The sequence below is a fragment of the Polyodon spathula genome, chromosome 9 (assembly GCF_017654505.1).
Source record: "Polyodon spathula isolate WHYD16114869_AA chromosome 9, ASM1765450v1, whole genome shotgun sequence".
Lineage (NCBI taxonomy): Eukaryota > Metazoa > Chordata > Actinopteri > Acipenseriformes > Polyodontidae > Polyodon > Polyodon spathula.
The window spans coordinates 36,968,035-37,075,988 of record NC_054542.1 but is presented as its reverse complement, the minus strand read 5'-3'; the positions used below and the strand labels follow the sequence as shown (position 1 = coordinate 37,075,988).

The window sequence follows — 107,954 nt, the reverse complement described above, 5'->3', positions numbered from 1 at the left end:
TTTGTGTGTTCGCATTTACTTTTTCCAAAATACTTGTTTTATTAGAATTAATCCAGCTTAGAGCATGAATAAAATACATATTTTTCTAGTTGGCACGAGTTAAGAACAGTTAACACCAATCTGTTCTATTTGTAGAACAAAAATCTTTAACTAACTGGTTTGTGAACAGGGCCAACAAGTCTACAATAACGAGTGTTACAGAACCATGGTAAAGCATCAGTACAAAATGTTATCTGAAATCCAACCCAAATCTACACTACCAAGGATAAGAACAAGAACTGTATAAGGGAAGGAAGATTTTTTTGATAGGTCTTTGGTTCTAATGAAGTTTGAACTAGCTTGTTAATAGCTGTAATGTGAGAGATTACTTTCAGTTGTATGAGTAACCTAGCGCCATCTACTGGATGTATGTAGCCAGGAGATTTAACATGGTGATCACAGTGAACTTTTCTGTGTTGTTACACACTTAATTTTTTAAAGCTAATTTGTCAAAGAATTGTACTCGTTTCTTTTTACTACTTCAAGACATGATTGGACAGGTGTTCCCATCTTGTCTAAAATTCCCCAAGGAAGCCGCAAATTTGTTGCTTCCCCATTTCATATGCACAAAGTGCAGCTGTGCATTTTTAGGGTTTTTGTAGGCCGGTTTCAGTTCCAAAATCTAATTTTATTCCATTTTAAATACATATAAAAAGACACTCTTCAAGACGTATTGCATGGTATGTAGTCTGTACAAAGTGATGCCCAAAATAATTAATATAACTGTTGGTTGGTATTACAGATTTATAGCTGGTAGTCGATGAATGTATTTAACCCATATCACTCTTTGGGGCTGATAAACAAAATCATAGGTAGAAGTATTTAAGCAGCATTGGAGGAATGAGAATATTTACTAGAGTGTGAACTAGTGTACACGTCCCTATACTCTAATCAAGTTATTATCAGTGTACTGTTTCCCATTAGAATTAGTTGAATTTGTATAAACATCTAATCCCCTTTCTTTGGTTAAACTTTTGAGTAAAGGTTCTGGAAATCCCAAAGGTCTATCTGGATTTGCCCTAAAACCCACTATAGTTTCCTGGCTTAATAAATAAAAAAAAAAAAAAAAAAAAAAAAAAAAAAAAAAAAAAAAAAAAAAAAAATGAGGAACAAGCTTAAGAAATACCCAGTAGAATTCCCATCCCTACTTGAGCTAGCAGAAGTCTTGCCTCCTAGTGACTTTATCAGGATTAAGAAAAATACATACTTTCAACTCCCTCATCTAACACGTTAACAAATGCTGTTCATGATTTCTTAATTAGCGGTTACACAACGCACTATCTTGCATAATAAACTTTTAAAATATCCTCCACTGCAAAATATTATTTCAGCAAATCAGTAAAATACCTTTTTTTCTTTTTATTAGTTTATAAATGTTGCTATTTATGAAATAACCAGTTAATTACTTCATATTACGCTCCAGGATGGTTAAATATTGTGTTTGTGCTTTTGTTAATTTGTAATACTGTTGTTAAAGCTGAACACTTTGTACTGTTTGAAGTAGTGCAGTATTTACTACAGTATACCACTTTCCTGTTGAAACATACAGTAAGCTAATTAACTATTTTAACCACAGTAAATACTGAACACTATAGCCACCACACAGTATTAACAGCACAGAACTGCAGAGGGGGGTACCTAAAAGCATTTGTTCCAATTTCAGCATCGAAAGTAAAATGTCTTCGAACTGGGGTGTTTGCATTTTTATGACAGGGATCTGTACAAACACATACCCTGTTCTGATGTCAACAGTTCCAAGAACTCACCTGTGGTCACATGAACTTATTTTTCATCTTCAAAAAACACCCCACCGTTGCCCTGTGTGTAGGTTATCTTCCCGATAACCACACCGCATTTCAATTCGCAACAAGCCAGGACATGTCTGCCTAATGAGATATATACAAATATTTACAAGGAAATATGTTCTAATCTCTTGTGAGTAGGTAGTTACTGTAAACAAGTCGTCAAAAGCCTGTTAAATATACCTCAAAGAGGTGGAATGGTGGCATGATTCATGTAGTGGGTATGTACGTATGGAGTCTGCCTATGTCACTGTCGCAAAGACGGCCGGAGTGAGGAATGTCAGACCAGAAACAGGAACCAGGAAATAACAGAGAGAGAGATGGAGTTTGGTGGAGCTGAGCGAATGGTCTCGCTCAGCATTTATGAATGAACAGACGGTAAATAAAAGGTTTGTAACAAACAAAAACACAGGACATGGCACTCGTAGCCAAAACAAAAAGACAAACAAAACGGACTATACAAATAAACACTGCGAGCAGATATTTTACTACTACTATCATCATCATTATCATCATCATCATCATCATCATTATTATTATAATTATAAGAGGTAATAATTATAATTATAATTATAATTATTACCTCCGTCTCCTATCCTGTTTCCACCCAACCACGGGTGGCTGAAAACATGCTGCATTTATGCAGCTGTACCGAGACTCGATTGCTAATCAATCATTCAATTGGAGTCTCAGTACAACTGCACGTTAATTAATAAAGTGCAATTCCCCGTGCTCACATAGTATTACTTTTTACTTGCACGTGAAGTGCTGTGCAGTCCTCGTCCCTAAATACAAATATACATTTTAAACACTTGTGTTACACAGACCTGTTTATATCCCGTGTACCAATGATTATACACCAACATTAACATACAACAGATGACACAAAATACACACGGGCGGGCACTTTACCACAGTCACACTAACATTTTTTTCCTTTATTCAGAAAATGAAATCTGCCAAGGATATTCTTTAGCACAGGTCATGTATTGTACATCTGAATGCCACGCGTACATTTTTACATGTGCAAACATAAGATGTAGGTTATTATCGTTATTGATAGCTCTGATTTTGTATTTATGGCTCTGGCTGGAGATGAGTGTCACAGATACGCTTGATTAAGCATATCTAGATAACCGGATTTGCATGTATAGTTTCTTCTTACACAGTTTAGCATTCTGTGCACGCTACATTCAGAAAGCAGAGTAGTTGTTTTACATTTCTGTGTAAATGTGTTGATAATGCATTACCTGGCTATACAGACACATGGCTCTTCCCCTTTTAAATCAGCTTTCTGTTATGTCAATTCTGAGCCAAGTCACGTATGTTTCTCCAGCTACAGACTGTATGAGGATATAAACAGAAGCATGCTGGTGTTTCACAGAATAATACTACAACCTTTCTATATATTAACCTACCTGTATATCCCACTCCCTTATGCTGCATCCCTCTCCTCACCTCCCACCCTCTCATGTAGCTTCTTCTCTCCTTGCCTTTGAGGGCCTAATTGTTAGCTGACAGCTATGCTATCAGGTGTACGGTGATAGTCTAACAGTCTCAGAGGCGTTAGCTGCTGAGCCTTCACTTCAAACTCCAGAGAGATGTACCTGCTTTAGATAGAATGCTTGATGCTTTATACTTTATTGGGTTATTTACTACAGGCCTAACCATTTTCTGTTATGTGTATTTCCATTTAAAAGAGAGGCATTTGTTTAAAATGTGTTGCCAGGACACTGCCAGATCTGTGTACACAGACAAATGTGTACACCACAAATAAAGGTTCATAAACAAGTGCTATTTTCATAAGAACATAAGAAAGTTTACAAACGAGAGGAGTCCATTCGGCACATCTTGCTCATTTGGTTGTTAGTAGCTTATTGATCCCAGAATCTCACCAAGCAGCTTCTTGATGGATCCCATGGTGTCAGCTTCAACAACATTGTCAAAAATGTTGCTCTCGATAGACACCAAAAATGGATTTCAACAAAATAATATTTGTTGGTTCTTATATATAAGTATATATATGTAACAGGCAGTGCTGTGTGATCCAAGCTCTGTAACCACTATTGCAGATGCATGCCAGTTTGTGCCCCCCCCCCCCCCCCCCCCCTCTAAATAGCAGGTTTTTCATTAATGCACATTTTACCACATCTTTTTCATTGTGGGGGATGTTACTCCGAGATAATAAGGAACGAACAAAGGAGACATATTTAGAAAACCAGCTGCTATGCACAGTACACTGTTCTTTCTCAAGCACACAGTGTCTGAAACACTTTCATGGAGAAAATAACCCTGTTTCATTATAATAAAGCCACACGTCATAACAGCTTGCAGCGCCTATACTTTCTCACGTACTTATTACTCAACCAGCACCACAAACCAAAGTGTCATGTAGTGGCCAACCAGCATGTGACCTGGGGAGTAGAAAAAAACGATCCAACTGACTGAAATTACTCACTTCCTTTTTTGTTTGTTTGTTTGTTTGTTTTTGGCTGCTGTATTAACAAGAGTGAAGAATAAAACACAGTTGTTTTTCAACCCTGACATCTAAGCTACAATACCTGCATTTCTCTCTTGCATATATGTTGTGAAGTTACAAATGTACAAAGTCTATTGTAAACCACCTGTATCGTATCAGTAAATCACAGTAAAAAATACTAGCTCAAAATTACAAGCTACCGTATTTCACTTTTAAAAGTGGGGCACAACAAACTGGTCTGTTGTGTTGAGTGGAGTTTTTTTTTTTTTTTTTTTTTCATCCTCTGTACAGGTCTGTAGTATTGAAAAAAAGTTAAAAGCTCTTCATCTCTGACACCACATGATCCCTTGCCGGTGATGTGCAGCTCCACTTCATACTATGAACACAACATAGATATATAGAACATACCAATGTCTAAAACACTGTTTTTACAGTGGCTCTCAAAAGTATTCACCCCCTTGGACTTTTCCACATTTTATTGTGTTACAACATGGAATCAAAATTGATTTAATTAGGAGTTTTTGCCACTTAATGGATTTAATTAGGAGTTTTTGCCACTGATCAACACAAAAAAAGTTTGATAATGTCTAAGTGAAAAATAAAATCTACAAATTGTTCTAAATTAATTACAAATGTAAAACAGAAAATAATTGATTGCATAAGTATTCACCCCCTATGCTATAACACACCTAAATAAGCTCTGGTGCAACCAATTGTCTTTAGAAGCTGCATAATTAGTTGAATGGAGTCCACCTGTGTGAAAATAAGGTATTTCACATAATTTCAGGTTAAAAACACCTGTCTCTGGGAGGTCCCACAGTTGGTTAGTACATTTCCTAACAAAAACTACATCATGAAGACGAAGGAACATTCAAAGCAAATCCGGAATAAGGTTCTTCAAAAGCACAAATTAGGGGTAAGATATAAGAACATTTCCAAGGCATTGAATATCCCCCGGAGCACAGTAAAGTCCATTATTAAGAAATGGAGAGAATATGGCACAACTGTGAATCTGTCTAGAACAGGCTGTCCTCAAAAACTGAGTATCTGGGCGAGAAGGGCACCAGTCAGGGAGGCCACCAAGAGGCCTATGGCAATTCTAAAGGAGTTGCAGTCTTCCACGGCTGAGCTGGGAGACACTGTACATATGGCAACAATAGCCCGGGTGCTTCACAAAACTGGCCATTATGGAAGAGTGGCAAAAAGAAAGCCATTGTTGAAAAAAACTCACATGAAATCTTGGCTACAGTTTGCCAGAAGGCATGTGGGAGACTCTGAGACCAAGTGGAAGAAGATTCTATGGTCTGATGAAACCAAAATAGAGCTTTTTGGCCTCAATGTTAAGTGCTATGTTTTGTGCAAGCCTAATACCACACATCATCCTGAGAACACCATCCCTACCGTGAAGCATGGTGGTCGCAGCATCATGCTATTGGGATGCTTCTCTGCGTCAGGGCCTAGAGAGCTTGTGAAGATAGAGGGCAAAATGGATGCAGCAAAGTACAAAGAAATCCTGGAGGAAAACCTACTGAAGTCTGTAAGAGACCTGGGCCTTGGGAGAAGATTCATCTTCCAGCAGGACAATGACCCCAAAAATACAGCCAAAGCAACACTGGAGTGGCTTAAAAGCAAAAAGGTCAATGTCCTGGAGTGACCCAGTCAAAGCCCGGACTTCAATCCAATAACAAATATATGGAAAGAGTTGAAAATTGCTGTTCACCAAACCAAACCAAAGGTCCCCATCCAACTTGATGGAGCTTGAGCAATTTTGCAAAGAAGAATGGGCAAAAATTGCAGTGTCCAGAAGTACAAGACTCATAGTACTGTCACAGTGCTCCCTCGGTCTGGTAGTGTCCAGATGTGCAAGGCTGGTAGAGACTTATCCAAATAGACTCATGGCTGTAATTGCTGCCAAAGGTACATCTACCAAATATTGACTCAAGGGGGTGAATACTTATGCAATCAATTTTTTTCTGTTTTGTATTTGTAATTAATTTAGAACAAGTTGATGATTTTATTTTTCACTTTGACATTATCGACTTTTTTTGTGTTGATCAGTGGCAAAAACTCCTAATTAAATCCATTTTGATTCCATGTTGTAACACAATAAAATGTGGAAAAGTCCAAGGGGAGTGATTACTTTTGAGAGCCACTGTAACTATTTTAATATAGCGCACTACATTGTATTTTTACAAATATGAAATTGCATTTCCTATAAAGCATTTGTTTTTCAATATAGAATCGTGGATGGCTAACCATGAACAATAGGGTGCTGTTTCCATCAAGAGATTCTGATGCTAACAGTTTCCTCTGATGTCTAGAGAAGAGATAGATTTCATTGCAATTGTGTCGGGCAATGGTATCAAAGATATCCACTTAAGTGAGTGACAAAACAAGGGATGCTGAAATGTCACATGTGTTGTTGACATTTACTGATTTTAGCGAGGTGAGAAGAATGAGGTCTTAGGCAGGAATCAGTTATTGTAGTGAGAAGATAAGGCTAAGCAGTCTGGCAGCCAGAACTGCTAACCCAGTGATGGACACACTTTATATATAGTAGTGCAGGCTATAGTGGACCTTTTCACAAATACAGGACTGGCTATCCAGGCAATGCTACAAACATTGCTTTTACATCTACAAGACTGACTATCCAGGTAATGCTACAGACATTGTTTTGCACACGTTTTTGAAGTACCAGAATCTGGGAATATAAATCTGAACACATATGCCCCACTTTTGAATACTATGAAGAGAAGGCCTTGGAGATCTATTTTTGATGATAGAAATAATGCATAATGAATAATGTATAATTGAACTGAGCTTAATGATCTTCATTCCGGTTTTCTAGTTTACTTTTAACGACAAATTTAATGAACAGACGAAAAACTAACAACACCACCAAGTTTCCTTGATAAACCAAGAAACTAGGTTAAAGTGTGCTAAGCTTACAGGAACACTGCTGTTTGATCATACAGATTATTAATATAGGTCAGCTTCTGTCTGTACCTCACAGTCACTTGATGTACTTTCATTTGCATTAACACACAAGCAAAGACATTATTTTAAATCAAAAGTAGTCCACACTGATCCACACACAAACACTGAGCTGAAAGCACATATTTTAGCCCATGAAATATAAGGCATGAATATACTTTTTTTTTTTATTAAAAACACTTTCTCTGTTTTCTACTGTGTTCTCTCGTGCTCACATTTTCTCCGTTGAGAAAGCTACTAACACATTAAACTACGAGACGCCCACAATATGAACTGATTGTGTTTATTGTCAAATCAAGACATGCAATGTTTGTTGCTACAAGATTAAACAAATCCTCATACTGTATTGCCAGGATAGTCCTGTCTTACACAAAGCTATTGAATAACACCCTTGCTTGTAAAGACAGAGGTCTAAGAAATTGAATTGAATTTTAAAATGTTGTAATTTAAGTTATGAATGAAACCCCATGCAATTACTGGCAGGTCCTTGTCTTTTTTGACAGCTATGGGTAGATATTTTATTCAGGATTATGATACTTTAAAAAAAAAAAAATCCTTTTTACTGTACTGTGAAAAATCCCTGAATGCTTAAACTACAAATGTGACTAAAGATAAGATGTGTGACAGGTGCTTCAAACTCCCCCACACTTACTTCCCTTCTAATCTGATAGGGATTTCCGCACTATGCAATACAGACTTTAGCTCAGACACCAATGTATAACACTAGTTCTGTTATATGAACACCACAGTTCCTGAAGCTGTGGGTAAGGAATACCCAGCCAGGTCGGTGTTGATTTGCTGTTGGGCGTCCTGGCTTGAGACACTGGTTAAAGCAAGTGTTAGATTTCTGGCAAGGTGGGTAGGATGTTACTTTTGGTAGTATTGCAATGGTTAGACTGCCCCATATGGGAAACTTAATCTGTTATGATCCAGTTTGAAATGGTCTAAACTCTGAACATGCACATTCATTTAACACAGATTTAAATGATACTATTGAGGTTTATCGAAATGTAGCATGCTGATATATAATATACAGCTTCCACTTCATTCTCGATTTGATGGGATAATGATTATTTGCTGTACATTTTTGCTTCAAGAATGTGATGGCAGATACTGTGTACTGTACTTCACCACTAATGCAGCTATACATAGCACACTTACCATTATCAGTGGCAATATACATTGTTACATAACATTTTCTGATACCAAATAATCCCTGCTTTAAAACTATGTATTGACGAATTCACTCAATGACCTGTCAAGTAATCTGCCTTCACTAACACTGGTTTTAAATTGGTCAAAATTGACAATTGCAGGGTTTTCATACTGGAGCCTGGTTCAAAAGATGATCCACACACAAAAAAAAAAGGCTACTTATTTTGACTGTAAACATTCTCTATGACGATCAGTTTGAGGTTAAATTAAACATGGGATCTGTATAACATTCAAGCAATAATAATTACTTTTTTATGCATTAAAAAAATGGGGGGGGGGGATTAAAAAATGTCTAAGATCTAGGCCATGAACCACAATTTGAACAGCCTATTTGAACAACAGTGATGTAACTAGGTAGCTGGCAAAAAAAGCTAATTAGAGATATTAAAGCCAGTCCTCCCATAATTCACAAAATTAAAAAAAGCCTGACCTATACCCCACACTTACATCAGCATGTTTCACATGCTACATAATAATGACCTTCATTTTTACATAGTGCTTTTCATAGTGGACCACCATCACAAAGTACTTTACAAGATACAAGACTAGGGTGTGAACTATGCATCAGCTGCAGAGTCACTTACAAGAACGTCTCACCCGAACGATGGAGCACAAGGAGGTTAAGTGACTTGCTCAGGGTCACACAATGAGCCAATGGCTGAGAGTGGGATTTGAACCAGGAACCTGCTGGTTATAAGCCTGTTTTTTTTTTAACCAGTGGACCACACAGCTTCCTATTTAAAAAAAAAAAAAAAATAAATTAATAAGCACATAAGAAAGTTTACAAACGAGAGGAGGCCATTCGGCCCATTTTACTCGTTTGGTTGTTAGTAGCTTATTGATCCCAGAATCTCATCAAGCAACTTCTTGAAGGATCCCAGGGTGTCAGCTTCAACAACATTACTGGGGAGTTGGTTCCACATTCCCATGATTCTCGTTGTAAAAAAATGCCTCCTATTTTCTGTTCTGAATCTTTTATCTAATCTCCACTTGTGACCCCTGATCCTGTTTATTTTTTCAGGTCGAAAAAGTCCCCTGGGTCGACATTGTCAATACCTTTTAGAATTTTGAATGCTTGAATCAGATTGCTGCGTAGTCTTCTTTGTTCAAGACTGAATAGATTCAATTCTTTTAGCCCGTCTGCATATGACATGCCTTTTAAATCTTGGCTTAAAAGATTTAGTCTGGGTTTAAAAGCATCAACCTTCTCTGCACATTCCATATACTGTCTGACATATTTCACTTTAAAATGAAATATGATACTTTACAGGTGATGATATAAGACCTGGAGTGATAAGGTGGAATTCTCTTTTGTTTGAACTTAAGCCTATTCTGGTCTTGACTGGAAGACAATTTATACTAACATTTATGTTTTGTAGCATTAACATTTTGATTTTCATATCACAAAAAAAAAAAAAACAAAAAAAAACAGGTGTATATTGCGCTGTAGTGTTAAAATCTTATAGGATCCATTGCCTCCATTGTATATATTTTGTACATTTATATATTTTTATAAATAAATACAATATTGGTCTCACACATAAAGAGTGTTTATCTACACAAAATAAATATAATTTTAAAATAATATATATATATAGAGAGAGAGAGAGAGAGAGAGAGAGAGAGAGAGAGAGAGAGAGAGAGAGAGAAAACTACTTTATAACACTACTAATACTATACACAATTTACACAAATTAAATATGGTGGTTAATAATTGTAAGCAGCATTTTCGTGATTTCTTATTCCCAATAAAGATTATATACACACACGCGCATTGCGTACCAGGCTTTAGTGTTTGAATAATAATTTAAAACAATAATAATAATTAAGATGTATAATGTCAAGTCACTGTTTTAATACTGTCATGCATTTTTCTTTTACTTGCCATAAACAGGGTTCAAATCAAGAAATTATGTTAATCAGGCCTTGCCGGCTCACCAGTGGTTAATCCTGAACTGCAGTGTCATGACTGGAAAAAAATAGGAGGAGACAGAGCAAGATGGAGAACTAACAAGCAAAGGAAGGCAATTGACAGAACCAAGAATGAATTTAAATTTATTTTCCACCGTGGTATTGATATTAGCAGCAATAACCCGAGGTAAGGAAATGGTCCTGTTTCTATTTTTACGTTTTCTGCTAGTGTCGGGATCGGAAGTCGTTTACAAACCGTATAGCGCGTACAGTGATTGCCTGTTAAAAGTCCTTGTACTGTACATTTAATGTTATACAGACTTCCTGTTTTTCTGAAATAACAATTGGTGTACTTGTTACCCCCCCCCCCCCCCCCCCCCCCCCCCCCCCCCCCCCCCCCCCCCCCCCCCCCCCCCCCCCCCCCCCCCCCCCCCCCCCCCCCCCCCCCCCCCCCCCCCCCCCCCCCCCCCCCCCCCCCCCCCCCCCCCCCCCCCCCCCCCCCCCCCCCCCCCCCCCCCCCCCCCCCCCCCCCCCCCCCCCCCCCCCCCCCCCCCCCCCCCCCCCCCCCCCCCCCCCCCCCCCCCCCCCCCCCCCCCCCCCCCCCCCCCCCCCCCCCCCCCCCCCCCCCCCCCCCCCCCCCCCCCCCCCCCCCCCCCCCCCCCCCCCCCCCCCCCCCCCCCCCCCCCCCCCCCCCCCCCCCCCCCCCCCCCCCCCCCCCCCCCCCCCCCCCCCCCCCCCCCCCCCCCCCCCCCCCCCCCCCCCCCCCCCCCCCCCCCCCCCCCCCCCCCCCCCCCCCCCCCCCCCCCCCCCCCCCCCCCCCCCCCCCCCCCCCCCCCCCCCCCCCCCCCCCCCCCCCCCCCCCCCCCCCCCCCCCCCCCCCCCCCCCCCCCCCCCCCCCCCCCCCCCCCCCCCCCCCCCCCCCCCCCCCCCCCCCCCCCCCCCCCCCCCCCCCCCCCCCCCCCCCCCCCCCCCCCCCCCCCCCCCCCCCCCCCCCCCCCCCCCCCCCCCCCCCCCCCCCCCCCCCCCCCCCCCCCCCCCCCCCCCCCCCCCCCCCCCCCCCCCCCCCCCCCCCCCCCCCCCCCCCCCCCCCCCCCCCCCCCCCCCCCCCCCCCCCCCCCCCCCCCCCCCCCCCCCCCCCCCCCCCCCCCCCCCCCCCCCCCCCCCCCCCCCCCCCCCCCCCCCCCCCCCCCCCCCCCCCCCCCCCCCCCCCCCCCCCCCCCCCCCCCCCCCCCCCCCCCCCCCCCCCCCCCCCCCCCCCCCCCCCCCCCCCCCCCCCCCCCCCCCCCCCCCCCCCCCCCCCCCCCCCCCCCCCCCCCCCCCCCCCCCCCCCCCCCCCCCCCCCCCCCCCCCCCCCCCCCCCCCCCCCCCCCCCCCCCCCCCCCCCCCCCCCCCCCCCCCCCCCCCCCCCCCCCCCCCCCCCCCCCCCCCCCCCCCCCCCCCCCCCCCCCCCCCCCCCCCCCCCCCCCCCCCCCCCCCCCCCCCCCCCCCCCCCCCCCCCCCCCCCCCCCCCCCCCCCCCCCCCCCCCCCCCCCCCCCCCCCCCCCCCCCCCCCCCCCCCCCCCCCCCCCCCCCCCCCCCCCCCCCCCCCCCCCCCCCCCCCCCCCCCCCCCCCCCCCCCCCCCCCCCCCCCCCCCCCCCCCCCCCCCCCCCCCCCCCCCCCCCCCCCCCCCCCCCCCCCCCCCCCCCCCCCCCCCCCCCCCCCCCCCCCCCCCCCCCCCCCCCCCCCCCCCCCCCCCCCCCCCCCCCCCCCCCCCCCCCCCCCCCCCCCCCCCCCCCCCCCCCCCCCCCCCCCCCCCCCCCCCCCCCCCCCCCCCCCCCCCCCCCCCCCCCCCCCCCCCCCCCCCCCCCCCCCCCCCCCCCCCCCCCCCCCCCCCCCCCCCCCCCCCCCCCCCCCCCCCCCCCCCCCCCCCCCCCCCCCCCCCCCCCCCCCCCCCCCCCCCCCCCCCCCCCCCCCCCCCCCCCCCCCCCCCCCCCCCCCCCCCCCCCCCCCCCCCCCCCCCCCCCCCCCCCCCCCCCCCCCCCCCCCCCCCCCCCCCCCCCCCCCCCCCCCCCCCCCCCCCCCCCCCCCCCCCCCCCCCCCCCCCCCCCCCCCCCCCCCCCCCCCCCCCCCCCCCCCCCCCCCCCCCCCCCCCCCCCCCCCCCCCCCCCCCCCCCCCCCCCCCCCCCCCCCCCCCCCCCCCCCCCCCCCCCCCCCCCCCCCCCCCCCCCCCCCCCCCCCCCCCCCCCCCCCCCCCCCCCCCCCCCCCCCCCCCCCCCCCCCCCCCCCCCCCCCCCCCCCCCCCCCCCCCCCCCCCCCCCCCCCCCCCCCCCCCCCCCCCCCCCCCCCCCCCCCCCCCCCCCCCCCCCCCCCCCCCCCCCCCCCCCCCCCCCCCCCCCCCCCCCCCCCCCCCCCCCCCCCCCCCCCCCCCCCCCCCCCCCCCCCCCCCCCCCCCCCCCCCCCCCCCCCCCCCCCCCCCCCCCCCCCCCCCCCCCCCCCCCCCCCCCCCCCCCCCCCCCCCCCCCCCCCCCCCCCCCCCCCCCCCCCCCCCCCCCCCCCCCCCCCCCCCCCCCCCCCCCCCCCCCCCCCCCCCCCCCCCCCCCCCCCCCCCCCCCCCCCCCCCCCCCCCCCCCCCCCCCCCCCCCCCCCCCCCCCCCCCCCCCCCCCCCCCCCCCCCCCCCCCCCCCCCCCCCCCCCCCCCCCCCCCCCCCCCCCCCCCCCCCCCCCCCCCCCCCCCCCCCCCCCCCCCCCCCCCCCCCCCCCCCCCCCCCCCCCCCCCCCCCCCCCCCCCCCCCCCCCCCCCCCCCCCCCCCCCCCCCCCCCCCCCCCCCCCCCCCCCCCCCCCCCCCCCCCCCCCCCCCCCCCCCCCCCCCCCCCCCCCCCCCCCCCCCCCCCCCCCCCCCCCCCCCCCCCCCCCCCCCCCCCCCCCCCCCCCCCCCCCCCCCCCCCCCCCCCCCCCCCCCCCCCCCCCCCCCCCCCCCCCCCCCCCCCCCCCCCCCCCCCCCCCCCCCCCCCCCCCCCCCCCCCCCCCCCCCCCCCCCCCCCCCCCCCCCCCCCCCCCCCCCCCCCCCCCCCCCCCCCCCCCCCCCCCCCCCCCCCCCCCCCCCCCCCCCCCCCCCCCCCCCCCCCCCCCCCCCCCCCCCCCCCCCCCCCCCCCCCCCCCCCCCCCCCCCCCCCCCCCCCCCCCCCCCCCCCCCCCCCCCCCCCCCCCCCCCCCCCCCCCCCCCCCCCCCCCCCCCCCCCCCCCCCCCCCCCCCCCCCCCCCCCCCCCCCCCCCCCCCCCCCCCCCCCCCCCCCCCCCCCCCCCCCCCCCCCCCCCCCCCCCCCCCCCCCCCCCCCCCCCCCCCCCCCCCCCCCCCCCCCCCCCCCCCCCCCCCCCCCCCCCCCCCCCCCCCCCCCCCCCCCCCCCCCCCCCCCCCCCCCCCCCCCCCCCCCCCCCCCCCCCCCCCCCCCCCCCCCCCCCCCCCCCCCCCCCCCCCCCCCCCCCCCCCCCCCCCCCCCCCCCCCCCCCCCCCCCCCCCCCCCCCCCCCCCCCCCCCCCCCCCCCCCCCCCCCCCCCCCCCCCCCCCCCCCCCCCCCCCCCCCCCCCCCCCCCCCCCCCCCCCCCCCCCCCCCCCCCCCCCCCCCCCCCCCCCCCCCCCCCCCCCCCCCCCCCCCCCCCCCCCCCCCCCCCCCCCCCCCCCCCCCCCCCCCCCCCCCCCCCCCCCCCCCCCCCCCCCCCCCCCCCCCCCCCCCCCCCCCCCCCCCCCCCCCCCCCCCCCCCCCCCCCCCCCCCCCCCCCCCCCCCCCCCCCCCCCCCCCCCCCCCCCCCCCCCCCCCCCCCCCCCCCCCCCCCCCCCCCCCCCCCCCCCCCCCCCCCCCCCCCCCCCCCCCCCCCCCCCCCCCCCCCCCCCCCCCCCCCCCCCCCCCCCCCCCCCCCCCCCCCCCCCCCCCCCCCCCCCCCCCCCCCCCCCCCCCCCCCCCCCCCCCCCCCCCCCCCCCCCCCCCCCCCCCCCCCCCCCCCCCCCCCCCCCCCCCCCCCCCCCCCCCCCCCCCCCCCCCCCCCCCCCCCCCCCCCCCCCCCCCCCCCCCCCCCCCCCCCCCCCCCCCCCCCCCCCCCCCCCCCCCCCCCCCCCCCCCCCCCCCCCCCCCCCCCCCCCCCCCCCCCCCCCCCCCCCCCCCCCCCCCCCCCCCCCCCCCCCCCCCCCCCCCCCCCCCCCCCCCCCCCCCCCCCCCCCCCCCCCCCCCCCCCCCCCCCCCCCCCCCCCCCCCCCCCCCCCCCCCCCCCCCCCCCCCCCCCCCCCCCCCCCCCCCCCCCCCCCCCCCCCCCCCCCCCCCCCCCCCCCCCCCCCCCCCCCCCCCCCCCCCCCCCCCCCCCCCCCCCCCCCCCCCCCCCCCCCCCCGACTTAGATACGTGGCCAGATATATAATTGCCTTTAACGTCGAATAGTCAACCACCGTTCTGGTTTGTGGTGCCAGGTGTAAAACATGATACAGGGTATTGCCAATTTTCCAAGAGAGTCACTATGATATTTATGTAATGGTTTATGATGGACTTAGATACGTGGCCAGATCCTTCTTAATTGCCTTTAACGTCCAATAGTCATTGCCACCTGTGTCTGGTTTGTGGTGCCAGGTGTAAAACATGATACAGGGTATTGCCAATTTTCCAAGAGAGTCAGAATGATATCCCCTTCGGCTCCGCCATTTTCTTTTTGGGGTTCCATCTCCTTCTTAATTATTATAAGCCATTTGTTATTGCATTCTGTGTCTAATGTTAATCTCTGTCTAATATCTGTGCTATTTAATTGCTTGAGATTAGACAAAGTTATGACGCCAAATCCTATACCCGTACAAAAATAAGTTTGCTGCAAATCTACACCTTAAAATCCTGTTTTTAACGTCGAATAGCATGTTTACCGTTCACAGCTGTTTGCCATTAACAACTTTGCCATGGCACACACTATTGCCAATTTAGCACACGTTTTCAATAAAGGTATCCAGACAGGCTCCGCCATTTTCTTTTTGGGGTTCCATCTCCTTCTTAATTATTATAAGCCATTTGTTATTGCATTCTGTGTCTAATGTTAATCTCTGTCTAATATCTGTGCTATTTAATTGCTTGAGATTAGACAAAGTTATGACGCCAAATCCTATACCCGTACAAAAATAAGTTTGCTGCAAATCTACACAAAACAAACCAAGTCTCTGAGTGTCATCAAACGTTCTTCTAAGGTACCCAGTGACTTAGACCACGGTCCGTCGTGTGCAACAGTTAATTTCCAACGGTCGAAATGTCAACGTCTTATTCAAAAATACCAAGTGAAAATTTAAAAAAACATGATACAGGGTACAAACAATTTTCCAAGAGAGTCAGAATGATATCCCCTTCGGCTCCGCCATTTTCTTTTTGGGGTTCCATCTCCTTCTTAATTATTATAAGCTTTGCCAGAATATTTTAATATCCAGCTAAAAAAAAAAAACAAAACAAACAAACAAAAACCCATTAAAATCCTTATTTTAAAAGGTAACCATTATTATCCACCAGAACAGTATCAAACCATGTGGATTAATATACCACTGAACAAAGTTATTTAGAGCTTCAGAGTAGGGTTTAATGCATGTTCATGGGTGACTGGAATGTGTGTGGGAGTGAAGAGTTGGAAACTGGTTGCCAAGATTTCCTGGAAAATAAGTGTTTATGGTTGAATTTTTTCAACATGGATCATTCATGTTGTACTTTATTTGGCTGATTGGTTGGTGGGCTCTGAAACAAAATTGAATAAATCGGTCCCGACACTTGGCAGACGTACTGTAACAAGCTGTAGTAATTTTAAATTCAGTTTCATACAATAGGTATTACTGTGTAAATGCATAATGTGACCTAAAGTAGACCACAGTGTGATTTTAGTTGATTATATAAAAAAAAAAATGATTTACTCAGGAAATGCGGACAAAGGTGTGAAAATGAGATCACTCAGTGTGGCAATCTCAATGCAGTAACTGCCCGTCCCTCAGAAGAACAAAACATACCTCTGTGTGCTAGGCTATAGAGGGAAGAGCCATGTAACAACCACAATGCCGTATACAGAAACATTTTAAATAAACAATATGTAATTGATGTTTTTCAGTGGAAACCAACTCCTCTGCATGTACAGTACTGTCTGTTTATTACACCTACTCAGTTGAGTAGCGAAATCACAAGCAGGTCTGTGCAATCAAATGGTTCAATTCAATCAAATCATTTCTAATCACATGGGTCACTAATTCATTTGGATGAATATGTAAGCACTGTTGATGCTCTCTAAAATATAATACTCCATTGTGTGTGGCTGTTTTGGCTTCAGTTTAAGACAGCAAAACTATAGAATTATTTATCCCACAGCAGCTTTTATGTAAACTTTATTCACTTAATGGTGGTACTGTACGTGTAGTACTGCTGAAAGAAAGTTATAGAGTTCAGTAGACGACATTTTAACAAGTCTGTCGACACTTAGTGCTTCTATAAAGTTACTTTGTGCCAAAAGTGTTGCAGGGTGTCTCGCTGCTTGAAAAACCACTTGGATGATGGGACATTCATTCAATACCAGTACTGTACATACAGTCGCTGGGGGATAACCTTATTTTTTCACCTGACACACTTGAACAACTGAAGGATAGTCCAGTAACTCAGATCTCACTTTTCTTTCTGCTGATTTGTTAGCTTTGCTGAATCAGATAAGTGAAGTGATATGAATGTACCAGCCTTTTTTTATTTTATTTTATTTTATTTTATTTTTTTTTTGCTCATGTAGGTAATGCAGGCTTGCCAAGACCTCAGAATGTGAAAATTAAGTCGGTGAACTTGAGAAGTGTGCTGCACTGGGATCCTGTTAGCACCGAAGCTACAGCTTATGATGTGGAATACAAACTGTAAGTTTATCAGTGTGTGGTGTTTTATCAGTCGGTGTAAATGTCACACACAATCAAATGGTTTGTAAATATATGAAGTATATGTGGAAAAAAGACCTCTTTACAGGTGCAGTGATGTGTTTAATTTCCACCTGTAGTGGAGCATTATTGTGAAAATCATGAAATCCAGCATTGTACCAACCATAAAGGTATTGTTTGGAGTGGTCTCCATCATTTAGATTAGACAAATGTTAACCCTTGTGGCACTGAAATGGTTAATATTCACTGGACACCACCTTTTAATGGAGCTCTTTTTGAGGGAATCTCAGACTACTGCTGTGTAGGCCTACCTGGGAGGAAATAATTCACAGTTTGTACTGTTATTTAATAGATACACAATGGCAAGACGTGTAGTCCCATTCACGTCCTATTCTTTATGTCAAAGGTTAACGTAACACGTAATAATATTAAAGTTGACCCTAATGACCCTATCAAAAAGGCTCCAGTTTACACTTGGAAAAATAGGGGGCTACTGTACGTTACAACATTTGATTTCTGTCTGAATCAGTATCATAAACTTTTTTTTGTTTGTTTTATACTTATAAATGTTGTTTTTATAGTACATAAATATATCCTATGTAAATATAGCAAGGAAACTTCTAGTCAACGGTATTGGAAATGGAACATTTAGATTTGAGCAACTTGATAATAATTGCTGAAATAGCGAGTGAAGTTGAAATCTTTTGATGTCATTGCTGAACTCTTCATGGCAAAATGCTGGGAATGCTATGTTAGAAAAGTTTAAGATGCACTATTGATAGTAAAGTCTGTGTGTTGTTTCTGTGTACAGGTTTTAAGCAAAGGGATTTTTTAATTTTTTTATTATTATTTTATTTTATTATTTTTGTTTTTGTTTTTGTTGTTATTGGCGATCATTTATTGGTCTACCAAATGCATTGCCGAAATACGGTGTTCCAAGTAAAATATAAGCCATGGACAGAAGTGTTATTGAACTGCTGTGGACAGTTTTTATGTTCTCTGGATTCGTTGTTAAACCAATTCTGTTCTGGATTTAAACAACTTTTTATCATTCATTTTTAATTTTTTTTTTTTTTTTTTTGACCCCCAACTGGCACAAATCAACATAGATAAGGCATGATTAAAATATTATTTTTTTAGTTACCATATGCATAAACTGATAGGTGTAGCGAAATTTAATCAGTATAATAGTTGTTAAACTTTTACTAGTAATGTTGCACAGTAGTCCACAGCTTCACATGTATTACTCCTGTTTATTTATTTTTTTACCCTTTGATAACATTGATTTAATTTGCTTTTTTTATAGCCTACAAAAGTTAGCCAGGTTGCAGATCTGCAAAAGTTGCAGATTTTGTTCCTCTAGCTCAAAATATTGTAAAAAGGTTTCTTTTGCACTGATGATGACAATCTGAGGACTTGATAAAATGTCACCATATGTGTTTGAACAGTAATACCAGGAATAAGGAAGTACCACTATTTAACTGTAGCTGCTGAAAATACCAATTCACAAAACATGAAGCGAATATATTGTGTTTGTGGACAAAATGTTCACCATATAACAGTAAACACAACGTACCACAGATATGGATCAAATTGAACAGGTTTTTTTGTTTGTTTTGTTTTCATTTGACAATTTTTTGTAAACTAGGATGCATCCTGACCGTCCTTTAAGTAGGATAAACCTGACCCCCCTTTAAACCTGACCCCCCTTCTGAGATGTAGCAAAACTCCTGTCATCCATTCTAATGCCACTTTCTTTCTTGCATCAGCGTGGACTTTCATCAGTGGAGCGCCATTAAAGAATGCGCTTCCACTAACAAGACAGAGTGTGACTTCACAGACAGTATCCATCACTACTATAACGTGCAGCTGCGAGTGAGAGCACGGAGTGGGAGCAACACTTCTGCATGGGCGGAGACCAAACAATTTTGTCCCCTAAGTCACAGTATGAAGCTTTTGTATTATTTGCTCAAAATAGCTACATCTTTCCACTAGAAACTGGGCTGAGACAGTAAGGTCCATATTTTCCAAAGTACAATTTGTACCGTTCCTTGTTGACGGAAAATAAAACAAAAAATGGGTTCAGAACTAGTCCCCTTGTCTATTTAGTGCCCTCAATATTAGGTGTCTACTGTATGTACAGTACACTAGAATTTCATGAGGATTCTAAATATTATTATACTTTTGGCTGAAAATCCTCATAGTCCAATGCAGTGTGCTTTTGAGAAAATAAATATTTGTATTAAGTATGAACCAACCCATCATATAACATTAAACCTACCAAAGGGGACAGTGTTTAAGACATTTTGATTTCAACAGTTTAAAAAAAAATGTCTCAGATGACAGCTGTCTTGCCTGTTAACAAAGGTCATGTGAACAAATAAAGAAGGATCTGATTCATGTTTAAAAGTGTGACGATGTAGCAACCGAACCATCAGCTTTCTTGTGTTTATTTTGTCTTGTCAGCTGAGTTAGGACCACCAGGCGTGAAGTTGGAAGTAGAGTCCGGTGTGCTGTATGTTTCTATCTCCGACCCCTTGGAAAACAGCACAAACCAATCACTGAAGTACTACTATGAACAGCTCAAGTACCAGATTACCTACTGGAAGGAACGTGAAAAAGTAAACTTTCGAAGTGTATTTATTTAATTACATTTATTTTTACCATTTGCTGTAGATTTCCTGCAAACACTTAGCAAACTGAGTTATTAAAACAAACACCTCAATTAGAACTAGGGATGCTAATAGTTTAGAGTTTAAACATTGAAACGATTTCCAAATGTTTAACCATTGTCTTATGCATGTCAAATGTAGAGACCAGCCCTAATGTGTATTGAGCAGGATGTGAACAGTGTAAGGTTTTATTCACATAGCTTTTTTTTTTTTTTTCTAGGTTGTGCGCCTGTAGTCCCTCACACAGTGATGTTGCAGTGCTCGAATGGGGGGCTTTCAGTTAAAATATTTAGGAATTAAACACACTCTAACTACCCTAATCAGAAAATACAGCATTAGCAACTTTAACCACTCTATCGTGAGACTAGTACAAAAAAGGAAACTTGATTTTAGTCAAACAAAGCAACCAGAAAAATCTTTGAATGTCGTGTTACAATGTCTTTCTGTTTCTTTGTTTTATTTTGATGACAGATGATAGAGTTAGATCCTAGTCCAAGTACATCAGTCAGACTGGAAGAGCTTGAACCCGGTGCGATGTACTGCGTGGAGGTGAAAGCTGTGGAGGACTATTACCATGTCAATAACCAAGTCGGCAAGCCAAGCAAAGTTGACTGCAAAACCATTTATGATAATAGTATGAATTTTGACATCCCTGTATCTATTGTTTTAGGCAAAACTTAATCTAAAAATTTACTAGTACCTTGTTAAAGAGCAAGTAGCGGGGTTCCAAATATAGCGTTACACATCCCCACGTGTTGCTACAACTGTTTGAATAACGTACCTGTAACTTTTCATTGTGCCTTTTTACACATATAACTTTAAAGTAAGTTTCAAAGCTCTTTTGAGAATGTCCACTCTAATGGACTGATAGTGTAAGGATTATTGCCCAACAAACAGGTAACACAGCAATAACGATCCATGATGTGGTACGGAACAGTTGTTGTTTTAAATATGTGTTGTGGCTTGTTAACAAAAATAAAAATTACAGGTGTGTCGTTTAAACAGTTGTAGTAACATCTGGGAGGTGTAACGATATATTTTTCAGAACCCCAGTACTTACTTTATATGATAAAGGAAGCTTGTACTGCATACATTTGCAAATCCACCATAGCCAGTACAACAGGTAATATCTCATAAAACATTTCACAGCATCTTCATATTTTCAAAATCTAACTATGAACTGTGACCATATTGGGGGGGCATGTAAATTCTGGTTTCCAGATAATAGACTTGGTACACAACTGTATTCATTGATTCTATTGGTCATCGTGATCACATGTTTTTTGATATAGATAGCTAGTGCATGTAAAATAAGACCGTCCCATCTGGCAGCTGATGACTCAGGAATCATTTGCCTGTCAATTATGCTTTTTTTTTTTCGCTCTAGGTCCAACAAAAGTGGTTGTCCCAGTGGTGCTGGGTGCAGTCATTATCTTTCTTTTTGTAATCGGATGCTTCTTACTCATGCGCTACACCCCTGGGCACATCAAGGATTTGCTGCATCCAACCTGGAACTTCCCCGACCACATAGCAGAGGTAAGGAACACAGTGTTATTAATATTTACTTGTTTATTTTCCCACTGGGGAGGCTGTTTGACAGTCTATCCATAGAATCGTGCATATCTAGAGCACATGCAAATATGATAAAACTTGTTTAGGAAATTCTGTTGCACCCATTTTAGACCAGTCACTTTTCCAAAATAGTAAACTCATTATCATGAATGCATATATTTTGAACAAGCTGCCTAATAGTATGCGTTATTAACTCGTTCTCAGGGAGGTCTAGTGAAAATTACAACTCTAGCGCACAACTGGCCTAGCGCTGCCCGGGTAGGGAGGGCTTAGGTCGGCAGGGGAATCCACGGCTCGCTGTGCATCAGCGACCCATGTGGCCAATAGGGTGCCTGTGGTTCCTCCGGCGCTATAGGTCTGGTGGATCTGCAATGTGAAAAATGACGGATTGGCAGGAGCACGTTTGGGAGGACGCTCTAGTCGCCGTTTTCCGAGTCTGCGGGGGGCTTGCGAGCGTTGAGCCGGGGAGACAGATAATAATTGGGCTTACTAAATTGGGGAGAAAACCAGGGTATAACATTACGATGACTAAATTTAAAAAAAATAAAAAAAATACAATAAAACTTGACACACTGTGTTTGTAGTAAATCTACTACTACTACTCTACTCAGTACTACAGAGCAGTCTGTTTATAATATTCACATCGGTCCCGGGTGTTTTTATTCTTAGAAGCAGTTTATTCTTAAAAGGGGACCGATATGTTTATTGTGGTGGAGAATCAAACTTAGTATGAGAAGAGCTTGTTCCCTGGCTGCAGTGTAATGGGTTGACCCCTAGATGTTACGAATTCCTGCATGTATGCACGCCCACGAAAAATCCACAGCTGCTTTTCCTTAACAAATTATGGATAATAGTCAGTTGGTTAACTGCTTGTTAAATGTAATGACACCTCGATAGAAATGGCTTAGCCGGTAGCTTTGTGATGGTGGTATAGAGGCATAAGGAAGGAGAAGTAACAAAAAGAAACCAAAACTTGAGTAAGAGGTCTATTGTTTGTTCCACACTAAGTACTGTTAGATAGTGCTCCAGCTGAGAGCTGGGTTTATTTTGTTTGTTTTGTTAGCAGTTGTTTAAAACTGTAAATCGTACATGCCTAATTACGCGAAATGTGATAACTGTACACGTCATTGCACTTGATCAAGTACCGTATTACATGTAGTCAGTTTGCCTCAAAATGATTTCTTATAAGTGGATTGCTGGACTCTTACAAGCAGATTATTTTACATTGGTTGGTATATGAATGATTTTCTCCCAGTGGTTTTGATCACTATATGCGGTTGATTCTTATATCTGTGATTACATACCTAGAATTACTGGAGCGATCTTTTTTATGTTATGTTAAAACAGTTTTTGCAGCCTGCTTGTTACACATGAGGGAAACCTGTTACAAGATGAGCACTGACACGAGACTTGTGGGTGGTGTTGAAAGGGGACTTATGACATGCAGTGGAAGCTTACAACACTCTGTGAAACAATAGTGAATAGTGCCCGAGATTTGTTTGTTTGACTGTTTTATACAAGTGTTTTCTCTTTACCCTTTTATTTTGTGCCTGAGTTTGACTCTGTTAGCTATTCAATGGTAATGTTCGTCTCCAGTCTTGCAATAGCTGGTTTGGTACATTATTTATTATTCAGTAACGTTTTTTTTTCAATATAATCATGCCTAAGACTTGCTGTGCAGTCCAGTGTTGTATTGGTCTATTCATTTTAACTAGAAAATAAGTATTTTTACAGCTGTTGATAGATAAATCACGTCTGAAAATGTCTCCTGTAGCTATTCAAAACAAGTGTGAAGCTCTCAAGTTCAGCAGCACTAAGCCAAACCCACTGTGTTTACTATGACAGTCAAAATGACAGCCGCGATAGTTCTAGGTATAACGTATTGCATCTCCAAAGGTTTCTGCAACCCTGGGTCTACTAATGGTTTGAGATATATATATATATATATATATATATAGGAAAAGTAAAAAAAAAAGCACGGGTGCGTGCATAGCTGTAAAATCAGTGGAGAAAAATGCATTTAAAAAACATGATGTGCCAAAAAGACTGCTACGATAGTTTTTAGTGTTAAAATATAGAAAGATTCTGCTCTTACTCTTCTATATTAACACATTTAGATTACCCTCAGCCTCACTGACTTGAACTTTTTTTTTTTTCTCATCCCAGTTCCTCAACAGATCTTCTGAGGGGATGAATGTCAGATGTGACTCTGAAGAAAAGTTTGACAATGTATCTGTCCTTTTGGATGACAGCAGCAGTAGTACATCTCCAGTCCAAAGCTATGAACAAAGCAACGTTAATGATCTAAATAGCCTAAGATGCTGAAGAAGACAGAAGAAAGAATTAAGAAAGACAATGTTATCTAATACTGTGACATTTACACCTCACCCCACTTTTAAAGGACTTGGTATTGGACCTAATGGTATTGGTTGGGTTGCCTTAAATTTGTAGAAAAGAACAGGATCTCACAACAACCTACTGTCAAGCAAAATCATGACATAACTTGTTCTTGGAAAATCTATATTGAAAATGACTTGTTCCATTCAAATACGCATGGGAGCTGCTAAAGGATGTGTGTCAGACACACATCCTTTAGACAGACTACTGTCTGTCAGACTACTGTGGATTTCACAACTATTCATAAACCTTAACTCCATAAACCTTTTTTACTGCAGTGGACAATTGTAATTCCATTGCTTGGAAGGTCTGAGTGGCTGTGTTTGCCTTTGTTCCCCTTTGTTTACCACTTATTTTCAAGTTGACAAAGGGTTTACGTAGATTAAATGTTTTCTTCACCATACACTGAGCTGTGGCTTTTGGGAGTCTTAGTTAATAGAAATTAAATAGCTGTATATCTAATGTATGCTGATTTGCCTTTTGATTTTCATTTTCACACTGCTGTCAGTTCTGTACCAGATGTTCAGACTAATTTAAGACTTTGACTTATCTCAATCTAACAATTTAGCCTATCATAGCACATGTAAGGAATGCTTCTTGCTGTAGGGGTTATCTTGTTATTACAGTAGAACTTGTCATATGCAATTTAACTGATTCCAGGGGTCCATAGAGGTATTGTATCTCAGAGGGAGTCACTATACTACATTATAGTGGCTTTATTGACAGCAGGGCATTCAAAATTAACAAAGTCAGGTATATCTGCGTACCTAAAACTCCAAAGTATAGTACTGCACTTATACTATACAAAGAAAATCAATAAAATTAATGCAAACAGAGCACTGCAATAGACAAGTTGTCAGTTTACAAAATAACATTCCTGCTGTGCTTTCTCCGCCCACATCAAGCTACTCCAACAGGTTTGTTTTTTCATCATGCTTGTTAACCCGGGACACAAACAACAATATGAAAGCATGCATACAACAAACTGGCTTTGGAGATCGGCAAAAAAGATCTTAAGATTTTTAATCATATAGTAACTATATTATCCCTGGGCAGCTGCATGAAGTGACAGCAAGTGAAAGGTGAAACTGAATTCCCATACAGTCTTTATCTGCAGGTGTCCAATCTGCCCTCCTAAGAGCTGCATTTACTGTTAGACTCAAAAAAAGTGCATTGATCAGTTTCTATCAGTACCATTCCACTGGTAGAAGCATTTGTAAATAACACATGCCAGAGGTTCGCTGGTTAATAGGGGTATCGTATTTTACAGGATTGGATATGACAGGTTCTGCTGTATTACTTTTGTAAGATTTATTTTGTTCTGTATATAGCTACATTTGTATAACCATTACTATTAAATAATTTAATATTTTTACATATTTCATGTGTTGTGGAAAAAATATGTACATACAGTAAAAACCGCTACCACCTTTGACACATTTACTTTGTCTTCAACACGACAGCCAACAAAGGTTTCTTGGTTGATAGAGTTTAAGTCATCTGTTTAAAAAGCACTTGTGCTGTTGTCTTTCATTGGAAGGATGTCACTGAGCCTTTAAACTAAACTCAGAACTTCATGCACAGCACATTTCCCCTCCAATGATTCACCTACCCACCTCGGGTCCACAAAACATGTACTGTATATAAATCTTGAAATTGGTCGTAATTTGTCTTTTTTAGGTAAAGAAACAAGAAGCGTAGCCCCAACCCTTGCTTGATTATTAACTTCTCCATCAATAAAATGGGGGTAAATTTATTTAATATTCACATCAAGATCCATTCCCTACTTTGGATAGTGATCCAACATGTATTATATAATTGCTTAATACTCCTTTTACAGATATAGCAGGTATTACCAATGACATACTGTCACAAAGACTGCCGCTGTGGGAGACGACAGACCAGAAACAGGAACTGACTCAGAACACACGTTATGGAATGGTGAAGGTGCTGATGCGCAGTTTCATAATTAAACAGACGGTAAATAAAAGGTTTGTAACAAACAAAAACACAGGACACGGCATTCGTCGCCAAAACAAAAAGACAAACAAAACAGACTATACAGCTAAACACAGTGAGCAGATATTTCACTACTACTATTATTATCACAATTATTACCTCCGTCTCCTATCCCGTTTTCCACTCACTGAACACAACCCAGAGTGAGTGAAGACATGCTGCTTTTATGCAGCTGTACCGAGACTCGATTGCTAATCAATCATTCAATTGGAGTCGCGGTACAACTGCATGTGAATTAATAAGTGCAATTCCCCGTGCTCGCATATTACATTTTACTTGCACGGGAAGTGCTGTGCAATCCTCGTGTCTAAATACAAATATACACTTTAAACACTCGTGTTACACAGACCAGTTTATATCCCGTGTACCAATGACTATACACCAACATTTAACACACCACACGCAACATACAACAGAAAATACACACAGGGGCGGGCACTTCGTCACACATACTCCGAGGCATTCTTTTGTGTCATTGTTAAGTAGGTTCTACAGTGCCTATTGAAAGTCTACACCCCCTTTCAAAATGTTCACCTTTTGTTGCCTTATAGCTTTTTCATTTATCTAAACATCCTACCCCACAACTTCCAAATGAAAAAAATATTCTAGAAATTTTTAGAAAATTAATTAAAAATAAAAACTGAAATAGCTTGGTTGGATAAGTGTCCTTCCCCCTTGTAATAGCAATCCTAAATTAGCTCAGGTGTAACCAATCGCCTTCAAAATCACACACCAAGTTAAGTGGCCTCCACCTGTGTTAAATTGTGATTCACATGATTTCAGGATAAATTCAGCAGTTCCTGTAGGTTCCCTATGCTGGGTAGTGCATTTCAAAGCAAAGAAACAACCATAAGCACCAAGGAGCTTTCAAAAGAACTCTGGGACAAAGTTGTTGAAAGGCACAGATTAGGGGATGGGTATAAAACAAATATCAAAAGGCCTTGAATATCTCTTGGATCACGGTCAAGACGATTATTAAGAAGTAGAAGGTGTATGGCACCACCAAAGCCCTGCCTAGATCAGGTCGTCCCTCCAAACTGGATGACTGAGCAAGAAGGAGACTGATCAGAGAGGCTACCAAGAGGCCAATGGCAACTTTGCAATAGCTACAGGCTTTTATGGCCAAGACTGGTCAAAGTGTGCAGTGACAACAAAATCCCAAGCACTCCACAAATCTGGCCTGTATGGTAGGGTGGCAAGAAGGAAGCCATTACTCAAGAAAGCCCACCTTGAATCCTGTTTGAAGTATGCAAAAATAATTCTGTAGTCATGTGGCAAAAAGTTTTGTGGTCTGACAAAACTAAAATGGAGCTTTCTGGCCTAAATGCAAATGTCTAAATGCAAAGCATTATGTTTGGCTTAAACCCAACACAGTGCATCACCCAAAGAACACCATCCCTACTGTGAAGCATGGTGGTGGCAGCATCATGTTATGGGGATGTTTGTCCTCGGTGGGGGCTGGGGCACTTGTCAGCATAGAAGGGAAAATGAATGGAGCAAAATACAGAAAAGTCCTTGAGGAAAACCTGCTGCACTCTGCAAGAAAGCTGAAACTGGGACGGAAGTACACCTTTGAGCATGACAAAGACCCAAAGCACACAGCCAAAGCTGCACTGGAGTGGCTAAGGAACAAAAAGGTAAATGTCCTTGAGTGGGCCGGTCAGAGCCCCGACCTAAATCCAGTCAAAAATCTGTGGCATGACTTGAAGATCAACACTCCCCAAGGAACTTGACAGAGTTTGAACAGTTTTGTAAAGAGTAATGGTCAAATATTGCCAAATCTAGGTGTGCAAAGTTGGTAGAGACCTATCTCAACAGACTCACAGCTGTAATTTGCTTCCATCAAATATTAACTCAGGGGGGTGGAGACTTATCCAGTTATGATCTTTCAGTTTTGTATTTTTATCATTAATTTTTTTTCTCAATAAAAACTTTTCCCCTTAACAGTGTGGAGTATGGTGTGTAGATAAGTGGAAAAAAAATCCTCATTTAAACGCATGAAACTCTGAGGCACTGACACAAAAAAATGTGAAAAAAGTTCAAGGGGGTGTAGACTTTCTATAGGCACTATATATGGTAATATTCACATTTAGTAAAAAGAAACATAATCCCCAGAAGTGATACCGAGACCTACATGTTGGATAACAGTTCTGTGTAGGGCTGTCTTCAAAGCTTTACGGACAGTAGTCCTTTCCCTGTTTGCCAGGAATGAGTTCTACGTTGACAAAATATTTGTTCTGCCTGCTACCAATATGATCTCCCTGACCCTAACTTTTTCAGCATGTTTTTCACAATACAATTCTCTTGCATCATAACAACCCAAACTTACTTTATTTTATTTATTTATTCTCTTTATCTACACAGGAGTACAATATATTTGTTAATAATGTACACAATAATCACAAACCCGTTTTTTTTTTTTTTTTTTTTTTTTTGTTGTTAATGGCATCATATTTACAGTTGATCCTTGTGGTGCATTTGAACATAAAGGAGGATACGATACATATATTTCAAATATTTAAAAAAACAGCAGAAGGGAGGTGGTAACTTTAACTGTGGTGTCAAAAACTATACTACATAAGTCAAGGCAACATAACAATCTGTTCCCTCTTAAAAAAAATAAATAAATACAACCTGCAAAATGATCTGTTGCCAGAATATAAAACACTGGCTAAGGGACTGAGCTGTACAGTCTTGTTCTACAGTACAGTGCTGTCACAAAGACCCTAAAAGCACAGAGAGGTCCCAATAATTTCACCAGTTCACTGCTACATTTTGCTCATATCTCGGTAAATAAGAAATTAAACATTTATTCCCCCCTCTCAGAGGGAGTGCCTCTGCTGCTTTCAAACGACACCATCAATAATCTCTCCAGTAATATCCTCACTGCCTCAGGTATGTGTGACAGAATAAACAACTTTAAAATTAGACACTCTCCCCATACACGCCTCTGCAACGGATTGTATCTTGCTATGGTGGAGTGGTTCAGTGCACAAAGGGATAAATAAAACAGATCTTGCAGCAATGCTAACTGCTGCTGTTATTATTTTTTTCTTTCATTTAATTGCCCACTAAGGATGGTGAAAAATATGCTCATGGGCTTGCTTTTAATTAGTTCCATTTTCCTTTCTGCAAGGGATTGCAGGACCTGGTAGCATTTTGCAGGGAGTAACTCAGTATGTCATTATATTTAACCTGGTTACCCGCTAGAGTTTTTTAGAATCTTGGTGAGAACACTGAAGGAAGGATATCTTGGTGCTGACAGATAGGGAGGGTCTATCCCCACAGATCTTCTGTTCTTCCAAACTTGTAGATCAGTGTACTGTAAAACAGACAAAACCCAATTTAAATAGGTTTCATTATTACCATACAGCCAACCCTTAAAAAAATTATAAAAGGGAGTTGGTTGAAGATGTGAACAAACTCGCAAAGACAACACAATAAAAAGGGAACAGTAACACCTTTGATGATGTACAGGAGATAATGCAGGTTTTGATTCTGTGAGCAAATTTAAAAACCATAAAAAAAATAAAGGTGCAGTTTTTATGACTAATGGACTCTAACAATGTATGTGCTCTTGAATGTATCTTACAAGAGTTGCCCATGTTGTCTCACTGTAACATTAGGGAAAAAGTCAGTAACACATACTACAGTAGTCTATGTATATATATATATATATATATATATATTTTTACATACACATGCTCCCTCAGAAATAAGGAGGGTACTATAAGTAGATTAACACTGATAAGTGTGAGACTTATGTGAAGTGGAAGAATGTGTAAACCAAATCTTAGCAAGCTACTTACCTAAAAAATATTGACGCATTTTGGAAAAACACAGCAAGCCCAGGGTACACATCCTTCTCTGCAATAAAGATCAAATCATGAAGAGAACCGGGTCAAATTGTTAACAGGCATCTAACCCAACTACAACTACAAGAAGCAGTCCTGGATTATTACCTGCATGATTTAACTCTGGAGCCAACAGCAGTAATACAAATGAACAGAAATCAATTAATGTCACGTGTTTAATCAGACCCCTCCTGTTATATCTTATATGGAAAGAAACAACAGCTTGATTTTGTTTTTTATTTTACCAGCAGTAACTTATAAACAGGAGGCTCAAGATAATAAAGTATTAGAAATCTAGGGATCTATTTTATGATACAAACAGAGGTGCAACTGTTAATTTCTAACTAATGCTGCTACTGCTTTTCCCCCCAGGGGTAATGTATAGCCTTGCTAATTAAAATAATTCAATTAATTTAAAATACAGTGGAAAGGGGTTTGTAAAATAGCAGGTTTATACATATTAGGGTGCCGGTATTAACATCATTATGTGGATTAGAGCCTTACTAAAGGAAGCAATGCATTTGTCACTACAGTATAAAATCAATTCGCAAACATTTTAAATATGTATTGAGCATTAATTTGTGTTTGGGGCCATGACAAACATAGGAATTTAAGAATGTGAACAAAACTAATTTTAAAATTGATACTTATAGTCTAAACCAGGGCTTCTCAAACTCGGTTCTGGTGACCCCTTGTGGCTGCTGGTTTTCATTCCCACCGAGTTCTCAATCGCTTAACTAGACCCTTAATTGAACTAATAATTTGCTTATTTAAACCTTTTTACTTGTTTTCAGCTCTTAAACAGTTGCAGATTTCAAATTAGCCGTAACATTTTATAACTAACTTGAACTGCAACTATTTAAGAGCTGAAAACAAGTAAAATTGTCTAATTAAGCAAATTATTAGTTCAATTAAGGGTCTAGATAAGTAATTGAGAGCTCGGTTGGAATGAAAACCAGCAGCCACAGGGGGTCCCCAGGATAGAGTTTGAGAAGGCCTGGTCTAAACATTTTAGAGTTACCAAACATAACAATTACAGACAAAACTCTGGACGGCATCTATTGTAACTCCACAGGTTAATTCCCTTTATGAATTTGTCCCAGATTAGTGTATGTGCAGTATTAGTACTTTTGAGAGAGGGATGAAGAAGCTATGTTTTTGGCCCTAGCAAGAGGTGTACATTGTGTACAACTTAATTGAGCTGTGTTTTTAATTAAACTAAATGATCTTCCAGGCTTTAACTGGCTGCACAGCAAATAAGACATATACTTATTGTTGTTCCATTTAGAAATCATGTGGCATTTAGAAATCCAACATGAAATACTATACTACTATTATGGCTTCTGGTAGACTTTTGATATATCATTTTGTAGTTTCTTTGATTACATGATGTTAAATTAGAGATCTACATTTTATTCAGTTTTTATTTTACTTTGCCAATCCTAAAAGTCCAAGTGATGCTAAACTTTTGTCCATAGATATACAAAAGACTAAAAAGTGTATTTTTATTTGTATTCAATAATGCTTATCATTCATAAAAGCATGTACAGCACTGTATGTCCTAAGGATGAGTTCTAATACTGTCCAGTCAGAGTTTGTGTTTAATGTCTGCTAAAGTCTTCTTCTCCTTCATGAAAGGGAAACTGTTTCCTTTTAACAGGTTTAATTACAATGTAACAACACACTTTAATTCCCACATATAAATAAAAAAATTTGATGTCAGGACTGTTTTTGTCGAACGTTGAAAAAAAGTGTATTTAAAATATTGAAGCAGTAGTATAAGTCTACGTTAAGCATATATATATATATATATATATATATATATATATATATATATATATATATATATATATATATATATATATATATATATATACACACAGTATCAGTCAAAAGTTTGAGTACACCTGCTTGAACCAGGTTTTTCATGATTTTCTATGCTTTTAACTGTATAAACGTGTCTGTAAACACTTAATATTTCATTATATGATACGACTACTTATATAAGCTGACTATAAGTGAATTGCATTCAAAAATTTAATTTTTAAATCATGTAAATCTTGTCAATTTCAATGAAATGGTCACCCAAAGCAAGGGGATTTCAGTCTGAAGCCCAAGTCAGTTAAAAGTCTGAAATGTGTATAACACGGTGTTAGATCACTGGCCTAAGTATAAAAGTGTCTTTGTTAGATGTTCTCTGAGTTAACTAGCATGTTACCTAATTAACCATTTGTCATCAAATATTGTTAACAGGTGAGGGTCCATGATCACTATAAATATAGGTAGCGTAGGCACAAGTTTGTCATTCCTGAATGTAAGGGTGCAGAAAATGGCAAAATCCGCTCAGTTAATCAAAGAAAAAAGGTCAATCTTTAAGACAAATCGCAAGAACTTTGCAAGTGTCTGTAACTGCTGTGGCCAAGACCGAACGACTTGAAGAAACTGGGACTCATGAGGACCGAACAAGGTCAGGCAAGCCAAGGATGACCTCAAAATCAGAGAACAAGTTCATTCGAGTCACAAGTCTGCAAAACCGGCGATTAACTGCCCCTGAAATACAAGCTCAGCTAAATGCTACTAGAAGTACAGATGTTTCAACATCAACTGCTCAGAGGAAATTACATGAAGCTGGCCTAACTGGAAGAATTTCTGCAAAGAAACCATTGTTAAAATAAGAGGAAGAGACTTGCCTGGGCCAAAAAACACAGAAACTGGATGTTTGAGGAGTGAAAGTCGGTCTTATGGACCAATGAGTCAAAATTTGAAATATCTGGGTCCAACCGCCGAGTATTTGTAAGGTGCAGAGAGGGTGAGCGCATGAGTTCTGCATGTGTGGTTCCCACTGTCAAGCATGGAGGAGGCAGTGTCTGGGGTTGCTTAGCTGGTGACAGAGTTGGTGATCTTTACCAAGTCCATGGCAAGCTCAACCAGCATGGCTATCATAGCATACTTCAGAGGCATGCCATTCCATAAAGATTACGGCTGGTTGGGCAGTCCTTCATTCTTTAGCAAGATAATGACCCAAAACACACCTCAAAGTTGTGCAAGAACTATCTGGCGAAGAAGGAAAGTGAAGGACAACTCAATCTAATGACCTGGCCTGCCCAGTCTCCAGACCTCAATCCCATAGAACATGTATGGGATGAACTGGACAGCAGAGTCAAAGCAAATCTACCCACAAGTGCCCTACATCTCTGGGAACTGCTGCAGAAGAGCTGGGAAGACATGTCAGGTGATTTCCTGCTGAAACTTGTTAACCGAATGCCTCGTGTTTGTGAGGCTGTTATTAAGGCAAAGGGTGGCTATTTTGAGGAATCCAAGATTTAGAGACAATTTTCAATTTTCTTGAACATTGCCGTGATACTCCTTATGTTTTGTTTTGTATATTGTAACATGTGTTTTCATTTTCAAGTATTTACAGAAATGTATACGACGTAAAACATTGTCAATTATGAAAAAAGTGTACTCAAACTTTTGACTGGTACTGTGTGTGTGTGAGAGATATATATATATATATATATATATATATATATATATATATATATATATATATATATATATATTGAACTGATAGGGAGGAAAATAAGTTGGACTAATTTGGTTGCTCCCAGTTTCAAACCTGGGCAGCGCCGGTCGGCAATCATAGCTGGAGCTTCATTTACTAATATACCGTTTGCCATAGATACAGCACAGAAAGGACATTTTGCAGCAAGTAAACAAATGTTCCTACAATGCCCCCATGTGATGTTTCAGTTACTACAGTAGAATCGTTGGTTATTCAAGTAAAACATTGCTATACCACTCACATTGCACAGATGCCGACCTCTTCCATATGCAGTCTTGGCAATCAATAGTGAATCTACTGAAACAAAAGGATAATTTGCTAACACTCTTTACAAACCAACACAAACCATAAAAAAAAAAAAAAAAATGTTAACAATGACAGCTTCTTCTGTATCTGGCGTGTTGCTGTGCGTAGACTATGTACATTGCTATTAGTTTTCCTATATGTTGATTCTTTATTAAATGAACAACTGATAATTGAATCAATAAGAGCATCAAATATATTTTAACAGCAACATGGTTCTGTGAGTAAACCCTAGCCAGTAGGATGGCACAATTAAAACCAAGTTCGCAGGACACACAGCTATTTACTACACACTGTAAAGATGACTTTGGGTCCACTTGATTTCCTGGGCTATTTGCTGTAAACTGCTGGCACATCTGGCATCACAATGCTGTTACACTATAGGCAGAAGTGGCCACAGTTAGCACCACCAGTCATGGTCTTTCTTCCAACCCTGTTCGAAATAGTATAACTGAACCCATTACCCTCTATGCAGTAGTTAATTAACATCTTATCTTCAGCTGTTAAAGCTGGAATATAATTGCCTTCCAGGAGTGGGATTGGACACCCCTGCTGCGTCATTCTGACATTTATGGAGATGGCTGAAAGCAGTGAACAAATAAAAACATAATTTTTATTTTTTAAGAGAAAATATGTTTAATTGTCAAATGTATCTAATAAAAAAAGACCTTATTTAGGCCAATATTAGAAGTTACGTTCTAAATGGTAGCCAATATACATTCATTATTTGCACATTTTAAACTCCTGTTTCTATCACTCCAAAAATGACGTCTTAATATGTATTAATGACGTATTAATATAAAACACAGTATCATCATCAGTTTTAGCAGAATAAAATCAAGTGCACCTTCACTACTAATGTATATGTCATGCAAAGTCAAACCACGCCTCTTCTCTCTCCCTCCTTCATGAAACTCAAGTGTTATTATTGCGTAGTCTTGTGTGCCAGTGTGTGAATCAGCAAAACAGTACAGTAAGCCTTTCAACAGAAAACCAAGTGGAGATGGTCTGACTTATCATTAACGGTAAGCACCTTTTATATAGCTATAACATAGCAGAATGTTAGTATTTCTGTCCGTATTCAATCAAAGCATTTAATTGTTTTCAAAGAGAATGCGTTCTGTGCAGTTAGATTGTCACAGAATGCGGGAATGTAAAAGAAAACAACTGCAAATCATATATACAACTTTGTAGTTGGGAAGTGATTAAATGAAACACAACGAGACGGCAGACTGAGATTACAAAACGTTTGGAATTCTTGATATTGTTATAACCTGTTGCTATGGAGACCAGCAGCATTCTGGATTAATTTAGTTAATAATACAAGGCAGTTAAAACTAAAGTTAAAGCTCTGCGAATAGAGTCTGCTGTTGCTGAATCATTTGTGTTGAGTTTTATGACATTGTTGTATATTACGAAAACCATACATATAGGTAATTGAAGTAAACATGTATTTTTTATTACTGTAAGTAAACTCCATTTGTAAGACTCTAAAATTAGCTTGACTCTTAAATTGAACATAATATTTTTGTCAATTCTTTTGAAAATGCTATACAACTAAAGAATGCCATCTTGTTTTTTTTTTTTTTTTTTTTCATTTGCCTCACGTTAAAGCCAGGGCAGAACACTTCCTGTTACTTCGAGTGCAAAATACCTCCCTGCCCCCATCAACTATCTGCAGTGGTGACATCAGACCAGAAACAAACCAAAACAAGGAGTGGCGGGGCAAACTGAGACGCTACGGCGCTCAGCGTTTTATTAAATAACAAACAAAAAACAACTACACAAAATAAAAGGACACATTAGCCAAAACAAACAGGCTAAACAAAACAAGTGTCGTGTTGGTGTAAACATTTTTTTCTGACCGGCCCCGCCTTTTGAACGCACTCAACGCCGTCCAGCCAGAACTGCAGGTCTTTATATTGGTGAACGAGGGATTAACTGGCTAACAATTATCATCTTATCACCCTGTCACATATTGCATGGGTTTAATAAGATGCGTGACTGTCAGCTAATTATGTACTTAATAGCTGATCAGTCACGCATCTTCACGAGGTATGCTAAAGCAAACAATAACAAATAATGTCGGCGGTTTTTCCTCCCCGCTGCAAACAATAATACAATAAAGCATAACAAAATCTACAAAGGGGCGGGTCACTCCTAGGAATACATTTGTTACAGTGTCTGCAAGGCTTGTATATTTCCTTTATTGCTGAAAACATTATTTTGCCTTTTTCTTTTTTTAACCTGGATTGTTGTACAATTGAGAAAGAAATGTTGCATCATTCAGGATATCAAAACTAGAAACTACAGAACTACTTTCACCCGTTTCATCATACCATTGCGATTTACAAAAAAAACAGCTTGTGTATGAACCTGTATGTTTTCCTCAATGTCTTTTAAATAGCTATTATATTATTTTCAGTGTTCCTGTATGAAGGGGATAGGTATGCATGGTTAGGTCTCTAAAGTAACCCGTTTATCTCTCCTACTCCCCTCCCACAGCTTGCAGCTATGTGGTGAGGAAGATCAGAGCTGCGGTCACCAGTGCTGACCAGCCCGTGAAGCCTTCCAAAGCATCATGTAGCCAGGCTAAAGGTGAGCGATTGACTGGCAGCTTTGGCTACATTTATTAAGCGGTTATGTTTGACCAGCAAGAGATCAAACACTTGGTTTATTAACCCACATATACATGTGCAGTAAACTTCCATTGCGGCTCTATTAGTAATTCAAAGAGTAGCTTCATTTCCATTCTCTTATGCCACAATGGGTTTGGTTGCTCCAGCTGAGGTGTCATTTTATTCCAAATGCTAGTTAAATTCACTGTAATGAATGTCTTATTTTCAACAATGTAATAAAAATATGTTAATACACAGTACAGTTACAGTCTCATATGGCTTTTTGGAATGAGCAACTGTTTTGTGTGGGTGAGGGTAGGGGTTGTAGTGTTTAATAATACAAATGAACTAATTCCTCATTTCTTTACGTCCCACAGAGCGAAGGGGAGTTGAGAAGCAGTATAAACAAGTGCCAGTCATGAGCAGCGAACCTCCCCGTGAGAGAGCTGTTCAGGAATGCGGCTCCTGAGGTTAAAGGTCACACACTGTCCGTGGAGGAAGGAGGGATAACGATACCAGAAAATGAGTCGTGTCAGCAACTCAGCAAATTCATCCTGCCAGAAAAAAAAAAAAAGTTTAATGAAAAATGAGGAATTAGTTCATTTGTCAGTCAGTTTTCAATAATATAGATTTAAAAAATGGTATTTAAGGAAATATACCAGCCAGACCCCCTTTCCCCTCTCCTCAACCAACTCCTCCTCCTCTCTCTCTCTCATGCTCAGTGTAAAGCCTCTGCATTAAAAAGCTCACTGCCTCTGTCCAGCAAATGAATGAAGACTTGGTCATAAACTCTCTGTATGTGAGAGGTGACCAGGTCTGAAGAAATAGTTTTTGCTGTTTGTATACCTTTCAATAAAGTCTTAACACAGAAACTGTTTTGTGTCACCTGGTATTTGTACATAAACTAAAGAGACAAATATACAGTAATGGATTTTTATTGGACTCATAGGGCCCTTTATACGTTATTTAAACATTGGAACTGTAATTCAAATCGTCCTTCAAATTTGAAAAATACAAAAAAAAAAAAGGTTTTGTCTGGCAGGTTTGAGCATTCAAGAAGAATATCTAATACTGCTATGCCTAGTGTAATGTTTTCACTAGGAACATTGTATGTACACCTTTAATTGATCATAAAATATATTTAAAATTCACGTGCTAAACTGGCCATATGAAAGGGGTGGCAGGGACTGGGCATTGGCATCCTGTCACAATTGGAAATCTGCTGCCCCTTTTCTGCTTTTCTAGTGTTTTGTTTTCTGTTTAATGTTGATACTGTTTACCTTTGTTATTATTTTTTAAACACTTTTAACTTGTTTGAGATACTTTGGTTGCCCGATCATTAATACCATATCTGACACTCCTTCATTATTTTTCTATTTGATTAAAAAAAAGAAAAAACAGAAACATTAACAAACAATTGTATTCATGATTTGTTAATTGGAAGGTTTCGTAATTTCATTTTTTAAACGTGGCAATGATGACTTATTTTTTAAGTTGTATTCATACATTCACACATGCATAGACCTCAGAAACACGTTTTTATGTGTTTCTAGTGTGCATCAATGGTATGTAGCTTTATGTAGAACATTTCTCAAAGATACATCTGAAACATTTTCTAACTGCTGAAAAAAATAAACTTGAAAGTTCTTATATGTTATGCCACCAGGTGGCAGTATTAACCAAGGATTTGTTTTCTTTTCTATGTTGTATTGCAGGCTAAACTTCTTGACAACCAAGGAGGGTGGTTATTATAGAAATAGGCAGACAATAATCTTCACAGTTAGATGTAAAAAAAAAAAATGATCCAAATATATTTTTGCATTTGCATACATTATCTGTTCCTTACAGAGAACATTTTTCATTATGACATTTACTGCTATACATATTTTTAAAAAGATAGGATATATACTGTATACATACTGGTAAACAAGCAGCAATGACATGGCTATTAAAACCATGCCTAAAGAGAATCAACCCAGACCAACCGAAATCTGTAGAATACATTATTCACATATTGTGGCCAACTGTGTCCCCTCACAATGCAATGGCAATTATTTGGAAAATTCTAGCAAGGTAAAATCAGTAACATTCTCACCCAAGAGCTCATTTGCTACACAAGATCTCCAAACTCTGCTTTATTAATAAACTACAAACATGAATATATATATATCTAGATATATATATATATATATATATATATATATATATATATATATATATATATATATAATTAGTCATTAAGTATGCTATTAATCAATAATTCATGCTGCTGGTGCTGAAGGCAGTATAAAATAAAGTTTCTTGTGCAGAGAAACATTTTTTTAAAGAAATAAAATGTTTTTATTGTTTATGTAACATCCCAATACGGGTGTTAAAAAAATAAAATAAATGCAAATAAATTAATAAATCAGTCTAAATAAATTGTAGCCATTCTTGTATCAAGAAGACTTATATCAAATATCAGATTAAAATTCTTCAATGTGAATGAAAAGTCGATTGAGTCCAGGATAATAGCTGTACTGGGTCTGGTTGGGAAGACAATTTTATTACTGAGGCAGCAGTGCAAACTGCTTAATCTGGTTAAATCAGGTTGTGTAAGCGTCATTATTATAGAGTACATGGTTATGTTTACTTTACGCATCTGTTCATAGGAACAATTAAACAAACAAAGACCCCACCCAGCAGAGAATGTGCATAGTGATTAAATAAGAAAAAGTGCATGTCATTAGATTCTATTTTCCAAAGTATTAAGGCTGTATATATCAGACAAATAAAACTTATCTTATTATTGACCATTTATTATAACAAATAACTTGACAAATAAACCAATCCCCGTACAATCAGAATTTTTGTGATTTATATTAAATTATTACTTTGTTTGGAAGGTGTGCATTATTAAACAGAAATTAGTTTGCAGTTTTCTTGCTCAACCTGTGTACAAGATGACAATAAACAACACCCTACATATGACATAATAACCCATAATATTATATTTGTTATTAGCATTACCAATTCCAAATGTAAAATGAATACAAAACTCATATGCACCTGTGGTGAGGTGTACCTGTATCGGGGTAAACCTGTCCCTGAGCGTGTTTTAGCTAAAGCTATGCCGGGACTCGAATGCTAATTAATCATTCAATTGAATCCCAACACAGTCTGCACGTGAACTAATTAGTGCAACCCTCATGCCCACATACAAATACACACTTTACTTTGCACATGAAGTGATTGTGCAATCCCTGTGCCTAAATACAAATATACATTTTAAATCACCCGTGATACATAACCCACACTCCATGCACCAATACATACGTATATCATAAAATACACGCAGGTGCTGGTGCACCCCATCACAGCACCTATTTGGTAACTGTATTCCTTATATTTAAAAAAAATAAAAATAAAGTGGCCTAGGTGTCACCTGCATACTAATCAAATGATATGTGCTAACTCAATGAACTCAATCATAACTTGAATACATTCAACCTTATTAGCATTTCAGCATTTTATTACAGCATTGATGAAACAGAACAAACAAACCTAAAAAACACTCACATTTGCATTGTATAAATATACTGCAGAAAACAGTAGTTTTTAGTATTCTAACAGACATAACAGTTTGAATACTGTTTCACCTAATTTAAATAACTGTCTGAAAGTGACCATTCAAGAGCATGTACTTTCAAATTACTTTTTCAAAGTGTTATTTACTTTCCTCTGCCTTGGTATGAGAGGCTGATTTTTAGTACCTGTTCACTATAATTTTACACATGTCTTCCACAGGGAAGTAGAAGTGAAAACACGGCAATTGAATATTTGCTGCAAGAACTGCTCAGGGTTATTGCAGACATCATAAACTTCATCTTTCCTCTTTCACAAAACTATTTACAGAAATCTCATACTCCCTTAAACATCAACCCATTATGTGCAAGCCAATTGGATCAACTATCTTAGGCTATATCAGTGTCTGTCCTTTAGTCACATACCAACTAATTTTGGCAACTGCAGTATGAATTCAATTCACCCTTAGAATATTCTCTAATCTTTGTGTAGTCCAGTTCATCTTGTGAATAAAATAGGATGAACATGGATTGTGTTTCATCATGAGAGCGTTTGTAGTTTGTAAAGTTTGATTTCTTCTTAAAAATAATAAACCAGTTTTCTTCAATCAAGAGAGTTTATTCAGGAACAAAGAAAATCAATAAACCAAGTCACATACATAAACATACACATACATGATACATAAACATATACATACATGATACATACACACACACATACATGATCCACACACAAGCGTCAGCTGATGGTATTCTGAGCTGCCCTGACACAGAGCTGTCTGAGCTGGCGTCAGTGTAGATGTAGTTTTCCAAGCCCTGCAATTACTTTGTACAGCACAGAGATACAGCTAGCTTATGCCATTTACTTGACCAAATTAATAACAGAATGTTCAGAGACAGAATTGCAATGATTTCTCACTTCTTTACAATTTAAAGGGGCACATAAAATTATTACAAATTATATAAAATCTTACAAGTTCATAGAATGACCTAGAGCTGAGCCTCAGGATTGGCTACAGGGAACCAATAGCTCCGTAGCAGAGCCTTGCTTAAATAAAATCCTTTAGGCTGGGCCAGATTAACCTACACGCAAATTACACTGTAGAGTAGAACCCCCTGCAGAATTGGGGCCCACACGAGGTCAATGTTTTTGGGACATTTTACAAAAAGTGCATGTGAGGGGCCGGGCCATACATACACACACACACAGGAAGAGAGGCACACAGAAACTTGCTTTCGTTTCATTTTTTTAATTTTATGACGGCTAGGCATTTCTTCTCGATTACAGCATACCTGGTGAATCTCTCACACAAGCAGCTTCCTGCTAATGTACAATACCAAATGCTCTACACCCTCTACCTCCTGGGAGAGATCCATCCCTTGGTCAATTTACACATTCATTTATTTCAGTTTTAGAACCAATTTAAAAACCTGTCATGTAAAGGTAAAGGTAAATGTGTATGAGGGAGGCTACCCTTCTACAGCTGGCAGGAAGGGTTTACGTCTATACCGTTTGTTTCTCTCCCTTTACATACTGTGCAGAAATTGTGAAATTAGTCCAATACCATGATTTTTTCAATGTTCTTAAGAAAGAAAATACAATATTTATAATTATTTGTATTTCATACAAAAAAAAAAATCACATTACCAAAACTGTACAGACCTGCTGTGTGTCTGTGTGTAATATTCGCCATGCACATAGTGCTGTGCAGTGGTTATGTCATAAGACTACAGTATATACAATCTAGGTGGGAAATTAAAATACTACACACTGTAAACAAGAAAATGGATGTCTCTACAAATGTGTCTGCAGCAGATCGCGTAAAGCAGTATCCAGCAGGAGTTTTACACCGCAGTGGATGTAAGTTCTTATGTATGTCCTGCAATGTTACTGTAGATCACTGGTGCAAATTATATGTTGACAAGCATTTAGATTCAAGTATTCATCAAAAGAGAAAGGAGGAAATCCAGAGCAGTACCGTGACTGCTTTACTTGCAAAGAAACAAAAAACGGTGACTTCCATGTTCTAAAAGTCTAAAAACTAAAAACCTTGCAGCACAAAACACATTACATTTCTACCTGACAGAGGCGTTTGTTTGCAAAAATAGCCCTCTTGAAAGTGTAGCAAATGGTGGAGCGATTCCTTTATCAGTCCTAGCTGAGACATTAACAGTTATCTAAAGTTGCCGAGTATCACAAGCAGGAGATTATGGAATAGGTAAATTGGTTGCTTGTCTGTGGTCACTGATGAGTCGACTGATGCCCAAGATCAGTATGTGTTACACATTGTATTTGTTTTTCAAGGTCTAAATGGTGAATATGCATCTGATATAAAACTGAAAGCTTTCCCTGCAGACACATTTTACCTACAGGCTGTTAATTACAACACTGTTTCACAAGATATTGTGCATAGGGCTCCCGAAATATGGGTTTGCTTAGGGCCCCCTCGTCCTTTAATCCAGCCCTGATTTCAGGTTGCCAGTTCCACTCAAAACTTCACAGATAAGTCTGCTCCAGAACTGAAGAACAAGACAATAAATGCTTATAAAGAAACAAACAAAACATCAAATAATTGTTGCAGCTTCATTAGGAATCTGTAGAACACAAACAAGCTATACTTGTTCTGATTTGTTTGGGTCCATTCGTGTCACGGGCACAACCTGTGTGGATTTGCAGCATCCAGAACAAATATATTTCAGAAAACACAGGTAGGCACTGCCTGATACAATGACAGTTATAATTATTATCACAGTTGCCCCAAATGCAGGTGACACAGTGTTGTCCAGAATGGAATGCTGTCCTCTATTCGTTGATAGCGCTGGTGGATTGGTGCTTTGACCTTTAAAAAAAACAAAAAAAGTTAAATAAATATGTTTAGTATTTTATTTTAATATTCAGTTTTAGCACAAAAGATAAATAGAGCATACACCATGTAACACCGTAGGGGTAGAATAACTCCATGGAAATGTATATAACAAGTAGAATGTACAGTAAAAGAAATGATCTTCTTTAAGTCAGTGTTAAGGCGGTATTAGTAACACTGGGATGAGAATGCTTTAAAACGCTCTCATTTTACGGTATAAACCCTATTGGGTAACAATTTGCATTAAGTGTCTCTAATTACTGTATATTTAGTTACTTAGTAAATACATGTGTACTTACACATAATTACAATATAATATAACCCTACCCCTATCCCTAAACCTAACCCTAACCCCCTAACACTAACCCTATCCTTAAACCTCTCCCTATCCCTGAACCTAACCTTAACCCTAACCCAAATTCTTTTCTGATGCCATTGTATCAGTAATTAGAGACACTTAAGGGTAGATGTAAGTGTAGGCGCAGTGCAGATAATTGCGGATACAAAATTAAAATTGCATTGCAGCCAGGCAATTATTTTGCACTGTGTCCTATGTAAACTTAAGAGCAATGCAAATTACTCAACAAGCACAAATAATGATCCTCAATTATGATAATGTGGGTCTCAATGAGCTCATCAGTCCATTTAGTGGCCAAACTTGCAGCCCAGAGGTGACGGAGATAGGAGTACAGAGAGAAGTAGGCGCTGTATGACCTTTGTGGAGCTTTCTTTAACCACTAAATCCTGTTTTGTTTAAGAGTCAAGGAAAAACAGCACTAGGACCACTAAATTAAATACTGACGTAAGCATAATACCGGCTGAAGATAATATTGCTTGTACCTTTGGAATGCCACTTACAGCTAGTTGCCATATTCAGTAGACTCACACTGGTTGAACAGTCTGAAATCAGGGGGCTTGCCTTTAATAGGAAAGAAGGTTGAAGCAAGATACTATGGCAACAAGATATTAAGTTGGGCTGTCATGAGGACACAATTTCAAATACTGTACAGCAAATAACAGATCCATGGTCTGGGTCATCCAATGTTGTGACAGGAAGGATTGATGCAGGAAACACACCTTGTTGGAATGAATGTGCAATCAAAGACTATTAAAAAGCAGATATGTAATTACACGTGACTGACATTGTGGTTGTTAGGAATTGCACATTATCATTTATGAAAAAATTACAAATAAGGTAGTGGTGGAAATTGGTTGAAATGCAATAAAAGATAGTTAATTAAAAGCAAAGCCTATTGATTTAAAATAAAAATTTTGAATAATTCTGAAAATATAAAGAGCTAGAATCACATCTAAATAAGTTCTTACAATATCTATGATATGTATTGGACCTTGCTGTGCTGTTTCCTGTCTTCCAGGATCCCTTGATATAACTTTCAGTCTTTTGTTTTTGGCATTATGAACTTCTTCGGCAACTCAGGTCTTTTTATTTATTCAGTCATTTACAAGGCTATGGTAAAGTTGCTGTAATAATAATAATAATAATAATAATAATAATAATAATAATAATAATAATAATAATAATAATAATAACGTGTATGTGGAAGGGTGGTGGGTAATTCACTGACACAGGAGACAGACAGGTGGATTTGGCAACACCGCACAGGTGCCCAGTTTTATTTTCGGGGTGCTGTTTTTCAGTTTATCCCGCAGATGGTGCTGTGGGTCCGTGATCTGATTTACCAACGATGGTAAACAGAACCACGGGCATACCAAGCGATGGTACACAATACCGGCGCCTTGCAGGTGCTCAAAGAAATAACAATGTAAACAGAAGGCAAAAATAACAAGGGACTAAATAACACAATAACAAAACTACAAATAAAAGGTGCTGCACTCTGCAGCAATATCCCGGTCGCCACTGCCCAAATCTGGAATAACGTTATTCAAAAGCGCCAATCAGGGGTGGGTATAACAACATTTCCAAGGCACTGAATATCCCCCAGAGCACAGTGAAGTCCATTATTAAGAAATGGAGAGAATATGGCACAACTGTGAATCTGTCTAGAACAGGCCATCCTCAAAAACTGAGTATCCGGGCGAGAAAGGCACTAGTCATGGAGGCCACAAAAAGGACACTCTAAAGGAGTTACAGTGTTCCACGGCTGAGCTAGGAGACACTGTGCATACTGCAACAATAGCCCAGCTGCTTCACAAAACTGGCCATTATGGGAGAGTGGCAAAAAGAAAGCCATTGTTGAAAAAAACTCACATGAAATCTTGGCTACAGTTTGCCAGAAGGCATGAGGAAGACTCTTGAGACCAAGCGGAAGAAGAGTCTATGGTCTGATGAGACAAAAATAGAGCTTTTTGGCCTCAATGCTAAGCGCTATGTTTGGCGCAAGCCTAACACCGCACATCATCCTGAGAACACCATCCCTACCGTGAAGCATGGTGGTCGCAGCATCATGCTATCGGGATGCTTCTCTGCGTCAGGGCCTAGAGAGCTTGTGAAGATAGAGGGCAAAATGGATGCAGCAAAGTACAGAGAAATCCTGGAGGAAAACCTGCTGAAGTCTGAAAGAGACCTGGGACTTGGGAGAAGATTAATCTTCCAGCAGGATTTGTAAATGACCCCAAACTTTTTTTGTGTGTTGATCAGTGGCAAAAACTGCTAATTAAATCAATTTTGTGGAAAAGTCCAAACTTCCCCCCCACTTATGAAAGCCACTAGCGGCATATGTGTGTGTGTGTGTGTGTGTGTGTGTGTGTGTGTGGATATATATAAGCTAATCATAATACTATATATATAGATATATTATCTATTATATAATATATATAATAGAATATATATAGAATATCATATATATATAATATATATATATATTAGATAATATATATATATATATATATATATATATATTATATACTTAGAAGTGGACGTAAATGGCTACTTATTATGTCCATTTAATCGCTAACGTAAATGGCTACTTATTATGCTATGCACAGTTTTAATATGCAATACAACAGCTGGCAGTAACTTGTATGCCCTTTACTGGTTAAAAAAAAGAGACAGCAAATAAAGGGTTAACAGGATATTGTGCTCAAAATAGCCCCCCTGTATAACCATAAACAAAAAAACAAAAAAATGCTTGTCAGATCTAATCTCCAAGAATTCAGGGATAAATCCCGTCATGCACACTGCTGAGAAGTTCTATACCACGGAGTTTCATCGGGGCAAGGGACTTGGTGTTTTTCTCACCAAGCAGGAGATGTTTCAACAGAGTTGCTCAACTTGCTTGCCCATATTTCCCTTCTAATTAGAAGTGAGTCTGCCTATTAAGAAGTGGACTTCAGCCCACAGTGCTTTGAGCGGACACCTCTTTCTTCACAGAAGTGTCATGAAACAGGCTTAGAGGTATGATTTACATAATCACCACTGGCAGTAACTTGTTAAGCAGAACGATCTGACATGAAGAAGTTTCAATGTGCCTAATGATTGGAACAAAATTAACACATGCTGTAATCTTCACAATAATAAATGGGAAATAATTAAAAAAACAAAATAACAAAAATAATAATAACAAAATAATAATAATAATAATAATAATAATAATAATAATAATGTGCATAATCACCAAGCATAATGTTAATAATACAACATTTTCAATTTTTATTGACTATATAACAGAACCGTTGTTTTACAAGAGTTATGTTTGGAACTGGTTCAGATTGTTTTACTGTCAATAGCAATTCAATCTACAAGAACCCTTGGTGTAAATGTAATTTATGCCACCAATATCCTTATAATAAAACAAGCATAAAAATAAACAGAATTTTCTCAATTATTGCCATGATTGCAAGAAATAATTGCACACAGGTTTTTATAGTTTTTTGCTATTTGGTACTTTTTAAGAGTTAATTCAATCCCATAGGTGCATGACTCTAACCAGTCCTAGAAGAAACAGTGGTCCATCTGGTGTATTATCATGTAAACAATAACTTTAAAAAAAATGTGCTTAGTATTCTTGTGACGCTTGGCCACAACCATTCATTTTCTTGAAAATGGATTAATACATATGTTCACATTGGGTCTGATGTTTCTTAAAACAATGGACGAGTTTGCATGCTGTTCACACTAACCTGGAAGCAAATTTAATGCCTTTGTTTGGGTGTGATATGGCATTCATTTATATTTACATGGTAATTTGCTAATTATTATTATTATAATTTTGTTTTTGTTGTTGATTAATGGACCAAATATTTAAACTGTCTGCAAAGCTTCTTGGTAGCGTTTTAAGATAGCAGTGACAGCGGGATTGTTCTGTTTTTTGTAAGCAATATTTTTGCCCTATTGAAGCTAGGCTAAGCACTGGAAAAAAATACAGGAGCTGGAGGGAGAGCTTTCTCTTTATCAAGTTCTTCCTGGATTTGGTGTCCAACCAGCTTTCTAAAAGTGTCCCTATTTCTTTCATAGTCCACATTGTTCCCTTGACTTTTTTTTTTACTGAACTTTATACTTTTACTTTTTGCAAAATACCAGACACAAGAAACAACTGCAAAAAATAACCAAGAAACTTCACTTCATCCTCCTCATCTGGTGTAGCTACTGAACTGTACTGTAGCTAAGGTCAACATGTATGGTGGGTTGGCTTTGTGCAAACAAACTGATTTCCCTTGATGTTCACATTGAAATGAAGCAAGCAAACCAAACTCAGCTCATTTGTCAAATTAACTGAGACTATCTCTTCAGGTTCAGATCACACTAAACTCCAAACAAAGTCAACAGTGTTTGGAACCAACTCCCCTTATGAACACTCCCCCATTGTGAAGCCTTAAAGAGTAAGTAGCGGGGTTCTGAAAAACACAGCGTTACACATCCCCACATGTTGCTACAACTGTTTAAATAACGTACCTGTCCATTTTTTTTCATTAACACCCTGACAAACTCTGTTTCAAGCTCTTTTCAAAATGGCCACTCTAGTGCAATGGGATTTGAGATCTGTCCAAAATCACTGCAGGAAAAGCACTAGAGCGGCCATTTTGAAAAGAGCTTTGAATCAGTTTAAAGTTATAAGGGTAAAAAGTTGTCAGGATGTTAACAATCGTGGGGATGTATAACGCTAGATTTTTCCGGAACCCCGCTTACTCTTTAATGTCAGGCTTATGCAGGAACAAATCCTGCATCTATTAAATTGTCAATTGAAAAAAAACAAAACTGTTGTATTTACTCTATTAACTTTGACAGCAAATGTATGCAGTGAGCAGTAAACTCCACCAATAATACAATCATGTTCCCTTGTAAATATCCATTTCAGGCAGAAAGCCATTCCCTTTTCTCAAATCTCATTTTGTGAACTTCTTGATTACGGGCAGTCAAATTGCTGACTTGATTGCTATTGATACTGGCAGTACGACTTTATTCAAAAACCTTTGTTAATCCTACAGAGTAAATAAAAAAGATTGACAGTTGAGAACCATGACAGTTGCTGTTACAGTATGCCTGTCTAGACTCTGCAGTCTGGACGTTGATTTATATTTCAGTACAGCACAATGCATTATTTATGAAACGTCTGCACTACTTACAGTGCAGAGACAATTGAATCCTGAAGGCAAGTTATAGACAACTCTGTTGCCAAATATATCAGATACCAAGCCTGCATTTTCAAAGTCTATTGTGTAAAAGTTCATGCTATCAAAACATTAAAAAGTGATATTAAAAAATAAATAAATAAAAAAATCTAAATATTAACTTCATATTGGTCATATGATAAAAGCATTCAAAGGCAGACTCATATTTATTTCAATCATTGTTTGGAAATGTGTTCTCAATTAGATCACCATAAGAACTTTAAATGAAATCATTAGTGCTGGGACGAACATGGAATTTTCATGCTCTGATATCCGTTCAGGATTCAGACAAGTATTCAGATATGCGTTAATTTGCAAAACCTTATCAAAGCCATTATATGTAACACTGTATTAAAGTTGAAAAAATATCCCAAAAATACGAATAGGTTGTGAAGGCCTTACTTTATCCTTGTGAATTACCTACAAAACAAAGGCTGCCATAGGGTTACCATTACTGATACTGTTACTGTTACCCACAATACAGGTCACCAAACCCCCCCCCCACACAAAGGATTTCTCCTCCTTTTATACAGCACTCAGTTACCTAATTGGAGAATGGCTACAACTCTGGTTGTTGGCAGGAATAGATTTAACCCCATCCCTGCGAGCCTTACATTCCCACACGCACTATTCACACCAGCAGGGCTTCTGCCCTGTCGCACTGTTGTGTCTGCACAATAAACAAAGTGTCAATAGACACATTTGCATAACGTAATAACACATTTTAACCTGAACAAACACTGAAATAAAATATATGAGGAAAAGGGGGCATTGTACAATGAAAAAAACATTTAGTCACCAGCTTATTTCTTTTTTATCACATTCCACATTAAAAAAAAAAAAAAGAAACTAGGACCGGAAGATGAAAGAAAAACAAAACACTGATCACTACATAAGACATTATTATTATTATTTTTTTGTAGGAGAGCCCTATTCTGTGACCTGCGCTTCTTTGGGCGGACAGCCCTATTCCACAACCTGTGCATTTAAATAATTTCAGGTCATCTTGTTCCTTTTGTGTAAACTGTAGGGGGATTACACTTTTCAGCTTTTCCTGTTCATTCCAGCTCAGTACCCTTTTCCAGCTCAGCTAGGTCCTTTGTGTAACAGATGTCACAATTTACCGAAAGGGGTTGCACACAAACATTTTACTAATGTTGTGTTTAGACAGATACAAAGCTGGATTTTAAATGCTGCTGCAATACTGCAATGTCTATTTTACTTTACAATTATGAACTCAGAGCTTCCGTAAAAATGGGCACATTTGTAAAAAAAAAAAAAAAAAAACACACACACACACATGTAACAAAATGAGACAGGGGGCAGTTTCAGGTAAGAATAAAAAACATGTGTTCATTAATAAATGTTAAAAAAAAAAAAAAAATTAAACAATGGTTTAGCACTTTCTAGAAATATATCAGCTGTGTTTAGTAGGCTACTATTCAGACTGTCTTTGGTGCTGAAGGTCTTTGTTGAAATCTTAACCATATTAAAATGTCATCTTCTTTTGTAATATAAATAATGGTTGGGCATTTTGATCCATTAGTGTAATTGCATACAACAGAGCACAGCAAACATCAAACACTAGACATGGGAACTAGCGACAGGGACCAGTCCCATCACTGAGCAGCAGCACTTTTTCCAGGCTCTGCACTGTTTGCTATTATGCTAATGTTGGTTTAAATAATCCCAATAGTATACATAGTTCAGTTACAGAATGATAGCAAGAGTGAAAAGACAGATTAATAAAGATGGCCTCTAGCTAATTAAGCCGAATCTGTGGAGTATATGGAGTATATTGAATGGAAAAAGAATGCACTTCAGTTATTTCACCTTCAATGGTGCAACCTACCAGACACACGAACACACCACACCATTACCAAAGGGCATTAGCTTATAAAACATATGCACTTTCTTGTCATTCTAAAGACCATTACGTTTTAAGGTGACCTAATCCTACAAGCTGTTGAGCACAGTTGAGCTGTTTTCGTGAATTAAATGTTATTAAGAGAAAGGGGTCATTTCTAGTGTTGGAAGTGGTTGCAGTAAATTCTCACTGGTGTAGTCTGAACCATTCTATCATGCTCCTTTGTTACATTTTGATAAAATGTAAGTAACACTAAACAAATACTACACAAGGCATTTTGTTATGGCACACATTAAGATTACAATCAGTAATCCAATATCCTAACGTAAACAGAGATGAACAAGTGCATGAGGAATTAAAGGGTGTATAGAATTATTACATTTTTGAAAGAAAATACAGTACATTGAAAATACAGAGTGAACTATATGGGCACCAAATGGTCACATTGTGTACAAATAGTTAAAATAAAATTATATGAGAAAGATGTGTCTTGTACCTACAGGGCGTGTTGTCTTTTTTTTTTTTTCCCTCAACAGAACGCTTAAATGTGGTCTCTGGTTGACATTGTGCGTCTTGGCAGTGGTCATGTAAAACTCGTTATTTTGCAATACTGTTTAACCGTGATAACATTGCAATGTGAAGAGTATAGGATGCCCAGTTGTCCAAATGCTATTTAAATGAACTGTTCCTGTACAGACACACTTTTTGATAATATATACACATATACCTTGTTTGTAAGTTGAAAAGTATCTTACCTTTAATACAAGTCAAAGTCACAAAGGCTAGAAGAATATCTGCAGTAACACTGAAACTGTTTCCTGGCATCTTTGTTGAAAAGGACCCTATAATAATAATAATAATAATAATAATAATAATAATAATAATAATAATAATAATAATATACTCGTTTTGTAGTGTCAGTAAACCATTTTTGTTGCAATCAAATACATATTCCTATATATAGTTTATAGTTCTCTTTTATGTTTTTGCAGGTACAGTTATCTGCTCCCCTACATCATTACATTAATTTTCTTGTTAAATGCAGAAGCATATCTTACCTGGCGGTCGTGCATGTACAGTAGACTGATCAGTATTAGCTTACAGGTATTCCATATACATTTCACCGACAGTTAATGGCATTGACTGCGAGCTGGATCTACAGATATCCTTTTCAATTCATTTATTGATTCGCTTGTTTTTCGGTGTTATTTTGTTTTGTTTTTGCGAATGTGCATGAGTGGCAGTGAGGAATTACAATTAGAGCAGAGAGCAAACTGCAAGTGGCCTCTCACAAAGCAGGTTTCCCTCATTCCACTTCCAACAATAAAACACGTCACGTTCGACACTGAACTCTTTTTTTGCTGCACCAATGATTTTCCATTGGTTTATTCTTAATATATTTCTTTTATGATAGACAACGAGAGAACGCCAGCCTCGATTTCAAGGCATTGTGTAGATTACAAGAGTATTGTGTGGCTGCACTGAGACGTTTGTTAAATGTATTTATGTTCGCCTTACTGTAAAGCTTAGCCCATTTAACAATATCAGATGTAATCGGTACCGTACACACACACACACATCGCACATGTTTGTTTTCCTATACTTGTGGGGACTTCTCATTGACTAGTCTATATTTGTATTTACTATTTCTAACTCCAGTTAGACTAAACTCCACACAGGGTGAAAACAGACAACAAACTAAATATTTTGGCACTATATATATATATATATATATATATATATATATATATATATATAGAGATATATATATATGAATGATAGTTGGTATAAGAGCACATTACAACTTACTAAAATATTATTGGCCTACAATAGAATAAAGACCTATAGTTTAATGGTACTAAAAAGCTCATTTTAAAAACGTCTTTCTTGTTTTGTAATTTCACAGTGCACCATCAGTACTGACATACACCCTCCGAAACAAATCTCACTCTTGATATCATCCAACCTTGACAGCTCTGCTGGGCTCCTACATTCCAGACACTCTACATTAAGTAACAAGCACATCTGAAATGTGGTTACTACCACAAGTATCACTGAATCACCTGAAACCAATAATTAAGCTTCTTCAGCCTTCAAAAAAGTATGGAAGCTCATATAGCAGCATAAATATTTTAACGATGTCAAGAAGGACACAAAACAGAGTTGTTTAAAGTTAAAACTTGGTTTATTCTCACACAAATAAATCGCACAAAATAACCAGTTTAAATAATCCAGATTATTGTAACACTTCCTTCTCCAGGATAACCCAGAGGTCCTGCTATCAGCCCCTTTTAGAGGGGAACTGGAGGAAAGCAGTGCCCGCCCCAACCAATCCGCACATGGCTGCAAATACCCTGCCTGACAGTTGGTGATGGAAAGTACAGACATATGGCGATGGAAAACTCCCCAGCCCAGAGATCCTGGAAAGAGTCCCTGCCTGGCATCTGTGGGGAAACTCCCCAGCCCAGGGATCCTGGAAAGTCCCCCAGCTAGATCCTCTTTCTAGAAGATGTGGCAACCCGTCATTCCAAATATATATATATATATATATATATATATATATATATATATATATATATATATATATATATATATAATATACAGTGCCTTGCAAAAGTATTCAGACTCCTGACCAATTTTCTCATATTACTGAATTACAAATGGTACATTAAAATTTCGTTCTGTTCGATATTTTATTTTAAAACACTTAAACTCAAAATCAATTATTGTAAGGTGACATTGGTTTTATGATGGGAAATATTTTTAAGAAAAATAAAAAACTGAAATATCTTGCTTGCATAAGAATTCAACCCCCACACATTAATATTTGGTAGAGCCACCTTTCGCTGCAATAACAGCTTTAAGTCTTTTGGGGTAAGTATGTACCAGCTTTGCACACAGTCTCGGAGTGATTTTGGCATTCTTCTTGGCAGATTTGCTCCAGGTTGTTCAGGTTTGTTGGACGATGCTTGTGGACCGCAATTTTCAAATAGTGCCACAGATTCTCAATGGGATTGAGATCAGGACTTTGACTGGGCCACTGTAGGACAGTCACCTTTTTGTTCTTGAGACACTCCAATGTTGCTTTGACCTTGTGCTTGGGATCATTGTCCTGCTGAAAGGTAAATTTCCTCCCAAGCTTCATTTTTTTAGCGGACTGAAGCAGATTCTCGTGCAGTATTTTCCTGTATTTTGCTCCATCCATTCTTCCTTCAATTATAACAAGATGCCCAGTCCCTGCTGATGAGACGCATCCCCACAGCATGATGCTGCCACCACCATACTTCACTGTAGGGGTGGTGTGTCTTGAGGCATGGGCAGTGTTAGGTTTGCGCCACACACAGCGCTTTGAGTTTTGGCCAAAAAGCTCTATCTTGATCTCATCTGACCAGAAAACCTTTTCGCAACTGGGTCACTCTCATACTTTCTGGCAAACTCCAGATGTGCTTTCAGATGGTACTTTTTGAGTAACGGCTTCTTTCTTGCCACCCTCCCATACAGGCCGATGTTATGTAGAGCTCTTGATATGGTTGACTGGTGCACCATGACTCCACTCCCAGTCACTGAACTCTGTAGCTCCTTCAAAGTGATTGTTGGCATCTCTGTGGCTTCTCTCACAAGTCTCCTTCTTGTTTGAGTGCTGAGTTTTGAGGGACAGCCTTTTCTTGGCAGTGCCTGGGTGGTGTGATGCAGCTTCCACATCCTGATTATTGATCCAACTGTGCTCACTGGGATATCCAAACACTTGGATATTATTTTGAACCTTTTCCCTAATCTATGCATTTGTATTACTTTATCTCTAACTTCTGTAGAATGCTCTTTGGTCTTCATTTTCCTTCAGATTCACAGCCTTACCAATGATCCTTCAACAGTGGGGTTTTTATCCAGAAAATGTGACAGCAACTTTAATGGTTCACAGGTGGAGGCCAATGGTAAGGTAATTGTGTCTCGTTAGGGCAATTTCTTTCATCGGTGCAAACTGGGAGCTTCCACAGCACAGGGGTTGAATACTTATGCAAGCAAGATATTTCAGTTTTTTATTTTTCTTAAAAATATTTCCCAACATAAAACCATTGTCACCTCAAAATAATTGATTCTGAGTTTCAGTGTTTAAAACTAAAATATCAAACAGAACGAAATTTCAATGTACCATTTGTAATTCAGTAATATGAGAGAATTGGTCAGGGGTCTGAATACTTTTGCAAGACAATGTGTGTGTATATATATATATATATATATTAGGGTACTTTGAGTGTAAAAGGAGATAAGTGGATACATCTGTACACCTAATGCATATCCTGGTTCTACATCTTATTTAACAAGGGATTTGGACATTACATGTTTAATGTTTTAGATGTTAATAACATAGACTCTCCATTCAACAGATTTCCGGTTTTCAATCTGAGATCAAAATGTTATCACTTAGATTATATGAACAATTGTATATACATTTTGTAAAACACACCAACAAAGCTTTTAAAAGAACAATGTAAAAGTACAATTTTTTATGTGGGATAGCAGGAACACAAACATTTAGTATGCATGGCAGTCTGTGTGACTGTATCAACATTAATAAAGAGGAGTCGCTTCTGCTTTGAAATGAAAAAGTAAGACTTACGATTTAAAAGACCATTTAGTAGTTTTATAGAAAAACTCTAACTATTACTACGTTTCATAGTTGTGATTGAAATACACGAAAGGCTTAACAGGTAACGATTGCATTTTTAAAGGAGAGTAGAAAAGTTGCCGGAAAACACTGAAAATCAGAAGCCCTAGTTACACCACATACATATATATGTAAGGTATAAACCACGATGGGCCGTGCGGTTCCCATGGTATATACCACGCCTGGAGTGGTGATAAGGCCCGAGACATCAACCAGGGGCCTTTAACCACCCCAGAAGTGGTATATATCATCGGAACCGCACGGCCCGTTGCTACCTGTCATTTGTGGGAAGAAAAATAATAACAAATAATTAAAACACATTTAAATTAAGACAAAACCAGAAACTTGTATAGTGTATACATCTGCAGTGTAATATAGTCCCACATTTTATTTAATTGTATTCAATTACTTAACACATCATATCGTGCATGCCTGAAGGGCGTGATTTATGATAAAAGATTCTCTATGCCTACCAGATGGAAAACTACTGTCTTCTTGTCCCTTAGAGATAATGCTAATGATTCTTAATTACTTTATAAAAGGGATTAGTACCTGTGTTTACTCCATCCCATGCAGCCCCTGTATGTTTCACACATTGTTTTTATTTTACTTTTTTACAGATACCAAACAAATCTTTTTCAAATAACAATCTGACAAACACGTATGGAGGGGAGTAGTGATGTTTAGTGTGGAACTGCAGATTGTTCTTTCTTTATAAAGGACTAACATCAAACATCCTCGAGCCAGGGTATGTTTGCATGCAAAAAAAAAAAAAAAAAACATTCCAGCTACCAGTACACTACCTCACATATAAAAAAAGCAAATCATGTTACCCTGTAAAAAATACACTGAATTGGATTATGTTTGGCGCTCTCCTAGCACCAAAAATCTAACACAGGATTAATCTAAAGTCATTTAGAAAGTGCTTTTAACATATACTTAGTATATGTATAGTATAGTATATGTATAGTATAGTATATGTTATAACATATACATCTTGTTAGTCTTTTTTATAGCTTCCCCACATTGTCTAGATGAAGACATTTCTGAGTCAACAAAAACTCCTAGGTCTTTTTCATAGATTCCTTCTCCAATTTCAGTATCTCCCATATGATATTTATAATGTACATTTTTATTTCCTGCGTGCAGTACCTTACACTTTTCTCTATTAAATGTCATTTGCCATGTGTCTGCCCAGTTCTGAATCTTGTCTAGATCATTTTGAATGACATTTGCTGTACAACAATGTTTGCCACTCCTCTTACTTTTGTGTCGTCTGCAAATTTAACAAGTTTGCTTACTATACCAGAATCTAAATCATTAATGTAGATTGGGAATAGCAGAGGACCTAATACTGATCCCTGTGGTACACCACTGGTTACCACACTCCATTCTGAGGTTTTTCCTCTAATCAGTACTTTCTGTTTTCTACACGTTAACCACTCCCTAATCCATGTACATGTGTTTCCTTGAATCCCAACTGCGTTCAGTTTGAGAATTAATCTTTTGTGCGGGACTTTGTCAAAAGCTTTCTGGAAATCTAAATAAACCATGTCATATGCTTTGCAATTATCCATTATCGATGTTGCATCCTCAAAAAAATCAAGCAAGTTAGTTAGACAAGATCTCACAGTTCATTTGCAAATGAAAATGCACAAAAGCAACTGAAGATCACAGATTCAAAGAAAAATACATTACAGTATCTAAAACTGATTAATAATTAACTTTTTGCTGCATTCTTGTCATGTGAAATTGGATAAAGTACTGCGAGAAAAAAAAAGCAGATTGTGGTGGATAAACAAGTACTGTACATTGCAACATTGGAAGAGTTTCCATGTGTGTTCAAATGCTTCTCGAGACATTGTGCTCGAGCCAAATGAAAAATGATCCTATAAATTTCGTGTTTCCATTAGCTCAGTTTATTTTACTCTAGAAAACCATCTTTTCACCTGAGTGTTTTCACAGACAGCTTAGGAAAATGTGGTTTCCATGCACAGAGAACAGGTACACGAGAGAATCTCACTAAGAAATCAATGGTTCTCAGGTGACATCTTGTTTGAATGAAACTCTAAAGCACAGTGTTAAGCTCATGTAATAAAGCTGTGATTTGTAAATGCCTCATACCTGGTTATTTAGTAGTGTGCTTTACTGCTTTTGCCCAAATAGTTTTTCAAATGTCCATTGGTAGGGTGGCATATCATTAGTAATGAATAATATTTCAACTAGTTTATCACACGACGTAGTAATTAAAGAAAAAAGAAAATAATGAAACAGTCCATCCCAGCTATTGCAGATCACCATGGCTGAAAACCTGTGCAAGACACCTTCCACGTATGCTCCCAAGACTGTTTGGATTGACAGATGAGCTACAAAGACTGTTGCCATGACATTCAGAAAAGGCTTACTGACTGACTTGTTCTTAAAATATACAGAATGCAGAGCCTTAGCCCGACCTTAAGATTATTCTGACTTTAATGCAACTGTGACACAGGGTAAGTTGCCAAGGTTGCTCTGCATTCAAACAGAGTGGCATTTCCTTGTTCAAAATATATGGCAGACTTTAGAAGAAGTCATTGTTTTAAAAGAATTGGTTTAAGGTCTTAATTTTCAGATTTAATGTCTGTGTTTACTTTGGTGCAAAGAACGTGTGAAAAGTTCAAGAATGTTAACCAGGGAATTGATCAAAGCGACGAGAAGCAGTTGGCTGGTTGTGGTAATGTGAGTTCTGATTGAATCATTAGTGAACCAGGCACAATTGGTGCCATTAAGATGAGCAGACTATGTAACAATGAAAGAATGGGCCTAAGAGGCTCATTCTGACAGTCTCTGGCATATTCTGGGTTCTTTTGTTAAATCCTGCAGAAGAGAAGTGTAAATGTGTAAAGGGGAAAGATTATTGTATACAGAGAGAGAGAACACCTTTATTTTCTTTAGACATTTTTTTTTGCCTGTGCAACATTTATTTTGGTAATCAGTACAGTAGAATAATTTGGACCAGCTGACTTATAATAGTTGATATTTACAGCTGGGGAATTTGCTCACTGTAACCTTTCATTCCTACTGTATATTTACAAATACGCACAGAAGCATATGTCTGTTGACTCCATCTTTTAAGACCTCTCTGTCTGTGACAGTAACTATAGACAGTGAGACAGGCTTGCACAGCAGCTTCACTGTTCTTGGATATTCTTATTGATATTCTTCCTTTTTTCAGTGTGGCTCCTTTTCATATCTGCTACCCGATTCTTCTTCTCACATTCTAAAGGTGGATCTAGACTGGAAGCGAGCGATGTGAGCAAATCATTTAGAAGTGACTAGAATGTATGGATGCATGTAACACTGACTGCAAGTGATGCGAGTGACCAGTCTGGGTGAAGCGAGTGACTCCAGAGGAATTCTACTTTTACCACCAGTCGTGAGTACCTAGAGTGAAACAAAGCAATCAGAAGTCAGTTCCCAACCCACTCACAAAACCACATCCAGGATCAGTTTCAGCCCTATTTCCAGGCACAGCCCCAGGGTCAGTCCCAATCCCTGCCCCAACCCCAGTAATAAGATAAGCCCCACCTGGAACAGCTTTAATGCAGTATGGACTTTTGGGACTGTGGGAGAGGGTGGGTGACAAGGGTAAATTATGTAAATAGTTGTTTGTGTAATGTTTTGTGGGCATCAGAGGTGTTGTATTACTGCGAGCATGATTGTGTGTTTTACCTCTTCCCCCTGTCAGATGGACCTCTCTCTCTCCTGGGTGTGTGGCGACTTCACTCTTTCTTTGGTGTGTGTTGGCTTTGCTTGCTTGTTCTGTAGTCTATGTGCTGTGTGAGTGGTTTTGTGAATAGGCCACCTCTGTCTTGTGTGGGATTGGGATGACAGGGTAATGTGACAGTTTCTGCTAAAATATTCACTTTTTATGTAGATACACAATTCGCTAGCATCGCACGTGTCGCTCGTGTCGCTCGAGTCACTTGCTTCCATATAGATCCACCTTAAGGCAGACTCAGGTTAGCTATTCTGGAAGAAAATACATTTCCTTTTATGACCCCAAAGCTTCCAATCTCTCTGAAAAAACAAACCAGCATTTTTCCCATTTTCTTTGAAGATAAATCAATGATTCATCAGGTCATCAACCTCTTGAGATCACTTTTGTGCATCCACTAGTTTGTTTTGCTTGATGAATGTTCATTAATCACAGCAGAGAAATGTCCATCAGATCAAATGCCATTCATTTATAGCGGTAGGTTCTTCTGCTGATATTTGCTATAATACGTGTTGTTTTTAAAGATACCCTTTTTTAGGTTCATTACCCACAGAGGGTAACTAGCACTATGTACAATGGAACAGAAAAAAAAAGCTTAAAATGACATTCTACTATATAGTGAACAATACTATAATGTTAAACATTCTTGACTGATCATAAACACACTCATGAGGACTTAAAGATATTAGACACATTTTGCTTTCTACAATATTTATGCTACCCTTTAACAAGAGACCTTGTGCCCCATACTTTGTTAGAGTGATTGTTAGAAGTTATTGTTTATGACATTTCATGTACCTCCATAATCTTTTCTGCTTTGTGCACATCCAGGGTTTGTTTTGTGTTCATATTTCCTGGTGTTTCCACTTGATAACCCTTGGCTGGAAGATGAGTGATAATCAGGCAGACACCAAACTGAATAGAATCAGAGGATATCCAATTATTTGGCCTTTGTGGAACATGCAAGGGTAGTACAGTGCAGGGATAATAACCAAACCAATGTTAATTTTATGCGTGAAAGCCTTATAATGGGATGTTTATACTCCTTCATTTTGATGATATAAAGTGGTTACTTCAAAAGTGAGTGAATTGGTTTTCCTTTTCATGTTGATACAAAAGCATGTTAAATTGTTCAAGATGAATGGAGTATATAAAATCTAAAACTAAGATGGCCTAAGGCAATAGTAAATTCAATATTTGAGCCCTACCAAACTTGTATCTGTGATTCATTCTAATCAAGAGGCACAGATCTTGTAGAGGGCGTGTGAGGCCAGAGTGTATTAAATGGAATGTCCAGACAGTAATTTATGTGTACAGAAATAAATTGATTTATTTTTATTTTCTATACACAACAAAAATAATAAATAAATAATAAAAGAAAACAAAACAAAACGGTGTGAGGGAGGGAATGCTGGAGTAAAAATCCAAAACAGGTAGTGAAATCTCGTCCTTAATCGTCTTCCCGGCGTACCCGGACATAAACAAAAAAAAGACAAAATAAATATTAGTCACCAGTTTTTCAAAACCCGCGCTACTCAATTGTGATTTCTCCCTCCGCCCTAAACTCCGCCCATTTCCCTTCGGACCAACCTAGAACACAGTAGTACGTTCCCTTTAGTACGTAACGTCCCGCCTCTGTAGTCAGTGGAACACCAATCCCCAACTGACACGTATCCTTATCCTTCACTTGACTCCAATGGCTGGAATTTACATACTCGTACTTCCGCCCCTCACCAAGGTGCCGCCCCTCATAAAGATGACTTTCACCATGGTCACGAGATCTTGGAAAGGGAAGTACCGAGGTGGTTTGATGCCTTCTACTGTCGGGAGGCTGAATCACAGACCGAAATCCCTTTGACTCATCACAGGGCGTCTCATTTATATATATATATATATATATATATATATATATATATATATATATATATATATATATATATATATATATATATATATATTGTTTGGTTTTGTTTGGTGTACTATTGCATAGTGTAAAGAGACCATTTCAAGTGTGCCGCTGCTGTTTTTTTTTTTTTAAACGTGAATCTTCAAACGTGCTCTATACGAAAAATATCAAAGCTGTCTTTTTTTTTTAAATGTTACAGCACTAAATACAGGTCACATAACACTTGAATAATGTGCTTTTATACTATGCTAAATGACACACCCTCTAGAAGGTTTGAGTCGCTTCATTAGAAACCATCACAGATATATTAGGATATGTATGAGCTATTGCCTTTTTAAAAGTACACCCATGTCATGTTATATAAGGAACTGTGATAGTCTATTTAGAATAAGAACAGAAAAAATATACAGTGTAATGAAACAGTGGCCCGAGGCTCCTGTCTCCCTGCAGATAATTCTTTTTTTTTTTTTCTTTTTAAACAAAGACTTCTACAGCTCTTTTCTGTTTGTAGGACCTCCTTATTCAATCTAATATTTTAATAAACCTGTCAGGAGATCAACATATGAAGATATATATGGTCAGAGTACTCAATGTGCAAAGTTAAAATGAAAATGAATTGTCCTAGACATTGTGTAGTTAGTAGACCAGTTTTATGTGCTTATTAAAAAGTCTGACAATCAACCATGCATCTAGATTTCACGTTAGTCTTATGGTTTGGGTTAGAGGTAGGGGTATATGGAAGTACATGTTTACGAATCCTGTTACATATCAACCAAAATGTGATTGGATAACCAATGATTTATCTGAGCAATGGAATTCTTATACCACTAATACAAATGTAATGTTTCTTTTCAAATATTTTCTTATGAAATTAGTTGCTAACCCATATATTATAACTGTAAATTGTGTGCATTACACAATTGCTTTAGGGGCCAAAAAACTACACCAAAAAAACATAAATCAAACCATATTTCTAATACACTATTTACTGTACTGTGTATGCATGATACAGATATTTTCCAGACTCTTGTGTCTTCACATTTGGTGATTCTGTGTGCTGCAATTGTTGAGTTTGCTCCCCCCATTCCCCTTACTTTGGCTGAAAATAACAACAATTGATCCTTTGTTGAATCTGGGATGCAGGGTGGTTCAAATGTTAATCCTCCTTTAGAAATTAGTACAAAAATCCCTCATGAGGTCCAGGGTCAGATATGTTTTAAAAAACTGTTGGCATTATATTATCAAGAAATACTGGTGGATGAAGTCTGTTTTTATTCATTTGAACATCAAAAATGGACTGAAATGAAAAGTATTGCTATTACAATATTGTGGCAAAGTGGTTTGTAGTGCTCCGGTGTATAGGTGAGTTAAGAACATAAGAACATAAGAAAGTTTACAAACGAGAGGAGGCCATTCGGCCCATCTTGCTCGTTTGGTTGTTAGTAGCTTATTGATCCCAAAATCTCATCAAGCAGCTTCTTGAAGGATCCCAGGGTGTCAGCTTCAACAACATTACTGGGGAGTTGATTCCAGACCCTCACAATTCTCTGTGTAAAAAAGTGTCTCCTATTTTCTGTTCTGAATGCCCCTTTTTCTAAACTCCATTTGTGACCCCTGGTCCTTGTTTCTTTTTTCAGGCTGAAAAAGTCCCTTGCGTCGACACTGTCAATACCTTTTAGAATTTTGAATGCTTGAATTAGGTCGCCACGTAGTCTTCTTTGTTCAAGACTGAACAGATTCAATTCTTTTAGCCTGTCTGCATATGACATGCCTTTTAAGCCCGGAATAATTCTGGTCGCTCTTCTTTGCACTCTTTCTAGAGCAGCAATATCTTTTTTATAGCGAGGTGACCAGAACTGCACACAATATTCAAGATGAGGTCTTACAAGTGCATTGTACAGTTTTAACATTACTTCCCTTGATTTAAATTCAACACTTTTCACAATGTATCCGAGTATCTTGTTAGCCTTTTTTATAGCTTCCCCACATTGCCTAGATGAAGACATTTCTGAGTCAACAAAAACTCCTAGGTCTTTTTCATAGATTCCTTCTCCAATTTCAATATCTCCCATATGATATTTATAATGTACATTTTTATTTCCTGCATGCAGTACCTTACACTTTTCTCTATTAAATGTCATTTGCCATGTATCTGCCCAGTTCTGAATCTTGTCTAGATCATTTTGAATGACCTTTGCTGCTGCAACAGTGTTTGCCACTCCTCCTACTTTTGTGTTGAGGTGCTCCAACAAAGGACAAACACAAAGTCTACCGGTCAGGTATCTTTTAATGCCCTTTTTAAACCGGGTTTCAAATGGGTATTGCCAGTGAAAACTGGACCCAAAATAATAAAGCTGGTTCTACCCAGCAATGGGTATTACCAGCTACAAAACAAAGGGGTTGCAGTCCCGAAATAATAAACACAAAAACACGTCTCCAAACTGGGTGCTCTGGTGCAGGTGCGGTGCTCTGAGTGCTGGTGCTCGTGTGCGTTCATGTCCGGGCTTCTTGCTGCAGCTCCAGCTTCGTATCAGCCGTCTGGCAAAACAAACACAATACTCCTCAATGAACCCACACTTCATTCAAGATTCCGTCCTTGTCTCCTCCCATTAACCACAACAAAAGGAGCCGATTACGGCGTCACGTCCCCCTAAAGTACCCTAAGCCCCGCCCCCTCCGATAGCTAGTTCAATCACGTCTCCTCCAATTCATGACTGAAACTTCGCTCACCGTACTAGGGCGATGACTCCAGGTACCGTAACGCCGCCCTCTTCCTGAATGGCCGGCTCCTGACTGTCCCCAGGACGAACTGCCCAACCATTCAGTAGGAAGCCCGCAGCTCCTGTTGTACAGTGCCCTCATTGGTCGAGAGGGAGATTTTTGATTCGGATTCATTCGCTCTCCGTCACAAATATACAGTACTGGAAAGGCTAAATTACAGTACCTGGAGACAATCATATTTTTAAACAAATGTGTGTGATTTTGTCCAAAAAAAAGAGCACAATATCGATTTGACTTCAGAAGTAAACACAAGGATAATTATTTTGAGACCAGATTATTTTTCATAATAACATTAATTACTATAAAATTCTTCAATTGTTTTTTTTTTTTGTTTTAATAATGAGGATAGCCCAAAACAATGGATGTGATATACTTTGTTTAAAAAACACAATTTATAACACCAATGATTAACAAAGGTATGTAATGATGTCATTTAAATATGCTTTTATTATTATCAGAGTGCAACAAATCATCCGAGTAAATCTCAAAAACAGTCCGTTACTTAAATTAAAAAAAAAGTTTGAATACTCCCTCTATAAATATCTTATTGCAAAAAAAACTAATTACAAAAAGATGTGGAAACACAAACAAGGCAGATGTGATTTCTTTGTCCAGTGAGTGTCAAACTGACCCCTTTTACTCATTATATATATATATATATATATCCCCATATATATATATATATATATACTATACCATCTCCCCAACTTAACATCTCCCCATTGTGTAGATTATAGAAGAGATATTTGCAAATTGTGTTTGAAAAATTTGGAATTTGAAAAATCTTGCCCTATATGTTTTGATTTACTGTAGAATTTGCCATTACTACATATTGACTATTTTGAAAACAGTCTCCCATATTTAATTCAAGCGAATTACCCAAAATATCGCTTGTCAAAATGCTTCATCTCTACCAGTAACTCACCAACTCCACATCTCCCCATTTCCCAACCTCACCATATCCCGAATTCCCTAACTCACCATCTCCCAACTCATGATCTCCCCAACTCACCATCTCTCCATTCCCCAGCTCCCCATCTCCCCATCCCCCAACTCACCATCTGCACAACTCACCATCTCCCCAACTCCCCATCCCCCAACTCCCCATCTCCTCCAACTCTCCATCTCCCCAACTCAACATCTCCCCCAACTCAACATCTCCCCCAACTCAACATCTCCCCCAACTCAACATCCCCAACTCAACATCTCCCCCAACTCAATGTCTCCCCAACTCTCCATCTCCTGCAACTCCCCATCTCCACATCTCCCCAACTCCCCATCTCCCCAACTCACCATCTCCCCAAGTCAACATCTCCCCCAACTCACAATCTCCCCAACTCCCAACTCAACATCTCCCCCAACTCAATGTCTCCCCAACTCTCCATCTCCAGCAACTCACCATCTCCCCAACTTAACATCTCCCCATCCCCCAACTCACCATCCCCCAACTCCCCATCTCCTCCAACTCTCCATCTCCCCAACTCAACATCTCCCCCAACTCAACATCTCCCCCAACTCAATGTCTCCCCAACTCTCTATCTCCGGCAACTACCCATCTCCACAACTGAACATCTCCCCCAACTCTCCATCTCCTGCAACTCCCCATCTCCACATCTCCCCCAACTCAATGTCTCCCCAACTCTCCATCTCCTGCAACTCACCATCTCCCCAACTCACCATCTCCCCAACTTAACATCTCCCCATCCCCCAACTCCCCATCTCCTCCACCTCAACATCTACCACACCTCAGCATCTCCTCCAGCTCACCATCTTCCCTAACTCACCATCTCTCCAACTCCCAATCTCCTCCAACTCTCCATCTCCCCAACTCACCAACTCCCTCTCAAACACCACCACCAAACAAAGGATTTCTTCCCCCTTATATTTCATGTGGCTGGACCCTAATTAATAATCAATTATTCAATACAGGCTCCAGCCACATTCTCATGTTTTTCTCAATTAACCCTATCCCTGCCAACCACCACCATGTCAAATAATGTTGGATCAGCTGCACTTGGGCTTGAAAAAAGCTCAAGAGACCAACAGAGCCTGCTGGTGTGAGAAACTGAAATGTCGGAACACAAGGATAATTACAGATCCTGGTTTATACTTTATTTTGAAAAATATACAATTTTGCTTTTCTGCATTCACAAGCAAGTTCTTTGTAAATGGAGCATGTGTCAGTGACCATCCTACCTTCAGTGTTTGGAGAATAAGCTTTAATGATGCTATATCGACCTGCATGCTTTGAAGTGGAAATGAGCTGCACAGTAAGGCATATATAGATCTAGCAGGCAATTCACACAAAAAGTATATGATCCTGATGATTCTGAACTTTAGACCAGAATTATTCCCTTTGATACTCATATTCTGAGAGTTTAACCCTACAGAAAAATAGAATGCCATTTATTTCTTTATTATATATACAAACACAAAAAAAAAAAAAAAAAAAAAAAAAAAAAACCTGACAAAAATTCGTCAGTTATAAAATGTTCGGTCAATGACGTGACCTCCAGTACAAGGAATTTTACTGTCACTGGAGGTCATATTACCTTAATTTGACAGTACGGACAAATAATCGAAATAATCATTTTTAGATTGGCAATTCAGAGACACTGAATATGGTAGAAAAGTATGAAAAGTAATTTTTCATATATAGAACTTGGCCGGATATATATATATAATATATATATACTATATATATATACTATATATTATATATATATATATATCTGTAATACATATATATATTTTTATATGCTGAAATTATGTGTATAAATAAATATACGATTTTTATATACCACGTGTATCATATAAAGTAACATATGGATTATATTTTGCAAACATATGGATTATAGGACTAAAATACTAAAACCAATATTTGAAATATATCCCATTCTCTACTGTTGTCAAGGAAACCTCATACACAGTGAGTGACCACAGAAGTCTTGGCAGTAGACCAAACTTTTTGTCTCACTTTTCCCACACAAACTGTGTTCTTTTAGGTCCCCATCATACCATCTCCCAAGACCTTTTACAGGCTTCTCAGACACTGTTGCTATTGCCTCACTGTTAATGTAGAACTTCTTATCCACTACTTTATCTTTAACTATAGAGATGATCCTTGACTTAATGGGTTTGAATTGCATTTGTGCACATTCAATGTTATTGATTAGTTTGCCCAACAACCAATTAGTGCAGGCTACTGTTGTAGTCATGATTGTCATGTCATCCGTGTATGCTCTAATTAGTGGCAGTCTCATTTCAGAAGCCAAGCGTTCCTCCCACTACTCATTTTGATGCCCTAATAATTACTTCCATTGCCATGGTGAAAGCCAATGGAGAAATGATGCATCCTGCCATTATTCCAATTTCTATACAATGCCATGTAGTGGTGAATCCTGAAGTTGAAAAACAAAATTGCAAATCTCTGAAGTAGGCTTTCACTAAGTTTGTTATTTTCCTCAGTACACTGAAAAAAATGAAATGCTTCCCACAGAGTGGTACTGAGCCGTATGCATTAGCTAAATCCAAGAATGTCACATGGAGCGCCTTCCTCCACTTTTTAGCTGTTTGAACTTTCTGCCAGATCACACTGATGTGCTCTAAGCATCCTAGGAAACCTGGAATACTGGCTTTCTGTACTGAAGTGTCAATGAAGCAGTTCTTCAATAGGTAAGCTGACAATCTCTGAGCAACAATGCTCAAAACAGAGATCTGTGTTTACTGTGTCCCACGTTGTTTTCTCAGAAGCTCTTGGCCATTAAAAAAACACTGAGACTAAATAAAGTTATCCTAAATCAAACAAATCAGTACTATATAAGATAATATTAGGAATATCTAAAATGAACTAAAAGCTCTTATTCGCTTGCTTTGAACATGTTTCATACTAAATGAAAAGTACATTTTATTGGAACATATAATTAAGGGCTGATATAAACTAGGAGTGATGTGGCAAACTTTATTTCCTTGAAGTTATAAACACTGATTTTTTAAATTTACACAGACACAAAGGAAACAGTGCTTAACACCTTTAACACTAAGATGATGGAGGTGGAGACAGACGATTATTAGAAAAGCAATTATGAAAGAAAACAGTTTAAATATTGGATGTTGCTTCACAAAGAAAGTCAGTGAGTCAGTGAACCAATCTGAGCTGTATTTCACAGCAAATAGTTCAGTCTGAAAAATAAATATTGTGAACAAGATTGAACTTTAATATTAATGTGAAAATCATTTGGAACAAAATAAATAATTGTCCATGACATCACAAGAGACAGCTAGGCTGGGCAGCTCTGAAATTTCATTATGAACAAATTATATATTAAAAAATAAAAATATTTGAAAAGATATTATCATTCTGTCCAGTTTACAAAGGAAATCATCAACATGGGAGTTTTCTATACAAATGAGTCAGCCAACATCTACCAGAGGACATTATTAATGATTAGATATCCACAGGGAAGCCAGTTATAGACAAAGGAGCTACAACCAAGAAAATGCTAATTATACACAGGACAAAAAGCATATTCATTGAGGAGCAGCATTAAGTTGATTAATTTTTTCTTTGAGACACAACATCCCACTGTGGCAAAGTGGTTAACAATGTGCAGGTGCAGATGATCAATAATCAGACAGACAACGATAATCCAGGCATAATGGTGTTTAATTGTTTGTAATCCAATTGCCTGATGCCTGATGACATAACAATAGTAAATAATAAACAACATTAACAGGCAATACAGCGGCGTGTATTGCTCTGTTTAAACCCACACGTCACACAGACACAAAAACAAGTCCACAGTGCATGCTGTAGTGTTCGTTGTGAATGTACATTCCTTGGTGAAACAAAGTGCAGTGATGTTTAGTGCTGGCCTTTGGTGACAGCTCCGGATCATGTTAGCCACTGCCTAGCTCAAGTACTTCTCGTTTATAAGGCTTCATTGACGAACCTTGAAAATTAATTGTCACATTTAATTGGCGATGACAGATTTGAACCCTGAATGCACTTGCCTAATGGAACTACTGTAGACTAGCTTTAAACCCCTCTTCTATTCACACCACCACAAACAACCCACAATTCTTACAGCCAAAATAAAGTTTTGGTCACATTTTCAAATGGATTTAAAATAAAGAAATAGTTTACTTACATATTAAGAAATTATATTCCTTTTTGTTGTTTGTTGATATATACAGGATGTAACATATGTAAACTAATAACAATTATCTAATAATAATTATTAAAAAAAAATTTGCTGGAAATGTTTAGCAAACATCAGATCCCTATTTCTGGCCCAACTTGTTTGCGCAAAAAATGGACTACTACACTTTCTGTTGGGGGTGTTCGCTTTCAAATGATCTATCCTGTTAATGTCAGTTTGCACCATCAATAAACATAATCACATGATTTCCCTGTAAATTGCGTTTGTGATCTAATCACCGTAAAGGGGCGTTCACACCGGACGATTTCTGATTTTCTAGAGTTGTATAATGTAAGTAATACTCCAACATTTTAGACGGAAGAAGTTTGGTCTCGAGGACATAGTTCCTCCCCCCCCCCCCCACCCCCCCCCCCCCCCCCCCCCCCCCCCAAAAAAAAAAAAAAAGTCTGATATAATGGGAAGGCAGTAGTGGCATTTTTTAATCATGTGTATAATGCTCAGTAGTATAATGATTCCTTTAACTCACACTGTCTTTGTCTATACCCAGCAAGCCAGACAAAACTCACAAAGAAAATATCAAACTTTTAAAAGTAACATGTTTTTAAACAACACAATTGCCTAATATTTTGGTTAATTGTGGGGGATTATGATGGTGTGTGAGTGGTGGGTTAAAATTAAGTTTTATATTTATATATATATATATATATATATATATATATATATATATATATATATATATATATATATATATATATATATATATTATAATGTTTCGCTCCTCATTACTTGAAATATTTTTTTTGTGTCTTCTGTATAAAAACAGTTTTCCGTTCCCGGTGGCATTTACGGTTTGTTGCTTGTACATGCAGAGACCGCCCACTTACTTTCCCCTGGCACTCCCCTGCCGTGTTCTATGTGAACAGCGGCGACTGCAGAGTGACGTGCAAGGAGGCGGCATGCGTGCCACGTCTGATGTGAACACCCCTGTAGTGCCGGTAACTAACCATTTGGTTAAATTATTAATTAGTCATTTAGCAGATGCTTCTATCCAAACTGATCCACAGAGACTAGGGGGTGTACTATGCATCAACAACTGCTGCAGAGCCACTTACAACAGGACCTCAGTTTTAGGTCTCATCCGAAGGACGGATTGCTCTCAGAGGACCATTACAGATAATTACCTCAAACCCCTGCGCAATGGACAATTTAACTGGGGACGCAATACGTTTGGATTTTCAACTCTAAAGGGGCGTTCACACCAAACACGGTGCGCATGCCACTTCCTTGCGCGCCGCTCTGCAGTGGCTGCAGACCATAATTCACACCGAAGGCGACAGGGGAGCGGCAGGGGAAAGTCAGTGGACGGTCTGTTGTTATGTCAAGGCTGCATGTCAGTGACTTTTGGTTTCCAAGCAACAAATAGTAAATGATATCCTATACTGCATCCATTACACATCTAAAGCAGTTCATGTTTGTCAGTGAATAATTGTTTTTGTTACTTTAAAAAAAAGTGACCGAAGGTGCTGAGTTCCTCAGTTGTCCTGAGAGGAACATTTCGTGGTACCTGAGGCACTGCGCTTGAGTGCCGCTTCCCTCTGCCGCTGAGTGTGACCGCCTACATTGAAAACAACTGCTCTGTCAACGCCCCTTCAGACGCACATTTGCAATTCTTTTAACTGTACAGTGTAACTTGCTGGATTTTTCAAGGTAAAACCCTTTCAAATTACAAAGTGAATCAAAATAGGAGTTTTTCTCCTTTTGATAAAAGTTGCGTAATTTACTTTTTGTGGGTAAAAGACCCCACAAAAGTAAATTGACACTTAAGTCATTCAAATCATGGGGTTCAATTAGTTTTAAAGCACTTTTAAAGGTGATAGTGTAGCAATGACTTGCGAATGAGATTTGGTTTTTATACCTTTTTATTAATTTGCAAAGATGTCACTATATATTCCCTATTAACTCAAAAAGAACAACATTTGATGAAGTTTTCAAAGCTGCTTGGTAACAGGTAATAAAAAAGCACCCTTTAACATGAAGCATGAACCTTCAGGTTGAGAACAACTGGAGAAAAAGAAACTTCCCTGCAACAATTGCGATGCTCCAAAGAATGTGTGTTATTGTACGTACTTTACTATCCACAGATCAATTCATCACGTTTAATGTTATGGTGAATGAAAATATGTTGGAGAAACATTTGTAAAGAGGGATGCTGAGGGATGCCCCCAGCACATATCCTGTACAAAAAAAAACAAAACAGCGTCTACCTTGAACAAGGACATTGATTTTCTACAGCTGAATTACTATGCTTTTAAATGTGAGGCTGGAAAGTACCACAGTCTCTCTTTTCATTACATCATGTGTTTATTTCATTGTGTGGAGTATGGGAACTAGTCAGTGCTACTGATATTACTTGATAAGTATCACCCTTGAGGAAAGGCCATGGCATTTTGAACAGTTTCCAGTGCAGTGAAGCAGTACTAAGGGACAAGAGTTTTCAGAGGCAGTGGCATTTCTTTTATTTTCAGGAGCATGTGGCATTATGACACTGCAGGAGATATGCTTTAGGAAATCAGAGGGGATGCCATTTCTTAGTCTTAGGAGTCCAATAGTCATGTAAGATGAATGTAATTTGTTTGCTGGTTTTCTAAAACTAAAATCTAAATTAGCAATTGAGTAAAAAAACCAAACAAAAAAAAAACTATATATATTTTTTTTGGTTGTTTACGCAACTGCTAACTTAGATTAAGTAAAAAGGTAAATGTCTTTGAGTGGCCCAGTCAGAGCCCCGACCTAAATCCAATCGAAAATTTGTCACTTGAAGATTGCTGTCCATCAGCGTTCCCGAAGGAACTTGACAGAGCTTGAACAGTTTTGTAAAGAATAATGGTCAAATATTGCAAATCTAGGTGTGCAAAGTTGGTAGAGACCTATCCCAAAAAACCCACAGCTGTAATTGCTGCCAAAGGTGCTTCCACCAAGTATTAACTCAGGGGGGTGGAGACTTATGATCTTTCAGTTTTGTATTTTTGCCATATAAGTTTTTTCTCAATAAAAACTTTTTTCCCCTTAACGGTGTGAAGTATGGTGTGTAGATAAGTTGAAAAAACCCTCATTTAAATGCATGAAACTCTGAGGCACTGGCACAACAAAATGTGAAAAAAGTTCAAGGGGGCATAGACTTTCTATAGGCACTGTATATATACAAAATGTATAGATTTCTGCTGGAGAAACACCAGAAAATAGGTTGTAAATCAGAAATGTTACAAATATTGTTGTCCTACAGCGTACCCTTATAGATTTGCACTGGTATAAGCTGTCAGTTGTAACTAATTATTATGCCTCACAGAATATGGAGTTCTTGACGACAGATAAACAGTACTGATTTACGTACATGTGTCATACTTAATGCTTTTCCACTTGCAAAACAACGTGGTAATAACATTATACATGTTTAGCATATGTTATTGAGTATTCCATTTTTTGGGATGTATGGGAGTGAATGTCTGTCTGTACATGTGTCCATCTGCATCGTTCTGGAAATCCCCTTTTTAAAATGTGATTAAGCTTGGTATTAAATATATAATGAATGGTATATAATTAATGGATGCGCATGGCAGACAACATTTATGGTACTATTGTGTTAATTACAATTACTTTAATGTTGGAGCAAATTTCCCTGGAGAGTGCTATGACTCATACAGCAAGAACATAAACCATCATTGTTTTCTGGAACCAGAGTGGCTTTCTGTAATCATGTTCCTTTTATAAAGACTGTATGAAGCATTTATCTTCAATTGTATTGCATATTAATTTGAAATAGTGTGTGTTTAAGTGAAATTTGATGTGTTTGAAATTATTCTTACCAAATACATTTGAATACCTCTCCTCTCACCCATCCACATGTGTTTCCCCTATTCTTTTCAATTATTAATAGACAGGAATTCCTAAAGGGGGATTTCCAATTTCAATTCAAGGATGTCATGAACGTTTTGAAAATGTCACAAACTAAACTAAAACCATGAAATATGTGAAACTGACAGAAGGACTGTATTTCTCAATGAATGGAATGTGTCTCTGCAATTCAGGGTACATGAATCTATTAAAGGGCGCTGTGTGCATCATCTTTTTGAATACCACATACTGTACAGTGGGTTTTTTTGTTTTTATAATGCAAAAGAGTTGCAGCCAGGGAGGCACTAATTTGACTTGTTGAGTCTGAAAGGTTTTTAAATTAGTCCGGACTATTGACTATTCCTAAATGATTACCTCCTGTAATTCCCTTGGGAGGTAGTGAGTAAATGTAGCCTATTGTATTCTCTATTTGAGACTGTCCAATATGAAGCATCAGCAATTTGTGCAGTCTTTGATAAAGAAGAAAGTGACAAGCAAGCCTCCTAAATTCATCCACATTTGCTGTCAAGCTCATGTGGAAACCCCTTATATCAGGCAGAGGCAGCTTTCAGGAACACCAGGTGGTACATAACTGAATAAACACCTGTGAGGTACAATCCATTCAAGCAAGCTTACTTTGATATAGATGGAAGGAAAATGAATATATAAATAAACTGATGAACATTTCATTTTCTGTATACAGCGTTTTCAAAATGTATTGCCGGAATTAAAACTGAGTGTGGCAGAGGTGTTAGTTTTGGGTTCATGCCAACTCACTGGAACCATGCCACAAAAAGAATAACAATACTCTAACTCTGGCTGGATGACATTCAAAAATGTTTCTTAAGTGATATGGAATCACAGTTTCATGTATTTCCCATAGCCCGATATTCTTCATTACAACATTCTTTAAAGATTCAGCTCTAATTAGCCAATATGTTGTCTGAGCCATGGGTAAGGATCCAGTGGATTGCATCACCTCTAAAGATCAAAGCATTTTGAACCAAGATACAGATGATGATGTGTACAGTCTTATCAAGAATAAAGAGCAATTCCTTTTAAAGGAGGGCTGCAAATTGAAATTGTTTCCCTGAAAAACTGATGAAGAAATCTGATCTTAATGTAATGCAATTTCCATATAATATATTACATGGAAATATATTATCTACCCACCCAAACTTCCAGTAAACATTATTTTACTGTGCATGACTGAAAACGACCCATATATTTCCCCAGTTCAGAAATGAATAATATAATTTAAATAAAACAGGGCGAGTATGAGAACAAATGTGTCACCTCTTTCTGTTTCTGCCATAACGTCAATTTAGTGTCAACTGATCATTTTATTTTAATTTCGGTTTTGACCCTGTTGCCATCACTTTCAAATATTATTTTCACTCCTGAAAGGGGTTAGTTAGCAGAGCTTTGTGTGTGGAGCCATATACAATATTGTCTTTTCTTCGTGTGTCTTCTACTTGCGTTAAACCCATAAGCAAAAGTAAAATACATGGGGTTCTAATTGCAAATGACAATCCAACCTAAAAAATGTATTTTCTGGTTTCAGGTGGTTCGCGACAGTTGTTACTGCACATCTTTTTAAAGAGAAAAAAGGATCCACACACCAAAGTAGACAAGGTGCAAGTTCACAAGGCTGAAGCCATAAATCAGTATTATATTGAGTATTTAAAAAAAAGCATTATCACCACTGTTTCAACACAGAAGTGCCTTTGTCAGACACAAAAAGACACATCATCCTGCATTAATAGTACGGCATGAATCTCCAAAAGTAGCTTGTGTTAAGCAATGTTTATATTATATTTTTGAAATTTGCCATTTTCCCATAATCAAACAACAAGAATGGCCCCCTGTTAATTCTGTGGTCTTTTAAAGAGATGTACTCAATATTATAACAACAAAATTAAGACATTTCCACTGTTGTTATACATTGAAGCAAACCAATTAAAGGCTGAACCATTACATCTTTTAAATTACTGTACCATAATACTCACTTCACAAAATGGGAGCCCATAAACAATATGGCCTGTGTTTGTGTATTCATTTAACAGTAAAAACAGTAAAAAAAAAAAGACAAAAAACCGCCAAAAACTTAATAGTACTTTCAATTTTAAATTATTTGACAGTCATGTTATCAATTCAACATTACAATTTAGGGTAACACTTTACATCGTGTCTCAAATTGCTGTGTATTTACATAGTAGTTACACAGCAAATACATGTGTACTTACACATAATTACAATGTTATTATGCATAGTTGCAATGTACTTAAAGTGGACATTTTTTTCATCGCATATGTAAGCACACAACTGCATCAGAAAAAGGTCAGGGTTAGGACTGAGTTAGGGACAGGGTTATATCATGCAAAAATATACATTAAGTACATTGTAACTATGCACAATAATATTGTAATTATGTGTAAGTACATTTGCTGTGTAACTAGTATCGAAATACACAGTAATGAGACACCTAATGTAAAGTGTTACCTAATTTACTATAAAATACAGTACGATTCTATACATTCATGACAATTTCAATTATCACCCCAGCAAGGTTATTTTGGATGTCATGTAAATTCCTTCATCAGTATTGTTGAGGCCACATGGAAAAAAAAATGACAAATGTGCACATGACATAGCCTGGCAAATCTCCAATGAATTAAAAAAAGGGAAGGACCAGTCAACTGCTAGTTTATTCAAACAGCAAGTAGCAGAGGTTAGCGCAGCAATCCAGGAGTCTTTAAAACAGAAGACCTCAGTTATCTAATACAGCATTAATACATAAATGCTTTGACTGTAACAAGTCTGGAACATTAAGGTATGAGTAAATCTCTTTATTTGTTATATCTTCAACTACTGGGTACAGCATGTAGATCTGTATATATGACTGTATGTACATTATGTATGTATTATGTATGTTTGTATGTATTTAGGAACTAAACTATAGCCCAAAAAATGTAAGTATCATTATTAGAAAATGTGTCATTGATCTCAACCATTGAGCTTGGGTTACTTACCGTGCAGTATTAGCAGCAGAAAGCAGAAGCCACTTTACTATCAACTTTCAGTGGTACAGTATTAAGGCCTACATTGAGAGACCAGAAAAAAAGGAAATTAATATTTTTTTTCATCGCTGCTACTTTTTTAAATTTGAGTTTAGTGATAAATAAATGGCCCAATAAATATCCATTAAAGCTCCTGGTGTGATTAAATAATCTACTTGTCAAGAAGGAGACGACCATGGTTAACCCCCTGTTAATCCGTGCAAATTGGGGCCACTTTGAACCCGAATTAGTGAAAAACACAGACTAGCAGAAATTCAGTTTACTGTTTGGGAAATCCCTGTGCTATTAATTGAAAACTTGAAAAATGCAATAATACAAATAAAATATAATGTCCCAACAGCGGTCACAATGTCTACTGTACATAATCAGCATTGTTCAGAGGCAGAGAGCTGCTTTTAAAAAAAGTCACTGATCTTGTTTGTCTTGTTTGCTTTCTGCTCACTTGTCACTGGTTTCAGTAACTACAATACAGTAGTCCTGCTGTCAGATGGCTTGCACTGTACTGTACTCGATTTAATTGAATTAAATAACGACTATCAGCTTCCGCACAGATACGTTGATTTCCACACTTAAAGCATGCGAATACCCGCTTCTGCATAGATCAGATGATTTCTGTACTAACATTTTGACAATGTACTGTATTAAACTGCACAGATTATTGGATCACGAATTATTGAAATACAGACTAACAGGAGTCTATTGTGTGTGTGTGTATATATATAGCTGAAATTGGGCAGTTGGTGAAGGGTCCAGCTGCAGCAGGCAGATGCTGAATTGGCTTAGAATTTTATGTCATTTCAGCATCCAGGCGAAGAAAGACATGAAAGGCTAATAGAAAGTAACATAGCAGTGTTCATCTTCTGTGTATCTACTGCAGTTCTCAATAATAGTTAGTCAGTCAAATAGCTTTATTTAATCATTAGACAGACTGAATCGTTTATATTTATTTGAATTTATTTATTTTAATGAAATGCTGAGGCAAATATCTCATTCTCTGAGATCTGATGTCAGCTAATGTTAGACATGAAATAATATTGTTTGAATGAAAACTAAACTTTTTATAAGAAAGACTGAGTCAAACTGTCATTCATATATCTAAATGAGAAAAATACAAACAGGTATACTGTCCACAGGTCTATCTGGGTATTATCCAAAAACCCTGTGGGCTTGTTTTCCTGCCCTAAGTTCACCTCTGGTGGTGATATATATATATTATATATATATTATAGATATATATAATATATATATATATATATATAGTACATGTATCGGAGAGGCATGAAGCCTCTCCGTACTCGGCTTGTTTGCACCCTGAAGCATCAGACCCAGAACCTGCATTTACGCACTTTTGTGCACTTTTATTTTTAGATCAAATAAACCAAACAAAACCTAGCTCCCTCAGAGCACTAACTAAACTTTTATGAACACTACTTATGCCACTGGACAGCTTAGCTGTTTACGACTCACAAACACTTTACCTCGTCACAGGTCTCTCCCGACCACATGACTTCACAAGGCATTGACTGCAGGCCCCCAGTCACTCAATGAAATAAAACAATTACACCTGTGGCTGCCAAGTCACCGTTGACTCAAGACATGGACAAAATAACAAGCAATATTACTGTAATATTTTTAACATCAGCTAAGCACTGAAGCCACCACTGTGCATTAAAGCCCACAGATTAAGCATTAAACACTGATGCCTCCCCACTTCACTTCCCCACAGTCATCACTATAGCCAGGAATCATTGCAAATAACGATCTAAGCAAAAATAAAAACAACTATAATAGCAGCTTTTGGAAGAAGAGGTGTGTGGCAGTTGTTTGGAGTGCGCAGTTGCAGTGGTGATGCACGGCTCAGAAATGATAGACACAAGACAGTTCACGCGGCAAAAGCAGCTCTTTATTTGCTGACAAATAATAATAACTGGCTCTACACAACCATGTGTATCTCTCAGGTAAACCACGGGGTTGAGTCCCTAAATAATAATACACTAAACAAGACACACAGAAACACAACACAGTCACAAGTGTGAGTACTCTTAGTGAAAGTGGTGATTTACAGTTACATTCTCATAACACACCAGAGGCCAAGATTACACCGTCACATCCCCAATTATACCCTTAGTCACCCCCCCTGCAATAGCTAGTTCAGTCAAAATAAAATCTCCTCCAATCCATGACTGACACATCGTGTACAGCTTTAGGCGATGACGTTGGGCATTGTGACTGCGCCCCTTTCCTGGCTGGCCGGCTGGCTTTCTGTAAAACAGAGTCCTCACAGATCAGGAGGGAGACAGTGTTGCCAGATTGGACTGGTTCCCACTCAATTGGGCTGTTTTTTTGTTTTTTTTTATCTTTTGTGCTAGTGATGATATTTTGGTCTAGTTTTAGGACTTTGGGTGGGTAATTCATATATTCTGTCAGAGGTCCATAAAAAATAGTGTTTTTTTTTTTTTAAATATATACGTACATCTAAAATAAAGTAAGGTTCAATGAGCTGAGAATAATATTACGTCACTAAAACACTTAATTTTCATAACCACTTTAACACAACCATGGACTAATGATTGACAGTAGCAGAAGCCAATAGCATTACTGTTTTGTGGTATGCGGAGCCAATCGCACGCAGAGAAGGGGTGCTGTCAGATGAGAGTGACGTATTAAAGAAAGTGGTTAGTCTGTGAAAAACAAATTAGAGAAGATGTCTAAATGGTCCAAATATATAAAAAAAAATACAAAAAAGAATAAGAGTTTAATTCTGAGCTGAAATTGTGGATTGCTTCTGTAACTGGCGACAAAGCAAAAGAACGTTGCAAATACTGCAATGTACAGATTCGGGCCCACTTAAACAACCTGCTGCAATGAACGGGCACAGGCCCACTGTGCACCAACAACCAGGGATACAATGCCTTTTAGTGTAGCAGCTTCAGCTTCCAGAATTGCTGTATGAGCATACCTGTCAACTTTTGAAAATAAAAGATCAAGTGTGTGTGTGCAATCCGTGATCTTTTCTTTTAACTGTTTTCCCCGTAGAGCAGCGTCGGGTGTGTGCGTGTGTGTGTGTGTGCAGGTACGCGGCTATGTGAACTTGCCTCGTGCGCTGAATGCATGCCTGCCACAGGGCCCCTCTGGGTTCTAAACCCTGCCATGTTACAGACAGGTATTGCAGTAACTGCACACCAGCCACCCCCTCCCCCCATGTCATTGTACTACTTACTTGGTGATTGGGCTACTTTTGGTAGTCTTGGGCGGGATTTTAGCTGTGATTGGGCTTTAAACTGGCTACCAAATCTGGCAACACTGGAGGGAGATTGTTGACTAGGATTCATTTGCTCTGTCAGAAGGTGAAATGCAGGTGTGTTGCAGGGCCGTTGTTTTGCAAGGAGGTAATCGCTGTAAAGGTTAAGATAACCTTTGCTTTAAGTTTGTATTTAATTTGTTTTATTAGTATTTGTTCAGGTTAGCCATAAAAGTGAGTGGCTGCGCTAAAATCTATCATTCATTTTGACCTACCTGACTATCAGCTGTCCTGTCCTAAGATCTTTCGAAAGACACCTAGTAATTTTGGAGGTGAAGGCCAAGACAAGGTCATACAATGCTGTCAATGTTACAGTTATAGTACTTGCTGTGGTTTGCAACAAGAAGTAACCCAGCACTCCACTCTCTCACACTGTGTATGGAGGTCTGTTACAAATGCTGTGCTTTCTGGAAAATCAGAAGTTTACAGAAAACAGGAAGCATGACAGAAATGGAAGATTTTGACTTTGTTGAAACAATAAGGACATACACAGTTGTTAATACTAAAATCCATAACTAAAATCAAAGCCTCGATTTACATAGCTACCTAAATAAACTTTCCACGCTTAGATACAACGGTGTTTCATAAGGAAAATAGCACTGTATTCAAGGTAAGATGTGTGTAACTTTATTCCTCACAATGATTTAGAAATGTACTCCAGTTTCTAAATCTATGGGGATTTCCAATTAATTCCCTTACAGTGCAACGCAAATAGAGGATGTGTAATGATATCAAAGTGCTTTTGCGTCATTAAGTACTTTAAAAGGAACCATCTTCTTCAGATGCTGATGAACAGAAACAAGAAATTGTAAACAAAGTAAATGTTTCTTCTTTGCTTCTAAAATCATATGTTTATATATTTGTTTAAGTTGATGAATGAACAGGCAATAACCAATGTTAGACTCTTAATTTAGCAATGCAACAGCTAGGTTTATCTTTCATACCAATTGAAGTTATTTGCTATCATTCTTCTTTTATTACTATTAAATAAATTGTGGTTTCATGAACAATCTCATTTAAAAAGATCACAAATGATTCTCTTTAGCACCCTAGTTAACTCTGCAAATTGGTTCAGTTACCTCTACTTTCGACCTTTCACACATCTACATTAACGTGATGCTAGATTAGCTGCTGCATTCCTAGAGGCACCTGGCTTTAGCTTACTAATCTACTGGTATAACAATAGTGTGTGCCCTATTTAAAATAATATAATAGTAATATAAAAGATTGCCAATGAATTGTCTTGATATTAGAATATGGGGTAAAGTCCATCTCAAGAGAAAACTAAAGTTTGGATTATAATAGGTATCAGTAATTGTTGACACCAAATTGAAACATCCTTTATTTAAACCACATTTGGTTTATTCTATTTTGTTCTAGTACTTCTTTCTAAACTGCAATAACTTGCTGCTGTTATGAACAAAGTTATATTTTGTAGACCCATCTGTGGCAAAAGCTGGATCTCAGTTTTTCAATAATAATTTTGCACTGTGTATACTATGTGTTCCCTTTTATCTTGTGTGTTTGGAATTTCCATAATTTGTTATGCTACTGTTTCCCTGTCTGTAAGACTGTATTATTTAAAAAGAAAACAATCAACTTAGATCCATTAACTCTGGGTGTTGCACAAGGTAACTCATGCCAACCCTGTCTTATGATGTGCACTTCCCAAGTAGCAGTACAATTTTCTATCTACAGCTATGGCCAAAGGTTTTGCATCACCCAATAGAATTAACTGATTTTGCTTCAAAAAGTCAAATGAAACCTGCTGAATAATGTTACGTTAAAATATTGGATTACATACTGCTTTGTACTGTAGTTTTCCATATACTTAACAAAAAACTGGAAACAAATTGAAAAATGTGACATTTCAAAATTAACATGAAATAAAATACTACTGTTATGGCTTCTGGTAGACTTTTGCAATATTGTTCTGTAGTTTCTTTGATTACATGAAATAAAAGATCAAAATTATTATATTTTTTACATTTTTTATTATGTCTCAATCCTAAAATTCTAGGTGAAGCTAAACCTTGGCCATAGCTGTTGGAGGTATTTCCAAGCAGTGTACAAGGGAACATAGATTGTGCGAATGGAACTCCCCAAACATGTGTTGTACCTTTAGTCATCATTTAATCATATTGCCTTATACATAAACAGAAATATTTAGAATGCAATTGAATAAGAAATTACCCATTTTAAATGATCTTTCCTAGACCATATATCCATGGCAAGCTATGGATCTCATGTGGAACAGACATATATTTGTGAATAATGCACAATAAGATCAATGTTGACATTTTCCTCATCCTTCAAACCCTTAATATGATACTTGAAAACCAAAAGTGTTGGAAAACACATTTCAAGGGAGATCGGAAGCAACTACACTTAGCTGGAAATAATGGTTCAGCCTTTACACACTTACACACATTCTACTTATAGCCACAGAAACTCAAAGAAAATATATTTACACATGCTACAGACTGGTTGAATAATAGTACATTTAATGAGAAAGCCACTGACCACAAATGGTATTAGTTTTGATCTTCCAGAAACTACATATTCACTTTATGTTTTGTTCTTTTTAATTGCTGCAGATTAGATGAAATTATTAACAACAAATTTACTGTAATTAGGATTTTACATGCAGGTGAATTTACTGTAAAACAAAATCTTCAGGAAACTCCCCAACACTACCACATTAAACATGACTGTATACACCTAATGCCCAACCACAGGCCTCTTGAATTAGGGAGTTAACATTTTTGTCTAAAAAGAATCCATTCTGCTGCCTACTTGCTGACAGACACCACACACTCTGAGTTTCTCTTGTGCAGGTATTTTTTTTTTTCCTGTCTTTCTCTTCAAATTTCAAATGCTATATACATTCCTATCACACTCCCCTCCTCTCTGTTTTGCTTACCAGATGTATGTATGTATTTATTTATTCATGCTATGATATGCTACATATTTAGTGTGATTGTTAATTGTATTAGACAGTTTCTCCTGCTTGCCTGTTCTGCATATACAGAACTAGGCCTTCCGTATGTCTTTGGAAGATGTGTTCCACAAAATCTCCTTTTCCTACCACAGATTTACACCACACCTATTAAACATGTAACAGAGAGGTGTATTGGATAACAGTGGTTTATAGATCATTATATTTATTTGAAATGAATACTAAATGCTTTTCAATTCTGTTACATAATGTGACTTGGCAGAAGCCCTGCACATGAAAATAATGTTATTTTTATGATTTATTGTGTTGGCCTATTTTGTAACGGTACTTATTTTCATTCATTCCCATATTCTGCAGTGTGTGTGTTGACTGGACCCAGTAAAGGGTTAGGTTTGGGCCTTGATGTGTAACACTTAATTTCCCTGTGAGAATGTGGTGGAAATGAAAGAAACCATGGACTTTTTACTAAATATTTGTTTAATGATACTGGGGCTTAAGGAAGAGTGTCAGTGGGTTGCTGCCAAAAGCATTGAGTGTATATTTTATTTAAACATCACTTGTTTTCATGTAATTTTGTAAAAAAATCTTGCGCGCCTACGTGGAGCGTCGACCATAACCTCCAGCCTCTCTCCTATATATTAATGGATACTCAAGCCCCTATTACACATATATTTTAATAGGGATGTACCTAAGGCTTCAGAAACCCCAGTTAGCACTACTCTTGGACTACCTAATGTTATCTTAGGGAAAGTAGTGTGGCATTAGGGCTAATCAGGCTCTGTGAAACAACCTCTTAAAGTTTTGATGCAGCAGTGGCACAAGGCAATGTTAAATTGTTTGTTGATTTACAGAATGGAATTCCCTAATCAATCACAAATCAGAATAATGAAGCACAGTCACCTCCAACAACTTCTGTTTTGTGAACTGATTTTGTATTGTAAGAAAACACCCTTTCATTAGTGTGCAAACAATTCAAGTGGCAATAGTCAATTATGGTAATAATAAACATAATAGTGTATATTGGTTATCCTTGCCTTTCCATAATCAAACATTTCTGATTTATTTCCCAGCTACAATATGAAGTTTGTTGTGGTCATCATATATGCACTAATTGCAGGTAAGATAATTTTATTAACCAGTTGTACACTGCAAAACCAAATGTTTAAGAAGGAAACAGAAATTGTATGCAACAGATTTGAAACACATATTCTAGTTAATTGTTTGAAAATGCAAAAACAAATACTAGCAAGTACCTATCATATATATATATATATATATATATATATATATATATATATATATATATATATATATATATATATATATATATTTATATATGACTTGAACTTATGTTGATAAAGATTACAATGTAATTTCACACATGGTAATGTATTTGCAATGTAAGGATCCACATAAGCACAGTGTAATTAAAGATCAAGCATTTGCAGATAATATCACTGTGTAACAAAAACTTTTTTTTTTTTGTTCCTGGGTAGTAAAGATTTAGAAGTGAGTAGTTTTTCGAGATTTACAGTTATACTGTATTTACAGTATAATTGTAATTCTCGAAAAACTACTCACTTCTAAATCTTTTGTAGTCATCTTTGTATTACTTTAGTATAAACACATGTTAATTTGGATTCATATGTTGTTTTTTTCTGACTTTATGTGAACGAAAAGACACACATTTGCCCGTTTTCCCATTGGAAATAGTGATATTTTGAAATATCACTGTCCTGGTCACAAAAGCAAAGTTTGTGGGGAATAATTGCCATTTTCTATACTTTTGATGCATAAGCAATTAGGAAATAACACTTACTACCCAGGAACTGTGTTACATAGCGTAATCAGTGGTAGAGTGTTGCAGCACATTGTACCATGCTAACATCCTCCCACTGAGATCTATCATTAAACTTAAAGTAATTGAATCATCCACTAATTCAACATGCTGGACAGTTATTAGTTTACATAAATTATGCATAAATATTTTCTTTTTGTTAGAATTTTTTTAATCACAGATGTTTCATAAAATATATTTATAAAGTCTTCAATCAGAGGTTCATTATATGTTTTGATTTAATTGGGTTATTTTGGCTGCACTTAAGAGTACTAGTTAGTGTATTGTACAAGAAATAACATTGTTTGCTTTTATACATACTTTTAATACATACTGTTATACAGACATAATCCAGTCACATATCAACTTTCATTCATCAACTGTGGTGTATGAACCTGAAGTATTACAGACATGAAACATGAAAATATTTTTAAGGCTTGGCTTGAATACAGCAGTCATTAATATTATTAATGTTATATCACCACCTAGTGGCCATACACGTATTGATGTAAAGGTAATCCCCATTTAAACCCTACTTACTACTGTATATTCTCCTAACATGGGACCAATTTTAAAAGGCACGGACAAAACAACATATATAAAACAAGCAAAAAAAAAATAAAAATCTTGGTAGGCACAGTTCAATTATTGTTCGGGGTTGTTTTTTGCTTACTAATTTTAATAATTGTATTCCTGTATGAAAAATGACCTTACACTTCTTTATAATATGGCCCTTGAGGTTTCTGAAATAATATCTCTGCATTAACTGGCTGGATATTTCAGTCTTGGTGTGTTTGTTCTGTCTTTGTTGTCTGCCACGACATTGACCTTTTGTGTTGACTCTGGTTTAAGTTATGCTTTGCTGTAATGATGTTTCAGTTTTATTAAATCAGTCTCCATGCTGAATTATGCTGTGCAGTTGACTTAGAGAGACAGGGCAGAGGGCTGTATGCTGCTGGCGCTAGTCTGTCAGGATGAAAATCAGGAAGTCACATTACAGTAATAATTATATGCTTAGCTTCTGTAACACATAGCTCAGAATTCTGACTTATAATTTGCAGTAGTGATCAAAACTGCGAATTACAATTGTTACTACTTATTGTATTGGTAGAACCATAATAATATAAAAAGTAGAATTAGTAGGTTCGGACAACCCGAATTTACTCAAACTTTATCTCGTGGTCTATAATGTCATTGCAACCTGTGTCAATGTGACTATAAACAAGCAATTCAGTCTGATGTTACTTATTAAAAATACTGGGTGTATTATTTCAATGCTTGGGTCAAACATAAAAGAACTTTAAACTGATTTATTGATGGTCAATTCTTAGCCAAGCTTTCATTCAGTGTGGTTTATTAATGAATCTGAACTGGCTTCGAAATAGTATGAGACTTTTAAGAGTATGAGTTTTTGAACTGCACAATGCCAGACGTACTAAACTCTTGTTGACTTCTTTCAACAGTAAGGAGCATTCCGTCAGACACATTGCATCTGCAAGTGATTGTCCAAGGGGAGGCAGAGCTACCGTGCAGGCTCCCCGATCAACAAAATGTCTCAAGTGAAGACTACGTGATGTATATACAAAAAATGAAATCTGTGGTGTTTGAACTGTATAAAGGGAAAGAGAAGACAGAGCATCAAGACAACCAGTTTAACAACCGCACCTGGCTGGATTCAGCAGGAGGATCTGTCTGGCTCAGTGATATCAGGACAGCAGATGAAGGACTGTACGAGTGCTTCATTCTAAAATCAGGATCTCTTCTGAGCTCACAGATCCAGTTAAGTGTTGTTGGTAAGTTATTGGTTGATCATACACCAGTTCACTTCAAAGTTCTATTCTGAGAACTCTTTTTTGACCGGGTACACAACCATGGTAAGGAATAGTGCATGTTGGTCTCTTGTCAAGCATTGTTGTTAAATTTGTTATAAAGTCATTTTCCAAATATACTGCATTCCGTTTAACAAATATAAGTTACGTACAGTTTGCTATAAACAAAGAGCAAGGATCTTATTATATATTGTATACTATGGTGTTTTAGATGAGGGGCATGTTATACAAAGATGCCGATTCTGTAAGGGGGTTCAACTATAGGCAGGTCAGTCATGCATGTTATACACAGGGTGCATGTTATATTATAAAAGTATAATCCATTTTATTTTAAACATTTCAATTTAGAATAATTAGCTTGACTGCAATTAGACCATATGTTATATCGATGGTCTAATTAACTATAGACCCAATACATGTTAAAGGCAGGTGCATACATTATCATGTTCCTACATTGGAACATTCCAGTATGTATGTATGTATGTATGTATGTATGTATGTATGTATGTAGTAATTGATTGATTTTTTCTTTCCAGCTAACTTCAGTGTTCCAGATATATCTCTGTCAGCCACAGGCCCTGTTAACTATGGAGATGTAGTGAACTTAACCTGCACATCCAACAACGGTTATCCAAATGCATCGTTACATTGGATTGTGAATACTGAAAACCCCATTGTGCAAGATTATTTCAGTGTTACATCTGATTGGATCCAAGACCCTGTAACAAAATTGTTCAATCTTACCAGTATTTTAAATATCAACGTCACAACTGACTTAGTTATACTCTGTTCTCTATACAACAGCACTCTGAACAGCAGTTTATTATCTTTAGAATTAAGTAAGTGGCATTTTTTTTAATTGTACATATTTTATATAGTTTGGGTGCATTTTATGTTAGTCTTTATATTTCAATAAAGGCTAAGGAAGTGGTCTTAATATTTGTGATTAGCAAAACACATGGGAAGTACAATTTGTTTACTAAACATCCGGGGTTAGTTTGCACAAAGTGGGTCAACCCTAAATCCAAAATATGGTTAAGTATTGATAGTATGCAGGACCTTTGACCTGATATGGCTTGTTATGGTTATTAGGGTTAGGGTTTGGGTCTGTAGGGTTAGGATTAGGGTCTGTAGGGTTAGGGTTTTGCTTAGGGTTAGGGTTTTGAGTTAGTGTTACGGTATGTGAAAAAATAAAACATCAAATAAATATACATTTATAAAGATACAACCTCAATTACGCATATGGAGACAGCTGTGGCCGTCTTCCTATCACAGAGCATTACAGTTATGTGCTGCTTCTCATTTCCAGCCTAGATTACTCACACCTGTCTTTCTCCCAATTTGTGGTATTGCTTGTCATGTCGACAAATACGGGGGTTTGATCATTTCTGATCTGTCCAAGCTGGTGCAGTGTTTTAGAAACACTGAAATTGTAAAAGCCTCTCATCGAATTCCTCAGGAAGCTAATGACGCTTCTTTGAAAATGGCTGCCTGTATGTCATAGATGATTGAGGTCGGGCAGTTTTGGTTAGTCTTTTCTCAGCAGTCAGTCACATTGCTGTTTGTGTTCTTGGGTAGTCACGTCTTTTGTTGGCGATTTTAATACACACATCACTATTCTATATTTGAATTTAAGACACAAGCCATTTTTGGGAGCAAAAAATGTTTAAAAAGTGTATCTTAAATTTGAAGGAATATGGCATGTAGAAAAGACATATTTTTACAAATGTTTCCCGATCACTTATGAAATAACCAAACTTCAACACCAGTTTTACTTTTTTCTCTTCTGGATTACTAAGGGGTCATTACAATTACACTAAATAACTCTAAATATGCTAAATAACAGTAACAATATCTTGAACAAAATATATGGTGCTACTTTGTTTGGGAAGTCAAGAGGGTGTCTTTTGGAATGTTTAAACTGTGAAAAATGATTGGTCACAAAAAGGCAGATCTTTAACACATATTAAACAAAACATATTGTTAATCTGAATTCTAATAGGAGGTTGTGCTGCATACTAATCGCACTGTTCTCCTTGTCAAGGGGATATAGAACACCCTTCTCCGACACACAGCCGATCTCATGTTTTCGGAGTTGCTGCTGCGATCACTGTGATTGTGCTTGTTATTGTGCTGCTGCTGCTAAAGATGAAATGTCCATAGAAAGGTAATTTTATTAAACTCGACCAACATGCATATACAAATGAGAAGAGTGTTTATGGCAAACCAACTGCAACTTAGATATACCAAATCCCCAGATGCAACCTGTGTAAAGCACACTCTATACCAGGGCTTCTCAAACTCAGTCCAGAGGACCCCCTGTGGCTGCTGGTTTTCATTCCAACCAAGCTCTCAATTACTTAACTAGACCCATAATTGATGATAATTTGCTTAATTAGACCTTTTTACTTGTTTTCAGCTCTTGGGCATTTGCATATTTCAAGTTAGCTAACATCTGATAAGTGACTTGAACTATTTAATAGCTGAAAACAAGTAAAACGTTTTAATTAACAAATTATTAGTTCAATTAAGGGTATTAGTTAAGTAATTAAGAGCTTGGTTGGAATGAAAACCAGCAGCCGCAGGGGGTCCCCAGGATTGTTTCAGAAGCCCTGCTCTATACTAGTCCTTAAAGGGCTAGTTTCTGGTGATCTTTAATAAATCTGGCATAAATCATACACCACAGGCATTAGCACCAGCCAAAATGAGCAGTATTATGAAGCTTTGTGTCCATTACACAGATTGTGATAGTTCAGATTAAATTGTGTTCAGTTGTGTTTCAGCAGTTATGTTTAATTTTTGAAGAATAATGGCATGTTTTTTATATATTCGTTTATTTTTGAAGATGCTGTTCTTTAAAGAAACAGTATCCTAAATATAATTAAAATGAGAAAGCTCTTACAGTAATGTGAACACTCATTGTGTCTTTCAGATGTGAAAAGCAATGAAGAATGTGACTATTTGCCTTATTACTGAGTATCAAGTCCCTGCACAACAAGAGGATTACATACTTCAGGACTAGATGACCTGCTGTATTGACAACACAGGATCATTCAAAAAAGTTCAAGGGGACTACAGATAGATGTTTGTATTGATGTTTCTAATGAATAGGAAAGCACTAGTCAGAAGAACACAAACACTGGGGACATTTCCAAAAGCTACTTTAAGCTAAGCAATGTTGTGAACATACAATGTTTGCTTTACAAAGAAAGGCTGCTTTGAATCGTCAGCAACGCTGCACTTTAATAGAAGTGACTTCAAATAGGAAACAAGGGATACCTGGAAAACAAATATTTCTTAATATATCTAAAGCAACTGCACCTCACTGAAAATCTGAAAAGTACTACTGAAAACCAATTTAACTGTCAAAGTACTGTTCTGTAAATCCTGTAAAGTATTTTTAGTACTAACAGTATTTTTTTTACTTGTACAATCCATCAAATTGTTTTATTTAAAATGATACATTAAGATTACAAAATCTATATTTATATTTTGGTACTTTTTGTAACATTATGTCTATATAGCTTTAAATAATATATTGTTCTGCTGTTTATTTATTTCAATGATATTTTTAAGATTTTAATATATCTTGTGTGAAGAATTGCCCACTGTTAAGTAGCAATTGAAAGCACATGACAAAGGGCACAGGCCGTTGTTAGCTGTTGCTAGTCGTAAGTTTAATTCTCTATGGTGCATATCTGTAAACTGATCAAATGCTTTATTATAATTTAGCTTTTACATGTCTCTTTTAAGCTGTTTTTTGTGTCATTGTCTTCTAAGTTGCTGTATTCCCCCCCCCCCCCCAAGTGGTTTTGAAACCTTGCATAACCAAACTAACACTTTCAAAGTCCTTTTGTGTTGGGGGGGGGAATGTGGTATTTTGATGTGAAAAATCATATTGTGCCATCTATCAAATACCAGTATTAGTAAACACAAGCCACCCCAGTTTAATTTATTGCCAAGGCTACCAGGTGATGTTGTAGGGAACGTTGCAGTAATTATACTAATATTACCAAATATCCTAAGCCTTATTGTGGCCGGGTATCTATATCAGTGGTGGTCAGAAAACAGAAAAGAAACTCAGGATTGAAGAACTACAAGTTTATTTTTCTTAGATCAAATTATAAACAAAAAACACAGCTTGCAGAACCAAAATAAAAAAGTTAAACAAAACAAGTGAACACAAAATGAAACAGAAAATCCCTCAGTCAAGTTTTGCACTATCACAGTGAGTTTTTAAATAAAAATATAGGAAGGTTTGTCTCTCTCCATAAGGCAGCAAACCTCCCTGTTCCCAGCTCCCTGGTCATCTCCCTAATGGAGCTTTGGGCTCTCTTTTTAAATGATGCGGCTGTTCCTAATTAACACCAATTATTCTACTGGGAACAGCCACATGTTTTTGGCAGGGACAGGAATTAAACCCATCCCAGCCAACCACCACCAAAACACAAACAAACACCCACACTATTTATAGGCAGGGCTCTTGCTCTGCCACACTTTTATCAATTAATAGTTATTTAATATGAATTATTCATATTCAATGACAAATCTTGAACAATGATACATGTTAATAATCAAATAACATTTTTATTAAATGTTAATATCCATTAGTTATTGATAACACATAAATAAATAAACAGTTATTGCAACATATATTTCTAGGTGAAATATAAGTCAACTAGTTTTAAACAGCATACATAGTAATTGGCTATATTTACCAGAAGATGGGAACACTCTTGCGGGCAGAACAGGTGGATGCAGACGGTCCGAAGAACTCATATGCTTTGTACAAACTTCTTTGTTTATATATGTAACTCAACAGTCACTTTTATGTCCTTATATGGTATACACCAACTGAGTAATGCTACATGAGAGATTATCTGCTCTACCCCTTGTGGCCATGCTCTTGAACACACAGTTTTATAACAGTCTAGTTCCTTATATGGTCACACCCGGTTCCTCTCATGTTCCAGCATGTGATTAGTTAAATAACGCTTTATGTAATGTCCCAAAGAACAGAGAGTTTTTGTTTTCTCTTAAACCTCAGCTGTGTACCAGAGAACAGGAAGTTTTTATCCATATTCCCACAATTGTTCCATGACAATGGGACAGAGGACTCACTGCCTTTTACAAACACTCTGATCTACTGGTTCTTTGATCAGAGTTAACAGCAGTTAATTACAAGTTATAGTTCACAGTATAAAGACAATCTCATACAGTCCAGTTGGTGTGCACAGGAACCTGGAGGAGTTCCTCTCTGGTGGTCTGGATACAGGGCTGGTGCCTTGCCTGTGGAGTGGGAGTTTGTGCACGCCGTGGTGCGGCCTTGCCGGCCTAAAAACCAAGAGAAGGAGAGGAAAGAACTTGGAAACTGGGTGCTCCAGGCGGGAGGAAGGTGGGAGTGTCGAGAAGGGGAAGTCGGGAAAGAGGAAGGCAGAGGGCTCCCCCGGCTGTCTCCACATGCCGCAGCAAAGGAAAGGAAACCCAGTCTCCTGCAAAGGTGGTGAGAGCCGCAACACACCGCAGTCCCCCCCCTGCAAGTGAGGAGAGCCACGCAAGCACCAGTCCCCTGGATCAAGTGGAGACTACGAGCTACACAACCCGCTTGTAGCACCTCAACCCCGTCCACACCACCAGGAGAACGTACAAAACAAAAACATAGCCGCTACAAACGCCAATACAACCTTAAAACTACATACAAACCCGCTATAGACAAATACACGAAAAAACAAACAGCCGCTGGTCCTTACCGTCCATGGACTCAGGAGGATCAGAGCATCAAGGAGCTGCCTTGCTGGGTCGGCCTCCGCCACACCCTCCACCCCTCGGCAGGGCAAGGCGCAGAGCAGCAGGACTGCCATCTGCCTCCCGCCCCAACTCCGCCCCTCCGCCTCCTCGGGATGCCTCTGCTGCCTTCCAATGTCCACCCATAACCAAAACCACATCCACAACCGTCAGTGGGAGCAAGACAAACAGACAAGCTGGTGCCTCACTTCCTCGCCCGCCACCTCCAACAAGTCCACCCAGCGCTCCACCGAAAGTGCACCGGCAGTGGGAATGCAGTGCAGGGAGCTGGCCTCTGCCGTGCGTCCGCCAAACATACTCGCCACCATCCACCCACAGCCTTGCATAAAACCCCTCACCCGAATCACGCCAAACCGCCGTTCTCCCCAGCACATACCTCCCATCCAACCCGGGCAGGGGGAGAGGAGCATCAGGGGGCAGGGGATGCTGCACTCTGCCAGCAAGACTATTCTGCCCTCTCCGCACCGTGATTCTAGCAAAAGCTCGACCGCCACACCTGAAAGGGCCAAAGACAAGGGCTTACCGTACCGGCGCCCGCGGACCTCCACAAGTGGCAGGGGGAGAGCAAGCACTCGGATCTGGCCTCCTGCCCGTCCGCCAACCAATACCGGGGGCAGGTCCCACACCGGCAATGGGAGAGCAGGCAGGAGCTGGGCCGGACTCCGCTCTGCCACCTCTGGAGGGCCCCCTCCGCCACCAAGGGGGAAGGGATTCCACCCGGCAGGGGGAGAGGCCGCAGGTGAAAAGGGAGCTAAGCTGCCGTCTGCCTCCCGCGCAAACCAAAAGGCGCCCGGCCATACCTCCGGAGTAAAGATGCGAAATACAACGTCAAACGTCAAAAAGAAAATAATCTCCGAAATCATGATGGTCTTAACCTCCGGAGGGGATCCACACGGCAGGACAGAGGCAGAGCACTAGGGATGCTTCCTCATGCTGCTGGCCAAAAGGTCCGACGCCAAAAATCAAATCTAGTCACGAATCCGCACAGACCACATAACACTGTGTGATGCCTGCTCCTCACCATGGTGTCAACTTTGGTCCAACGTTTCAGCAGAGGGGTGTAAATCCTAACATTCTGGTTCCTTGTCCACCAGCAGATGTGTGAATGCCTCTCGGGGTCAGCTTGTACCAAATCAAAACATCAATACACCTACAGAGGGGGGATGCCTGTCTGGAATGGGGGGGGTCCATCCCTTTCCATCAGCAGAATGAGTGGGAGGGTGCATGCGCCGAATTGCTTGGTGACACAAAAGTCGAAGTAAGGTAAAGAAGAAAAGAAGAAGGATGAAAATAAAGAAAAGTAATGAAAAGTTTGTGTACGATACTTTTTCTTAACTAAAAGTCCATAACAAATAAAAATTTAATTCCCGGCTTTCTTCTGCCCCCCCATCACCACCAGCATAGGGTGAAAATGCGCGCTTGCTTGGTATCAAGAAGACTAAGCTTTCCCCCCCCACCAGCGAGGGTGAATGCCTGCTAATATGTTGTTGTATCATACTTAAAGCTAGTCCCCCCCTCGTCCCCACAACTCAGCAGAGGTAAAATGCCTGCTGGGGAGTCCCTACCCGCCTGTCCCACAGAGTTGTCAATGCCTGCTAAGGGGTTCCGCTGTCCACGCAGAGAGTAGGATAAGAGACAATCTCTCCTTTTCACTCTTTTTACACAAACCCTACTATACTTCCAACCTCACACATTGAATGAATAAACATTAAAAATGTATCTCACGTGAGAGAAAAGGAAATAGACATAACCACCATCATATGGTTATCTATTCATTTATTGCTGGTGTTATTACTTAAGTCCACCACTAAGTGTCACACTAGCACTTAAAGCTTAATGCTGTAACTCTGTATTTCCACCTGCATATTATTCAAGATTATCCACAGAAATTTAACAATGCAGTAATCTGACTGGATAACGGAGAGCCCTAAAAGCCTATCCATAATGCACAAGCCATACTGTCACCTTTAATGGAGTGATAACCAAGGCTTTCAAATCAAATTCCAGTGACAAGGTTACAAATTCTACAAAGAGGAATCTTATTACAATTGGTAATCTTATCTCTAGTCCCCTAATAAGTGTAGTCATCATAATGGTGTTATTTGCCTGTGTAACGATATCAGTGGGTGTGATACATTGTAATGTCACCTCAAAAGATTCATTTGACTATGGAACTTCTGATTTGGAAGAAAAATTCCTCAAACAAGCTATTTCATTGGACAGAACGAGTCTGTGCTTATATGCCCCAGGATGCACCATGCAGGAGCTAGCAAGAGTTCAGTACTTAAATTACAGAAAAAAAAAAAAAAAAAAAACATATATAACTGCAATGTACAAAATTGAAGGCATATGAAAGAAAATGTTTTAAAAAATGTTCACAAAAAGATTAAAAAATCTTTTATTTTCATGACGTTTTGGGCAATATACACATGTATTTATTATATTTTATTATATACTGGTAGATATTGTTATGTATTTGTGCATTATTTTTCACTTATAGGTGTGTTCACAAGAAGTTCAGAGGAAGAGTAATTTAAAATGTCATTAAAACATTAAAACGATACCTTCCTTATTAATACAGCTGGGACTGCATGTTGGAAAATGTTAATTAATATGAGGGAAGCTTAAATAAATGCTTTATTAAATAAAGGAAAAGCTCTGAAAATGGAGATGTTAAAAAATAATGCTTACTTAATTAATACTGTAAAAGTATGCAGGTACGTTTTGTTAAAATAGCAAGTAAAACTTAAAAGTTTAAGCAAATGAGCACAGAATACCCCAAAGTGTCTGACTAAATCGGTCATTTTCTCAGGTTTTTTTTTTTTTTTTAAGGAACATCTACAAAGCTTCCTAAATCAAAAAGTTTGTAAGTTAATATAATATAAATGAACACATTTGTACACATTGACTTGCATAAAACAAATTGGTAATATAAACAACATTATTGGGTATAGATGAAAAAGGGATCTGTGGTCTTTTACATCGGCATTTCATCTGCTGTTTTTTTTTTTGCATTTTATAAAAATGTCTTGCGTATATAACACAGAATTCTGTGTAAACGCGACCTCTGATTTAAATCAATTACAACTCTGAATACAATGTAAGTAGACACAAAATAAATGTACTTACATATACTCGCAGTGAATGAACTTTAAAAAAATCAAACAAGCAGCATCACCAAACCACCGAGAACAAAGTAATTTTACATTTGAAGCAGTTATTAAATACAAGTCAATTACATTTAATTTTGGGTAAAGGTAGGAAACACGATTTAATTTTCGTATATAAAAATTATAGTGAATTCTGTGGCTTCAGTGCCGCTGTGTTAAATGGCCATGAATGTGGTAGAGCTGTTGCAAAAGTCTCCCTTTGGTACTTTAGATTAGAATACTGTATACTGAAAAAGTCTGTAAAAAATCCAAAGCTAGACCTCAAACTCAAATAAAAATAAATACAGAAGAAGAAAATACTTGTTTACTTTTCTGTATTTCTGCTAGGACAAAATATGGATATAATCATATAAAACATTTGGATCGAGCAATAAAACGACATTCCAAAGCAAAAGATCATGTCAATGCCAAAGTGAAACTGAAGCTGTTAGGACAAATTCACATTCAGCATGTTATAGATGAAGGTGCACAAATTCAAGTAGCAAAACAAGTAGCAAAACCGTGAGAAGGAACAGGGCTGTTTTAAAATGTCTACAGGGGTGCCCAACCTACGGCCCGCCACAGCATTTCATATGGCCCATGACCTGCTTGCTGGCACAGCATAACTTATACTTCTGCAATGACAGTTATTACCATGGCTACCATTAATACGGCAGCCGGCGTCCTTAGTTAGTGACTGTTGCTCTGCAGGTGAACTATAATCAATAATATGTCAACAATCACTAAGGAAACACATGAATAAAATACTGGACGCTTTTGCGCTTTCGGACATGCTCAAATCAACGGCACTTAGTGAGAACTTTGAGGTTGTTTCTCAGCTACCAGTTTCTCAAAGTTTGGCTCAAAGTTGGAAAAGCTCATCCATAGTACATCATGCAGGTGGTCGTCTGTGAAACGCGACCTCAGCTTAGACTTATTCAGTTTCATGAGTGATAAAGTTTGTTAAGAGAGTTGTTTGTTAAGAGTTTGCCAAAAGCTTAGCACACTCATCTAGCAAATTTTCATAGATTTTGGAATTGATCGTTGGAAGCAGGGAGTAAAACCCGACCGACTTCTTCTCGTGAAACATATCCTTTAAACCTCAGTTATATGGCTGACCAATAAGTTCCATTTGAAGAGAAGCAGGGACATTATCCACTGCGGCAACAAAGGGGTGTTCAAACAGACGGATGTTGTTTGCGTGTGACTTGAAGTCGGAAAATCTGGCCTCAAAGTTCTCAATCGACAGGTCTAGTAATTTTATCATATTGGCACAAGGGAATGTAATACTGAAATTTTCGTCCAGACTGAGTTCCTAGCAATATGAAAAATGAGACAGTGTGCCCCTCTCTGACTGTTGTTGTAAGAGCTTGAGTTTTGCCTGAAAGCCTTTCACATCTGGGTATAACTGGGAAACAAACCTTTCTTTACCTTGCAGTTTTAAGTTGAGGTCATTCAAGTGACTTGTTATTTCTGTGAGAATCGCCAGATCTCACAACCATAGCGGGTCTGAGAGTTCGGGGACATTTGTAGACTTCTCATTCATGAAAATATTGATTTCATTCCGCAGGGCAAAAAAAACAAAAAAAAAACATTTGAGGACATTTCTGCGGCTAAGCCAACACAACTCACTGTGGTAAAGCATGTCCCCATATTCTGAATCCATTTCCTTCAGAAAAGCTTGTGCCCTGACTGAGTTTACAGTGGCAACCACAACACACATTACGTTTTCCAAGTTTAAAAGTTTGCCACACAGTGTCTGCAGGTGTATAATGCAGTGCAACTCCATCGGTCTTTCAGCATTGCATGAATCAGCCTCATTGCGCACCCGACCAATCACTCCAGTCTTGCTCCCTATCATGTTCTTAGTGCCGTCCACCGTCACTGCGGCAAGTTGACTCCAAGACAGACCGAGGCGCTTAATGGTATCGGAAAGTTTCTGAAACAACTCTTCAGTTGTAGTCCTCTTGTGAAGTGTCTGGAGCGCGGCACGCTCCTCTGTGATTGCTTTCATCCACAGCTATGAAAAATTCTCAAAATGTGCGACTTTTTCACTGAGCTGATTCTTCAAGTGATAGTCTGTCAAGACAGACTTATAGAGATTCCATAAGGCTTTTTTACAGGACACATTTCCTCCATTACCACATTCATGCACTTTTTTTATAAACTCCCCATCAGAAAAGGATTTGCACTCACTCACAAATAAATGAGCAATGCAGTAACTTGTCTTCACTGCTACTGCATTTTCTTCTTGTCTCCTCAGCATTTGCTGTAAGCCTCTTTTTTCAAAGACGTTACCTTTGCAATTCATTGTGGCCCCTTGTAGTTATCATACTTTTCCCAGTGTTTCTTATCTTAGTGTCGCTTGATTTTATATTCCTTCCACATTGCAACGGTTTCTTTGCAAATGAGACATAATGTTTTACTTTGATGAGGCACGAAAAATAATTAATCAGTCCACTTATCCTGAAGTGTATATTTTTTTATTCGTAATTAGAGAGTTATGTTTGTTTGTTTGTTTTTTTTTCCTTTGGCAATCTGATGGTTGTTTTATTTGACAAGTACAGTGTGTGATATTTTAACTCTGGTTTATTTATTTATTCTATTTTGAAAGAGATATTCTTGTGCACAAAAACAATCTAATAACAAGCTAAACGCAAATAAATAAATACAGATGACTTAAGTTGGCAGACTTTGAAAACTGGAAACTATATTTATGATTCTTTTAAAATCTTATGAAAATATCTTATTTGTTTGTCCCACACAAGGTTGCCCTTAGGTCTATGTGGCCCACCCATGGAAAAAGGTTGGGCACCCCTGCTATATATACGTTGGTGTTTTGGATGAGGTGCATGCGATACAAAGGTGCCGACTCTGTAAGGGAGTTCAATGATGCATGTTATACACAGGGTGCATGTTATATTATAAAAGTATGAGCAATCCTATTTTAAACATTTCAATTTAGAAAAATCAGCTTGACTGCAACTAGACCAATTTTAGACCCCAGTATGAAACTATAGACCCAATACATGTTGAAGGCAAGTACACATATTATCATGTTCCCACACTGGAACATTCCAGTATGTATGTATGTATGTATGCATGTGTGTATATATGTATGTATGTATGTATGTATGTAGTAATTGATTGATTTTTCTTTCCAGCTAACTTCAGTGTTCCAGATATATCTCTGTCACCCACGGGCCTTGTTAACTATGGCAATGTAGTGAACTTAACCTGCACATCCAACAACAAATGCATCGTTACATTGGATTGTGAATACTGAAAACCCCATTGTGCCAGAAGATTATTTCAGTGTTACATCTGATTGGATCCAAGACCCTGTAACAAAATTGTTCAATCTTACCAGTATTTTAAATATCAACGTCACAACTGACTTAGTTATACTCTGTTCTCTATACAACAGCACTCTGAACAGCAGTTTAATATCTTTAGAATTAAGTATGTGGAATTTTTTTAATTGTACATATTTTATATAGTATGGAATTTCAATAAAGGCTAAAGAACTGGTCTAAATATTTGCGATTAGCAAAACACATGGAAAATACAACTTGTTTACAAAACATCTGGGGTCAGTTTGCACAAAGTGGGTCAACCCAAAATACAAAGTAGGGTTCAGCATTGATAGTTTTCAGGACCTTTGATCTGATATGGCTAGTTAGGGTTATTAGTGTTAGGGTTTGTGTCCGTAGGGTTAGGATTAGGGTCTGTAGGGATAGGGTTTTGCTTAGAGTTAGGGTTTTGAGTTAGGGTTATGGTATGTGACTTTTTAAGTTTTATGTATGTGGAAGAATTGGGAAATATACAAGAGCGTTTCCTGTTTTTTTTTGACGTAACCAGTCAGTTTTCAAATTCATTAGCACAACAATGGCATGATTTTGTTGTGCTAATGAGTATGATTTTGAAGAGAAACTGGTTGCACAAACATAAGGTGGAGCTGCAGTGATGGCTTCTGAATTAGGCTACAAGCCAAAGTATGAGAAGTGGCTCCAAGTGCTGTCTTTATACACTGCTACTCACATTGTCTAAACCTTGTGTTAAGCCAAAGAGCAAAATACATTACACAGGCCAGGGTCTTCTTTGCAACACTAGGGGGATTCACATTGCTTTTTTCCAAATCCACCAAAAGGGTAGTTTTGTCAGAAGAAACTGGTTGTCCTCGACTGCCAAAAAATGCTCCAACTCACTGGAACTTCAGTTCGAGGATCATCAGCACGATCGCAATAATCGTGAGCTGCAAGTTTTCTATTCAGACACTGAGTTGCAAGGTGACAGTGAAAACATTTCTTATTTGCTGCAGTACTTCAAGGGCAGTGGTCTTGACAAAGCTATGCACCAGCTGTACACTTAACAGCAACAATCGGAGCAAAGTCTGCCGGTGTGGAAAGTCGCTTCTCTTGTCTCAAAAGATTAAAGAGCTACACAAGAAACACAATGGCACAAGGACTACTTAAAAACCTGGCAATTCTATCCATTGAAAAGGGAACTGGGAAGGCTCTGGAAAAGAACCCTTGCTGATACAACCAGGTCATTGATCATTTTTCAATCCAGAAAGATAGAAGAGCAGACTTTATCTACAAGTAAAGGTAAGAAAACTTTTTAATAAACTTAAGTATTCTATTTTTAAACTTGTCCTTTACTGTTAAATTATCAATCATAGTAACGTTTGTTTATTTAGCACAGTTTTATCATTTTTATTTATGCCCTTCAAATTTCAATTTATGCCTATGATACAGAGTTGAGAAATAAATACACTATAAAAATATGTTTCTATTTCTATACTTCTGGGTATTGGTATATGATCAGACAGAAAAATAGAAGAATATTTATTAAAGTTTAGTCAAGACAAATAATACATTATACATATTTTCATTACATTCTTTGGCTTTTAACCTCGTTCTTTGAGGTACCCCTGCCCATAATTTAGCTTGCTGATAACTGGAGAGAATGTAGGGAAGCATGGGCAGGGGGGCAGCACAAGCCGAGGAGAAATGGACTGTGGAAAGATATAAAACCCTTTCTAGCTGATGACTGGATGTGCTGTTTATCGAATGAAGAATGAGATATTAGCTATTTGACTTGTGAATATTCTGAGTATTGAAGGTGCCTAATATGCTTATGTTTATGACTTTAGCTTAAAAGTGAGTTCTCTGCCTGAACCACTGCTTTGCTGAATTTCTTGGTATCAGATAGATTCTGCAGTACAAGAAAACAGGACCTCCAAACAGAAGGGAAGTTGTTTAAAGTGTAAACTCTTTAGAAATCTGATATTCATCCGATAGGAAACATTGATAATATTACTACTACAGTATTGACAACTAATTAATACTGTGCATCTTATTGCAATAATATTGTATCCATATTTATGTGACTTGTGCTCAATTTATCAGATTGGCATATAGTGTCTTGGGAAGGCACGTTGAATTCCTCGGACACCTTCAACAAAACCGTGACGTTAGGCATAACAGGGACAGGTGGCAAGCTAACCACAGAGATGTTTTTCCTTCAAGTCATTGGATGTGTGTCAAACTGAATATAGTACGTGTGTCACTGAAATGTAAATACTATAGTACTGCTGATGTTACTGACACTACTACTGTAGGCTTTTAAAGTTACAATTTCTTACAGAAGATGTTAGGGATGGTTATCAATATATGTGGGAAACTCCATGGAAAAAAAATCAAGGTATCGTAACTCTGTTTGTAATGTAAAGTTACTGAGAAAATGTATCTTGTGATCTCGACATAACGATGTGAAATGTTGAGATCCTGAGATCCATTTTTACGCCATCTTGTCGTAACACTATGAAATGTCGTTATCCTAAGGTAGATTATCCTGTGATCAAATTCATATTTCTTTATTTTTTCCTGGTACTTATTAAGCCATCTGCAATAGGGTATATGTATTATTTTGTATGATTATTATTTAAAATGTACGGTTTGGTTGTAAAAACATGTTGTTTTATTGTTAATTATTTTACACCATGCATGGGGTTAAAACTCCCCATCCACGCTAAACGCGTACAAAATGTGACCATCTCCAGATTGATTAACTTATTACTAAACTGGAGACGGTCACATGTATAAAAACCTGCAGCTTTGACTGAACGGGGATCGTGTGTTCAGAGGTGGAACGAAAAGCGTGAATCATGAAATAAAGAGAATATATCAAAAACAATTGCTGTTTTTGACTGTTTGTCTGTTTTGGCCACTGTGCCGTTCACTTTTGAAAAATATTTTTGTTTTCTGTTTGAATTATTTTTTCCTTTTATTTATAATAAATGCACGGATCAGCGCTTCATACCCCGCAGTACTGCCTGTTGCGTATTAATCATTTCCTGGTCTTACATCACAAGCCACCTAGGTCACACCACCATAGTATTCTGTAGAGGAAGAAGTTATACAGCAAATTTGTGCTGCAAATTACAGCATTTTACCAAGCAGAGAGTTTCATTTTTTTTATAATGTGTTTAATGATATCACAAATTGATATCTGCATTAAGCAATTCATGTTACAGCCTCCTGCACCTACAATGACACATGGTTGATACTAAAACATACATTAAATCTTGCATGGCAATGAATGGTAATGTCGCAGAAAACAATTTTATAAAATAATGTCAAAAAAATAGGTAATTAGGTAAACACTTTTATCATCCCAAAAAACAGATCATTCTGTTAAATATTTAATAACAGTGTAATTATGGTGACTAATAATAACATAACATTAATAATAACTTGACAAATACATTAATAAAAAAATATTGAAAATGTTTGTAATATTTTTGTGTATTAGTCACCAGTTCTGAATGTTTCCACAGAAGTTACATTGGGGCTATCCCAGAGTATCGCCCTCGCTTAACTGGTGCATTTTGCAATTAAATGGAGGCGTAAATGACTTTGGAAATCAACCAATATATAAACCAAAGGCGTTACTTTTAGCTTAACTATGATAGCAGGCACTTCCTGTCTTTGCCAAGCATCGCTTTCATGTGTATTGTATTATTTGTGTGCAATGGTCTCCAGGTGCAAGCAGAAAATGATTGGAATTACTCAGTAAATTAATATACAGTATGATGCAACAATATTAAGGCGGATTGCCTTATAAAGGCAATTCCACATTGGGTCTGAGTGACTGAACAACTGCGTGCTGGCATGCTTTTAGAAGAAGAATGAAACTGCACCTTGTCTCCATCATCAGCGCCAACTGATTGAACTACTCAGAGAAGCTGTGCAGAGTAGATGAACTGGGCCGACTGGATCTCAATCTGATTCCGTGATACAATAAGAAAATCAACTTTGACAAAAACAAAAAACGAAAAGGCCTTTTATGAAGGGATAGCTTGATATTTCATTTAAAAATACAATGTCTTTTTAATGCATATATTTTCCTTTTTCATTACTTCCTAGATATTCAATTGCCCGGTTCTCTGTTTTTCACAATTTCAGATGTCATAAAACCATCTTCCTCAGTTCATGGAAAGTACAGTACAAGTCACATTAGCAGTAATACAATTGTGTGTTAAGACAAATCTTACTGAGCACCCTGGTAGTATATTGAGAGCTACTGAAATAAAGATATTAACCTGAGCCATTAGTGATCATGCAATTGCATTTCTCCTAGCAATGAGAATTATGTTGTTTATTTTAAGTATGTTTTTAAATATAAAGCTGTTTAAATTGCCTTTGCAATGAGCTTGGCATTATACTTGCAGACTCTTCCGTAATGCAACGGAAGTAAAACTATCTGAAGGAACAGCATCTTTTTATCTACAGCTTTGTCTTTGCGATATCTGCATATTTCAAAATACAAACAAAAAACCAAAATATCTCCAAAAGCACAAAAGGCTAGAGACAATCATAATATAGTCACTAGATTTAATAATGCAAAAGACATTGGTTGGTTTGTACTAACTGAAGTTAACTTTTGTGCCATATTGAAATAAGATACACTGCTAAATCCAGAATGCAAACTGTATAAATGTAAAGTGTTACCAAACAAACTTTTCTAGAGACTGTTGCTGACTTCTTTTCAGAAGGCTAGAAGAGTTGCATGAATAATAAACATTGATTTACTTAATACTCACCTTCATACTAGGCTGATGTCTCAAAATCACACATTCATAATGCAATATTTTGCTGTAAAGATTAAGGGCCTAGTTTTCCAAAGTGGGAAACTTGCCCACATAATACATTTATAATTAGACCACAGTGTAACATTTTGGTCTAATATACTTATGTGTAGGTATTATGCAGGTTTTAACTCAACCCATATTGTGCTTAAAATAAAATAAAAATCTCTCCCGCTCTCTCTCTCTGTCTTGGGGGTTTCCAATATTTATGAAAAGGGTGCTGCAATACAGGTTGCCAAAAAGGTACATGAAAAGATGAGGTTTCTACCTGTGCCTTGGGCATCAATACTCACCGAGGGAGTTATTTTCAAAGCATGGTGACTTTTATGAATCTAATAGATTTAGTTGAAATACAAAAAAACCCAAACCCCCCCCCCCCCCCCCCAAAAAAAACCAAAAAAAACAAAAAAAAAAGCTGATTTAAACTTGATAAATGATAAAAGTAATTATATTTACTCTGTGTCTATATACCAGGTTTTGAAAAAATCTTTTTTGGTGAGTCAAGATTTACCAGCCATCCTTTCCTGTCAGCTCATTCTCTCTGTACCTGACTCTGAAAAGCTAATGCATGCCTTTGTTTCATCCAGAATAGATTATTGTAATATTCTGTTTTCTTGTATTCCTAAATGTGTCGTGTCTCTTTTACAGCTAGTTCAAAACACTGCTGCCAGAATTATAACTAAAACCCCCCCAAAAAATGTGCATATTACCCCTGTCTTAGCTTCTTTGCACTGGCTCCCTGTACATTTTAGAATTGATTATAAGATTTTGCTTTTAACCTATAAAGCACCAAATAGATTAGCACCAAGTTGTTTACAAGAGTTGCTGACCTCTTGCAATCCAAGTCGTACTCTAAGATGGCAGGATGTGGGGCTGTTGGTTGTTTTCACGAGTGAATAAAGTTGGTGTGGGAGGTAGGGCCTTCTCTTGTAAAGCCCCAATATTGTGGAATGCTCAACCATCTTCAGTCAAAAAAGCAGGGAATCTTTCTACTTTTATGACACCATTGAAACCCCATTTTTATAAAATGGCTTTTTTACCATAATCTTATCACTGACTATATATTGTTTTAGACTGCCTTTTTAACAGTTTTATAGGAATTATCTTTACCTTATAATTTTGTATTATATTGTAAAATGTTGTAAAGCACCTTGAGGTCCTATATAGATGTCAATAAATAAATAAATACAAATTTATATAATTGAGACAGTTGTAAACATTTACATGCTGAAAGCATTTCCCAAAAATGTCCCACTAGATTAATTTAAAAATATACTGTTTCTAAACAAATGCAAAAAGGAACAGGACAGACTGCTGCACTTGCTATTATTGGTAATCGTAAGTTCAAATACCTGTCATCAGTCTTCAAAAGTGGTTTCCTTCTTTTCATCTGCTGTATGGGCATCTCCTTTGAGATAAAAACAAACAAAAAAACAAAAGTAAAAACATCAGTTAGGATTTACTACTGTAGAACTTGCAACATCCCCTGTTTTTTCTCAGTTTCAAATGTTTATTTCACATTAGGGGTTACCTCAAAACTATGCAAATCCTGCCCAGATGAGACAGAGTAAGATCAATAAAAATAACTACTGTACCGTAAAACAAATTGTTTTCTGAGACAGTGATGTTGGTACGGATGTCAATGAACAATGCTGTGAGTAAATGAGCAGGTGGACTTGTTCTATTTCTTCTAGATAAAAGAATTAGTACGTTTAACCAACTGCTCTCTGACTGCAGGGTGGGATGTATTCTGACTGGTGACTTTGTCATTGCCAGGTCGAGTTTTCCAAAAATCTAATTGTACATGCAGGGTCAGCTCAGATACAAACATGTTAATCACTGCAAAAAGTAAAAAAAACAAAACAAATACGTAGACCTCTATTTGACAGATGAAGAATATCCTTGATATATGATTGTGGCAAGGCGTAAGCCCAGCACATGAGGAAATATGTAGTTTATTGTATGTTTTTGTGTTAATTGTTAATATATTGATTTAATTAATTTTTTAGCTGCTGTGGCGCTCCGTTGGGGACGATTACTAATCTGTGTGGAGCAGCAGCTGAAAGCAATCAGGCGGGTGGGCGTGTCTCAGCGGAGCGTCAGTATAAAAGCATGTGATCGCTGTGATCGGGGCTGCTGAAAGGCCTGCTGTTTTCATGGCACCTTTGGTTTATAGTTTGTGGTGTTGTGTTTTATTTTGCACTTTTTGTACAGCTTGATGTACTAGTCCTCTGTGCGTTACCATTGCTGGTAACGTCACATGACAACCTTTATTTTACTTTCGTTTTCTGTTTGTGTTAATAAACCCTGCGCGCCTGTGCCGGCGTTTCAACATCAACGCCACGTTTGTCCCTCTGTGTGCTTGAACAGCGGCGACCCACACACGTGACACAAGGAAGACCGTCACAATGATGTACAGGTTTTTCAAAACAGACTGAACATTTCAGAATTATTTAAATGAACGTTTCTAAATTCTACTTTATTTAGTTTTATTAACATGATTTTTTTAATGTTATGCACCACACTAGCAGAAGGAAGTAAGGGAGGAAGGAAGGAAGGAAGTAATGTTAGATGCTTGTGGGGATAATTTGACTGCAAAAATAGTTTGCTGTATGTTTACAGATGTTTGGTTTGAAATAAAACAAATGTGGCCATCATGGGAGGACATTTCTGCAAAGGGGTTCAGCTGCAGTACACGTAGGGAAGTGGCTTCAGAAAATTCATGAACAATATTAATCTGTTGACAGATAAATAATGACGGTAAATTGAAGATGTAGTGGTAGATATGAATCTATTACCCTGCTTCTGTGGTAGGAGGAGGAACTCAGTTCTTTCTGCTGGTTTTCCTGTTCCCTAAAAGATGACCTATTTTGTTTCACATGTTTCAACATGCATCTTTTTCATCTGCAAAACATCATAAAAATGTGCCAGATGTTAAATACAGCAATTACCATTCTTCTTCAAATTGTTTGATGGGATACATATTCATAAACTTCTCTCAGCACACTTTTCACATAGAATTCTAGAGTTTCAGTTAGGTGGTGACAGTTTAGTTTTCAAATACTTTTCTGAACTCACCTTACTGCATGTTTTTCTTGAATAACATGAGAATTTACACTAACACGTGAGTTTAGTTATTCTTTGGTCATATCGATGAACATTAATATATCAGTGCTATTATTTAAATGCGTGGTTTGTTCGACCAGACCTGCATAGGGCTGCCCCATATTTAAGTCTGCGACCCAGTTCACATTTGTGTTTTTAAGGCCCTTTACATGTCCACATATGTGACTGACAAGCAGGCCTAAAATGTTGCAAACTGCTTTTTATTTTTTTATTTTTATGGAACGATAGCCTGTACTCAGAATGAAAGAGCTATTGGGATATACAGTAATCGTTTTGGAGCAGATGTTTCTTATACAGAATAAAAATTCAATGCAGTACAGTAGCAATTTGATGGTATATATTAAAAAAAAGTAATAAAAATACTATTCTGACTTACTGTTATGGTGTGTAACGGTGACTGTCCCCACCCACAATCACTTTATTCTCTCAAGAACACAGAGGTATTTAGAAAGCGGGAAACAGCAACTAGTGTTGACAGGTATAAATATTTATTTTTGTAAGGGATACTTGCAAATGACTATCAGGTTGTACATAATGACTGACTTTCACAAGACAAACTCACGACTGACCACCAATAGTACTACTGCTCCCTGATAAGGAAAGACACGGCATTAAATTATGTTAAATACAACACGCTTCTTCTCGTTTATACGTATTTGTTTAACCTGCATGAATACCGTCTTTGTTTACAAACAGGATTGTTAAACTATTCTAACGTTTACTCGTTATTATTATTATTATTATTATTATTATTTATTATTATTATTATTATTATTATTATTAGTCCCTAACCATTACCAGTAAAGACTGAACATTAGCATTACCCCTTCTCTTGAAAGATTACCGAACATGGCTACAACAAAACCGAACATATGGCTATTATAAAAAAGTTGTAAACGACAACTTAATTAAGAGAATCGCCCTAATCTATACAGAGCAATACGACGTCACATATCAAATACACTTTGCCCAACAACATGCACGATACATATGAGCCACTGCTCTAGCGCCAGTAGAATAACATTAACAATCACAATAACAGGCACTGAAATATTACAGTGCGGGGCTCACCCTCACATGGTGCATCAACGATCTTAAGATTTGTGGATGACAACAGTATTTTATGTGTGTGTGTAAAAGCAAGCACCATTAAAGAAATGATCGGCATTTTAATGTAAAGACGCACATTTTTGTAGCTACGTATATCATTGCATGTAAAATAAACAATGGTGGCTGAAAATGCCAAGTCGCCAGCACCATTACTGATCTTTATTGAGATCCACAATTCTGCAGTTTCTGATATTTATCGCTTAGTTACTAAATAACAGATATAAAATGTAATTGTGACAAATTAAGCTGAATTATGAATGCACTGCAGCTCGTATATTACGTGAAAGAAACAATCTGAACGTTAATCCGTCAGATTTATTTTAATTTAATATTTTTATAATTAAAGTTGTATGATGTAGAAATAATTACCATTCAATACTGATCCACTGCCGTCATGTCTAGCACATCATACAGCTTTCTATTTACCTTTCACTCATGGGAGTATGGGCTACGTACATTGGTCATGTGATACGAAAGGCCGGCCCTAGGTCCGCTTTGCCTTCATATATTAGTAAAGGCAGGCCCTGGTTCTGGATTGCCTCGAAACGTCGGCCCTGGGCTGCCTTTTCTTTTTTGGTGTGTTCACATATGAGAAAAGGCAGACCTGGGTCTAAATCTGTTTAAATTAGCTTGAATTGTGTGTATATTTTCTCAGTCCATCAGGTTTGTGAGCGATATAGTTGAAAATATTATTTTTGGTGTAGGTTTGTGAAAAATGCAGCAGTTACCCAGAACAGTTTTACTGGGGAATAGCTACATCAGAACAGTTTAACTAGCATGTGTCTTTAAGAGACTAAGCTCTATACATAAATACGAAAAACAGATCAATAATAATACAAAAACATAAATACTGGGTTACATTCATTTAAAATGACATGTTTTTAGATTAGTAACTGTTAACAACTAGCTTAATAACATGTTAAATAATGTGTCAATGGTTTGTTAATATAGTAACCTATTCATAAGTTAATGAAATACCTACTTCAGGATTAAAAAGTCAAAATCAATCAGTAAAAAAAGGGGAAACATTTCTTTAAGAGCACTTTTAAACTTACTATAGTAATGTTGGTAACACTTTACATTAGGTACTCCTAAAGACATCCGTACTGACACATAATTACAATGTTATTATGCAGTTACAATGCACTTAATGTGTAAATCTGTTTGCCCGATATAACCCTAGCCATAACCCCTCCCCACCCCCCACCAACCCTAGCCCTTTTCTGATACAACT

At 39.1% G+C, this 107,954-nt stretch overlaps 2 protein-coding genes and 3 long non-coding RNA genes across 6 annotated transcripts; 3 read left to right on the top strand and 2 right to left on the bottom strand.

The window, feature by feature from the left end:
• Window positions 1-10,496: 10,496 nt before the first annotated feature.
• LOC121320776 (interferon alpha/beta receptor 1a-like) lies at window positions 10,497-25,346 on the top strand. The gene is made up of 7 exons (XM_041259401.1): window positions 10,497-10,627; window positions 17,191-17,308; window positions 19,096-19,271; window positions 19,793-19,947; window positions 20,470-20,632; window positions 21,386-21,534; window positions 23,737-25,346. The coding sequence occupies exons 1-7, from the start codon at window positions 10,573-10,575 to the stop codon at window positions 23,893-23,895; spliced, it is 975 nt and encodes a 324-aa protein (XP_041115335.1). The 5' UTR covers window positions 10,497-10,572; the 3' UTR covers window positions 23,896-25,346.
• Window positions 25,347-34,624: 9,278 nt separating this feature from the next.
• LOC121320775 lies at window positions 34,625-37,198 on the top strand. The gene is made up of 3 exons (XR_005950880.1): window positions 34,625-34,733; window positions 36,214-36,306; window positions 36,704-37,198. It is a non-coding gene; the product is annotated as an uncharacterized LOC121320775 (long non-coding RNA).
• A 4,786-nt stretch (window positions 37,199-41,984) lies between these two features.
• Window positions 41,985-51,436, bottom strand: LOC121320383. Its single transcript, XR_005950834.1, has 3 exons — window positions 51,268-51,436; window positions 50,965-51,051; window positions 41,985-42,729 (listed from the first exon to the last, which is right to left on the bottom strand). It is a non-coding gene; the product is annotated as an uncharacterized LOC121320383 (long non-coding RNA).
• Window positions 51,437-63,037: 11,601 nt separating this feature from the next.
• LOC121320774 lies at window positions 63,038-107,176 on the bottom strand. Of its 2 annotated transcripts, XR_005950878.1 has the most exons (5): window positions 107,090-107,176; window positions 105,283-105,388; window positions 103,837-103,892; window positions 75,405-75,472; window positions 63,038-63,076 (listed from the first exon to the last, which is right to left on the bottom strand). It is a non-coding gene; the product is annotated as an uncharacterized LOC121320774 (long non-coding RNA). The 2 variants fall into 2 exon arrangements; XR_005950879.1 differs by lacking the exons at window positions 103,837-103,892; window positions 105,283-105,388; window positions 107,090-107,176 and adding an exon at window positions 90,097-90,252.
• On the top strand, window positions 74,984-88,803 carry LOC121320773 (T-lymphocyte activation antigen CD86-like). Its single transcript, XM_041259400.1, has 6 exons — window positions 74,984-75,205; window positions 82,783-82,829; window positions 85,013-85,342; window positions 85,915-86,217; window positions 87,423-87,545; window positions 88,311-88,803. Exons 2-5 carry the CDS (start codon window positions 82,790-82,792, stop codon window positions 87,539-87,541), a joined length of 792 nt encoding a protein of 263 aa, XP_041115334.1. The 5' UTR covers window positions 74,984-75,205; window positions 82,783-82,789; the 3' UTR covers window positions 87,542-87,545; window positions 88,311-88,803.
• Window positions 107,177-107,954: the final 778 nt, after the last annotated feature.

Excerpts from the sequence above, each read along its gene's own strand:
- LOC121320776 (XM_041259401.1), top strand. The coding sequence starts at position 10,573 with ATGAATTTAAATTTATTTTCCACCGTGGTATTGATATTAGCAGCAATA. Across the intron at positions 19,948-20,469 it reads ACTGGAAGGAACGTGAAAAA|ATGATAGAGTTAGATCCTAG; the intron begins GTAAACTTTCGA and ends TTTTGATGACAG. Across the intron at positions 21,535-23,736 it reads TCCCCGACCACATAGCAGAG|TTCCTCAACAGATCTTCTGA; the intron begins GTAAGGAACACA and ends TTCTCATCCCAG.
- LOC121320773 (XM_041259400.1), top strand. The coding sequence starts at position 82,790 with ATGAAGTTTGTTGTGGTCATCATATATGCACTAATTGCAG. Across the intron at positions 82,830-85,012 it reads CATATATGCACTAATTGCAG|TAAGGAGCATTCCGTCAGAC; the intron begins GTAAGATAATTT and ends TTCTTTCAACAG. Across the intron at positions 86,218-87,422 it reads TTTATTATCTTTAGAATTAA|GGGATATAGAACACCCTTCT; the intron begins GTAAGTGGCATT and ends CTCCTTGTCAAG.